This window comes from Eschrichtius robustus, chromosome 2, assembly GCF_028021215.1.
Source record: "Eschrichtius robustus isolate mEscRob2 chromosome 2, mEscRob2.pri, whole genome shotgun sequence".
Classification (NCBI taxonomy): domain Eukaryota; kingdom Metazoa; phylum Chordata; class Mammalia; order Artiodactyla; family Eschrichtiidae; genus Eschrichtius; species Eschrichtius robustus.
Window position 1 is genome coordinate 94,226,818 of NC_090825.1, and position 144,179 is coordinate 94,370,996.

General features: G+C 37.3%; 2 protein-coding genes across 3 annotated transcripts; both read right to left on the reverse strand.

Annotated features, from left to right (window-relative positions):
* Positions 1-18,524: 18,524 nt before the first annotated feature.
* Positions 18,525-73,552, reverse strand: PGGT1B (protein geranylgeranyltransferase type I subunit beta). 2 transcript variants are annotated; one of them, XM_068535741.1, is made up of 9 exons: positions 73,413-73,552; positions 65,823-65,941; positions 54,383-54,450; positions 50,466-50,617; positions 48,992-49,124; positions 35,953-35,998; positions 28,256-28,440; positions 22,605-22,713; positions 18,525-18,716 (listed from the first exon to the last, which is right to left on the reverse strand). In XM_068535741.1, exons 1-9 carry the CDS (start codon positions 73,550-73,552, stop codon positions 18,535-18,537), a joined length of 1,134 nt encoding a protein of 377 aa, XP_068391842.1. In that variant the 3' UTR covers positions 18,525-18,534. The 2 variants fall into 2 exon arrangements, with proteins under 2 accessions (XP_068391842.1, XP_068391843.1); XM_068535742.1 differs by lacking the exon at positions 73,413-73,552 and adding an exon at positions 73,223-73,402.
* A 3,230-nt stretch (positions 73,553-76,782) lies between these two features.
* Positions 76,783-107,865, reverse strand: CCDC112 (coiled-coil domain containing 112). The gene is made up of 10 exons (XM_068534148.1): positions 107,598-107,865; positions 94,878-94,999; positions 91,144-91,265; positions 87,887-87,976; positions 84,087-84,162; positions 83,299-83,689; positions 79,753-80,166; positions 78,212-78,307; positions 77,376-77,494; positions 76,783-77,162 (listed from the first exon to the last, which is right to left on the reverse strand). The coding sequence occupies exons 1-10, from the start codon at positions 107,712-107,714 to the stop codon at positions 77,132-77,134; spliced, it is 1,578 nt and encodes a 525-aa protein (XP_068390249.1). The 5' UTR covers positions 107,715-107,865; the 3' UTR covers positions 76,783-77,131.
* Positions 107,866-144,179: the final 36,314 nt, after the last annotated feature.

A 144,179-nucleotide genomic window follows, 5' to 3' on the forward strand; every position in this document is an offset into this window, starting at 1 on the left:
TGTAAAGATTCACAATACGCGTTTTACTATGTGTAATGGTACCTAGCTGAAATTTTTCTATCTCATGATTCCAAAAGGAGTTTTAAGTTTCTTTTTTCAATATTCCAAATTTGGTTTACCTGTATGAAAAGAAGTACTTTCTATTTAACTGCAAAAGTACTCACTGAGTAACAAACTCTAAATAATTTGTTACATGTTACCCCATTATTTTGTTAACAATGAGACAAAAATGACTATCATATATAAAGTATCCCACACCTACTAAGCCCACAAATATATATTCAATGAATGAATGAACATATCTACCTTACAAATGGAGAAACTGAGGTCAAAAGAAAGGTTTTAGCCATAATCATGTATAACTCAAGAAATCCCCTGAAAATCTGATTCAAATATTCTTTTCCTTTCTTTCCTTAAAAGACAAGTGACAGTTCTAATAATGGACATTTACTCTTTGAAAGGGAAATCTGAGAGTAATGTTTTGTAGATAAAAAACCTTCAGATTAAAATTTCAGAATAAAAATAAGGAAGCAAATTATTTCATCTAAACACCACTTTTGTCTTTCTTTTACTCTTAATTGTAAAATTCTGAACAAAACCATCTAAATACTATGAAGTTACAGAGTCTCATCAATTATAACTCGAAATTGTGGATAAGAAAAAGCTGGAAATCTTAGTAAAGTTCTAACTTTTTAAAAATTGCATATTCCACCTTGTATTTTCTAAATGACTACTGCAAGTGGGAAATAAAACCAGAAATACAGCCTTGTCTTCACCTGCTACCAGCACCACAGTTCTAGTCTGAAAAACTATTTTATGGCACTTCAGCCCAAAATTTATTTTCTCCCCCTTCTTTGTTACAAAACCTTGATAAATGTGCCCAACTTAACAAACAAATGAACAAACAGAAAACAAGCAAAAACCCAGCCTTCTTTGCAGCTAGGGGTAGCCAATGAGATGTCACTGGAAGTTGTTAGGTGGGGCTTCTGGGAAAGCCCTCTGCCCCCTCCTTCCTTCTCTTCTAACTGAAACACAGTTCTGAGGCCTGGCATTCCAATCCCCATCTTGGACTCCTGAGGAGAACCTGAGGATAGAAGTCACGCACTAGGACGACTAGAGAAGAGAAAGAGATGAGCCCAAGTCTCTAGGAATCGTGGGGCTTCCATTCTAGCCTTGGACTACCTACCGCCCACCTTCTTTCACTCAAGAGAAAATAAAACTCTAACTTGTTTAAACCATGTTATTTGAGTTTTCTGTTACATGCAACCAAATCTAGTCCCAACTGATAAAGCCACATTATAGCTATTTGACCTTTAGCTATTCATTTAACTTCTCTGTATCTCAGTTTATTCATCTATAGAAATGGGCACAATAATAGTCCTGGCTCAGAGAGTTGTTATAAGGATTAAATGAATTAATACATGCAAAGTGATTAGAATTGTAACCAGAGCAGACTGACCGCTCAATGAATCCCATCTGTTACTATTATTCACTTGCACCATCTATAATAGCATACCTGGAGTTTAAATGTGAAGGGAGAGGGTGTGTGAAGAAACGAAATCACTGCATTTGTTTCTTGTCCCGTTCTTCAGGGACGGAGACCTGGGCAAAGAGCATAACAGAACCCTGATAATACGATAATGCACGCTTCTCAATTAAAATCACTTTACAGATTACCAAGCACCTTCAGATAACTGAGTTCCTCTAAGCCTTACCAGAGCTCTGAGATGAGGGTGAACGTTGAAGCTTGTTTGTGTTGGCAGGTCATTAGCTGACTGGCTCAGTGGCCAGAGTCCAAGTTCACCGTTCCAGTCAGGGCCAGTTGGCTGGATTCCATTTCATAGCCCTAGATTGTGCAGCATACTTAGCCGTGGTTAATTGCTCTCTGATCATGAGTCCAAGTTTAAATCGTGTGGGAGAAGACATGAGGAAGTATAACTCAGCCATGCTGGAGAAACTAAGTGTCTGCCTTCTCCACCTGCCAGCAGGTACATGTGGGTTGTAAGTGAGGCTTTTTTTTAAAAGAGAGATTTCCTGAATCTTTTTAAATCTGACTTTTTTTCAGCTAGTTTATTTAGAAAGCTTCTGAGCCTTAGGGTTTTGGGTTTTTTTAAAGAATTTATTTATTTATTTATTATTTATTTTTGGCTGTGTTGGGTCTTCGTTGCTACGTGCGGGCTTTCTCTAGTGGCGGCGAGCGGGGGCTACTCTTCATTGCAGTGCGTGGGCTTCTCATCGTGGTGGATTCTCTTGTTGCGGAGCACGGGCTCTAGGCACACGGGCTTCAGTAGTTGTGGCATGCGGGCTCAGTAGTTGTGGCTCGTGGGCTCTAGAGCACTGGCTCAGTAGTTGTGGCGCACAGGCTTAGTTGCTCTGTGGCATGTGGGATCTTCCCAGACCAGGGCTCGAACCCGTGTCCCCTGCATTGGCAGGCGGATTCTTAACCACTGCGCCACCAGGGAAGCCCGAGCCTTAGGGTTTTAACTTGAGAATGCCTCTCAGATTAGCTCCACTCTAATCTTAATATAATAATGATAACAGCTGATATGTACTAAGGCACTCACTCTGAGTCAGCACTATTGTAAGCGCTTACTCCTACCATCCCATTTGATTCTCATGAAACTCTACAAGGTAGGTACTGTTATATCCGCCCTTCAGAGAAGGTCATCCTAAGCCACAAACAGGGGAGTGACTTGCCCAGCATCACCGGGAGAGGCAGTGGCAGAGCCAGGAGAGAGCCCATGCTCTTAGCCAGCACCTTGTATCTGTCTTAGAGTCATAAACTCTCCACTTTCTGCCTTTACTCTCCAAGCTTCAGCCCCTGTGGAGGGAGGGCAGAGGTGTGATTCTTTGACCAAGTGCCTTTGATTGTGGCCATATTTTTATCACTTGTTATTCCGTATTCCACTCTCTCTTTACTCACAAAGGATGGTAAAATCTCTCAGGCAGTGCTTCTACCAGATCAAATTCCAGGATTGTACTGTTTTCTGTGCTGGGGGGGGCTTACTGCCTTTGGTTGATCCTTCATCTGAGCTCACTATCAAAAGCCCATGAGAACCTCTGGTCTGTGGCTCCAAGTCAGCTTCTCCAGGGAGATTTTTTTCTGAAGAGTCCATTCCTGCTAGTGATACCCAACTGGGGAGAAAGATTTCCTGTAACACATGCAAGAACAGAGCCTATTTCCTTGACCCTAAATGGCACTATCAATGTAATAACAACGTTTTGGCAGTCAGGGGGCGATAGGGAGGAAGTGACACAGAATTTTTAAAAATCATAAAAGTATAAAAATGTACTTTACTTCTGTGATCTTCCTCCCAAAACCCATAAACCCAGTCTAATAATGAGAAAAACATCAAACAAATCCCAATGGAAGAACATTCTACAAAATACCTGACCAGTACTCCTCAAAACTGTCAACGTTATGAAGAAAAGTCTGAAAAACTGTCACAGCCAAGAGGAGACATGATAACTAAATGTAATGTGGTATCTTGGATGGGATCCTGGAACAGAAAAAGGACACCAGGCAAAACCTAAGGAAATCTGAATAGAGTTAATAATGATAAGAATGCATTAATATTGGTTAAGTAATTGTAGCAAATATACCCTGCTAATGTAAGATGTTAATAATATGGGAAACTGGGTGCAGAGTGTTTGGGAACTCTCTGTATTTATCTTTGCAATTTTTCTGTAAATCTAAAACTTCTAAAATAAAGTTTATTAAAAAAACAGCAGGGGCTTCCCTGGTGGCGCAGTGGTTGAGAATCTGCCTGCCAATGCAGGGGACACGGGTTCGAGCCCTGGTCTGGGAAGATCCCACATACCACGGAGCAACTAGGCCCGTGAGCCACAACTACTGAGCCTGCGCATCTGGAGCCTGTGCTCCGCAATAAGAGAGGCCACGACAGTAAGGCCTGCGCACCGCGATGAAGAGTGGCCCCCACTTGCCACAACTAGAGAAAGCCCTCCCACAGAAATGAAGACCCAACACAGCCATAAATAAATAAAAAAATTTTAAAAAAAAAAGAAAAAAAAAAAAAAACAGCAAACATGGGCAGTGCTGTCAAGTCCTATCGTATATGTAAAATTCTACTGGGCTGGCTGACATACTGTCCTCACATTTATAGAAACCCTGAACCCAACACCCCTCCTCTCCTCTGAAGAGCTTTATAGAGGGCACTTTATAGAGAGAGACACCTCAGTTTTTGTTATTTGTACCAATCTACATGGCACATTTTATGATCCCCGTGTTATAGTGTAATGAGATCTGGCACATGCAATGGCTTGCTCAAGGTTACCAGGATGGGGGCAGAGCTGGGCGTGGAGCCCTGTTTACCTTTCCTGGTACCACTGCAGGCTGGGCAGGGAACCCAGCTTAGATGAATTCAATTCCATTCAATTCAACCAACGTTAGCTAACACGTACTAGTATTGTGAGCACTGGGAATCTTAAACTGAATGAAATTCAGCTCCCTGCTCAAGGGCCATGTTGTGGTGCAGTGGGGAGAGACAAATACATCAAGAGTTATTTTCAATACAAGAAGCTAAGTGCCAAGGCAGACACGTGGAGAGTGTTGAGGGAGCTGGGAGGAAAGGCTCCCCCAGACAGGAGGTGGCTATTTAGCCCTAGGAAAAAATCTCAGCCTGAAGTGCAGGTGAGTCCTGATTAGGGAAAATGTGTTTCTTGGTTCCTTAGGGGCCCTGTTGCATCTGATTTCTTACAGTCCCAAAGGCTCTTCTGAAAGTTCACTTGGTGGCAGGAGTGGGACTGCAGCACTGAAGCCCATTTTCTGGCAGGGCATAAATCTTACATTCAGTGGCCCAGATCTTGTGAGAACATGAAAGGGCTTTGGTATACACGAATAGCAAAATAGCAAAAAAAAAGAAAAAAGGCAAAAAAAGTTACAGTCCAATTTACTCGGCTTCCTCCTGTGTCTGTGAGGAATAAATGAAGGGAGATCCGTGCAGGATTTCCTCGACTGTGAGGTATGTTGGCGTTCCTAAGAGAGTGTGACAGCCTGAATTTTCTGTTTGTGCTTTTAGTGACTGATCAGCTAGTCGGGACAACGTAAATTAATGCTATTTTCTTATATCCTTTGATAGTGGGGCATAGGCATTTCTTCTGTAGGTTGTGAACCACTCCCTGGGCCCATTTCCTCCCTGTGGGAGATTTGAGGAGCCATGGTAACTCGTCAGTCCCCTAGGCCATGATCTGAGGCACTGTACAAAGCCCATTTTGCAAATGCAAGAGATTTTTTTCTTTCTTTTTAATAGTGAGTGTCTGAATTAAAGAAGCAATTTCCTAAACTGGGGGTTCCAAATCAGTTGTTTCTGCTAGTTTTATTCTGTATATTTTTGAAATTATTTGCTCCCTCTCCATGTTTTCTGAAGATGGCAAGCAGCCAGCTGTTGGGTCCTCTTCTGTCTCTGCTTGGAGTCTTCTCTGTCACCACCAGGTCCTCTCTGGTGTCCTAGAAGTTCCTGCTCTCAAAGACGATGCCCATGTCATATCCTGAGAGAGTTAACATCCTTCCCTTCACACTCATTTTCCTAAACTCAGAAGAGAAAAGAAACTCTATATGCTTGGCTTTATTCAGCGGCTGGTGTGGTCTCACAGGCTGCAATTCCTTGGTAAATTACCCCAATGATTGTTCAGCCATCAGGGGGAAATTCGTCTTTTATAACATCTTCCTTTAATGAGTCTTCCTAACACCATGAAATGACCTTAACACCCAGAAGAGGATTTTAAAAATGGTGTGTAGAAAAAGCTGGCTGAGGATGTGTGTGGAGGTAAGTTCACAATACTTGGGGAAGAAAAAGGATACAATACAAGAATGTGATTTTTAAAGTGGATGCAGACCAGCTAGGAGTCAGGATTTTTTTTTAGTACTTTTAAGGAAAAAGTGATCAGTCTTTAGTGTTACATTTTTGGAAAATAAGCAATGAACGGTGATTTAGTAGACAGTAGTCATATCAGAAGATGTTTTTCATGTATAACTTATTTGATATGATTTAATTTCTCTTTTCAATAACTGTTACATTTAAAGTATATTAAATCGTGCAAATATAGAACATAATTTTACATCTGGCCTGAGGGATAAGAAATGGGTTTACATGCTATCCTGCATTTCATGAAACTGGCCACAAATCAGAGGAATAAAAACAGAAATATTTTGAAATGATTTATAAATATTATATACACTACTGTTTTAGGAAAATTACTTTCCAGTAAAAATGGCCAAGATTCACTGATTGATTTTTCCAATAAGCATGACTTTCACACCTACCATGTACTGTGTCACAACTTAGAAATTCAAAAAAGAAAAAGAGATGAATAAACCAAAGCTGCTGACAGCAAGCGCTCACGGTCTGCCTGAGACAATGGACAGTAAACAGGTAATTACTGCCCAGCGTGGGAAGTTCTTTAGCAGAAGCACATAAGCAGAACCAGGAAGCAACAGGGTAGGAGAAAGACCATAAGGGGCCAGTGTCTTTCTCTGTCTAATTCAGCTGGGCAGGTGAAACTGGACTTTTAAGTTGACAGTTGAGGGATAAGTAAGAGTTCAGAAGAGCAGGTAGAGGACGTTCTAGGCTGAGAGGCGGTCTGTGCAAAGTCAAGAACAGAGAGAGCAGAGTGCCTTCAGGTATCATGGGTTGGACAGAGGGGAATGACCAAAGGTGAGGTTGGAAAGGGAGGCAGGGCTTAGGTCTCCAGGGCCTGACACAGCATTATGCTAAGGAGATACATGTTACCCCGCGGACAGCACTTCTCAAACTTTAACGTTCACAAGACTCACTGGGGAGCTCATTAAAATAGATGCTGATTCTATGGGTCCGAGCGTTACCTTTTCTAACAAGTGCCAGGTGATGCTGATTCTGCAATGAAGTGGTTTTCAGGCCTCACTGAGGTAGCAGATATTCACCAATTCCAATAGCTGGAATGGATCACCTGTGTGCTAAGATATGCCACCTTTAATCCTTTGAGAGGAAGGGTTTGGGGTGGGACCTCTGCCAACAGAGCCTCTAGGATTGTGCCCATAAGCTGCCTCCTGGGCTTACTGTGGGTGCCCTAGCATCTTTCCTATGTGTTCTATGATGTGAGGAGGGTGGAGAAGCCAAGCCAGTCCAAACAAGCAGCTCTGCACTCTAAGAACCACAATCTGGTTTTCTACGGAGAAAACACAGTGCTGCAACAAATAGCCCGTTACCCAAAGCAGCTGATATTGCTTGTTGGCGTGGCCCAGAGCCTTCCCTCCTCAAGCATTAAGCGTTAGGAGATTGAAATCTTAGTTCTAGTTCACCTCTGCAGGGGACTCAGTTCATCCAGGCTGTGGTGGTGTCTGCGGCAGCCCAGCTCTACCAAGCTCAAAGTTTCCACTACGCAGGGGCAACAAAGGAGTGGTGGAAATGAGAAATGAAAATCTTGTTCTATGACTTTCCAGATATAATTGTTTAATTATTTTTTATAAGTTATTTTAAGTCATTCCTTAGTCCTTTCTCAAATTATAACAGAGATGATTAAATTGGCCATTTTTCCTAATAACCGGTAATAGAAATCTGGAAAAGGAAAATGCCAGGCTGCATAAAATAAATGAAAACTTGAATTTCTGCTGAGTTGATTGGTCTTGAGGTCACCATCATATGTAAGCGCGTGAGTATAAACACATTCACACATATGTGGTTGCATGTTCAGGTCCTTTTATAGAAGCTGGTCACACATGTTGCCTCTGCAGAGGGCTGCAGAATGGGGGTTGGTGTGGGAGGAGAGTTCTTCATCAACAGTACCCTTTTTGTCCTGTTTAAAGTTTTTCTGATATAATTGCTTACCTTTAAAAAAAAAAGAGAAGACAGATGTCTCAGTGGTTGAAAAGCATGATGACACTTGCAGCACCCTTTAGTCTGCTGGTTTGGGCAGTAACACTTTCCTCCTGGGTCACCTCGTCTTGAAGCTCTTCTTGTTCTGTGTGTTTAAGGGGAAAAGATGATAGTCATCAGGTCTCCCGAAGCTAAATTACCCAGAGCCTGAGTAATTTATTAAGGAACTAAACCTTTGAAATAAATTCCTTGTAAGTCAGAATTTTTTTCAATTGTGTCCTCAGTTGACAGTTTCTGTCCTCTCTTCAGAAAACAGTGAAACATAATCGAAATGAGATGTAAGATTACAAAATAAAAATGAACTGGAAGGAAAGAATATCTTTTTAACACAGGCAAACATCTTCATTGATGCCCTTCCTACCACCTTCTCTTCCCCAAACACACTATGACAGATCTCTGGGGAAAAGCATATTCCAGGTAGATGCCATACTGACTATTAACATTTAATGGATAACTTTCATTATGGTATTATATATTTATAAGCAGAGAAGAAGCATCGTGTCTTCCATAAACACTGAGTATTAAACACACAAGTTATAACCCAGTTTGCAACCTGCTCTGACTTAAATAAAATCTCATTTTAGTGAATTGGAGTAAGCTCTCTGAAGTCATTTAGACACTAAAGTAATATTGGTACACGCCTGTTGTAGAAATGAAAGCTGAAATAATTTGGTTTGGAGCTCTATGTTCTGTAATCTGTATTTCCTCTCCTCAGAGGAGGTAGTACAATGTTTGAAAAAAACTCAGAAGTAGTGCTTCCAGAAACTCATTTGTCTACTTACATATTAATAGGCCTTCCACCTAGAAATTCTTCCTGCATTTTTAGGTTTCATCTAGGAGGGATTTAGAGATAAAATCTAAATATTTCAATATAGTAATTAACATCGAGCCAGTCCCCACTTCCTCAATGTTTTCAATAAAAACATCTTCCTTCTCCAGTGTTGGACATAACCTCATCTAGCTAGGTCTGCCAGAGAAAATCCAAGAGCTGCTGGGATCCTTACCTCTTTTGTTCTCTTCCAAATCTTCAGGCTTCTTAGTACTGATGGACTTCTGGGGTTGGGCGGGGCTGGGCGGGGCCGCGCGGGGCCGCGGGGGGAGGGGCAGGGGGAGGTACATATATATACTTAGCCTCCTAAAGACCCTGCTCCCAACTACCATTTAAGAGACATACATTTGTCAGCCTGAAGTCACCTTAAGCTCATCTACTCTCCATGTTAAAATGGACCTTTTGAGTTATTTAATACAGTGATTCTTAAACCTGGCTTCTCATCAGAATTACCTGTGGAACTTAAAAAGATTCCTGTCTCTACCATAACCTTCTGAATGAAAAGCTTTGGAGGTGAGTCTCACCTTTTTAAAGTGCAGCTCTGAATTTGTCAATCCAAATTCTGAATGTATCTCTATAATATGAGAAAAAAATTTTGTATAACACAAACCATTATCACAACTAACAAAATTTAAAATAATTATTTAATATCACTAAATATCTAGTTCATATCAAATTTCCCTAGTCCTCTCAAAAATGTCTTTTGAAAGTTAGTTTGCTTAAATTAGGACCCAAGCCCAAGTCAGGTCCATATGTTCCTGTGTCTCTTACATTTCTTTTAATCTAGAACAGTCTACCTTATCCCTCTCCTTCCACTTCCTTATGCCATTGGCTTGTTGAAGAAACCAGATTTATCTTTAGGATGTGCTACCTCTGACACAGCTGGATGCCTCCTCGTGGTGCCATTTTACTTTTCCCATTTCACTGGTGAGATCTAGACATTAGCTCTACAGATTGATTAGCTTCAGTCTCTGCTGTTTTTGGCAAGGATACTTTGTAGCTAGTACGGTGTACCTCACTGAGGCATTAATCAGGAGGCTCTTACTGTCTGATTGTTCTCCTTTTAGAGACTGCAGGGTTGATTAGTGGATTCAGGTGCTGTCAGCATGAGCCTTCCATTTTAACATTCTCCATCACCTTTTCTCCCAATGGTTTCAGTATCCACTGATGGTTTTAGCCTAGAATCTATGAGCATTTGCAAAATAGTTCTTTTCTGCCCCCATCATTCCTTTTACTTTAAACTGAGAATTTTTCTGAAACTGGAACTTTCCCTCATCAACTAGGATGATTTGTTTACTCTGAAAATGCAGGTTGTTCAAGAACAGGCAACAGGAATGCTGACTTTTAGAGAAATGGGGTAATGCTCTAAAATAATGGTGTCTGTTTTCCTGTTTGACACTTCCTTGTCCAAACTGACTGTCATCTGAAAGTGAGTCTAGCTATGCACTGCCAGCCTGCAGTCCTCTGCTTCCTCCCTGTCTTCCAGCTGAGCTTACCTTCTCCAGGGCAGGGAGCTTACTGGTTCCATTCCAGCTTCACACAGCTCTGACGTTGCAGTCCTTTATCTTTCTCACATACTGATTCATTTATCAACTCCACTATTCGAAAAATATTATTTGTTGTGCATGTTTAAAGTTTTGAGCAGTCCAGTTACTGGTGGAGCCAGAATGTGACTAAGGAGGGGTATACATTAAGATTAACCCCTAATCCTCACAAGCTCTAAAGCCAGCTCAAATGATCACACAATAAACAGAGTCGGTGATATGCAAATCAACTTCAAGGCAAGTCCCCTAGGCCTTCCCTTCTTACGATGGCCACCCCCTAAGCCCCCACTAAACAGAAATTCTAGAGTTGGCACTGAATCTAAACCTTATTCCACAGAACGGCTCTTCAGCTATTTGAATATGATAAATATGGCCCATTTCTCCTTGCCCCCCTAGAAAGCCTGATCTTCCCACTTCTGACCTTTTTAATATGTGGTACCTTGAAACCAACAGTACACAGTGGTGTCATCACCTCTTTCATTTTAGCTGCCCTACTTCTATTAAAATGATACTTTAATAGGCAGGGATAGTAACTTTGAAAAACTGTGATTTTTTTTGCCTTTGCATTTCCTGTTCCACCAGAGGCACTCATTCACCTTGAGAGGTTTAGCATATTACAGCAATGAGGAAGGGAGGGAATAAGCAGCTTTAGCGTTTGCAGTAAAATAAGAATCATAAAGCCAGCCTTTGTCACTTGAGAAAGGATTTTATAAATTAAACTCCAGTTAAGGACTTCCCTGGCGGCGCAGTGGTTAAGAATCTGCCTGCCAATGCAGGGGACACAGGTTCCAGCCCTGGTCCCGGAAGATCCCACATGCCGCTGAGCAACTAAGCCCGTGCGCCACAACTACTAAGCCTGCACTCTAGAGGCTGCACGTCACAACTACTGAAGCCTATGCGCCTAGAGCCCGTGCTCCGCAACACGAGAAGCCACCGCAATGAGAAGCCCGCTCACCGCAACTAGAGAAAGCCCACGCACAGCAACAAAGACCCAATGCAGCCAAAAATAAATAAATTAAAAACAAAAACAAAAAAACCCCTCCAGTTAACAAGTCAAGGCAATGGTAGAGAGAACTCAGAAAATGAAGAAAGTCCCCGCCACAAACAAAGGGGAGAAATCTTATTTACTCCCAGCCCTGGGAAAGTGTGGAAAGGATGAAAGAGATGGGCAGAGGAGAGGAGGTGCGTGGAATGCCTAGTAGCAAGGTCTAGACAGGTGTGAAGGAAACTAAGGACATAGCGGCTGGTAGTCTGTCAGTACTGCCCTTAGATCCGGGCAAGAGGGCCCCATTCCAATGCTCCCCATACAACTGGTGGGCCCCCTTTCTAGAGCATGCCCGCAGCTACCAGAGATCGTGGAATTCCCACGTGAGCCCACTTCCAGGGCCTGCATGGGGTTCTCTCCTGGGTCCTTTTTGGACTGTTCTGCCAGGGTGTGTGTACACACTTGGGTCCAAGGTGTGATGATGGAGCAGCTGCCTGGGGGAGTTGGAGATGATATAGAGCTTGTCATAAGCATAAGGGAGCCCCTCAAGGTGTGGGAGGGGGCCTAGGGTGGGGAAAGAGGGCTGGCCGTGGGTTGGGAACCCTGAGGAGGCCAAGATTTCTAGATGTGAGCCTCAGTTTCCTTTGAGATGCTCAATAGGGTGATGTTGGTAGGGTAGGAGGCTGGACACGTATGTGGGCGAAGATCACCTGACTCAGACTGTGTGGAGTAAAGAGAACCTGTGCTCAGATGCAGGAGGTGCAGGGGGTGGAGAGAGATCAAGTGGGTGTCAAAGAGCCACCCCCTACACTCCCTCCAAGAAGAAGAAGTGGATGTGTAATCTGTGGATCTCTCTAATGACTGCAGGGAGCCAGGGCGGGCAAGCCAGCAAATCAGGGAGAAATCTTTCCCCTTTGCCTGCTCTGCTCCAGCCCAGCAGCACCGACTGCCAAATCACGGCCTGGGGTGGAAAGTGAAGTTAATTGTGCATTTATGCTATTCACAATTATTCGGTATGACTTGCTTTTTTTCCCCCCAAATCTGTTATTATGATATATTTGTCAGAGGATAGAACATAATTTTCTGGTATGATTTGTAACTCTTAAATATTTAGACATGTGGTATGTGAGGTGGCCTTCTGACCTGCTTCTCCAGGCTTCCAGTCCTAGGAGAAATAGTTTTAGCTTACCTCTACATCCAGGGTGGCTCAGTACCATTGAAGTGGGAGGGGAGGTTACTAGATATACAGATATACGAAATGAAGACAGTGTTTCAGGAATAAAGACCTAGGAGCTTCTGCATAGGCCCAAGAGATGGGTGTGTGTTTGTGTGTGTGTGTGTGTGTGTGTGTGTGTGTGTGTGTGTGTGTGAAAAGTCAGGGAAATTGGCGGTGGCCTGGGATTAGAGCAAAAAGGCCACAGTGCTGGGACTGTGCAATTAGCAGCAAATGGCAGCAACCCACCTGCAAAGGCCACACTAGACTGGCAGCAGACACCTTAGTAGACACCAGATCAGAGAGCAGCAACCTGCAACAGAGGCCCCCACGAACTGCCAGGAGGCACATATACTCAGCCAACAAGGAGCAAGAGAGAAAAAAAAAACACTGATATCAGAAGAGACTGAGATTGTTTGTTAGCTGACAAATATAAATGGCCCCGCTCCTTAGCCTCCGCTACCTCCTGACAGATGAAGATACGGGCAAATGAAGATTGGGTCCATTTGAGAAAATAAATGTCATATTTTCTTTGCATAGCTGAGCATTCATTACATTTCAACCCTATTACCACAGACTAAGATCACATTAGCTTTTTTGGGGTGGGAGCAAAGATCACATTGTTGAATCGCACTCAGCTGTTAACTAAAACTTCTTTTTAAAATTTACATTTGCAAATAATTATGGGGTTCTTACTTGCTTCTCCTACCCAAGCTGCTTTTTCTAAATCAGTGATTGGTTCTCAAATTTCAGTGTGCACCAGAGCCATGTGCGGGCTTTCAAGAGTTTTAAGATTTTCTCATACAGGTTTTGGACCTCAAGTTTACATATACGTTTGTTTTTGTTTCTTTTTTTGTAATCATAAAAGGGATCTTCTCTTCAAGAACCTCTTCTAACTAGTTTAGGTTTATATACATAGTCTTTTATTCTTTTTAGTAAACATTTTTATTGAACTGTAATTACACATACAGAAAAGTGCACAAATCATAAGTGTACAGCTTGATAAATATTCATAAAGTGAATGCACCTATGTAACCAGCACCTAAGTTATGAAACAGAACATCGCCAGCACCACAGACTCTGCCTTGTACTCTTCCAGTCCCTGTGGAGCAAAAGAAACCAGCTGAAAACTAATGTTTCCATTATGATTCCACTTACAGAAAGTTCAAAGCCAGACATAACTGATGGTGATTTAAGTCATGATAGTGCTTACCTTTGAGGAGGGAGGTAGTGATTGAATGGGGGCACTGATTTCTGACACCACAGACAATTTTGCCCATTTTGAACTTCATCTAAATGGAATCAGAGTATGCACTCTCTTGTGTCTGGTGAAGGCTACTGATAGCTTATGTTACTTGTATGCAATTGCTACTTTACTAAGTTCTCTTACAGCTTTTCAACAAATTCCTTTGTGTTTTCCGGATATAAAATCATATTCAAAAATAGTTTTCCTCTTCCTTTTCAATTCATGTCTTTGTTTTCTTTTGTCTAATCTCATTGACTAAATCCCCCAACACAAAGTTAAATAGTAGAGGAGATAGTGGGCCTTGTTCCTGACTTCAGTATCGACATTAAGATGCTGGCTTTTGGGCAGAGGTACAATGTCAATGAATTACTCATCAATTTCTACTTATTGAGTATATTTAACATAAATGAGTGCTCAATTTTGTCAAGTGTCTTTTCTGCAAAGATGGAGATAATCATGATTTTTCTCCTTAACTCTTTTAATATGATGAATATTAATGGATTGTCTAATAATAGTCTTGCAGATTCCTATAATAAATCCAACTTACTCATGACTTAATATTTTTTGACAGTGTTGTTGAATTGTTTGCTAATGTACTGTTAACATTTATGTACTGATATATTCATAAGTGAGAACGGTCTATAATTTTCTCTTTGGTACAAACTTTGTCAGGTTTTAGAAACAATGCTTATCATGTTCACTTTACAAAATGAATTTAGAAGCCTTTTTTGTGTTTTTTGCCCTTTGAGGTTCAAGAGTCTCTTTATAGCCCCTGGAATTGTTTAAACAACATTAGGATTATTTAATCATGACAGTTTGGTAGAAATACCCTTGAAACAATCTGGGCCTGATTTTTTTTTTTGTAAAGAGTCCATTTGTTTTGAATTTCTGTATCTACTTTGGTAATCTTGGCAATTGGCATTTTTCTAAGAAAGGTTATTATTTTCTAATTTATTATATAAAATTACTCAAAGTAGTGTTATAATTTTGAAAATTTTCCTGTTTTATGGTTATTTCTCTCTTGTCATTTAAACTTTTGTGTTTTTGCTTCCTCCCTTTTTTTCTTGAAAAGATTGTCTGGTGGTTTGTCTATCTTGTCTTCCCTCCTTCCCCCTTTTTATTAATCCCTTCCTTCTACTTCCTTTTGGTTTGCTTTTTCCTCCAGTTTTTAAGACTCGATTGTGTAATTCTTAGCTTTTCTCATTTTTATTGATATTGTTCTAAAACTATAAATTTCCTGTCATAATGGCTTTTTTAAAATCAATAAATACTAGGTTTTCATCAGTCTTGTGGTCATGTCCTTCTGGTGTGCTTCCAATGTCTGTGGGGATATTGGGCTGCTTATTCTTTTATTCCTTAAAACAACTTTGAATGGGCTTTGACTGTAATCCTTCTCAGGTTTTGATTTTGTTTTTGGGTGAAATGAGTCTTCCTGTACTTTTAGGAGGAAGGGGTGCCCTAGGACGACTTTTCTTTGCTCTATGGCCCTGAAGTTCCTGTTTCATTTTCACAAAGTGATTTAAAAAATTATCTATGTCCACATATAATGTCTAGGTATACTGACTTTCCTTCCCAACATTTATCTGGACTCTCTCTTCTCTTTGTCCTATTGTACCTATCCTGCCCAATTTGGATTCTATTTCTAGCTAGGCTTTATCTCATTGGTTTTAAGATGTATACAGGACAGGGCCCAGACTGCTCTAGCACAATCATCAGACCGTATCATATTGCTCTAACACTTACCTGCAAATGGGGACCTGTAGAACCCCTCCCAGTTTCAGCTTTTGTTCTCAGACTGGCCCACTGTTACTTTCTAGTGAGAAACTGGGGGCAATGTTATAGTTCTATTCTCAAGGCTGTCAGAAACCAGCTGCCTGCCTTTCACTTCCTCCCACACAGATGCTGAAACCATGTTGGTCAGTGGTTTGTCCTTATAAAACTGTATTCTGAAGTTCATGGGGACACCCTGTCATCTAGTTTTGTAGAATAGCTATCCTAGTTACTCTGGATTCGAATGGGGAGATTGAGAAACTACAATGCTGCCATCATCTTCCTCGAGTTTAAACTCTGTGGGATCTCTATTACAGAAAAGAGAGGTTTTAAAAACAATTTTATGATGGTTATGACAGAAATTATAATTAGGAATTTACTTTATTTCAGGAATTTACTTTATTTACTTAGTACTATGCTAAGTACTTTATATGTATTACCTCATTTGATCTTCAAACAATCTTGTGAGTTAGATTTTTCCCCCCTCATTTTATCAAAGGGGAAGTTAGGGTCCAAGATTACACTGGTGAACTGGCAGATCTAGGATTTAAACCCAAGTCATCTGACTCCAGAGCACCTCCTTACTATACTAACTCTCAAAGATTATCAGGCCCGACAGTTTCAGACTATGTACCACTGTCGGCAAAACTTCTATTTGAATTTGAATATTTATAAATAATTATTTAAAGATCTAATTAAAATGTACACATATTATAGGTCAAATCTAAAAGCACTGTAGATGATAAATAGGTTGATATTCTGTTATATGACCTGATGAACCTTGTTTTCATGCATATGCTCAAAACAAGGCCTCTCCTACCATAGTCTAAAAAATACCATACTGGAGTTGGCCGTAGAGCATAGAGAACAGAGTTACTGAGACTTCATATTCCCCTTCTTATTCTATCACCACTGCTAAAGAACCAAGTACATATATGAAATAGTGCTTATAATTTATTTTATTAATACTTTTCTTGTAGGTAACTATTTAGAAAAAGTTGGTAATAGTTTCTCCACAATTCACAATGGGCTGGTATTTTTTTGGTCAATATGCTGCTTGGAATGTGAACATTCACTGGTCCATAAAGTTTCACAAGGAGGTCTCTCACGAGTATATCAATTAGAATCATATTGTAATACATAATCTTATGCTATTAAATTACACAAGGAGTTAGAAAATATTTAGTAGTTTTTTGAAATACTTTGACCTTGGAATTCTCCTTCATATGAATACGGCTACTATTACTAACTTTTTAAGCTTCCAACCATGAACGGCAATTCAGGAAAAAAAAAACTGGGGCTTTTTAAATAGTTCTAAAGCCGTTACATATATGCCATTTTAACTCCTGATGTCTACAAAATGAGTTAGTTTGAGATGTAGATGTCAATTTGTCAGAATTTAAACTGGTACAAACTGGAATAACTCATGGAAGGATGACATCTGTTGTTAGGCTTATTTTATCCCCACCATCTGAAAACTGATTTTATTTCTAATTAAAAAAAAATTTTTTTTTGACTTTGGCAAATTGGGATTTAAAACTAAGCATGCCAATAATAGATGAATCATTTCTCCAAGTATATACTAGGTTTCCTTTGGGAAGGACCATTATTTAAGGGTATTTTTTCTCCACTCTAGGAAAGAAATTAAAATAAAAATTTAAATATTACAATACCTAAACAGTGATACTAGTAACTTAGTTTTTACACTGATACTTGTAAAACTAATAATCCAACATTTATTATCACCAAGACTTTAAATGAAACCCAGTCCCTCTGGTGAAGAGATTTCCTTCTCCATTTCAGCACTACTCTCATAACTTTGAACGTCATAGAGCAACAGTGACAGATGTAATTTACTGATAAATTGATTACTAATAAAGATGAGTTTTTATACTAACTCCTTTACAATTAGCTAGGTCACAGAATGAAGAAAACAAAACAAAGAAAAGCAAAACCCCAGTCCTTAACCCTAAATGGTACATTTCCTTCCCACTTACCTGAAAATACAAAAATATGAATGACCGTGTACGGAGCTACACCATTAACTTTACTTGAGTGGTGCTATTTTTTTTACTTAAATGTTTACTTATTTCATTTGAAAAAATTAGAAAATCATCAGTTTGAAATTAGAGCAGCTAACACACTGGGGCAACAAACTAAAAATAAGAATCCAAATGGCTAAAAATAACTCAGTTATAAAAGTACAAGTATAATTTACAGTATCACATATCTCAGAAAAAGAAACAAAACCATTAAATGGCTTTCCTTCTAGATAAGACTTTTTTATCTGCAGAAAGGAAAAAAAAGCAACTAATGATTTGAGAGTAAAATCAAACATAACTGTTATTTACCCCAGCAACATCTAAAATAAATGACCCACACAGCACAAAACTTCCCCATTCACAATCACATACAGTTATATTACTTGTCCCTCAGTTACATAACAGTCTTCTTAAAACAATCTCCCTTTAGAAAATTATTGTATTAGTTAAGCCTATTCATTCTTGCTATGAAGTTAATTTCATTTGTATAGGCCACAAAAGTTTAACTGGCACATTTTACTTAAGTCAAAATAAGTCTTCTTTTTAAAAATTATGGGATCATCTGTTTTCAAAGAATAATCCCAGATGCTTGATTCATTAAAGCAATGTTCTACCATCAGCAGTCAAGCTTTTTAAATGATCACTAAGTGTTCACCTGAAGATTATCAATGCTATGTGAACTGTAAACTCCTTTTGAAGATTTGTATTTATGATACAATTTTGTACTGAAGAGCTTTTTAAAAAGATAACCTTCATACATACAGTTAGTTTGCCTCAAAGAACTTAGAAATACAGTATATAAACATTTAAGAACCACAACAGAGTCCACTGTGGTTCAAACTTCAACAAAGATTTCCTTGAAACCTAGTACGAAGGTTACTGGCTCAAGACCATATACCAAAGTGACATCAGCACAAGATTCAATTGTAAGACTCTACCTCTTAAAAAAAAGAGCACACTTGGTTATACATGGCTTTTAACCTTGAGCTACAGTTAGGCTACAAATCCCCCCCACCCTCCCAATCTAAAGTTAGTCATGTGGAGATGTGTACATTCTCTGAGCACTGTTTAGAGTCCTTGGTTTTCCAGCTCTGATGGAGATCTCGAAGGCGCTCAGAAGTCCGTGTGCTTACGTTCAGGGCAGGATGAACTTTACAAATGCCACTTTCCTCCATTAGTGACAGGCCACAAATTCCAAAGTATGCATGCAAAGCATCTGAAAATAAGGCAGTTTTATCACAACAGGCATTCTTATTTGTACAAAATATTTTAGCTACTTATCAGCCCATCACTACATTAAAAATAAATTTAGAAAAATACTAAATACAGTTTTTGAAATATTTGCTTTCTCAAAGTCTCAAACCCCAAATTTTTAAAAACCAGGTGATCAAAATCAGATGATACATTATCAAGAAAACATCACTAACAAAGGAGAACAGTTCCTAGCTGAAGAAGTGACATTACCAACATCCTCTGTGATTAAAGAACAAAAAGGAAAAGTACCAGTGATATAAAAGACTTCTCACTCTAATGGGTTTTCCCTTTTGCTTACTATAGAATATGGAAACAAGGAGCTTTATATCATAAACAGAAATTTTTTTCTTAAAAGTGAAAATAAACCTCAGAATCTAAGTAGCATTAGCCCTCCCCCTTAAGTTTTACCTCTGACAGTTCCTAAACCATATACGATGACAATACTATGTTAAGTGAAAGAAGCTTAGGCAAAATAATCCATTCTGGAATGCTGTACCATATTTAATTTCCCTATTTCAGGTAATGTCAGTCATTCTAAAAATATCTGACCTGACAATAAAAACAAACTCACACATTCTATTTGGTCATAATAATGTGAGTGTTCATACCATAACAATTCTTCTACAGTGGCCTCACTACCGTTTCCCATCTTTCAGGGGGCAGCAACTTTCTTCCATTAAATGGCCACTGAACTCACATGGCTGTTGCTTGCCTGAGACTGAAAGAGCTCAGAGAACTGCAGTTATGGGAACACTACAAAAAGCAGATTTTGTAGCAGTCAAAATTTTTTTCTGTTTTTGAGTTTGTCATCATTTATGGTCTCATGAGCTTATTAAAGTTCAAAACATCTTTTGTGTCAAAAGAATTAAAGAGAAAGTTTTACTTACAAAAGTATCATTTACTTTTCAAAAAAGGAATGACAGATAGTTGTGCTTACTCAATGTTATTTGTGAAAAAGTTATTTCACCAATGAAGGTCCATGTTAATCCCCTTTTATGTCTTTTTCAGAGAATACTTAGGTTTCTTCTAGCTCATTTTCCTCTAATTTTCAGACCACAAAAAATAAACTTGATTTTTCCTATACTATTACAGTTTTCTTGCAGTTTTTCTAAAATTAAAAAGCAACATTAAATTTTATTGTGTAGAAATAAGGAAACATTTCTAGGAAAAGAATGCAACAGAAGGGCTTCCCCCGTGGCGCAGTGGTTGAGGGTCTGCCTGCCGATGCAGGGGACACGGGTTCGAGCCCTGGTCTGGGAGGATCCCACATGCCGCGGAGCAACTGGGCCCGTGAGCCACAGCTACTGAGCCTGCGCGTCTGGAGCCTGTGCTCCGCAACAAGAGAGGCCGCGATAGTGAGAGGCCCGCGCACCGCAATGAAGAGTGGCCCCCGCTTGCCGCAACTAGAGAAGGCCCTCGCACAGAAACGAAGACCCAACACAGCCAAAAATAAATAAATAATAATAATAAAAAAGAATGCAACAGAAAATACACTTAGAATAAATAAAATAGGATCTTACACTTTCCAGTAATGTAAGAATAATTTTTTTTCTCAAAAGGATTTTTTGTAAAAGCTAATGAAATAGAAGTTAAACGTTTCAATCCTCAAAAACAAATTTAAAAAAACTCTTTGTAGGTAGTGACGTATTCAAGCACTTTAGATGCTGAAATATATATTTTCCTCATAATAAAACTTCATTCTTTTCATAAGTTTTTCCTATAAATGTATATAAAATCTCTGTCAAATCTGCTACTAGATTGATTTATTAGAACCAAGAATAAGCTAATTTTAAAAACTCTTACTAAAATGATTTTTATAACAGCTCTGGGAACAGATCTTTTCCACATAAATTCAATTTATCATACAAAGACTTCCTATGCTCTGTAATGTACAGGATCTGAAGACATTGTAACATATCTATAAAAAATATTACATCCAAGTATTTACTCAAATGTTAAACTTAACAACTGATCTCTCTAGGAAAAAGCTCCAAGAATTTTCTTTTAAAAAAGCTACTGTAAAAAATCAAAATGTATCTCAATACGTTTATATAACAAATGCTTTTCAAGAGACTGTCATTTCCCTATTCCCATTATTTGTTAAAACAGTACATTATTTTTTAAAATAGTACCATGTACTGATTGAAAACAATGGAATCAATACCAAAAGAATTGTTTTCTTGAGGCACTTTTCAAACATATTTATAGCTATGTGTTATAGATACCAAATTTAAAAATATTATTTTGCTTTAGAAATTAAAAGCATTGTACATTTTTTAAAAAAGAAGCATATTTTGCATGAAAATACACATTAATATGGATGTCAGGAAATATTCCTGCTCACTTCAGGTAAAAAAACATGATTCCATGCGCCCCTTATCTGTATCTCGATTCAGGTACATATTCTGACTGTAACCGTTCCATGACAAGAGAGGAGGTGAAGAGGTTCTAGACTCATAATGAAAACCATGACACTACTGCAATGCTGCAAAAACAATCCTTCCTTCAATCCACTGTCATATATTTATAGCTAATACTTAGTCAATTTGCTTATCAAAAGTGTCAGTGTTCTGACTTATTGTTAACAAAGTCTTGAATTGAGTTTTTTGGAAGTTATAAATAGATTCATTTTGCTGGCGGTGAACCCTAAGGGGGAAGGGCAAGTAGCTTGGAGAATGATGCTAGAGGTGGGAGAGGAGCCAAATCTTGGGAGGGCCTTGTGTGCCATGCCACCTGACTCTGAGTGCTAAGAAAGTTTTTGAACAATTTTAAGAGACTTAATAGAAGAGTTTAGATTAGAGGTTCTCTTCTGCATCAGAGATCCCTTTGGGAGTCTGAAAAGAGCTTTGGCCCCTTTCCTCTCATTTAAGCAAATGTACATACACACACACAAAAGTGTCACTAGGAGGGGCACTGGACTAGAGGAAGACTGGTAAGACATCTGCAGAATCCTAGGCCTGAACTTGGGCCTAGTGCCACCAAAGGTTTGGGGCAGGACATGGAGATGATGAGCTGTGCTGGCAGGCTAGGCCTGAGGGGTCTGTAGATGGCATCCACGTAGTTACTGACTTTATTATATTAGAGCATGCGGCTTAGACTATGGCCTGTCTAGGTTTGGAAAATAGCAGAATTATCCACATATTTTGAAGAAACGTCATTATTTCTGAAGAACTCTTTTAAAAGTACTTATGAAATACAAGAATCCTCTGTTCTTCACATCCATGCCTTTCCTGAGCTGGGAAAGCATGGAATATTGTATTGTCTGAATCTATTTGGTTCCTGAGTTTTAGAGAGTGAATGGTTTGAGAGTTCATATAGCAAAAGTATTCATCTAAAAAAAATAACCTGAATCTGCCAAAATTCAGAGAATAAGAGTATGGACAGTGAGGGACACCTGTATTCAGGATTTGAGATTTCTGATTTAATGACTTATGAAAAGGGTAAGAACTAGCTCCCTTTTGGATTTAAGAGTAATTTATTCTGCAGAGCTCAAGTGATAGCCAGTAATCCTAAAGATCTTGGATGAACCAATTCTATTTTGGACAGGGACCATTCAGACCATCTGCCTTACTGCCCGCAACAAAATGAAACACTGCTAAGTGAAATATATGGAAAAAAGGGCAAACTATACCAATGCATCTTGATAATCAAATCCTTCCTTTACACCCCAAAGACCCTAAATCTACTGTAAACTTAAACAATTTACCTTTTTAAAAACATTATTTAAAGTAAGTTTACAACTGTGCCTATATTTTCTATCATATGCCCTTTCTGACAAAAATGCTTGAAGATCTACTCAAAAAATAAACAAAACAAAAGTTGCTCTGGATTTATACAAAAAATAAATTACCTGGATGACTATCTGGCCACTTGGCAAATCCCCCTACGAGGCGATCTTGAGTTGATAAGATATAATTTCTATTTTTCTCGAAGTTAGTATACTGGAAAATTTTCAGAAGCTGAAATGACATGACAAATATAAATTTATTGACATAAAACTTTCATATTGACCTTTGGCTCAATTTTCAGATATATGTAATTTAAATATGCTTTTCTCTAATTAAGTAATAAGGCTCTCAGAGCAAGCCTAGGGGGCTTAAGCATTTAAAATTCTCAAGCACATTAACTTTCTTTTATCATCTTATCAAATATACTCTCCTTTTCTTGACCCACTCACTATTTCCTTCTTTTGAACCATACCCAACTGACTTCTCTGCATCACTTTTAGCTACATTCAAAACACAACTTCCCAGTATGTTCAACTTCATCAGTTATTTTTAAAAGGGCAATTTTATTAACCTATATTCTAACTCTTATAACAGGCTTTTGAACTATTAGTTACAAATTGCTGGTAATGAAAACTAAAAATATTTCAAAAAAGAGCAACAAAAATTATTAACCACGTGCTAGAGACAGTTTTGTTTGAGAATAGTAAAAAATTAAAGCTCTTTAATTAGGAAAGATACAAGGTGAGACAAATACAATTTTAGCATAAAAAATTATGCAGCTTAAAGATTTAGGACATGTATTTGTCCTTTCTCTGAAGATACCATTCAATAGAAAAAAATAAAGGATTGTCAAACTGTGAAGAGAACAGGGTCGGGGGGTGCTGAGCAGTAGATAAGAAAGTTCAAGAAGTGTCACAAAGCAGCTGAAAGTGTGTCAATAAATCAGAGAGCCACGAAAGGTATTAATGATTAATAAAGAAGCATTATTTCTCAAAAAGAGAAACAAAACCAATAATAAGGTTATGGTACAAATAAGAAACCAACTTATTCATTCATTTGGTTTAATTAATAGAATATAAGCAGAGACTCTTTAGACTGCTGATGCTAGAAACATTTTTCATTAAGTGGCAAATAGGTCATTACATAGAAAGAAGGAACAATAATCTTAACACTGTACTTGGTTTAGCAATAAAAAACATTTATAAGCCCTAATATGTGATTACTGGTTTTCAAATTTTAAAATCAACCTACAGGCAAAGCATAAAATATTTGATCACTGTTACTGAACAAAATATGAATGTTACCTAAGTTGACGCTGTAAAAGTAAAGGTAAACTGAAAGGTTTAGAAGGGAGAGGAAGAGAAATGGTTCAGAACTAAAAAAAATATATACCAGTAACAATTTGCTGGAAAAAGGGGAGGCCAAATCTTCATTTTTCATAGTTGGGAATATGTTTTCATAGCTGGGATAATGTCTAAAGGTGTTAAGTCAAGAAATCAGCATATTTAAAGTTATTATTTAAAGTTATCCATAAGAATTAAAATTTTTAAAAAGGTTTAAAAGTAGTTGCCTTTAGAAAGTTGTCAAAGACCACCAAGGTCATATCAAAAAGACTCAAGAAACAACTTGAAGGGGCTCCTACTGGCTAAAGATGGGACAATTTGAGCATTAAAAAGAACAATGTAATGGACTAAAATGGATAAAATATATTAAAATCTATGAGTTCACAGTGATACTCAAAGGGTAAAAAAGAAAAAACCCTAAAACCCAATTATTTTATTGGAAAACTTTAGAGGATGCTAGGGAACCAACTCACTGACTGAATGAACATTATTAAAATTAAGAGAAGAATCATCTGCCTTTCTCTGTACAACCATACCTTAAAGTGAAATTCTTCTTTATAAAAGAATCCTAGTTAATAAATTTAGAGGGAATGATAGAATATCACCATTTAGCAACCCCCAATGACATAATGGACCTAAGTAATGATCCTCAACGGCTGCTAAAACCATTCCATATGAAGATGATGAAGCTTTTATACATCAGCAACAAACAATCCAAAAGGAAACTAAGAAAGCAATTCCACTCATAATAGCTTCCAAAAGAATTTAAATACTTAGGAATAAACCTATCTAAGCAGGTGAAAGATCTGTATACAAAAAACTATAAAACACTGGTGAAAGATTAAAGATCTAAATAAATGGATAAACATTCCATCATCATGGATAGGAAGACCTGACATTGTTAAGATGTCAACACTACTCAAAGCAATCTACAGATTCAATGTAAACTCTATCAAACTTTCAACAGCCTTTTTCCTAAGAAATGGGAAAGCCAATCCTTAAATTCACATGAAACTGAAAGGGGCCCTGAAGAGCCAAAACAATCTTTAAAAAGAAAAATGTCGAGGACTCATACTTCCTGACGTTGAAACTTACTACAAAGCTACAGTAATTAAAACAGTAAGGACCAATGTAATAGAATGGAGAGCCCAGAAATAAACAGGCAATTTTTGACAAAGGTGCCAAGAACATTTAATGGGTAAAGAACTGTCTTTACAACAAATGGTATTGGGAAAGCTGGATGTCCACATGTAAAAGGATGAAGCTGAAGCTCTTGCTTTATACCATATACAAAAATCAACTCAAAGTGGATCAAAGACCTACGCTCAAGAACTAAAACTATAAAACTGTTGGAATAAAACATTGGGGAAAATCTTCGTAACACTGGATTTGGCAATGATTTCATGGAATAACAACCAAAAGCACAGGCAACAAAAGAAAAAATAGATAAATTGGACATTTCTCCGAAGAAGATACACAGGATGGCCAATAAGCACATCAAAAGATGCTCAATATCACTAATCATTAGGGAAATGCAAATCAAAACCACAATGAGATGTCACCGCATAGCCATTAGGATGGTATTATGAAAAGAAAAAACAAGTATTGGTGAGAATGTAGAGAAACTGGAACCCTTATACATTGCTAGTGGGAATGTAAAATGGTGCAGCCACTGTGGAAAATAGTTTGGTGGTTTCTCAAAAAATTGAACACATAATTACCATGTAATCCACAGATTCCACTCCTAGGTAATTATCCAGAAACAGATATTTATTTTACACCAGTGCTCATTGCCACCGTATTTACAATAGCCAAAAGGTGAAAACAATCCAAGTGTCCATCAACAGATGAACAGAAAAACAAAATGTGGTATATACATGCAACAGGTATATTTACTCAACCATAAGAAGGAACGAAATTTTGATATTTGTGACAATATGGATGGAGCTTGAGAAATATAAGCCAGACACAGGACACAGTAGATTATATGATTCTACTTATATGATGTACCTAGAATAAGTAAATTCACAGAGACAAAAAGTAGAATAGAGGTTAGCAGGGCTGGAGGGATGGGAGAATGGGGAGTTACTGTTTAATAAGCACATTTTATGTTTAGGATGATGACAATGTTTGGGGTATAGACAGTGGTAATGGTTACACAACACTGTGATTTGTACACTTATAAATAGTTAAACTTTATTACATTACATATATTTTAACACCATAAAAAAAGTGAACAAAGAAGGCTGATGGGGAACTTTATAATGGATTAATCAGTTTTGACAACTCTGGAGGCCTTTGATCAAAAGGAGAGACAGCCAGAGATTATATTATATGCCTCTTGATGTGATGCAATAGGAAATATATATCATCCTGACTTGATATTTAACGATAAGGAATTATGGCTGATTTCTTAGAAGTGACATTACGGTTCCATTTTTTAAAAAGCTATTTATGTTTAGCGATTATACTGAAAAATTTCCAGATAATATAGAAAATGGTATCTGGGATTTGCTTTAAAATATTAGTCAGTGAGGGTGGGGGAAGTGGGTAGGTATATGGATGAACGAAGGCTGGCTTTGTTTGGGATGAAAACTGTTGAGATTGGTTGATGAACATATTAAGGGTTCATTATACACTATTTTCTCTTCTTTTGAGTATGTTTGAAATTTTTCATAATTAAAAAAATTAAAATGGTGCACCTGAGGAATGGCACTAGAAGTGAGAAGAGAGACAGAGGCTACTGCCTTCACTTTAAATTGTTCTATTTTCCCAATTCATTTCAACCACATGTATGAATTCTGTTTAAGAGAAAAAATTAGGATATTATAGTAAGTCCCCACAAACGAACCTTCAAGTTGTGAACATTCAAAGATGCGAACGTGCATTCACACGTCCAATCCCGTAAGTCAGTTCACATGTCTGGCGTACATTGTCACATGCGTGCATCCTCTACAAGTGGTTGTGCTTTTTGTGTACTCTACTGTACAGTACTGTATAGAGTACAGTAGTACAGTATCTTTATTTCAAGCTAGATCTGCAAGAGGACGACTTCATTGAATTCCTTGCTGTGCAACATGAGAAGTTTACTAATGAAGACCTGATGGAACTGGAGGCCCAGAGAAAGGATAAAGAGAGACAAGAGGAAGAAGTAGTAACTGAAGAACCGAAGAGATTCATGATGCAGGAAATGGCAAGGGGATTTTCTTTCTTTGAGGAGGCACTGTTAGTTTTTGAGGCACAGGACCCGAATGTAGAACGGTACACGAAGGTTGCAGCAGCCGTTCAGAATGCAATCCAGTGCTAGCGTGTCATCTGTGATGAGAAAAAAAGAGCTACTACCCAGACATCACTGGATCGTTTTTTCAAGAGGGTAGATAGAATTGAATCCAGCAAGGAACCAGAACCTGTGCCATCCACATCAGGCATGAGTGAAACTGCAGCTTGCCCTCCGTCTCCTATTGCTGACGATCCTTCAGCTCAGCCATCTCCCACCTCCTCTCCCTCCTCCAGTCAGTAACTCTTCTTGCCTGTTCACTCGATGCCAGCCCATGTGCCAGCTGTTGTACTGTACTATTGTACTTTTCAAAGTACTATACTGTAGGATTAAAAATGTTCTACTTTTTCTGTTTGTTTTTTACATATTATTTGTGTGAAAAGTATTATAAACCTATTACAGTACAGTACTATAGAGCTGATTGTGTTAGTTGGGTACCTAGGCTAACTCTGTTAGACTTAACGAACAAACTGGACTTACGAACGCACTCTCGGAATGCAACTTGTTCATATGCAGGGGACTTACTGTGTATAGATGATGAACATAGACTTTGGTTAGATTCCTGAATATCAGGCCTAGGTGATATGTTTTTAAAGGCAAAAAAGGCAATTTTAAGGTATTGAAAACTTGTGGGTACCCAATGGCTAATAAGCTTATGTATTTAGGTACATCAAAAGGTAGCAGAGATGGGGAAAATGTATGAACATATTCATCAATAATTTCAGAAGGCTTACACAAATAAATTAATACAAAATAGAAAACCTTAGATGGTTTTTAAAGGAATGACCCACGGTTTATCTTTTAAGATTAAATTTTCCCACAAATCCTTTACTGGTATGTTCAGACAGATCTCCCCACTAGATAGACCACTGATCAGTCCCAGGTACAAGTTTTTTATGATATTACACCTACTTTCTTACATAGGTTCTGGGACACTAGAGCTTTATAAGAATAGAAATTTTTAAGTAGCACAACAGATAACTGAATTCTGTGGAAAAACCATACAGAGACTAGCTTTGCCAGAGCAAAAGGAAAAACCTTTTGCCCTAAAGCTAACAATATTTAATGAACATTACAAAGACCAAACCCTTTAAGCACAGTTTTTTTTTATTAACAAAGAGTAAAGGTTTCTCATTTTTATTATTTCTCTTACCTTTAGAGTTGCTCCCACCCAAAAAGAATAACAGGTGTCGACAGGCTTATTAGGTCTTCCATGATAACCGTTTTGTTGTCTCATTATACACCACCTCTTTATCCTGTTCAATTCTTTTTCTGAAAAAACTTCTTCTAGTTTACCCATCAGGCACAGTGATGCAATGCCACAAAAAGTTGATCCTCCTGTTAATTAAAACCACACAATACTTTACACTTACTAGATGTCTAGGAAAATAATATGAAATGATTGAAGAAAAAAAGGGTTAAATAACTCCAGAAAATAGTGAAATAAAAGTAAAATTAAAAGACAATTAATTTTACTTTTATTTCACTATTTTATTTACCTTAATTTCACTATTTAAAATAACCACTAAGCACTGGAGTCTTCAATATGAACTTGATGAAATAGAAAAAAATTTTAAAATAACTTAAAGCTGTAAGAACAATTTTTTAAATGAAGAGATTTAGAAAGTAGTTCAAAATTATATGGTTAATGGGAGAGTTGAAACTAAAATCTAGAACTCCTACTCCCTACTACTCTATCACCTGAGTCTGATTTTAATTCCCTTAAAGACAGTATATTGCTTATGAATTGAGGTTCCATCTGCCTAAAGCTGCAGACTGATTTTCACATATAACATAAACTAGAAGCTTATATGTCAGCTTAAGAAATTTAAGGAAGAAAAGTTTCAGCAAAAGGAAAGAGTGTGTGTGTGTGTGTGTGTGTGTGTGTGTGTTGGGGATGGGGGTAGTGTGGAGAAGAAAACTGTATCTGGAAGTAGATGCACAATACATGTCCATGCTCACTATGGTAGACTGACTAATGCCCCCCAGTGATATCCAGGTCCTAATCCCTGAACATGGGCATGCTACCTTATATGGCAAAAAGGACTCTGCAAATGTGATGGAAGTTAAGGATCTTCAGACAGGGAGATCATCCTGGATGGGGTGTACCCTAAGTGTAACCACAAGTGTCCCTATAAAAGGGGGGCAGAGGGAGATTAAACTACAGTCAAAGAGGAGGCATTGTGACTATGGAAGCAGAGACTAAAGTGATGAGACAAGAAGTCAAAGAATGTCAGCAGCCACCAGAAGCTGAAAGAGACAAAGGAACAGATTATCTCCTGGAGCCTCCAGAAAAAACCTGCCCTGCTGACACCTTGATTTGAAGCCCTGTAAGATGCAGTTCAGACTTCTGGCCTCTGGAACTGTAAGAGAATAAATTTGTGTTGTTTTATACCCCTAAGTTTATTAAAATGTTATAGCATCAATAGAACCAGTATAGTCACAAAGGTAATTACTTTCCTCGGGAAATGAAAAGTCAGTATTTTTCCATAAAGGAAAAAAACAACAACAAAAAAACCCCCACCACTTTCCATTGGCGTTATCTGCTGTCAACTCCAAACAATTTGAAAATACTTATATTTCCAATTTATTACAACTTGACCTAGTGATTTTTATTAATTCCATCTCTTTAAATAGATTGTTCCTAATATGCCTCATCCTGTAACTTTCCTTTTGGTGTTACAAATCTTGGTTGCATCTCTGGCAAAGGAAAAGTGAGCATGCTCTCTAGAAAATGCAAGGCAGCTATCACATTAAAAGGGTCACTGTCAAAAAAATAAAAATAAATAAATAAAAGGGTCACACTGTAAGAACTATTTGGTCTTCAGAATTTTTCCCAATGGAAAAAAAAATGAGAGATCTATGTTAGTCATGAGTGAATTAAAACAAAAAACAAATTTATCATAACCTTTTAGAATAATTTCTATTCAGCAACTATCAATCTTATTTCCCCTTCAATGACCTACTAGTTTCAATTTCTCTTTCATGACAAGCTGGCCATGACTTCAGGTATTATTACATCATTAAATATAAAGCCTCTAAGAGAAAGTACATAATCTTTAAAACTATCTACCAAGAAATAAAGACACATTTAATTGTTACTCTCCAAAATAATTGTTCGGATTTTTTAAAGCAAACTGGCACAATTCAAAATAAAAATACTCTTTCCTTTGCCCAAATGACCAGATTTTGAAAATGACAATTTCTGAAGTAAGCTTGGTCTCTGAGTAGCCAAACACAGTCATTACAAAGTCTATTCTTTAAGCTAAAATTCACTTATCAACATTTACCCCCGAGAGGTTCCTGTCTAAACAATTTTTAAAAACCAGTACTAAAAACCTGGATTAAAAGTAGGATGTTAGAAGAGCGTTAGAGGCAGACATAAAAACAGCAAGAAAAGACAGGTAACATTCTGACAATAAGTACAGTAAGAAAAAGCACGCATAAGAACTCAACTAGAATATCCTTTTGGGGCTAAATAGGATTAGGTCAATGATTCCTACAAACTTCAAAAAACTTCGAGAATGTTACGTCACTATATAAAGTACAATTTAAGAATTCCTTCTCATAATAATGATCTGAATTCATCAAGAAAAGATTAAATTCTGTTCATCATGCCCTGGTTGAAGGTTATGAAAATAACCTTCTTTATCGAAGGCATGTAAGAGTACGAGAATATTAAGGCACATTCAAATAAGGGAAAGATTTCCACCTGAAATTGCTGAAAGTTTGCCACCTAAAGTGAAATGCTTCAGTTATGTGGATAATTAATGTACACAGAATACCACAGTCATAAAAAAATCACAGCTGGGAGGGACTGGTTCTCTCTTTACAACCTACCCCAGTTCTTCCAGTCGCAGGGTAAAGGAGGTGTTCCTGACTCTGGTTCTGTTTGCTATGCTTTACTTATGCTTTAACTTATTGTTCCCATAAGGTTTTAAAGCTTGTTTTTAAGCATTCTCTTAGTATCTATTTGTATATACCAAATAATTTGAAAGAATCTATGTGCTCTGAAATGTGTAATTTAAGATGGTCAACAAACATACAGCTAAAGTAGAAAGCTAAGTAAACAGGTACACAAATAAGTACACCATTTTACTCTTAAACACCACATGAAAAAGGTAAAGTGAGGTAGATTCAAGGGAGTCGAATGCTTAGACGAAATCAGGCCAAGTAAAGTTTAATACTTCTCTTCTGGATTGAGGAGTAGAGATATTCTAAAAGAATCACGGAATCAAATTAATATATCTGAACTTTTACATTATGAATCTCAAGAGGAAAAGTAGTTTCAATCCTAGCAAAGTAGGAAAATCTAATTCTTCCAAAACACATGAACATTTTCCCCTAGAACTGTAATATCGTAAAAGAATCACTAGGATAAACAGAATCATAACATTTGATAATCATGGCCTAGAAGGGTACAATGTGCCTATTTAGTTTTCGTGACAAATGGACTCCAGGCTAAGCAGGTGTTGGAGAACAGCAGTTGAGTTAAAAAGAAAAAGAAAACAGTATATTAAGTAGCATTTAGACCGCAGAATTAGGACAAAAAGCACATGAAGAAACTTGATTAACATCAAAGTGTAGCAGAAGTACACATTCTAAATTCAGCCTTCCCAGCTTTGGGATGCAGAGTGGAATACAGCATAACTAACTCATCGAACATGTACTGAACAACTACAATATTCAAGGGCATATGGAGTATGACATAAATAAGACACGATCAGCTTACAACCTAGCAGAGAAGGTAAACAGAAGTAAATGGTACGAACCAAGTATTACGGGAATATAGAAAAGGGAGAAATTGCTTAGGGCTAGGGGGGACAAGAAACAATGAAAGATTTTACAAAGAATGTGACAGTGAAACTAGGCATAGAAAGATGGGTAAAATTTGAAGTTTAAGAAAAGGTAAATGAAGAGAAGCGAGTAAAGGGGAAGCATTTCAAGTATAGGAAAAAGAACATTAGCAAAGTCCAGGGGTGAGAAGGCATGTAAGAACATTCGGAGAATACATTTTCTCTGCAACCTAGAGCGCATGGAAGGGATCTCTCACATGTGTATCTACAAAGCTAGGCTGGCACTGGACCACGGAGAACTAAACTAAGGGATTTAAATATGGGCAGAATGGTACTGCTGAACAAGCATAGGGTTTCAAGACACTTACCTGATATGTGAGCCTAGGAGTTAAGTTACTTACCTTCTCTGAGTAAAACGACAATAATCACTGTGGTGGTTTTATGCTGTGTTAACTTGGCTAAGCGAGAACTGTTTCCCAGAATCCCCTTCTTTATGTGGTCTGAAGCTAGAGAAATCTGTGTGAGATCTCTAAGGTGGAAGTGAAGCAGTAGCCATTACCCTGGTTGTGGGCACAGGAGGTGAGAGACAAGGGTAGAGGTGCTGTGAGAGTCTAGCTTGCCCTTATTCTCCCATATACTTGGAATCCAAGTTCTTTTTACTTCTTGCTCTAGTGAAACCAGGCCCACAAATGGATGTACGAACAAGAGCCTTCCAGTTACATTCTGGCAGCTGGATGCGCCTGGCTCTCCAGATTCCCCTGCAAGGTCTCACTTGTCCACCTGTGCCAGTGCCTCAGGAGAGCTTGTCAGTGACTCTTCCCTGATCCACCTACTACCCCTTTCAGGGCCTTCTCCATCTTCTTCCACAACCATGTAAAATCTTACTCCTATAATAAATTCCTAGTCTTTAATATTCATAGTGATTTTGCTTCTGATTGAATCTAACTAATACAAAGATGTCCACTCTCGGAGGGCTAGTGTGAGGATTAAGTGAGAATAACTGTTAGCTGGCACAGAGCAGCTGCTTAATAAATAAATTCTTTTCCTTTTAAGTCTGTAAAAGGTTATAAACTGGTGACTAATGGAGGACTGGTGTGACTGGCAAGTTAAGAACAACAACAAAAAAAAACAGAACAGGAGATTAAACACCCCAAATTCTGGATTTCTGGCTCTGAAAAATCAGTAGGTCAGAATAGTTCCACATTCCTGAATAGCAAAAACAGACTTGGAAGGAAGGAAAGAGGAGAATGATGGTTTTTAAAAATGTGCAGCTTGAGAGATACAAAGGTAGCTAGCTATGCCTGGCAGGCACACAGAAAGGCGGTATGCAGCTCAGAAGCAACAGTATAGATTTGGAAACAAAGTGTGGGTGCCATCACACCAGGGATGATTGATAGAGAACCATCTGTTAGTTCATTTAACTATGTGCCATATGTTACAAGTGTGGGAGATACAACAGTGAATAAAACAGGCCAAAACCTCTGATCTCGTGAGGCATATATTATGTGGAGACAGACAATAAACAAATAAATAAAATAAAAGTGATATGGAGAAAAATAAAGCCAGAAAGGGGGACAGAGAATGGGGTATGTATCTGTGGTTGGTCTGCAATTCTAAACAGGAGGTATGTTTGTGGGTGGTTTGCAATTTTAAAAAGGGGGCTTATCCAAAAATATCATTTGAGCCAATACCTGAAGGATGTGAAATGAAGCCAGGTGTTTGCTAGGGACGGGAGTGGAGGATTCTATATAGAAGGAATAGCAAGTATAAGAGTCCTGATATTTAGAAAGATGAATGATCCAAAGAAAAGAAGAAAGTTGGACTAAGATAAAGAGGTGAGAGGAAGAAACAAAAATGGTGAAGGAGCCAGAAACAACGTGTCAGGAAGAAGGACAAGAGCAATGTGATACTTCAAGAAAGAAGGGGAAGAGGCTAACAGCTTCATTTGCTTCAATAAATAGAAGATGAGGAATAAGAAAAAGACACTGGATTTGAAATGTAGATCATTCATGACTTTAAAAGAAATATTTCATTTAAGTTGCTGAATCTTACACAGAAAAATTAAAGAACAGCCATTTGTGTAGAAGGGCAAATAGTGTACCTGGACCACTATTCTAAAAAGATTAATAAGAGAAGAAAAAGGGAGAACACCATGACTTCAGAGTGCCCAATCTGCAGGACTACTTTTTAGAAAGAGGTTTCTCTTGCCAGTGTAGACAGTGATAAGATAGGGAAGGGAGGCTATACCAAAGCCTTCTAGAGTAGTACTTCTCGGCCTATCTAACCTCACAGCACACAAGAACATTAAAACGTCTGACATTTGTAGGACACACAGCGGTGACCTGAGGAGCGAGCTCCTGGCACCTAAACGGGAGCTCTAGACACCCAGGTCTTGGCTGCTCCAAAGGCTGAGGCAGCAATAGCTTGACATGCCTATAGCCCATTTGCAGCACACCCGGTACTGTGGCACCCTGAGTAGGAAGCCCTCCTCTCGGGCTTTAGACCTTAAACCTACCAAGACAAAAAGAGTGTAAAAGGAAGATGTAAGCTTTTTGGCATGAACCACAGCCCATCAATGATGATCTTGCTGGGTGTGATCCTACTCGAGTCATACTGACTCCAAATCACTGTTTGTGTGACTCAGCAAGACTTTTTTTCCATCAGAGAGTATCATGTTTGAGTGGCCCTCTCTGTTTCATATCCCAGAGAACATAATCCCATATTCTGGGGAACAAGAGTGTCTGTTCCACAGGTCTCCTGCACTGCGAAGTATCTCCTCAGCTTGCCCATTAACATCCTTTATGATAGTGAGCCCAGACCTCGTCTTCTCAGAAATTCTTATAGACGCCAGATTTCCTCTTTGTGCAACTACAAGTATATCCCTCCTTACCAAGTGGTGATGACCAGTGACATAATTGCTACTGCCACCCCCAATCTCATATAGACATACACAAGAATTATGATGTCCTAATTGTAGTACGGCTTCAGAGGAAAATCCAAGACAGTTTTCTATACGCCCCTTAGTGACACATATACTCTACAAATACCACCGAAGGAGGGAGTGAAAATGTCAGAGAGGGAGGAGACACCTGATAGGACAGTTCCTAGGGAAAGCACAAGGAATGTGTTTTAAAAAAATGTTTATACACGGTTTACAGTTTACAAACCAGTTTCCCTCATATCTCTAACAATAATTTTAAAGAAAGATATAATTATTTCTATTCTGTTGATGAGGAAATCCTCAGAGAGATTAAGTAAGGGGCCTAAGCCACATAGCTAGTGTTAGGGCTGAGACCTGAATGCTCATGTGTTCTTTCTACTCTATCGTGCAAGCAGAGGGATGGACACACAGGTGAGCGCAAAAACACTGCTGTGATGAAGAGGAAACAAGGATTTCACTCAGAGAGCCTCCCTGATCTGGGCTCTTTTTTTTTTTTTTTTTTTAAAAAAAAAGGAGCATGGAAGTACATTTACTTCTACATGATATATTCCACTTCAAAGAGTTCAGGCTATTGATGTTCTGACAAACTGAGTGACTATCGCTCACTCTGGTTCTGCCAAAATTGAGGAAAAGTGTGAAAGGAGAGACTGTATTAATGTACGTAGTGAACATATGCTATGTGGCAAAATGTTTTATCACTATGACTTAGGACAATTATATTAAGGAAGGTAAAAAAATTTTTTTCTTCACAAATTCATTGATTCATGTTTAATACTCTGTATCTAGCTTTTTAGTATTATACCAAAGAAGAAAACGTGCTGTTTTCTAACAATATTTTAAATCATCCCAAGATGTTTTCATGCAACTAACAGCTGAAATGATCACCAGAAAGTACTGTATGAACATTCTGGTCTGAATAATCTCTGAATGGTTACTGACCTAGGAGAGGCTCGAGTTGGCACAGCAGTGTCAACAGAGAGAAGTAGGAAAGAAGACAGTCAGGGTGCACCAAGAGTTGAGACAGACTTCTGAGGTCCTACATGTTGAAGATACCATGATGTTATTTGAAGGAACAAAAGAAACTACATGTCCATTTATTTTAAGATGCCTTACCATGAGATTCAAGTCCAGCTCCCTGTGCCAACCCATTGTCATAGGACTGAAAAAGAAAAATATGTTCAGTTTAATAGGGAAATAATAATAAATAAATAAGTTGTCATTATGCTAATTTTTTGTCTCCTGATCTAATTTTAGTTCTCCTTTATATTTTTCAAAATATGCACTCTTTCCCACAATGAAATAGATCTAGGCATTTTCAAGTACCTGCTCTTGTCTTATTCACCAAGCCAAATCAGTAAATGTATGCACTAGGCATATTCCGAGAACAGACTGTTCAAAGATGGCACCTACATATTTAATTTCTACCCAATAAGAAGCCCCAACCTTTATTCCTCTCCCACTTGCAAGAATATATGAATTTAAGGAAAGTGTAAGGATTTTATACTCCTATAACATTATAAACACAAAACAAATCTATTTTGAGGCTCTTGGGTAGCCGATGATAATGGTGCCTGCCTAAATTTGAATCTCCCCACATATCCCACAAAATCAAAACAGGATAAGAACAATACAACTACATAAAACAGAAACCTTGTCAAAGCTAGAAGACATGCTCAAGCTTCAAATTTCCTGTCTATAGAAAAAGAAGCATCAAATCCCACACTCCTGACATACTTTTGCAGAGAGCAAGGGCAATCTATGAAAACTTGTGAGGAAGAGAGAGGAGGGGGGCTAATGGCAGGTCTGAGATTACCTAAAATCACTAGCTTAAATCACTAGGAAAAGCCTGAGTGTGAAATACAGGCAATCCTTGCTTTGCACAGTTCCAATATACACAAATTCCAGGTACCCTGGCTTAGTTAAGTAACATAGTATGGTTCAAATTTCAGTAATAACAATATATTAACTGTGAGCAACTGCATAAAGTACAAACTTGCTGCTAGCTCCTCAGTCCACAAACCATTACATACCTAATAGATGTGTATCACAATCAGTGACCAATCACGTCACCTTTTTCAAAGTCTGTGAGTAACTGGTCATTGCATATGTTATTCAGTTCACACACAGACAGCAATGTATGTGGCTGTGCTGTCTCTTTGTCTTTTAGTAATAAACCCACATGATGTTTCAAAAATATAATCAAAAAAGGAGACTGGCTACCAAAGATGAAAATGCAGTAAAGAAATGAAAAGCAGTAACACTGAAAGTGAAATTGAGATCAAACAGAGTAATAAAAGAAACAGCTATCATGACAGTGCTGGCTGATTGAGACTAGATATGCAGTCAGAAAAATCAAGTGAAGGCAAAATATCTACATAAATGAGGAAAGTGGCTCTGATGAAAAAGATGGAGATGTTCTAGAGAAGAGATGCTGGCAAAAACTTCACATAAAAGGAACTCTCAGATATTTCACAACAATGAAAATGCAAAGGACAGAATGTTGGAAGCTGATACAAATTTAGAAAGGAGTATGATCATTTACCAAGACAGAAAAGTGCCTGCTCGATATTATAAATTATATAATGAGAAGAAGACAAACAGTGCTGTTCAAACTACTATTGATGAATTTTTTTACACAGAAAACACTTTAATTTTCAACATTGCTAATGTTTTAAATTACGATGTACAATAAATAAACATTGGTTTTACCATTAAAACATTCTGTGTCCATTTATAACAGTAATAGTTTTTAATGTTTTGGCAAAAAATTATAAAGGTCACAGAACAAGTGTCATTTTTCCCACTGATGATTAAAATCACTTCGCATCATTTCAGCCTGCAAGAGCATCATTACAGTCTGGCACTACCAGGCGAAGCGAGGATGCCTGTACTGTAGGAGCTCCGGTAACACTGAACAGTGACTACAGAGAAGAGACCGAGGAGAGTGTGCAAGTCAAGGTGGCAGCATTCAATGGGCATAAGTCTGGTGAAGACAGTTAAAAAAGGAAGGGAGAAGGGCCCACTGAAGACCAAATAAATGAAAACTCCAAAGAGCAAAATGCAAAAACCCGGGAAACAAAAGAGAACCTTTCTCCTACCAGAAAATCACAGAACTCACAAACCTTCCCCAATCACTAAACAAACAAACAAAAAGACACTCTAAATTAAAGAAATCATACTTTGTTTCTCTGCCTTGAAAAGAGGGCACTCTTAAACTAGGAATTCTTGTAACAAAAAAAAAAATCCACTAATGACTAAACAGAAAAAGGCAAATCTACACAAAGTAACTCTGAGATGAAAACACAACCATCAAAATGAAAACATCCCAGCATAGGAAAATCTGCCTTCACCTCCAATAAATGGTGATAAAGCAAAGGAAAACTGTAATACAGCACCCCAAACTCAATTGCATATCCTCAAATAAGCATTTGGGAATATGAAAAGAGATTTAATGTTAAAAAATGAAAAGGATAAACAGTAGGAAGAAATAAAAATTAAATGATTTCAGGAAAACACAGTAAGGGACATTTAAGAAAGGCTGAAAAGAGCAAAGAGAATAAAAATGAGATAAAGAAGTAAAAAGGGTCAGAGAGAAAGTGGTTGAAATGAAAGCTAAGCAAAGAAAGAAAACACACAAACTTGGAATACCTAAAGAAAAAGGAAAAGTAATGGACTACAAGTAGGGGTCAGCAAACTGGGGACTACAGGTTAAATCTGGCCTGTGGCCTGGTTTTGTACAGTCTAAAGTTAAGAAAATGGTCAAACTCATTCCTAATAAAATAAATGCAAATTAAAAACACTGAGATACCATTTTTCACCCATCACATTGGTAAAAATAAAAACTGTGTGACAACACATTCTACTGGTGAGACTGTGTGGACACAGGCACTCTCATACACTGGTGGGAATATAAATTGGTTCACACCTTTTGTAGAGAAAATGGGCAATATCTGATAAACTTTATGTATGCATTTGTTTTTTTATACAGCAGGTTCTTATTAGTTATCTATTTTATACATATCGGTGTATATATGTCATTCCCAATCTCTCAATTCACCATACCCCCCACGCTTTCCCCCCTTGGTGTCCATACTTTTGTTCTCTACATCTGTGTCCCTATTTCTGCCTTGCAAACTGGTTCATCTGTACCATTTTTCTAGATTCCACATATACGCGTTAATATACGATATTTGTTTTTCTCTTTCTGACTTCACTCTGCATGACAGTCTCTAGGTCCATCCATGTCTCTGCAAATGACCCAATTTCGTTCCTTTTTTATGGCTGAGTAATATTCCATTGTATGCATGTACCACATCTTCTTTATCCATTTGTCTGTCGATGGGCATTTAGGCTGCTTCCATAACCAGGCTATTGTAAACAGTGCTGCAATGAACACTGGGATGCACGTGTCTTTTTGAATTATAGCTATCTCTGGGTATATGCCCAGCAGTGGGATTGCTGGGTCATATGGTAATTCTTTTTTTTTTCCCTTTATGTTTGTTTTATTTTTTCATTTTGAAAAAAGCATAACATATGCTTTTAAAAAATTATTTAAAAAAAACCCTAAAAAAGCATATTTTAAAAAATTTATTTTATCAAAGGTATACACATCCACCATTTAGAAAGTTAAATGGTACTGAAAAATTTACAACAAAAATTTATAACAAAACAGTGATTCCCTGCATCATTCCTCACACTCCTCCAGTACCCCTTTCCAGAGGCAACCACTTTTCAGTATTTGGCCATTTCTTCTGGAGTATACATCTTGGTGCTTCCAAATAATATGCCTAGATCATATTGTTTTAAATTGTGACTTTCAGACATATTCTATCATTTATTATGGTAGATAAGCATCCAACTCTCTTACACCCCATTCCCCTCTGTTCCTGTGCCCCATGCTCCAAGGATACTACACTTTGCTTAAATCAATTTCTGTGATTATGTAACTTGTCTACGAAAATACAATTCACAGTTGAGCATCGTGGACTATGGTTGTTTCTTTTCTTCTTATTTTTCCTGAAATTAACTGTTACCTTTTCCCCCATCTGTGTGTTTTACTTTGTATTGACCGTCTAATAGACACACCTTCTGATAGACACAGTCAACCGCCATTAGACACCTACCAGTGTCTGTCTTTCTCTTGAATAGAGCCCCCCACTCCTCCACCCTTGTCCTATCTGGGTTGAGTGCTCTCCATACTGTTGCACAGCTGTCATCTGGGGACTTCCCTTCACTATCAACCTTGGAACTTCCTATGTTTTTCACCTGAGTTGGATTTCTTATCTCTTCCTCTTTCTTGGTTTACTCTTTTGTTTTGGTGGAGAACATCCTCTAGGAGTCAAGGCAAAGAAGGATCTTCCCTTTGTCCCAGTGTTGTGAAATTTTACAATAATGTTCCTGGGTTTGAGCCTATTTTCATCCATTATAATGGGCCCTCAGTGGTCCTTTCAGGATATCTGGAAACTCAGATCTTTCCCTTCTGAGAAATCTTCTTGAACTTTTTTTTAACATCTTTATTGGAGTATAATTGCTTTACAATGTTGTGTTAGTTTCTGCTGTATAACAAAGTGAATCAGGTATATGTATACATATATCCCCATATCCCCTCCCTCTAGAGCCTCCCTCCCACCCTCCCTATCCCACCCCTCTAGGTGGTCACAAAGCACTGAGCTGCTCTCGCTGTGCTATGCAGCTGCTTCCCACTAGCTATTTTGCATTTGGTAGCGTATATATGTCAATGCTACTCTCTCACTTTGCCCCAGCTTACCCTGCCCCCTCCCCGTGTCCTCAACTCCATTCTCTATATCTGCATCTTTATTCCTGTCCTGCCCCTAGGTTCATAAGAAACATTTTTTTTTTTAGATTCCATATATACGTGTTAGCATACGGTATTTGTTTTTCTCTTTCTGACTTACTTCACTCTGGATGACAGACTCTAGGCCCATCCACCTCACTACAAATGACTCAATTTCGTTTCTTTTTATGGCTGAGTAATATTCCATTGTATATATGTGCCACATCTTCTTCATCCATTCATCTGCCGATGGACATTTAGGTTGCTTCCATGTCCTGGCTATTGCAAATAGTGCTGCAATGAACATTGGGGTACATGTCTCTTTTTGAATTATGGTTTTCTCAGGGTATATGCCCAGTAGTGGGATTGCTGGATCATATGGTAGTTCTATTTTTAGTTTTCTAAGGAACCTCCATACTGTTCTCCATAGTGGCTGTATCAATTTACATTCCCACCAACAGTGCAAGAGGGTTCCCTTTTCTCCACACCCTCTCCAGCATTTCTTGTTTGTAGACTTTTTGATGATGGCCATTCTGACCGGTGTGAGGTGATACCTCATTGTAGTTTTGATTTGCATTTCTCTAACGATTAGTGATGTTGAGCAACTTTTCATGTGCCTCTTGGCCATCTGTATGTCTTCTATGGAGAAATGTCTATTTAGGTCTTATGCCCATTTTTTGATTGGGGTGTTTGTTTTTTTTAATATTGAGCTGCATGAGCTGTTTATATATTTTGCAGATTAATCGTTTGTCCATTGCTTCGTTTGCAAATATTTTCTCCCATTCTGAGGGTTGTCTTTTCGTCTTGTTTATGGTTTCCTTTGCTGTGCAAAAGCTTTTAAGTTTCATTAGGTCCCATTTGCTTGTTTTTGTTTTTATTTCCATTACTCTAGGAGGTGGATCAAAAAAGATCTTGCTGTGATTTACATCAAAGAGTGTTCTTCCTATGTTTTCCTCTAAGAGTTTTATAGTGTCTGGTCTTACATTTAGGTCTTTAATCCATTTTGAGTTTATTTTTGTGTGTGGTGTTAGGGAGTGTTCTAATTTCATTCTTTTACATGTAGCTGTCCAGTTTCCCCAGCACCACTTACTGAAGAAATTGTCTTTTCTCCATTGTATATCCTTGCCTCCTTTGTCATAGATTAGTTGACCATAGGTGCGTGGGTTAATCTCTGGGCTTTCTATCTTGTTCCATTGATCTATGTTTCTGTTTTTGTGCCAGTACCATACTGTCTTGATTACTGTACCTTTGTGGTATAGTCTGAAGTCAGGGAGTCTGATTCCTCCAGCATCATTTATTTTCCTCGAGATTGCTTTGGCTGTTCGGGGTCTTTTGTGTCTCCATACACATTTTAAGATTTTTTGTTCTAGTTCTGCAAAAAATGCCATTGGTAGTTTGATAGGGATTGCATTGAATCTGTAGATTGCTTTGGGTAGTATGGTCATTTTCACAATATTGATTCTTCCAATCCAAGAACATGGTATATCTCTCCATCTGTCTGTGTCATCTTTGATTTCTTTCATCACTGTCTTATAGTTTTCTGAGTACAGGTCTTTTACCTCTTTAGGTAGGTTTATTCCTAGGTATTTAATTCTTTTTGTTGCAATGGTGAATGGGATCACTTCCTTAATTTCTCTTTCTGATCTTTCGTTTTAGTGTCTAGGAATGCAAGAGATTTCTGTGCATTAATTTTGTATCCTGCAACTCCACCAAATTCATTGATTGGCTCTAGTAGTTTTCTGCTGGCATCTTTAGGATTTTCTATGTATAGTATCATGTCATCTGCAAACAGTGACAGTTTTACCTCTTCTTTTCCAATTTGTATTCCTTTTATTTCTTTTTCTTCTCTGATTGCCATGGCTAGGACTTCCAAAATTATGTTGAATAAGAGTGGTGAGAGTGGACATCCTTGTCTTGTTCCTGATCTTAGAGGAAATGCTTTCAGTTTTTCACCATTGAGAATAATGTTTGCTGTGGGTTTGTCGTATATGGCTTTTATTATGTTGAGGTACTTTCCCTCTATGCCCACTTTCTGAAGAGTTTTTATCCTAAATGGTGTTGAATTTTGTCAAAAACTTTTTCTGTATCTATTGAGATGATCATATGGTTTTTATTCTTCAATTTGTTAATATGGTGTATCACTTTGATTGATTTGCATATGCTGAAGAATCCTTGCATGCCTGGGATAAATCCCACTGGATCATGGTGTATGATCCTTGTAATGCGTTGTTGGATTCTGTTTGCTAGTATTTTGTTGAGGAGTTTTGCATCTATATTCCTCAGTGATATTGGTCTGTAATTTTCTTTTTTTATAGATCTCTGTCTGGTTTTGGTATCAGAGTGATGGTGGCCTAGTAGAATGAGTTTGGGAGTGCTCCTTCCTCTGCAATTTTTTGGAAGACTTTGAGAAGGATGGGTGTTAGCTCTTCTCTAAATGTTTGATAGAATTCACCTGTGAAGCCATCTGGTCCTGGACTTTTGTTTGTTGGAAGATTTTTGTTGTTGTTGTTGTTGGAAGATTTTTAATCACAGTTTCAATTTCATTACTTGCGATTGGTCTGTTCATATTTTCTATTTCTTCCTGGTTCAGTCTTGGAAGGTTATATCTTTCTAAGAATTTGTCCATTTCTTCCAGGTTGTCCATTTTATCAGCACAGACTTGGTTGTAGCAGTCTTTTATGATGCTTTGTATTTCTGCAGTATCTGTTGTAACTTCTTTTTCATTTCTAATTTTATTGATTTGCATCCTCTCCCTCTGTTTCTTGATGAGTCTGGCTAAAGTTTTATCAATTTTGTTTACCTTCTCAAAGAACCAACTTTTAGTTTTATTGATCTTTGCTATTGTTTTGTTTCTATTTCATTTATTTCTGCTCTGATCTTTATGATTTCTTTCCTTCTACTAACTTCGGGTTTTGTTTGTTCTTCTTTCTCTAGTTCCTTTAGGGGTAAGGTTAGATTGTTTATAGGTTTTGGATCATCGTGTTTTTGTTGTCATTTGTGTCTAAGTATTTTCTGATTTCCTCTTTGATTTCTTCAGTGATCGCTTGGTTATTTAGTAACATATTGTTTAGCCTCCATGTGTTTGTGTTTTTTACGTTTTTTTTCACTGTAATTTATTTCTAATCTCATAGCATTGTGGTTGGAAAAGATGCTTGATATGATTTCAATTTTCTTAAATTTACCAAGGCTTGATTTGTGACGCAAGATGTGATCTATCCTTGAGAATGTTCCATGTGCACTTGAGAAGAAAGTGTAACCTGCTGTTTTCAGACGGAATGTCCTATAGATATCAATTAAATCTATCTGGTCTATTGTGTCATTTAAAGCTTGCATTTCCCTCTTAATTTTCTGTCTGGATGATCTGTCCATTGGTGTAAGTGAGGTGTTAAAGTCCCCCACTATTATTGTGTTACTGTCGATTTCCTCTTTTATAGCTTTTAGCATCTGCCTTATGTATTGAGGTGCTCCTATGTTGGGTGCATATATATTTATAATTGTTATTATCTTCTTCTTAGATTTTGGTCCCTTGATCATTAGGTAGTGTCCTTTCTTGTCTCTTGTAACATTCATTAAAGTCTATTTTATCTGATATGAGTATCGCCACTCCAGCTTTCTATTGATTTCCACGGCACGCAATATCTTTTTCCATCCTCTCACTTTCAGTCTGAATGTGTCCCTAGGTCTGAAGTGGGTCTTTTGTAGACAGCATATATATGGATCTTGTTTTTCTATCCATTCAATGAGCCTGTGTCTTTTGGTTGGAGCATTTAATCCATTCACATTTAAGGTAATTATCAACATGTATATTCCTATTTTCTTAATTGTTTTGGGTTTGTTTTTGTATGTCCTTTTTTTCTCTTGTGTTTCCCACTTAGAGAAGTTCCTTTAGCATTTATTGTAGAGCTGGTTTGGTGGTGCTGAATTCTCTTAGCTTTTGCTTGTCTGTAAAGCTTTTGATTTCTCTGTCGAATCTGAATGAGATCCCTGCCACGTAGAGTAATCTTGATTGTTGGTTTTTCCATTTCATCACTTTAAAATATCATGCCACTCCCTTCTGGCTTGTAGAGTTTCTGCTGAGAAATAAGCTGTTAACCTTATGGAAGTTCCCTTGTATGTTATTTGTCGTTTCTCCCTTGCTGCTTTTAATAGTTTTTGTTTGTCTTTAATTTTTGCCAATTTGATTACTATTTGTCTCGGCATGTTTCTCCTTGGGTTTATCCTGCCTGGGACTCTCTGCGCTTCCTGGACTTGGGCGGCTATTTCCTTTCCCATGTTAGGGAAGTTTTATACTATAATCTCTCCAAATATTTTCTCGGGTCCTTTCTCTCTCTTCTCCTTCTGGGACCCCTATAATGTAAATGTTGGTGCATTTAATGTTGTCCCAGAGGTCTCTTAGGCTGTCTTCATTTATTTTCAATCCTTTTTCTTTATTCTGTTCCGTGGCAATGAATTCCACCGTTCTATCTTCCGGGTCACTTATCCATTCTTCTGCCTCAGTTATTCTGCTATTGATTCCTTCTAGTGTAGTTTTCATTTCAGTTATTGTATTGCTCATCTCAGTTTGTTTGTTCTTTAATTCTTCTAGGTTGTTGTTAAACATTTCTTGCATCTTCTCGATCTTTGCCGCCATTCTTTTTCCGAGGTCCTGGATCATCTTCACTCTCATTATTCTGAATTCTTTTTCTGGAAGGTTGCCTATCTCCACTTCATTTAATTGTTTTTCTGGGGTTTTATCTTGTTCCTTCATCTGGTACACAGTCCTCTGCCTTTTCATTTTGTCTATCTTTCTGGGTATGTGGTTTTCGTTCCACAGGCTGCAGGACTGTAGTTCTTGCTTCTGCTGTCTGCCGTGTGGTGGATGAGGCTATCTAAGAGACTTGTGCAGGCTCCCTGATGGGAGGGACTGGTGGTGGGTAGAGCTGGGTTTTGCTCTGATGCGCAGAGCTCAGTAAAACTTCAATCCACTTGTTTGCTGATCGGTGGGGCTGAGTTCCCTCCCTGTTGGTTGTTTGGCCTGAGGCGACCCAGCACTGGAGCCTACAGGCTCTTTGGTGAGGCTAATGGTGGACTCCTGGAGGGCTCATGCCAAGGAGTACTTCCCAGAACTTCTGCTGCCAGTGTCCTTGTCCCCGCGGTGAGCCACAGCCTCCCCCCACCTCTGCAGGAGACCCTCCAACACTAGCAGGTAGGTCTGGTTCAGTTCTCTTATGGGTCACTGCCCCTTCTCCCTGGGTCCTGATGTGCACACTACTTTGTGTGTGCCCTCCAAGAGTGGAGTCTCTGTTACCCCCAGTCCTGTCAAAGTCCTGGAATCAAATCCCGCTAGCCTTTAAAGTCTGATTCTCTGGGAATTCCTCCTCCCATTGCTGGACCCCTAGGTTGGGAAGTCTGACGTGGGGCTCAGAACCTTCACCCCAGTGGGTGGACTTCTGTGGTGTAATTGTTTTCCAGTTTGTGAGTCACCCACCCAGCAGCTATGGGATTTGATTTTACTGTGATTGCGCCCCTCCTACCGACCGTCTCACTGCAGTTTCTCCTTTGTCTTTGGATGTGGGGTATCTTTTTTGGTGAGTTCCAGTGTCTTGCTGTCGATGACTGTTCAGCAGTTAGTTGTGATTCTGGTGCTCTCGCAAGAGGGAGTGAGTGCATGTCCTTCTACTCTGCCACCTTGAACCAATCCCCCCGTATGCATTTACTTTTTGATCAAGCAATTCCACTGCTAGGAATTTATTCTGAAGTTATATCCCCAACAATACATAAGCACAGATGCAGAAGGTATGAATTTTAACATTGTTCACATTTGGAAAATACGTAGCCTATATATAAAGGAGTTGGAAAAAGCTATGACATGTGCACGTGATGGAGTACTACAAAACTGTTTAAAAAAAAATGTGGAAAATTTCTATGACCTGATATAGAGTGGTTTTCAAGCTATATTGTTAAATGAAAAAAGCAAACTGCAAAAAAGTACTCTTTTGAGTAAGAAAGCAGAAATACAAATGTACATATCTGTTCATCAAAAAGAAGTACAGGGAGGCCTAACCAAAAACTAATGGGAACGTCTACCTACAGAGTGAATGGGAACAAGGTGGTAAACATGGGAGTTAGGAAGGGGGTGGAGATAGAAGGAACAGGAAGCCCTGTGAGTTACACATCTCTGAATGTAACTTTTTGTATAGTTATGACTTTCAGAACCGAGTTAATATTTCACATATTAAGGAAATAAAATCAACAAAGTTGGGGGGGAATCCTAAAATAGAATCCAAACAGAAACAAATAAACAACTTTATTTCAAATAAATTAACATAAACAAACTAAAGGTTGGGGGTGGAGGGAATAAAAGAAGTAACTCAAGTGTTTCTTAAATATAACATTTTGACTACATACCTTCAGGCTCTAAACAAAAAGAACCAATGCATTCTGGATAATAGGAGCCAGGTTTGTCACTGTCTGAGAAGGGAGTTACAAATGAAAAGACGAAGGTTAAAATGAACCTAGTGGTACTGGATTAAAATTTGAGGTATTAGTGTGAACTCATGGTTTTTGATTGATTGACAGATAGATAGAGAAAAAGATATAGATGTGTGTAAGGGGGATGTCTGTGTATACATATATACATTTCCTACCTCTGAGAGAGGGGCCAGAAGCAGTGATATCCCAGTACCAATAAGCACATTTTGTGCCCAAATCGTGGTTTCTAAACACCACCCTCCAATAAGAACTAGAACTCCTTGAAGAAATGACCAATTTCAGAACTGAGGCTGGGAAATTAAACTATGAACCTGGAATATCTTGCGCCAGAAGACAAGGAGGTGCTCAAAGAATGAAGGGGACATATCAAAAGGGCACAAGGGGCTTTTGCTGGCTGAAGGGGTGAAGGGGTGAAGGGGTTTTTGCTGGCTGAATCTGGGACAGCATCAAAATAAATAATGATAGTTACAGATAATAATCGATTGAGTAAAACAAGAATCTAGAGTGCCTGTTTAAATTAAATAAATAAATAAGTAGATAAAGGTGAAGGGAAAGCTTTTCGTAACTGTAGAATTTTAACTAATAATTACAGAATGAATGATAGAGCTGGAAAATCATCAATGCATACTAATACTAGTGGATAAAAGTTTGATGAGGGACAGGATATTTATAGTCTCCAAGTATCTCACCATGAGATACTACATAATTACAAAGGGAAAAATGCTAACTTTACAGAGGAAAATCTGGCATACACCACCTTAACCAAGTGAGTAAAGTTAACATCACCAATAATAGAGCAAATCAACATGTTGTACCTCCAAATACAATGCACTGAGAAGAACATGGTGTTATTTCTGCAATATTCATGCCAAAATGCATATCTCCCACCTCTGTCTGTAACATAAATCTCCTTTCCTCTTAAAACTCCTTCTATAAAGCAGAAACTAACACACCATTGTAAAGCAATTATACTCCAATAAAGATGTTAAAACTCTTTTAAAAGTTTCCTCTTTCTGCCTCCACAGGCTTTTAAAAACCTGTGCTATTATAGATTCTATAAAATCTGATTCACATTCACACATTCAATTAAAAATAACTCCATTCCTCTAAGAACTTACATTTTTGTTCTGAAATATGGACTAGTGAAAGTTGAATTAACAGCCTAAAATATTCTAATCTATAAAAATTTCATATTTAGGAAGTAAAATAGACCTGGGAAGCAGCACTTCTATTTCTCTGGTTGTATATGAGAGACTAAAAAAGTAAAGCAAAGGATAGTTCTGGCTGAGACTAAACTAAGTTTTCCTTACTATTGCTGATAAAAAGACTAAATTGTATTGCGTGAAAGAATAAAATTTCTACTTGATATTCTCCTTAAAATAAACCTTAGATTAAAAAAAAAACCCACATAAAAGTATTAAGAAACCAAAAGTGATCCAAAAATCTATTGTCAGCCCAGTCAATCGTGCTAGTCAAAATGGCTTAAGGAACTCACACCTCACACCCAATATAGGAATAATCTCACCAAGGGCACTGTAATTCTCCTTTATGCTTGGCTGCGACTTCCCAACGATCCTTACTAAGGTAGGTTATCAACATTTACCTTTGAGATTTTACTATTTTTTGCTTCTAAGGCTGACCAACCTCTTTCTCCTAAAGACAGTTTCTTTGGACACAATCAGATTACATTTAAAATTTAATGGCTAAAGAGTCAAACTTTCCTTGAATATTATTCTTAAATGGCTATTCTGATATATGATGTACCCAGAAAGCAATCTTATTATCCTTATTTCCAAATTATTGCTAGAAGAGATGAGGCATGCCCCAGCCCCCATATATCAGCAGTAATAACTTAAAACAAAGAGTCAATTTATCAACATAACTCACCATACTTCTTCTAATATAGTTGATGGCTTTTTTCATATCCATGCCAGACCAGTTGTTCAGCATATAGCAAATACAGGAAGCACAGTATACAAATCGCATGTCATTTTCACTGCCTTCAGGTACTGCACAAAAACTGAAAATAATAACCATATGATTCACTGTACTATAATTTATTTTTTGGTAGGGGGGTTAGAAACACCTACTTCATGTCTTCACTCACAGAAAAAGCTATCACTAAATACAGATTTAAAAACCATATACTACTTGTATTATTCAATAAAGGACTATTAATCTGAATAATATAAAACTATCTCTAAATCAACACTGTACTCCCAAGTTCAATTTCTGGGTAGCTTAACACACTACCACAGTTACTCTTTCCCAGATGCCACCACTCAGAGTAAGTTTCTTTTCTCTCAGCCATGGAAAGCTATGGCACAGTGGCTTCAGAATTAATAGCAGAAAAAGTAGCAGGGACCTACTGGGTAGTAAGAAATTCTCAAGCCCAAGTTCTGCTTATGTGAAATTTCTTCTCAATGTATATATAGATAACCATTAATTAACTGATCATATTGTTTTAATTTTCACATATTTAATTAGTTTTAGAGAAGTACATAATAGTTTGTATTTTATATCTATTCTTTTATTTATAAATAAGGATAAGATAACAGTGACCAAAGACTATAATGAAATATTGAGAAATTAGTCACATGTACTTGCTGAGGTAAATATTTAGTTTTACAGTATTTCCAATTAATGTCAATTTACCTTATATGTTTCCACTAATTTTCCCCTCATCAACAGCAGTGTTTTTAATACTGACAGGAAAATAGAGACAGCAGTAGATGGAGTACAGATATAACAACGTGGCAGGATTTGTTTGCAAAGTCTTTTCTTTAGACAGCATCACTACTGCTTTATCACTTCCCAGACTTAAAAAAAAGTTTCACCTTAAAACTCTTTTGTTAGACACACCACTCAAACCATCAAATATTAATGAACTCACTACTTTTTCTATCCTTTAATAATATCACAGAAACTACCTACACTAGAATATAATAATATTCAATGTTCATCCCTTTTTCCCCCATCACTACGTCTTAAGGCATAAAAGTTTAGACTAAATGTACGTCTGCTTCAAAATGTCCATTGTTTTTACCCAGAAGGTAAATTAAAGTAGATCCTTATCCGGAAACTATTAAACCATTTATTTATGGATCTATTATCGCCTTTTAAAAAAAGAAAAATGAACTAAGAAAGAATGGAATTGTTATTGTGATTACTTTTATTTTCATTCACATAAGAAATATTTCACTGATTAGGCACTTAAACCGTATGTATACAGTGAACTTTAGGTGGTTCTAATAAGAGTTTATGATAAACTCTACAATTCTAGTATAGTATTATATCTATTTTTAATTCCAAATGATTTTTCTTAAAAAAAATAAGACAAGTAACAAAAAATGACCCATACCTTCCATCTTCTAGCTGAAGGGCTCTCAAGCCTGCTAAGCAAGCTTCTTTATTTACTCGGCTTAGGTCATCTCCAAGAATAACTAAGCATGAAAGGCCAGTGTAGGTCATTGCTATGTGGCCACTATCATAAGGATGAGCTGTTCCAGGATTCTAGATTCAAAATTAATATAATATTAATTAGAAAACTGAAATGAGATCTTATTTCATTATGCAATTTGACAAGAGGTTTCAGTAAACAGTAAAATTAAATGTTGTTTATACTGATTTGCATAGACATCTGATAGAGACAAACAAAACTCAATTTCGTGTATGTCTCAACATAAGTATTATTGCATACTTTCCAGGCTACATAATTTTCAATTTTATCCTCAAGTTTATGGAAGTAGATCTGATATTCAAATAAACCAAATTATTTCAACTTCCTATTTGACCAACCATATCACTTATAATTTAAGTCTTATAAAGTTAGAAAAGCATGTAGAAGTAATTACTTTTTATGCTGTACAAATTCAAATTAAATATCACAGTAGTGATCACCATTTAAAAATCCTACAAAACAATACAGTTGAAAAACATTATTCTATTCTCATATGGTTTAATTATTTGAGTCTCTAATAATATTAACACTTAGAATAACAAATGACAAAAAAAAGCAAAGAGCTCAAGATACTAACATTGAAAAATTCTCTAGAAATAAAACAATCTAACTTTTAAAGTTTAAATTACCAAATGAGTATTGATTGCAAAAAGTCTTTTGTGAAGACTGTTAGACTAGTAATTGCCCAGGCAGAGCTGGGGAGTCAAACTAGGAAACTCATATAACCAGAATATTTATTGGATTAGTTTCACTGATTTGACTGTTTCAACAAAACTATCAACAGTTATCAAAGATCTCTTAAGGTTTATAAAATATGTGACTCCTTGTAGGAAATCCTGTAGACTCTAGTTGGCACTGGCAAAGGTAAAATTAATTTACAGACTTATTAAAGTAAAAGTAAAAATGTAAAACCAAGTAACTTTACATTCTGCAATACACAAAGCATTTAAAGTTTTATAATTATTTTCAAATAGTCAGCCAATCCTGTTCGGTTATTTTAAAAAGATGATTTCACTTAAAAAATGTAAAATTTCACATTGTACTATTTCTCAGTTTAAGAAAGTTTTAATTTTGATAGAATAAGAGTGCATTTTAAATTCATCTTTCTCACAGGATTTCCTTCTGTTTTAGTTTGGGCTCATCAATAACTGCTTCAAATACTAGAATAACTGCCTATAAACTAGAAAGTTAAAATGAAGCTTGTACCAAGATTTTGGTTAAAATAGACTCCTCTGCTTTCTACAATAAATGTTAACTTCTACACCACTGTGAGGCATCAAATCCTGGCTCCATTACTCACTGCTGCATTTTCTCATTCTGGAAAATGGAGATATTAGTACCTATTTCACAGGGTTACTGTGAGGATTAAATAAAATTACTGTCTATACAGATGCTAGTTATCTTACTGATGATGATGCAAGTGCAAGGCAAATATCAAAAGGGCCACTACTTCTTTGGAGTCACGACTCAAGGGTCTTGAAACCACTAGTGACTTAATCAGAATACTTTGCTGCTCACTGACCTTCTGTAGTTCTTCACAGAATAAGTTTGCAAAGGTGTTCAATATCCTCTATAATCTGAACTGACCCCACCTATCCAGCCTTACATATACAATTCCTTATATGGTCTCACAAATATGACAAGCAAATTTTCACTGTGGTATTTCTTTCATTCTGAGCTCCTCCTTAGAACTCAAGCTTTAATACTCCTGGATATCCTATTCCACATTTATAATCACCTTCTTAGAAATCCTGTGACATTTCATTTTTGGTACTCAAACTAAGTATCTGCTATGTTAAAAGCACTGTGGGGAATCTGAACAGAAATCAAATGTGGACCTTAACCTTGAAGGGAGAAGAGGGCTACTTGAATTAAGTACAGTACAAAGTAGAATGCTGTATGTGTCATGATGGAGATACAATAATACATGGATAAAGGATTTTTTTCTGCAGCAGAAGAGGAGCTTGGTTAGGTACAGATGAAGAGGAGGCTTTACAGGTAGAAGAAAAAGTAAAAGGAAAGCAGAGAAGGAAGATTCCAGGCTATGTAGTATGTGTTAAGGACAGTACATAATTTAATAGAGAATATGGGATTTGTTGAAGGAAAACAGTGAGAAAAGGGGGTTGAGAAGATCCATTAGTGTTTCTCAAAAAGTGTTCTATGGCCACTAAAGATCCTGGACATTTTTCAGGTAAGTGAATGGCCCATAGGTGGTTTCAGAAGAAAAAGCAATGATACTATTTATATACTGTATTGGAAAATCGTATGTGCCTCCTCAGATTCTCTTGGCTTCATCTGTCTCCTGGATTCTCAGCCACCACCCTAAGTGACAACTCCTTGTGGCCCTATATGATTCCACCTAGAGTCTCTAGCTCCCTCTACCACTCAAGATTCAGATTAATGCAACACAGAATGGAGTGGGACCTAGCTTCCCCAGAAAATGCCAGGGTCTCGATGAATTAAGGGCCCAAAATGGGTTTCAGGAGACACTGTGAATCAAAGGCAAAAAACGGTTTCTTCTTACATTTTATCCTTGTTGTTTCGAAAATGCCTTGGGAGGGGGTAAGGGGAGTAAGGGGGCTGTCTCTTAGAAGTAATGTTATCAAAGAACTGTTTTACCCCAGCAAGTGTAAGTATACATCTGTATAGGGTATGGTGCTGTATAATGGTCATTATTATCAGTGTCATGACTTTTAGATATCCTGTCCATTATGATTAAATGGAGAGCTACCTCTATTCAGGACTGGCTTAAGTTGGAAAGTATTATATGTATGGGGAAAAAGGACAATTTTTATGGATCCTTAGTTTCTAGATTCTCTGTTAAAAACAATTGGCATACATGATTGGAGACACCTTAGCAAAGTCATATGACTTTGACACAGGCATTCTGGTCTACAGCTTAAGGCAGAGGAAGATAGTTGAAGTAGTGCCTCTATCAAATCATGTCACCTTTCCAAAATCACTGCTATTTATTCCAAAATTTTGAAGCAGAGTGTGGAAAAATTGGCAACGTGTCATTTACCTTCAGCTTGGAAAGGGATATAAATCTTGATGTACTCAGTGTAGCCAGATATTGGCTTGTAACCGTTATATAAGCAGACTGACCCCCATCAAGGAAAAAGTTTCTATTTTGTGAGGTCTCTTTCCACAAAATGATGAAGTTCTTCTCTGCCTTCTATTGCAGAAAAATATTTTATACACAGATGAAACACCTACAAAAGTTTGTTTGGGGTCTGCTTCTTTGAAGAAGAAAAAAAGCTCCTCATATGTTAGGATTCACTGCTTTCTATACCTGCATGTGCTGGTACCAAAGCCTCTTCCTATAACCCTGAAGACAGTCTGCCTAGCATCAGGAAGGTCATCATAATTCATCACTACTTGGGTCTCCAATCACCGCTTAGCAAGAGCTTTCTCTTTCATTCCTAAGAAATGTGAACCAAATATAAAGTCCTTCTATAACACATGGTTCATTGGTTTCTTAGAGAACAAGTATCATGTTCTTGAGTGCTTTATTTACATTTTCTCCAATAAATCACCAATAATTTTTACACACACACACACACAACGATAGTAAGAAAGACATAATTTTTTAACAACAGGAATTTCTGTTCATTTATATACTGTGCATTCTTCCAGGAAGTAAGGTGGCTATAGCTTTCCCTTAAAAAGTTCCAGTTCATAACACACAGTTTATTAGACAGTATTTAGCTACACTGAAACTTGGAGGCCTGGTTCTTTCTGTTACTTTCTTAGTTTTCTTTCTTACTAAAATCTCTCCACTCCCTTTCCTCCTTCCTCCTAATGCAAAGAGAACTAACCTTTGATGGATTGAATGGAAGACCCAGGTATGAAGAGCCTCGGAAACCACAGCGATTTAGATTTGATCCTGGAAAATAAAAATATGTACTTATTTAAAGTGTACCTTATTTTTGTACAGATTCTAAAGCAGTTCAGTTACACAGTCTCTCCGAAACAGAGTATTTTAGTACCAAAGTTTTGTCACTGTCTCCATTTTCATGCTAGCCAACACTGAATGTCTGCTCTAGGAGCTTTATGGGAATTTCTTCATTTAATTTCCAAACCAGTCCAAACCAAAACAATGACCTCCTACCAGGTACCTTTAATTTAAGCCTAACTCACTGAGTACAAAATGCTTTCATACTTTTCCTAAATGACCATTTTCATGTGATCAACATATTCAATCCCTCATGCTACAGAACAGAAAGCAGAAATCCAGATGTTAAGTGACATGTTCAAGGTAATAGCTGGTTAGCAACATAAAAGGATCTAGAAACCTAATGTCCCATCCAGTGCCTTTTTACTTATCTCACGGCTTCTTTATAGGGGAGCAAGGTAAAGGTATAAACTGCTCTACAGTCACAGAAAATATATGTACTTTGTATTTTAGTATTAGACAGACCTTCATTCTAAGTCCAATACTTTGCTTTGACGTACAAAAGAACACTGTAAGTTAGCACTTAGTCTCTAGTTATTCAAAGTATGTTTACTCACACTGATATTTTTCCTACCTAAAATTTTTCATTTTTCAAGATGTCAATGGAATATAACTGGGAACTTAACAAAGAAAATATCTACATCCATGAAAAGGGAACTCTTGTGACTACTGCTGGGAATGTAAATCGTTGCAGCCACTATGGAAAACAGTATGGAGGTTCCTCAAAATATTAAAAATAGAACCACCATGATCCAGCAATTTCACTTCTGGGTATATATATCCCCCCCAAAATGACATCATTATCTCAAAGAGATATCTGTACTCCCACGTTCATTGCAGCATGATTCACAACAGCCAAGACATGGAAACAACCTAAGTGTCCAACGATGGATGAACGGGTAGAGAAAATGTGAGCTATATACAGATAAGATGTCATATATGTTACACATACACAGACACAGACACACACACACGGGAATATTATTCAGCCATCCAAAAGACGGAAATCCTGCCTTTTACAACAACATGGATGAGCCTTGAGGGCATTATGCTAAGTGAAATAAACCAGACAGAGAAAGACATATAGTGTATGTTCTTACTTATATGTGTAATCTAAAAAAGCTGAACTCATAGAAATAGAGAGTAGAATAGTAGTTGTCAGGGCTAGCAGTGGAGATGTTGGCCAAAGGGTACAAACTTTTAACTATAAGATGAATAAGTTCTGGGGATTTAATGTTATGTACAGCATGGTGGTTATAGTTAACAATACAGTATTGTATACTTGGAAGTTAAGACCTTAAATAGTAGACCTTAAATTTTATCACCACACACACAAAAAGGCAATTATGTGAAGGGAATGGAGGTGTTAACTAACCTTATTGTGGTAATCATTTCACAGTATATACGTGTATCAAATAATCATGCTGTACACCTTAAATTTATATGTATGTCAATAATATCTCCAGAAAGCTGGAAAAAACAGAAATTAAAAAATATAAATGAAAAAAATGGTCATACCCACAATAAGAAAATAATTATGGTTTTGAGAACTATTATAAAATCAGCATGATAAAAACAGAAGGTAGGAATGTAGTACCAACAGACTGTACATGCATTGCTAATAAAAAAATCAAGTTGACTTAAAAACAGGTTCCAAGGTGAGGAATTAGCTTCATATCTCTGATGACTGGTACATGACTAATCATAATAACTTTTTCAGGTACTATATTCAGTTTTCAGGTACTATAAACTATTCAGCTTTATACCCCCTGAAATACTTAGAATAGTAGCTTATACATTAATTCTTTGAGTAATTTAGGAAACTATCCCTAAATTTAAAACTCTCCACCAAGCATCTTCCCCCATTAACGAAAAAAATTATTTAAAAAAGAATGCTATCTAATGGTGGTAACGATTTTGATGAACATGGTTCTCTTATCTTTGCTTAAGAATTTTAAATTAGTAAGCCATTTAAGACTTGCCAATATATAATGAGTTATAAAAAGGCTCATACCTTCTGACTGGTAATGATGCACCTGAAAATCCACTCCAGTAACTTCAAATATGAGATGGTCATATGCACAGAAACACTCACTATAGTATTATGATGGTAAAAATTTTGAAGTGACACAAAAATCCAACAGGTTAAATATAACATACTATACTCAAAGGAACATAGTACTGCTATTAAAAGTAATGATTAGGGAAAACTACATAGTAACATGGAGAAATATATATGCTCAAGTTAAGAGAAAAAGCAGGGGGGCTTCCCTGGTGGCGCAGTGGTTGAGAATCCGCCTGCTAATGCAGGGGACACGGGTTCGAGCCCTGGTCTGGGAGGATCCCACATGCCGCGGAGCAACTGGGCCCGTGAGCCACAACTGCTGAGCCTGCGTGTCTGGAGCCTGTGCTCCACAACAAGAGAGGCTGCGACAGTGAGAGGCCCGCGCACCACGATGAAGAGTGGCCCCCGCTCGCTGCAACTGGAGAAAGCCCTCGCACAGAAACGAAGACCCAACACAGCCAAAAATGAATTAATTAATTAATTTTTTTTTAAAAAAGAGAAAAAGCAGGATACAAAAATATATGTGTATTATGTTTATAATTAGGCGAAGTGGGCTTATCATCAAAGCCTGGAAGAGAATAAATAAAATAATACTGTGTGGGAGGATATGAATAAAGGTGAATTTTGTTCTCTTTATTAGTCATTGTTGTCATCACAAATTACCACAAACTTAGCGACTTAAAACAACACCCATTTATCATCTCACAGTTCTATAAGGTCAGAAGTCCAAGGCAGGTCTCGCCAGGCTAAAAATCAAAGTGTTGGTAGGGCTACATTCCTTATTAGAGACCCTGGGGAACAATCTGCCTCCAAGTTCATTCAAGTTATTTGGCAGAATCAAGTTCCTTACGGTTTTAAGACTAAGGTCTCCATTCCTTTGCTAGCTGTCAGCTGGGGAACCCCCTTAGCTCCTAAAGGGCACTCTTGCCATTTCTTGCATCTGGGCCCCTGTATCTCAGAATCAGCAATGGTGCTCAAATCCGTCTCATGCTTAGACTCCCTCTGGCGTCCCCTTCTGCAGCATCTCTCTTTTGCCCTCTTTCATCTGCATTTCTCTGACTGACTCTTCTGCCTTCTTCTCTACTAAGGGCTTATGTGATTATACTGTGCCTGTATGTATAACACTCATTGACAATCTCCACACTTTAAGGTCAGCTAATTAGTAACCTTAACTTCACCTGCAAAATCTGTAGAACTCAGTGTTTGATTAAATAACCAGGGAACAGGAATTTTGGTGGGAGAGGGGGCAACATCTTTAGAATTCTGCCTAATACTCCCTCCATACTCCAAATTGGATGTAACACTGTACTTTTAAAATCTAAAATTAAATTATCCCTTCCTTACCAAGCCATGGGTGCCTTTATCCTTTTAGCGTCACTTGTTTTAATCCACCTTTAACTGGGTGAGGGGTAGTGTCAAAAGGTATATTAAGGTATATTTTCCTAGGTCCTATATTTGATCTGATGCCTAAAATGTTTTCCTATTATGACTTAAATGTTTGCAATCAGTTTTATTTCCTTCAGACTGCCTTTTTAAAAATTATCCTTTCAAGCTACTGATTTGCTGATAGTTTTCTATGAAAATAAAATCCTATTTCTACTTTTGATAGAAGAAAGCTCTGATTCCATGTTTCAGGTCTGAGTTTATACTTCCCTTAGGAAGCCTTTCTGGAGCCCCCACTAAGTTAGTTAGGCTAACTAAGTAACTTAGTTAGCCTCTGTCAGCCTTACAGAGGCTGACATATAGTAGGGGCTTAATAAATATCTGTTTCTCAATGAAATTATTTCCTTAGAAATAAATGAATGGCATTTCTATTTGCTCATTTCTATGTTTTTATGTTACTGAAATTATTAACTTTTCTGAAAAGTAGCAGAAATATTGATGCTCAAAAATACCACATAAGGTTAGGAGCTGTGGCATGGACACTTGGAATCAAACTCAATATCCTATTCTTGCTGGCACTGTGTTCTATAGGCAAGTAACAACCTCTCTGAGCTGGTTCCCTCCATTTTTGAACTAGGAACAGTAATACACTACAATCAATATTTAGCAGGGTTCTTCTAAAGGTTCAAGGGCATGTTTAGATGGTGTTCAGCACAGTGACTAAGGCTCAATAAATAGTAACCATTTAACATCAGCTAATTAGATGTTATCAAAAGTGAAATAGGAGGAAATTAACAGCTTCTGTTACAATTTATCAAGGAAAGTTTCTTTAAAATAAAAATACCTTTTCTTCCATTTTCAAAATGGAGTACATATCATCATCTTAAAAACTTCATTAGGCCATTCTTTCTGGTTCCTGTCAAGATTTGTCTGCTATTGTGCGTTCTTTTATAATTCTAGTAAGCTTACCTGTTCATGATAACTATTAAAGTATAAACATGCAATTTATTCCAAATTTACAACTGCATGCATATTCAGGATACAGTTTAAACCTCTTTGGAGGTTTTTAGATAGCACCATCTAGTGTTCCTATTCAGTAGTAACGAAGCGAACAAAGTGTGATCTGGCTGACCAACAGAATCAAGTACAGTTTGAAAAAAATATAGATGCTCTTGGGTCCTAACCTCGGCCCACATCAAAACTCTCACAGTAGGGCCTGAACAATCATATATAAGAAAGAAAAATAATCCCTGTCTGATACACAGTCAGAATTGAGAACCACTGATTTGGTGAATGCATCCATAAAGTCAAACTAGTCTCCTTGTTTTATGGAAGCAGTCTAGATAGCTATGTGTCAAAAAAACCCAGATTACTTTAAAAAATGAAACTGGGTCGATGGAAGGAAAAGGAAAATAGCAAAAATGGGCATATGCAGATGGATATAATACATATATGTGCATTTATGTGTGAGCACATAGAGGGATGTGTTATTAGAGAATATAACATGTTTAGCTATCAACCATAAGGAAAACAATCCCTTTATCTGCATGCTTGCACATGAAAGACAATTATTAAGCTACAAGGCTGACTCCTGCTTGATGACTGGGTCATATCTCATTTACAACCTAGGATTTTACTACTAAGCTCATATAAACACCAATTATATGTCAAGCATCACAAAGACAATGCATTTAGATATTCTCTAAAAAGCAAAGAAAATGATTATAAACCCATAGAATGTAAAACTTCAATGAGTTTAAAAAGATTTATTTTAATCAGCAGAGTTATTTTGCTTTTCATAAGAAAATGTGTTTCCCCTCTTTTAGGAGAAAATTTTATTGTGAATGATAAAATAAAAATACATTAAAAAATTATATTTAGGTGTTTCTAATAAAGGACAACTCTTGGGCTAAAATATATTACTAATGGTGGTCATGCTGCTTAAATATAGTTCAAAACTTGTTTTGGTCATGTTCTTAACTTTCTAATTCTCATTTTGAATGTTAGGTTTTTGCACTAAGCAAAGAGAATTCAAGTGAGGAATGTGGTGATTTTTTAATGTTAAAAATGGACATTTATATTTTATGGCTATAGAAGTAATTCCTCACAGGTCTCAAGAAACACAAGGTTTCCTAGTAAAAGGACACACCTTACACAACTGTTTCAGGATGTCAAGAGAGACCCAGACAAGGTACATAAAATATTATATAATTTAAAAAGTGTTTTTTTTTAATCTATTTTCTAAATTTCACAGATTAGTTTTAGAACAGGGCAATTAAACAGAAGGCAGGTGGGAGATTTTCTCTCATAGAGATTAGAAATTTAATAGTGTTTCATCCAACCAAATGGTAAGCTGATTATTTGGAATTGCAGGTGGACTGTGAAAAGACCTGTAGTATAGCCTACCAGACATGTGACTAGGGGCAACTGGGGACATCAACCAACCAACCACTGTGAGACTATCTTTGCAAAAAGTTCTTGATCTACAATGCTTCCCAAACAGGTGCTCTATGATTTCTAAAATCTGCAACATGCTCAATTTAGCCACATGAAACTATACTTACATTTTCAGCATGTTGTTAAAAAAAAAAAGGCACAAGCTGACTGAAAAGTCTACTAAAAAACTAAAATCATTAAACAGTTTACCTTTTAATATTAAACCACCTTATCTACAATTCCAAACACTTAATTCTAATGTTTTATGAGCTCTGTTACGGAAGAGATACCAGATTTATTTTCCTTTATCACCATAAGACAGCCTCAGAGTTCTCATGAAAAAAATCCATATCTTACAGAAAAACATACATGATAAACAGAGCACCTGTTCATGGGACTAGTATTAGAAAAACTGAAAATTAGAAACGGAAAACTGTATTCTAATTTTGCCCCTAGCATTAACTAGCTATATGATAATATCCTCATTTGTAAAATGATGGACTATAATATTCCTTGTTTGGTTCTAGTTCCAAAATTCTCTGGTTGTGTCCCTGATCAGAGAGGGTAACACAAAATTCCCAGCCTGATCCCTTGTGTTTCCTAAATACTTCCCGATATTGATGAGAAGGGCCCCAACTCTCCAATGGTCTGACCACACACTTATTACTAGGATACCACAGGGTCTTTACAACCCTGGAATTAAGTGGAAGGCCAGGGTTAATTGTGATTAAATATTCACAATGTACTTAAGTTCCATTCATGATAGTCTCCACTAGGGACCTATATACTTCACCAGTAAAGCAGCACTGGGACCTGGAGTCAGAAGCCAGGGATTTCAGTCTGACTCTATTACTTTCCATCTGTGTGTGGCCTCAGACAGGTCTCTTAATCACTCTGCCTCTCATTTTTTTCTCCACTTCTGGGGAAGGCAGATTAGGGGAAGAACAAATTTGATGATGTCTTTGAAAATTACAAAATATTAAATAATGTACAGCATTGCTTCTGCCATTAGCAAAATATGGATATTTGTGTATAATCATATAAATGGGTTTAGTTTTTGTTTATTTTTGTTGTGTTTTGAAGAGCGGTTAAGCTAAAGTTTATGTTGAATTTTAATACAGAAACATATTTATTGTAAGCATTCAAACAATGCAGATATATAGAATAAAACTAAAGTACCTTATCTTGCCATCCCGTACCTCTGTTTTCATCTACTTCCCCCTCCACAAAACTGTCTATGCACGCTTTCAGAGTTTTTCCTATACACTGATGTTAATAGATCAGTAAAACAAAACACCCCTGTACACGTTGGCATTTATCATTTAACTATATTTGATGAACAGTTTCATGTCGGTACATATATAGATCTACCTGAGTCACTTTACTACTGGGCTGTACTCTTTACTGGACCATAGTTTATTTAACTGTTTCACTTTTGGTGGATATTTATTTTGTTTCTAATTTGTTACTGTAACAAACAATGCCAAAACATTCTTCTATACAGATTTTTGTGCACATGTATTAGTTTCCTGAGGTTAGTAACAACTTACCATAAATCTGGTGGCTTTAAACAACAGAAATTTATTCTCTCATAGTTCTGGAGCCCAGAAGTCCAAAATCAAGTTGTTAGCAGGGTTGGTTCCTTCTGGAGGCTCTAAGGGAAAATCCATTTTATGCCCCCTCTTAGTTTCTGGTGGCTGTGGGGAGTCCTGATGTTCCTTACCATGTGGACCCATCGCTCTAATCTCTGCATCTGTCTTCATATGGCCTTCCCCTCTGTGTCTCAAATCTCCCTCTCCTTTCTCTTGGAAGGACACTGATCTTGAGATCCTTACCTTAATTATACCTGCAAAGACCGTTATTCCAAATATGGTCATATTCTGAGGTTCTGGATGGGCATATATTTTGGGGGCCATTATTTAACTAACTACAACACACACGAGAATATGTGAGGATAAAAAGTTACACTGCTAAAATGCTCTTCCAAAGGCTGCAATAATTTTTACTTCCACCAAAAGAACTGATTCACTTTGTTATAAAGCAGAAACTAACACACCATTGTAAAGCAATTATACTCCAATAAAGATGTTAAAAAACAAACAAACAAAAAAGAATATTAAAGTGCTCTTTTCCCCACATTCTTACCAACTTTTAAAAACTTTTTGCTAAATTGATTTGTTACATAAAAAATAATGTTAACATCCTTGTTTCTATTGCATCTCCCTAATTTCTAGTATCAATTAATCCTCTTTTCATGTATTTAATGACTATCTGTACTTCTTTTGCGAACTACCTATTCATAAATTCTGTCATTTTCTAAACGGCAATGTGTCATTTTTTTTTATCTTTAACAATTCCTTATAGTTTGGATATTAATATTTTGTCTGGTATATATATTGGCACAATTTCCTCCAAGTCCGTCAGTTATACAACTTTATCTTTCCCTACATAACATTTAAAAATATTTATTTAGTCAAATCTACCAAATTTTTCCTTTATGGTCTCTGGGTTTTGTTTAACACTTTTAAGATTTTTAAATTCCCTAAGATTTTATGTGATATCACAAAGTAGGACAAATACAGAGCTAAGAGTTACAGAAAGCATGTTCTATTCAGTCTGCAAATGCCTTATGAATGAGAAAATATTTGAGGAGCCAGAGGACGCTCTAGGCTAAACGTGAAAATACAGAAAAGAAGAAAAGTAGGAAAAGGTGTAGGTAATTTAGCAGTCCAACAACTGTCGATAACACAACAATGCTCTAGGCACCAAAAGGGAAAAGAAATATAAGACTGACGCATTCACTGCCCTCCAGAAGTTTACAATTCAGATGTAAGCAAAAATATTTTAAGCAACAGTTAAGCAACAATGACTAAAAAAATTAAAAAATTAGCAATGGGCTTCAATCCAATGAAGTCCATGTAGTTGAAAGTACAATGGGAAAGAGAATTCTGATGGATCTTAAGAGATGGTGAGTACACCCTAATTCAAAGAAATTTTTAACTTTCATCAAAGTATAATAAACAGCTTAATGAACTTCTGCAAAGTAAACTCACCTGTATAACTAGCACTCAGCTCAAGAAAAAGCACATGACCAGCAGCCTAGAAGCCCCATCCTACTTCCTTCTTGTCACTCCCCAAAAGCTCAGATTCGTTTTACCTACATTTTCACTTTGTATTAATAGAATAATACACTATATATTTCTTTATCTCAAAACATGTTTGTGACATTCATCCAAATTTCTGCATGTAGGTCTAAATTGTTCTTTCCCATTACTGTATACTATTCCATTGTGTGAATTATAATATATCATTTATCTATTATACCAATGATGGGTAGTTTGTATATTCCTACTCTGGAGTCCTGTGAAAAACACTGCTATCAACATTCTAGTACATATCTTTTGGTGAATACATTTTTTCATTTCTGTTGGATACCTACTAGGGAGTAGAACTGCTGGTTCATGGACTGTACATATGTTCAGTTGTAGTAAATATTGCTAAATAGCAGTTGTAAAATAGTAGTTACAGTTGTGCAACATTCTCATCAACATTTGTTGTTTTCCATTTTGGCCGTTCTAGTGAGTATGTAGCAAACACAATTATTAGGGATAATATGAAAGTCCAGATAACAGCAAAGCTCTCACAACAAAAGATCAAATAATGAGAAAAGTAAGAAGGCTTCAAAAAGAATATGGATATTAATTAGCTGGAGCCGGCAAACAGTCCTTAAAGGTAGATAAAAATATAAGAAAAAACAAAGTAGGAAGCGTAGTGAATAAGTGACTAGTGTTCTGGTAATTGTAACCTATAGCATGAGTCTCTCACTAAAATGATATGGTCCTTACATTTCTAGAGAGACAATAGCTATTTTATTCCAAGGAAATGAATATCATAAATAATTTTTTTAAATAATATATATTTTAACAAAAACTTATACAATAGCTTTCCTATGTACCACAGTGTATAATTTCTTATCTGTATCAGTGAAATATGTTTAAGAAAATACAATGTATAATTTGATTAGGACATGTATTTTTAGTAAACAAACAAAAATTATACATAATCTATAACAAAACTACCTTATATCTGTCTAAAATCTAACTTTTTAAAAAATTCCAGACTTTCACTTAAACTAGTGAAAAAAAAATCCTGATTAAAAAAGGAAAACACAAATTATTCCCATTTTGTAGGTCACTAGAACTGTGACCTCACCTCAGCCACAAGCTCCCAGGGAATGAGAACCATATCTTATAATTTATCACAGCCCTTCTCCACAGGTTTAGCAGAGTACTCTTAGCAAAACATTCAATAAATCCTACTCACCAACATGTTAGAATCTATAACTACTCTCCAATATATCATATATGCTGCTTCATGTAGTTGGTGAAAAGTGATTAGATATTTATGTAATAAAATTCTGATAGATCTAAAAATGCTTAATCATTTTTTAACAAGGATTCATCAACAGGCACAGATTTTTTAAATTATGTATTAAAAAATACTACAAACTTCAAGAACACTAAAGTAGAAAGCCACAAACCATGTCCAACAGCATCTGTTAATAGATCAAAGCACTTTATTTCTAAATAAAGCTTTAGCTTATTATTTCCCCAAAGTTCACCTGGGTGAGATTTATACATGATTACTCCAACCAATGAACCACACAGTTAATTTATAAATGCTGACTCTTAAAAGAAAGGTAAGTAGTGGCCACAGACAAAAATTGCATGATTTTCTGTGAGTTTATCTGCTTGCTCTAATTCAATTCAATGTTAGAATTTTCAACATTTGTAAGTTAAATAGATATTAGGTATTTTACACTTAATGGAGTGAACAACAGAGTTTATAAAACTTGTGTGTATTTAGTTGATCAATAATTTATGAATTTTGAGAATTTATTTAATTGATCAAAATGTATAAAGTTTTAAGAAGCATACAAATGACTGAAGTATAAATAAGAGCTCTAAGAAACCATTAAAGAAATACTAATGGAACATTAGAAGGAAAATGGCCAAGAGACTGGAATGAAACTTTTTGACAGCAAAGAGTTTTTCACTGAAGAGACAAAAAGAACGGTTGGGAATGAAAAATAGAGTGAATGCTACAAAACTAATCAAACATAAATATGGAATACAAGTAGTCAACAAGCAGTCATGAGCATGGAAATACACAACACAGCATGGTGTACAACTGTGAATCTCCATCCAACCTTAGACATCGCTAAATTGTTCTCTCTAGAGATTAATGACTAGACTTGGTCAGCACTGTGTTTGAACAGAAAGGGAGTGTTACAAGGAAAACACAGATGAATAAAATATGTTAATAGTTTAGGAACAAATACTAAGATTTCCGAGTGCAACACATGTTATGCCAGGTACAACTAGTCACGCTAAAAACAAAATGCTAAAAACTCACTCACTGTCTTCTGTGGGAAGGACCTGCAGGGAGTAAATCCACTCGATTATATCATCCTTGTTCACCACATCTAAGGAGTCCAACATATCCAGCCCGGAGAGTGCAAAAAATGCAATAGTCAACCTAAATGAAAAAAATATAAAATTCCATCTTAACTATCAAACCAATGAAGTCTTTCTGGTTCAGAAAAATAATAAACTCATTCCAACTTTACGATAATTTAAACAAGATTCCCAACTTGCAAAAGCCGAAAAAACCAATTCATTCTTATAATTTAATAGTATCAATCAAACATTTATTTTAATTTTTAATAAAGGGACATTTAAGGGTTAAGAAATCAACCCTACTCATCTGAAGTATACATGAATTCACTGAAGCCAGTTTATGAGCAACCTGAAGGCTAAAAGTAGATTTGAAAAAGAGAATTCCCTGCACCTAATCAGTATATATAAGGCCAAAAAGGTGGAAAATATATAAAAATCTCGATTTTCACTGATTTGCCAAGAGCAATTATGCTTGCAGCTGGTGCTTAATTCTTAAGGATGTTAGAATAAATCTATCATTATTCAAATTTGTTTATGAATAATGTGACCCCTTGGAAAAAACTTATAATGAATTTTGGGGAATAAGGAACACTTTAAAAAATGCAAATGCATTTCAATTTCCATTTTTCTAGAGAGGAATATTTTTGATGAAATGGAACACTATAAAGCAATATCCTTCCCCTCCAAGATTGTGCACTAAATCAGAAATCTAAGCCTTGTGCTTTCGTATAAAAACTAGTCCCCTTAGTGGTTGCTTTTTACTTAAAGAGTTTGTTTCATATAATTCCTTTCCTGTTGAGATGCATTCTACAATGTTGTTTGACTGAGCATGGTTATCTCGTTTCCATATTCTAATAATTCCTATAACTAATACTGATAAACTAATACTTCAAATTATCTGGTCTAAAATCTTCTAGCAGAGCCACTTGATGCATTCTATAACCTAAACAGAGATTCCAAGAGAAAATTAAGCCTTAATGCCCTAAGGCAACCATTGTATATAATTAACTTCTCTCCTCTGCATCTAGAATTGTATCACCAACTTTAGGAGAAATGAGAAAATAGTCACTCATTTTTTTAAAGGGTATATATCTCTCTCTGATCCCTGGTTGAAAAGGCTGACATCCATTAGATAACAGGAGGAGAAATCAGAGAGCAATTTAATTCCAACCAAAGCTTAAAGGCAAAAACTAAAACTAATGAGATACTGGTACACTCAAGAACAATACATTGTAGGAAACTCACATTATCGAGAGATTATTACTATGTATTAGGCACTGGGCTAGGAAATTTCTCATATATTATCTCAATTTAATTCTAACAACTCACTGAAATCCACTTGAATTAGGGAGGTGATTTATCTGGATAAGATCAGGAATAAATTAAGGGCAGTGGAACACCTTTATGTGGGAAGCAGTAGTTCAGAGCCCAAATCTGCAATAAAATGAGCTAGCCTCAAATCCTAGGTTGGTCAATTTCTAGCCATATGTAATCTGGTTAGGCTACCTAACCTTTTCTAAGTCTTTTCTAAGTCAGCTTCTTTATCTGTAAATCATTAAACTTCACACAGTTATTGTGCTTACCTGCTCAAAAGCAAGCACTAAATAAGTGGAAGCTATTATTATTGGTATTTCCCTGATTTGAAGGGACAGGACTAACTTACACTATATAGGCCTTTTCATTAGTTGGCAACTTCCACCACCCCCCCAACTGCTCTTCTCCAAAACAAAATATTTTAGACATGGGGAATATTTCTACCTAACAGTACCCACATGTGAAAATCACTGCTCTTGGTGCTAATTATGTTTCATGAGGTAAGGTCTGCCTGGTGCATGATATGCACTCAAATAATTTATTGAATTACCTAACAAATAAAAGACCTGCAATACTACATCTAGCCCTCCTGGAGAGCTATCATAGGGTTCAGTTTGGCTGTAATCTATAAAGTGAATGATGACAGTCTGGTAAAATTAAGCATCTAATACTTTAGTTTATTAAATCATTATTACAGAGAAAAGCAAAAGGAAGAGAGATAAAAGTGAGGAACAACATGAGGTGTTGATAAAACAATCATCTTCCTGTTACTAAAAAATATTGTAAGAAAACATATCCAAAGGGCTATAAAAATAAGTAGGTATTATTTCCTAAGTTAAAAGCAGAAATTATCTAGTCCATCTCTTTAATTTTCTAGTTCAAGATAATGAAGTCCAAAGAATTCAAGTAACTTGAGATTTCAATGCTAGATAACCAAAGAAAACTACTCAAGGAATTCTGAGTCAAAGGGGTGTTTCTCAAATGTGGTGCAATTAGAATCAGCTTAAAAACAAACAACTTAATACACCACCAACAAAACCAGGAGAGGCCTAGGCCTTACTCCACGACAAAGGTATCATAAATTCTAGATGGAAGGTAGGGTCTGGGACCTGGTGTTTGGGTAAGTGGGGACGGGGTGGAGGATGGGGAGCTTCCCCGATGATTCTAAAGGGCAGCCAGGCTTTAGAAGCACAGCGATTCTCCACTAGGGCAATACTGTTCCCCAGCGGACATTCTGAAGACAATTTTGGTTTTCACCACTAGGGAAGGGTGCTATTTGGCATCTAGTTGGTAAAAGCCAGGGATGCTGCTAAATGTACTATGATGCACAGGACAGCCCCAGTCAACAAAGAAGTGTCTGGTCCAAAATGTCAACAGCACTGATGTCTAGAAACTCTCCTCTAAAGTCATACTGTTATCTGTATATAAGAGATACCTGAATAATCTGTTTTTTTGTTTTACTTGCTCCACGGTATGGATGCAAACACCAGAAATCAGTCATTTTAAAGTCCTGCATACTTAACTATTAAAAGCTTCTCAAAGTCCAGCATTTTCAACTCACAGCAGTTTAGACTAAGGTTTATAGGATTAACAACGTTATAGTGAAAAGCCTGTTTATCAAGTTAAGCACCCAGCAGTGGCTGGCAGACAGAACCAAGTCAGTTTGGAGCAAACATCCAGACTTCCTCTAAGGATAATAAAGTATTCCTTTTCCGACCACACTAGAGTTCTCAAGTAGTCCTAAAACACTGAGAGGGAGAGAATTAAATAAGTCACAAGGAATAAAAAGGAACTCTGGGCTGTGGGCCTCTGGGAGAAATAATGTAGGGTTTTATGGTGCCCAGTTGACTGCTGCTTGGGGTAGAGACTGCTAGGCAACCTGCCTTGGTTCAGGCATCTAGAGGGGTAATCTTGCCAATGCATGCACCTAAAATCAGGCCAGCGAAGTGATTTTTACTTTATTACTTCTTTGGAGAGCATCTGTTTTCTTCCTTTCTTCTTTTCCCTAGAATTGAACTCTGAAAAACTGAACTAAGCCATGTCTTCCTGCCCCTTCTCCTCCTCTGAACAGTACATATAAAAAGTTTATCTTACTTGGATGAACAAGTAACATCCCGCCACCGCCCTGCCCACCCCCCCCATCGCCCCCAACCCCCCTGCCACAATCAAGTTGCTTCATCAGTAGATCAGTTTGCAGGTAAACTAAATGATGTTTCTAAGCGCTACTACAGATAACATCCTCTTCCTTTCTAAATCTGCTCCTTTGGCCTCTTGTTCTCTAGACCAGTTGCTAGTTCCAACCCTAGAATTCTGGGACTCCTCCTTCTTTCTTCATCCCCTCCTTTCTATCCCTAATTTTGCTGTTCCAGCACTTGACTCCTGGACTATTGCAACAGCTTCCTAATTGGTGTCCCTGGTTCTGGTTTTGCCCCACTTGGTACAATAACCAATCTCAAATCCAATGATCACTCTAAAATGCATATCTAACCAGGAAGATCCACTGCTTGGCAACTGCCCGTCACTTAAATGATATCAAATTCCCAGGTTCTTGACATGGCAAACAAAGCCTATGTCTAACTCTCCATACTAAATTCCTACCACACCTGCCTTACATTTTGAACCACTATCAGAGAACTGAGTGGTGTTTCCCTGCTCAACACTCACTTATCTATCTTTATTGTCTTTATTTATTGTCCTTTTGCCTATAATCCACCCACCCACACAAAAACTCAACACATTCTTTAATATTTAGCTCCAGGGTTACTTCTTCCAGGAAGCCTCAGACTCTTCCGCGAGTGTCTCTTCAGGTGGATTACGTAGGTGCTTCCGGAACGCCCTGTGAATATCACAATCACGGTGCAAACAAAATCAAAGTGGGCCCGGGGATCAGCAGCATCAGCCTCACCTGGGAGCCTGTCACAGCTGCAGCATCTCAGACCCCACCCAGACCTACACAACGAGAACCTGCACTTTAACAAGATCCCCAGGTGATTCATATGCACATTAGAGCTGGGAAGCACTGTTGTATTAAAATAATCTGTTTGTACTTTTGTTTCTCCTATTAGGCAAACCTTCTCAAACTTTAGTGTGCATCAGAACTACCTGGGATGCTTATTATGAAGCTAGACTCCCAGGCCCATACAGAAAGTCCAATGCAGTAGATCTGGGGAGGGGCTCAGGTATGCGTATTTTTATAAGTACTCTGTTATCACTGATTAAAAGCCTCCCTCACCAACACACTTTGAGAGACACACTGCCAGACTGTGATATACTTCAGATAAGGGAGGGAACAAAAGGACAGAGAAGTTGCTGGCTGGTAGGCAGCTAAGTGGTTACGACACAGGATACAGAGGGGATATGGAGGAAACCAGAATAGAAAGATTGTGAATGTCTTGGCGGGGGGGGGGGGAAATCATCGAAACCCTTCCTCTAGAAGAGTTGGGTCTGTAAAAATAACATAAAAGAAAATGGTCAATATTTTGCTCCTCAATTTAAAAAGGCCTACTCTAATGCCCACTGCCCAAACACAAATGACAACAATATCACATAACCAAAAAGCTCTCTAAACCACTCATGAAAAGAAACCTGTTAATTGACAAAGCTCACAATCCAAGGTCTATATTCACTTGAGTTAACTAGTAACCATCACTTTTCGTAAGTTAAGAGAAAAACCTCGAGTGAATCAACAAACAGTATACCTTTTAATTTTCATAAAGCCACTGCTATTAGGAAAATTAAAATTATTCTATTGATCTGGCTAAAAGAAACAGGGAAATAGAATAATTTTTTCAAAATGGTGGGTCAGAAAATAAGGGTCTAAATGTCTAGTTCAATATTAGCCTTCCTAGGAGTCAGCTGTTTCACATCTATCAGTAAAAAGAAATGAACACGGGAAAACCTGAATCATTGTTTTATACCTATCCCCATACCCAGATACATGTTAGTCCCTCAATAAATGCTTGTCGAATTGAACTATAATACTAGCTAAGAATTATGACTTAGTTAATACATTGTTTTATCTTAAAACTCTATTAGTAAAAATTTCGTGACCAGTCACCTTTGCTTAAAAAGTTGGAGCTTCTTCACAAGCATCTTAAAGTCAATTATGAATCACATACACCACAAAAGGACTTAATGCTGAACTAAGAAAAGTAAAGAATGTGAATCAGGAAAGAGAAAAATTGAAAAACTTTTAAAAAAATCACCACAAAAACCAGTATGTGCATATTATCTTAAATGTGGTTATGAATTGAGCCATTAAAAAAAAACAAAATGATAAAACATACTTAAGTGACAAACATGAGGCATAAAAAGGATATAATTAATATCTCTTAACTAGTGCACTGTGATATTACATATCTATTACCTAATATACAATGCCTGGTGTAAATCCTAAGATCATACTAAGTTATTGAATCTATTAAGTTAGTTGTTTAATCAGACAATTTTTGCTGTTTTACTTATGCTGTGAGCAGGATTACAGTTTACTGCCAACATGTGTTAGTCTGTATGATTTTGTCCTTGCTGAATTTTATATAGACCAAACACACTAGCATTTTGAAAATGCAACCACAGACCTGTGACAGCTACAAGCAAAGTTCAACTGTTTAACAGTCAAAATAGGATGGATTTTTTTTTATTCAAATGCTTTAAATTCACATAAAATTAATCCTCATAAAATATAAATGTGATTTATCAATATATTTCTAAACATCCCACATCATTACAATCAATGACTGAGTCTTGGAAATGTTAATTTAGATCGAGGTATGGGCTCTGCTAGTCAATCAATATACATGGATGGAGAACGGAATATAAATGATGCTTCACTCTTTCTTTAGCAAAAATCTGTTCATCTTTCAGGGCTCAGCTCGGAATAGTTATTCAACAAATATGTACTTATTGCTTTCTCTTATGCCAGATATCAGTCAAGGTTCTAGTGCAGTGCCGTCCAGTAGGACTTTCTGAGATGACGTAAATGTTGAGATAGAAACAAAAGCCACAGGCCGATGTGGTGACCGAGCACTTGAAAAGTGGTATCTACTGAAAACAGAGGAAGTGAATTTTTAATCTGATTTAATTTTAATTAATTCAAATTTAAATATCCAAATGTGGCTACCAAATTGGACAGGGTAGCCCTGGTATTACAGACGTAAACAAGAAAGACAAAAATCCTGCCTTCATGAAGTCTACAATCCTGTGTGAAACAAGAGTATCATCAATATATAATTTCAGGTGGTGACTGGAAGTAGTCTCCTTTGGAAAGGGTGATTAAGGAAGGTCTCTCTAAGGAAATCTGGGTTAGGAACCTGCCCTACTGAAACTGCCTGTACGTCTTGTTTAGCTGTCCTCCAGCACCTACCATAATAAATATTTCCTGACCATGTATGCAAAAGTAATCTATAAAACTTCCAAAACTGAAGTGTTCAAAATACACCACAGACTCAGTTACGAAAATACGGAAAACATCAGAGCAAAACCAATTGGCTCTCTCTTCCAAGCCAGTCCCGTGAAGCTCTGGAGTCTCACTTCTAAACACAGCAGTGCAAAGCAAAGACCGCCGCCTCCTTTCGTTATTCTCATCCCCAGACGTTTACTCTGAATGACTAATTCACAATTTCTTAGCCTCTGCCAGACCACAGTCCTCAGACCACCCCAACTCACAATGCTATTGCAAATAAACTTTAACAGGCTGCTTCCAGCAACACTGCACCTCTTCCGCCAATCCTATCATTAGATTTACGATTCCTGGAAAGTTCTTATCTACGCAAACCGGAGAGGCTCCCTACCGCTCCTATACGTTGAACACCGTACAGGCATTCAATTAAGAATTAATGACTTTATGGACGAAAGGGAAGCACTGGAGAGGCTATTTAGGTAAAATACGATGACAAACCCTTTGTCTTTTTCTATTTATACTCGGAAGCGAGGCCAAGGGACTCACAGGTTCGGAGCAGGGGTAAAAAGGAAGCTCAGAGTTGAGACGAAAAAATGGTTGAGAAGTGAAAAGGGCGGAACCTGTAGATTCCAAAAGCCCTCGACTTACAGCTCGCCCCAGCCCTCTCGCCGTAGCTCGCGGGAGCGAGGGTGACTGCAGCCCGGCCCGGGAGGGGAAGCAGTGCCGGGTGGGCGGTGGCGCAGCCCTCAGCGGGCGCCCACTTAGCCATCAGGTTCCGCAGCGCCTTTCCGGGGGGCCGGGCCCTGTGTCGGCCTCGCTGACTGTGGCCACCAGTTACCTGCTGGTCTCGAGCGAAGAGTAGCGCTCCGGCAAGACCTGGAGGCAACGCTGGAAGAACCGCACGTGCCGGTCCCGTAGGAAATCCAGCCGCTCTCCCTCTCCACTCCCCGCCGGCCGCTCATCCTCCGTGGCCGCCATGCTGCTACGGAAACGACGTCCGCCGCGACCCGGAAGCAGTTGGCTAGCGGCGCGAAGAAAACCCAAGGGGCGACACCTGGGGGTCGGGTGGGGAGGGGGCGTGCGCTCTCCGCTTCCCACTTCGGTGATTGAAGCTACACGCTGTCAACGGAAGGCCTTACGCGGCGCTTTCTCCCTCCTATTTCTCCGTAGGTAGCGCACGACCCCGCCTTTTCTACTCTAAGCTCCAAAGGTTTGGAAACACCTCGCAGGCCTTGTAAAAATCAGCCCACAAATCCACAAATCCTTCCAGAACTTTTATCTTCGATATTTGGGAGGAAGTGCAAGGTCAGTAGCTTCAAGTTCGCTTTGAGAAAAGTAATGCCCTAAAGAACATGAAGATGGTACATATGAAAACAGAGATGGGCCAGTATAAATTTGCCAACAGACTCATTTTTGGAAGGCCACAGTTTTAAGCTGAATGGATGGAGAAACTCAATCTACAAATCAAATTATTTGGTTATGGGGGTAACCAAATGCTTATTAAATAATTATCGATGTTACAAAAGTTCAGAGACGTTCCTAGTCCTATAGAATACCAGGAATTGCGCGCGCGTGCGCGCACACACACACACACACACACACACACACCCTGTTCACTCGCATGCGAGGGTTTGTATCATTTGCTTTCACGGGACAAAGATTTTACTCCTTGAGTCAATGTGTCATCCAGCATCAATGTTGGATCAATTTGCAACGGAAAATAAGCGCAACGTGTTCTCTACGCATATGCTAAAAAATGAAATAACATAGGCTTCTAGCTTTTTTTTTCTTCTTCAAAAAGAGGTATTTAAGTTGCTTCAACCATATATTCTTCCCTTTAAAAGTTTACGATTCAGTCTTGGGGGAAAAAATTCCACGCAAGGATCAGGCCTGAACTTGGTTCTTACAATCAACTAATAGAAGTTTGGGCATAATTTCAATTGTTAGCTTTCTTAGAAAATGTATTTCTTAAAAAACATACCATGTGGGCTGGAGTTATCCTAATTCACCAATCCAAAGCACCTTGCATAATGTTAGGTACTAGTAACTAATTATTCACAGGTACTTCTGCATGTCTTTAACAAATATTGCATTAACAACTGCCAGGTAGGGGCAGAGGGCTGTCCTTGGTGCTTCCCTACAAACACAGAGGCCAACAGTCCTTGCCCTTTAGGTATGCCCAGTTCAGAGGAGTTTTCACTCCATTATTACAATGAAGATCTTTCTCTCTCACTTACACATATACACCACAAAATGTCTGAAGATGTTCAAAGTGAAATTACATCACACACATATAACTTAACTAGAATCAATTATGCACATTCTATATAAGCTCAGAAAGACAATCCTATTCAACCTGGCCCTTAAAGGGAAGCCAATATTTCATCTGCTTCTCAGCCCAAGAACCACTAATCTGATCCAAATCTGGAGGAAATACTTCTATGGTGGACTCATTGAGAGATAATATACCTCCTAGGTAAGTAATCACCCACCTTTTCATGGGTGATTCTGACCATACAAGATTTCTGACATACATGTGACAGAATCTAACCCCCTACATAAAATGTCACTCTACATTATTAGTTAAGAAGTGTAAATAGCACAAGTCTTCAAAGTATTGGAATGATAGAGTATCTATAAAATTGAATACTATTTATCCATTAAATGATAACGTTTGAACTATACAGAAACATAGAAAAATATGTGATGTAATGTTAAGCGATTACAGTGTAATATGTAAAATGTATTCTGAGACTACCTATTTAAAATATGTAGGTGTATTTTTGGAAGAAATTACCTTAGGGTAGTGGAATTATGGGTGCTTTATAACATTTTTCCTTTAGTGTTTTTTTCTAAATTTCTTATTAATATATTTTTTAATCTGGTATAAGAAATGTTTATTTGACATATCTTCTATGAGCCTGTAACTGAAGACATTATTATGTTTATTCTACGTCCTTTATACAAAGGATCCATATGATAAATTCCTCATTTATCAACAGATTCAGTTAGAAGGACTAGTTTCTTCAAAATCCTTCCACACTTACTTTTATTTAAAAAAAAAAAACAAAAAATAAAACAAAAAGCTATAAGAACCATATCACCCAGTAAGCTTACCTTAGATGCAAGAAACTAAAAGCTGTATTTGTGTACAACAAAAAGGAACACGTTAGAAAGTAATGTATAAGAAACCTTTACTTTTCTGTATCTTGTCGCTGTTCAATTCTGTTTTTAAATTCCCTTGTCCTGTTCTTTTATTTCTAAACTGCCTCAAATCATTTTAAAAAGTTAAGGAGAACAAGTACAATAAATAAAATGGGCATTCCTGATTAAGGATGTTTTATATTAATTCTCTCACTTTGCACCAATAATTGTATAATCAGAATTCAGTTTCCAAAATTTGGAGGCCATCTACTTTGAATATTAACTTTGAAATAAGAAAAGGTTTTGACTACTACTCATAGTAAATTTCTGAGTCATTTGACCTAAATGTATCAAATTACAATTAAAGATACTCTAATATAAAAGTTATAAGAAATGAGTTTCTATATTTATTATGTATATGATGCCTTTCCTATAAGATGGGAACTAATTAAAGTTAGGAACTAAGATTTTTTTAATATGAAAAGTTGAGTCAAATTAAGTTAAATTGTGTTTTCATTTACAAAAGTTTGGAAATTTTAAAATTAACTCTTTTGACCAAATATATTAGTCTAGCAATTTTAAAACATTTTAAATACCACTAAGAGAAATCATAGTATTCTAAAGCCAGCTTATTTCAGATGATGTTTCAAAACAGAAGATTTTCATATTTTGAGGCAAACAAAGCAGAAAAGAAAACTGCATCAGCCAAGAAGATGTGAAAGACACAAGATTTTATAAATGTGTGGAGTCCAGAAAGGCTGAAAGGAGATTTGGAATAGCTAAAGGAAACCAAAAAGATTAAATATCAATAATACAAATAATAGGGTATATATGAGATGAGAGACATATTTTTAAAATAAATATTCTCTATATAAAACAAAGCATGCTTCAAACAAATACAAAATATTTGGTACACAAAAATGTAGTAACTGACAAATTACCAATTTGTTAAACTTAGAAAAAGTACCAACTTATTTCATAACTCAAAAAAAAAAAAAAACTTTACATTTTTGTTACTCAAGCTAATTTAGCTCCAAGTTATAAATCTTACAATTTTGGTTTAAAAATGTTACTCTATGATTGCCTCTATTTTGCTATGCCATGACAAAAACAAAGTATCTTTCAAATGTTCTAAGTATTTAAATGAAATACTGTTTCTAACATAGACTTATTCAAGGAACTTTTACATCAATAATAGGCCAACTTACACATTAATTACCCTCTTAGTATAAACAGGAAATACTAATGACAATGCCTCATGGAACTTACTACCTGCCAATTCACATGCAACACAATAATCAATCTGACTAGGCTAGTAATATTTCAAGAACACAGTTAGTCACTCTCTCCTGTAACGGAATATGCTAACGTTCTCATCAACTGAATGCCAATTTCATAATCCCATATTCTTCTCTAAACTCCTTGTCTCCAGGTTGGAATAGCCCTAAGGAGAAGAAGAAAAGAGCAATTACAAATATATAGGATATTTTTTTAAAGTCCTGATTAAATGTTAACTTTAAAAAAGTATATAGATTTGTTTTATCAACTTTTTATTATAAAATACAATATACATACATAAACTGCATAAAATATATACAATTTATATGCAGTTTATTAAATTATTATAGAGTGAACACCCATTCTAACTCCTTTTTACCTATGTGGGATATGTAGAAGTGGCCCAGAGCCTGTTGGTCCTATCTTTTTGGTCCGTTCTTCCCAACCTTTGGTAGGTTTGTAGAGTCTAGAGGGATCTCTACTAATGTTGTTTTCAACCTGTAATCAGAAGTAAAATGAGTGCCAGTTAATTTATATGAACTATTAAGTTTGTACTTGTAAGATACTTAGTTTTAAGGAAAGAAAGCAGCTTTAAGGAAAATACTTGATATTCACTAGACAGAAATAAAACCGTTTCAGTAAACTTATAATTGTGCTCATATAGCTAAAATAAAATTTGGATTATATCAATCTATTAATAAAGTGTTAATTTAGGTTTTTTTTCTAGTTCAATTATTTTATTCTACTTCCACTGTTGTTGTATTTTTTTCTATTTCTATCATGAGGGAAATGTAATGCAGCAAAGTATGATAGTGATATAGCCAGACAATAAATTTAAGATAAATAAACACCAGTAAGTCCTTTGTTTTATCCATGAGAGTCACCAGTATCTTTATCACCAATGAAATTAAACAATGCTCATAGCTGCTATAGGTCTAAAATATAGGCTCACATAGGAAGAATGAAGAAAAGAATGAAGAGTAGGAAGAGAGAAGGAATTTAGGGTAAAAGAAAATGAGGTGCTTATAATGTGAAATGGTAGAATTCAAACAACACCTGCTTAAGTTGTACCAAGTTATTTTTTGTAATATGTAAATAAATAAGTATGAAATAAAGGAGATGGATAAAAAGAAAATGGATTTTATGTTTGTATCCTTACAAATCAATGAATTAGGATAATAACAATGAAAATAAATTAACCTCAGTACTGAGTACCTTTTCTTTTAATTTTGCCAGTTTTCTTTGTTTTTCTGCCTTTTCATCTTCCTTTGATTGTCTATCTAGAATTTTCAATTCAAGTTTATGTAAATCCTAAAAGACATATACCAACAAAAAAGATAACATTAAGAAATTAAAATTAGTTAGAATTTGTTTCAAAGTTTATTAAAGTAAACTTTAATAAAGTTTAAAGTAAAATTAAATTACCTTAAATAGCAATACTCCTTTAATATCAACTTTATCCAAAAAAAGCTAAGAGCTTTATTTTCTGAATATAAATATAATACATCACATCCTTTCTGAATCACCTTCTTTTAGGTGTTTCTTGTTTTATTTTATGGCTCAGTCTAAAACTTCCTTTCTTTTAATGGGTGAGTTAGCCTATTTTCACTTATCAATACAGATATGTCTGGTTTTAGACCTCTCATATATTTTCTGTATAACAGGTTTTCTTTTTTTTCTAAGCCTTTAATTATGTGACCTGCTTGCCTTTCTGGGGAGTGGATCTTTTGTTATTTAGGGAGATTTTTATATATGAACCAAAAGAAATCCCACTAGTAATGTGTTTTTTTCTATTATTTTTCTTTGTATTTCCCTTATTTTTTGCTTTGTGAGGGTTGTTCCTATGTATTCTGATGCATATAACAATTCATAACACTTACCTCTCATTTGTACTCTTTTTCATTTTAAAGTACCCTTCCTTGTCTTTTTTAATACATTTGGACTGAATTCCACCCTGTCTGATTATAAGATTGCAACTTCTTTCTTTGATTAGGATTTTTCTTATATACATTTGTTTAAAATCACCTATAATCCTCCCTCTCAGTCATAACCTTGATTCCTTTAAGTATATGTTGAGTATCTATAATGTGCTAGACCCTAGGGTAAAGGATGAACAAAAAGGGCAAAACCTCTGCCTTCAAGGAGCTTACATTATGGTAGGGAGATGGACAGTGAACTAGTAAGCAAATCACCTATGGGGAAAAGCCAGCCAGTTTGGCAGAGAAAACAAGACATTCATGGCCTGGCCTGTCGCTACCTTTCCAGACTTGTCTCCTGCTGGTTCCCATCTCCCAGATGATGCCCTAAAAATACTGAAGTGTTTACAGTTTCCCCCACAAACTACTCTGTTACACTCCTCCAAGCTGCCCATTCATGTTCACTCTACTAAGAAAGATCTCCCCTTTCCTTCCTCTTTCTTCTCTTCCAAGACTCAACTCAAGTATCACCTTCTGTCTCACACTCACAGTTATGGTAAGCTTTCCTCCTTGCACATCCACCTCCGAAAGTTCTCTGTCCACACCTCAGTCACCACACTGTTTACCATATACTGAAGTCCTCTATTTGCACACCAGTCTTTCCCAGTAGACTATAATGTACTAGAAAGCAGGGAGCGTGGCCCACTCATTTTGGTGTACTAATGCTAGGTCCAGGCCAGATATATAAGAAGGACTCAATTAATTTTTGCTGAACTGAACCTGGAAGTAATACCTCCATGTGTATCACTGAAAAATTATTTAGGAAATGTATTTACTCACTCTTTCTTGAAACCTGGAAATTTCATCAGCAGCGGTTTTTCTTTTTTCTACCTTTTCTGTCTTTTCCCTAATCTCCTTTTCAAGTCTCAAAAATTCTTCCTGTTCTTTCTTCTGCTGGGTATAAGTTTCTAGCAGCAATTTTAGTTTACATTGGCGTTGACGTTCTTTCTGCTGCTTTTTCTCCTTCTCTTCCTCTTCTTTTAACTGGGAAGCATATTTCATTGACATTTCTACACTTTTCTGTTTTTTCCAAGCTTCAACTGCCAATTTCTGCTTCTTTCTTTGTTCTTCTTTTTGCTTTTGATTATCTTCCTGTTTATTATGAAAAAGCATTGGTATGTTCTCTGCTTTTTCCTTTAACTTGAAAATTTCCTCCTTTTTTTGCTGCTTTTTGGTTTTCCAATTCTGAATAGACTAAATGGTTAAAACATAGTAAGAAAAAATATTTTTAATAGCCAAAAGCATTTTATTTTTTATTTTATTTTTTTATTTGGCCACACTGCGCAGCATACGGTATCTTAGTTCCCCAACCAGTGATCGAACCTGGGCCCCGGCAGTGAAAGAGCTGAGTCCTAACCACTGGACTGCCAGAAAATTCCCGCCAAAAACATTTTAAAATACAACCTCAAATCCATCTTTCTTTCTACAATAGTGATGCAGGATGCTAGTTGCTTAGGTTTTAAAAGTGTTTTTTTAAACCAACGCAGGTTTTTTCTACTTCTGTTTGTAAAAAATTTAATGTTATCTTTTAAAACACTGAATAATGGCTATTCCATCAGCCTTTCTCTTCCTCTTTTAATCCCCAGGTGCACAAGGACAACACCTCATGAAGTATCCTCCTCCCCTTTACCTCCTTCATTTGTGTTCAGGGGAAACATCCCTTTCCTCTGATCATTTCACTTCTGCTTCCAAATCCTCTTTCTAGGATTAGAATCCTTTCTGAGTGACCTATCTCTGGTCAAATATCAGAAGAGGAATTAAAAGTGGGGTAGTTGAGAGTTATGTGCTCTGAAGCCAGGTATCTGGGACCAAATCCTGGTTTTGCCATTTACTAGGTGTAACCTTGGACGAGTCACTAAATGTCTCTGTCCTCATTTTGTTCATCTGTAAGTGGTAGGCAGCACTTCTCAAATAGGGTTGTTGTGAAGTTTAAATGAGTAAATGCCTGGCACATAGTGCTTCATAAGTGTAAAAAAAAAAAAAAAGTAAAAGGTAAAATAGCTTCAGATCTTTATATATGGTATGTAAAGATTATTTAAAATTCTAGCAGCCTTCTCTATGCCATAAAGGAAACATCCACTGAATTACTTTCCCCTCAAGTTGGGAAATCATTTCCTCATCTTTCCTTATGGTATATCATTCATTTTCATTAAATAAATCCTTATGCTATGTGTACTATATGCAAGACAATGTGACGGGAACCATAGATGATTAAAACAATACCAAATGCCATCTAGTATAGTGCTACTCAAAGTACTGGTCCACAACAATATCAGGAATTCATGCCAGAATGTAAATCAGTGTACTGCTTCCTCAATGAGAAAGTTTTCTATGAAAAAGCAGTCACCTGAACTAAATAGTGTGCTTACTGGGTAGCTGATTCTCATGCAATCATGATAACTCATTGAAGACCAGAATAGTTTGCAAACTAACATCCAGTCCATGCACCACGTTTGAGCAGCATTGCTCGAGGTGAGATACGTACATAAATACTAGAATACAGAATGTGCCATCGCACATCACACAAGACGTATAAACAAGTACTAGTGAAATTCTGAGCGGACTATTTATGTTTGAGTGGGCAGAAAGGAAGCAGCATCTGATCTGGGCAGATTTGGGTAGGTTGATAGTGGAAGGGGGAAGAAAGAAGGAGGTTCCAAAAAGTGAGAACAAGATAAGCAAGGGTAGTTGGGCCAGAAAGTTCATGGAATGTCTGAAAATAAGTGTGTTCATTTAGGCAAAACACAGGATATATTAAAGGAAGTGGGAGATAAAAATGGTAAATTTCCTACTCAACATTTTAAACTCAACAGATTTGAAACTGCATTCCTGATGCTGTACCCCCAAACTTCCCTCTTCTCTTCCACCATGTCCTACTTCAGTAAATGACACCTCCACCTTCACACCCCCTCTTACCTCACCCCTACATCCAATCAATCATCAGATATCAGGAAACAGAGTGGCTGGGAATAAGAAGAGAAAGCTGGAATCCAGGTGGTTTACCTTCATTACAAGAAGCAGTGTGTCTGTTCCTTTTCCCTAGAGAGGTGGTTCTCAAACTTTAGCTTGTTAACAGAATAACCTAGAGTACTTGTTTAAACACAGATTTTGGGGCCCCGCCCCCAGAGCTGAGATTAGGTCTGGGGTTGGGGCCTGCTAAATTCTAACAAGTTCCCAGGTGATGCTGACTTCGCTGGTCCACAGACCACTCTGCTGGCCTGTGGACCTCAAGTTTTCAGTATCCTGGAGAAAAAAAATCCCAAATAATTCTTAATTGCTTGTTATTTTGAGTTTTTAAAAATGACTTATGTTTCAAAGTTTTTCTTAAAGTTTCAAGTCTCAACCTTACGAACATTCAACTTATTTTGGACAGAAACAACTGCAACAACAAATGCCAGCTATTTCTTCTAAAACTTTAGACTACACGTGGAATCAAATATTTCTTTAACGCTCCTTAGGTATGTTGTTTGTTGAATTGTCATACCTTTCTTGTTAAACCAATCGAGTTAAAGTTTATCTAGCTGAGGTCTACAAAAAAGTGACTCAGACTTAGACTATCTAAACCCATGGTTCTTGACCAGGGGCAATTTTTACCCTCCAGGGGACATCTGGTAATGTCTGGAAATATTTTTGATAATCACAATTCAGGGGGTGCTACCAGCATCTAATGGGTGGAGGTCAAGGATGCTGCTAGCCATCCTACAATGCACAGGACAGCCCCCAGAGCAAAGAATTATCCAGCCCAAATGGTCAACAATGCCAATGTTGAGAAATCCTGATCCAAACCAGAGCCAGAATAATATTTTTGTGAAAATGGAACTTTTTAGGTATTTGCTGCAATTAAGAGTTACCCCTTTACTCTGGAGTTGCCAAAATTTTGAGTCTTTTAAAATAAACAATGAGGCTGAAGTGCCAAAACTAAAAGAAACTTTTGAGTCAAAGAGTTTTCTTTCTACTGCCTCTTTATTTTCTGTTGAAAATAATGTGGCCTTTGCTGGTAAGATGACTTTTATCAAAAGCCCGGGTAAATCTGCATTTCCCACACTTCTAGTGGACACAGAGGGTGTTGCCCACTGTCAGACGTTTTCTGACCCACTGTATTATTTACTGGAGTAGATATGCTGGATGTTGAGGATGTCCAACTATAGTTCCACTAAAATGACTTCACTTCTCAATGCCTCAGTTTCACCCTCTATAAGATGGCGGGAAAAACTGTAACATACCTCATGGGGTTGTTGTAAAGTTAATAATACATGTTAAAGAGTTTAGCACAGTCCTAGAACACAAAAATATACAACAAATAATAGCTATTATAATTGTTATTACCTCTTTTTTCCTTTCTTCTAGGGCCAGAAATTTTTGATACCATTTCTCATGCTGTCGAACTTCATCCTGTGTTCTTCCAGGAAGGTGTTCAAGAACTTCTCCCATAAATGCTGGCTTCCCTTTATGCTTGTTTCTCACCTTTACAAAGTTCTGGTGATCATAATCATCCCAGCCCCCTTGTCGCCCTCCTGCTTGCTGAAGGAATTTTTCAAACTCTACCACTTCTTCTGGAAGAGTACTTGGTGTTACTTTGTCCACAGGAACTTTGCTCGACATTGCTCTGAAAGTTTTCTCTGTTTCTGAATTATCCAAAGCCCATGTGTCAATTTTTCTTGATATGGCACACAACTCATTATTAGTTGTTTTCTCTTCTTTAATAAGCTCTTCATAGCTAAAATTTTAAAAATAAAGTTTGAAAAATAAGATACAAACCAATCCATATTAACCCTTCATTTTTCTTCAAATTTTATTATTCCCAACTCTTTTGATGTCATCTTCTCCACCTTACATTATTAACGTTTATAAATCTAAGCCTTAAAAGAGTTTCCTCAGAGAAAAAACAATCTTTCAAATTCTTATTTGAGATTTTATAGTGTCCAAATATAAATGAAAATTCACTTCAAACATGAAAAGCAGTCTAAAACCTAAAGCAAAAGAAGTTTTATATTGCCTTTGTGTAAGACTAGTATTAAATACATAACAATAAAATAGTTTACATACAACAACCTAGTAAAGGGTTATTGAAAAAAAGGTAAATAATTGTATATTAAAATGTATTTAAAACATACATCAACCTCCGCTCTTCCTTAAAAGTGTTAATTGCATTTTCAATTTCTTCCATCATTTCTCTGAGCTTTTCAACAACTGTAAAAAAAAAAAGGAAAAATTATGTTATGTCATATTTTATTATGACTAAGAACTAAAAATTAGTTAGAAAATTAGAATGTTCCCTTAATTTAAAAACATTTCTTAGCCTAAAGGATAAGAAAAAAATGTGCTTTTAATGTGTACAGTAATCAAGGCAATATGGTACTGGCACAAAAACAGAAACATAGATCAATGGAACAAGATAGAAAGCCCAGAGATAAACCCACATACCTATGGTCAACTAATCTATGACAAAGGAGGCAAAGATATACAATGGAGAAAAGACAGTCTCTTCAATAAGTGGTGCTGGGAAAACTGGACAGCTACATGTAAAAGAATGAAATTAGAATATTCCCTAACACCATACACAAAAATAAACTCAAAATGGATTCGAGACCTAAATGTAAGACCGGACACTATAAAACTCTTAGAGGAAAGCATAGGAAGAACACTCTTTGACATCAATCACAGCAAGATCTTTTTTGATCCACCTCCTAGAGTAATGGAAATAAAAACAAAAATAAACAAATGGGACCTAATGAAACTTCAAAGCTTTTGCACAGCAAAGGAAACCATAAACAAGAAGAAAAGACAACCCTCAGAATGGGAGAGAATATTTGCAAACGAATCAACGGACAAAGGATTAATCTCCAAAATATATAAACAGCTCATGCAGCTCAATATTAAAGAAACAAACAACCCAATCCAAAAATGGGCAGAAGACCTAAATAGACATTTCTCCAAAGAAAACATACAGATGGCCAAGAAGCACATGAAAAGATGCTCAACATCACTAATTATTAGAGAAATGCAAATCAAAACTACAATGAGGTATCACCTCACACCAGTTAGAATGGGCATCATCAGAAAATCTACAAACAACAAATGCTGGAGAGGGTGTGGAGAAAAGGGAACCCTCTTGCACTGTTGGTGGGAATGTAAATTGATACAACCACTATGGAGAACAATATGGAGGTTCCTTAAAAAACTAAAAATAGAATTACCATATGATCCAGCAATCCCACTACTCGGCACATACCCAGAGAAAACCGTAATTCAAAACGACACATGCACCCCAATGTTCATTGCAGCACTATTTACAATAGCCATGTCATGGAAGCAACCTAAATGCCCATCGACAGACGAATGGATAAAGAAGATGTGGTACATATATACAATGGAATATTACTCAGCCATAAAAAGGAACGAAATTGGGTCATTTGTTGAGACATGGATGGATCTAGAGACTGTCATACAGAGTGAGGTAAGTCAGAAAGAGAAAAACAAATATCGTATATTAATGCATGTATGTGGAACCTAGAAAAATGGTACAGATGAACCGGTTTGCAGGGCAGAAGTTGAGACACAGATGTAGAGAACAAACGTATGGACACCAAGGGGGGAAAACCGCGGTGGGGTGGGGATGGTGGTGTGCTGAATTGGGAGATTGGGATTGACATGTATACAATGATGTGTATAAAATTGATGACTGATTAAAAAAAAAATTTTTTTTTAAATTTAAAAGAAAGAATTTTTATGATTGCAGTTTTTTGATTACAGATTTTTTCCTATGCACATATCTTAAATATTATGTTTTCCAAAAAAATGTTTTATACCACATATATTTTTTTGTGACATGCACTTTTTCTTTAACAAAATGTTGTAGTTAATTTTCCATATCAATATACATATGGCTACTTCATTCTTTTTATGGCTACATGGTATTTCATTGTCTAATGCTACCCTAATTCATTTAATTAATTCTCCAACTGATGAACCTTTAAATAGATGCAATGCTGTAGTAACTATCTTTGCATACATATTTTTGCATGCTCAAATAAATATTTTTATTTTATTTTTAATTTTTATTTTATATCAGAGTATAGTTGATTAACAATGTTGTGCTAGTTTCAGGTATACAGCAAGGTGATTCAGTTATACATATACATGTATCTATTCTTTCTCAAATTCTTTTCCCATTTAGGTTATTATAGAATATCGAGCAGAGTTCCCTGTGCTATACAGTAGGTCCTTGTTGGCTATCTATTTTAAACATAGCAGTGTGTACATGTCAATCCCAAACTCTCAGTCTATCCCTGCCCCCTCAAATAAATACTTTTAGGGGATAATTGATAACCTTAAATGCTAAATCAAAAAGGTATGCCCACTTTACAGTATGCTAAATACTGTCACATTGTCCTTCAAAGAGGCTCTATCTCTTTACAGTTCTTGGGAGTGCTCCTTCCCACGTAATTCTAGCCAGTTCAAAAATAAACAAAAATTTATTGTCATTGATTTAATTGATATTTTTATAATAATTAATAAGCCTGAGCACTTTTTCACATGTGTTTTATGTTTCTTTTGCTATAATATGCAACTTACAATCTTTGCCCATTTTTCTGTTGCTCTAATTTGTAGGCACTCTTTACACATTACGGATATTAGCTTTTTAAGTTACATATATACTGCTAATATTTTCCTAATTTGTATTTCAACTTTGCTTATGGGTTTGAGGTATTTTTTAATTTATTTATTTACTTTATTTTTGGCTGTGTTGGGTCTTCGTTTCTGTGCGAGGGCTTTCTCTAGTTGTGGCAAGCGGGGGCCACTCTTCATCGCGGTGCATGGGCCTCTCACTATTGCGGCCTCTCTTGTTGCGGAGCACAGGCTCCACTCGTGCAGGCTCAGTAGTTGTGGCTCACGGGCCCAGCTGCTCCGCGGCATGTGGAATCCTCCCAGATCAGGGCTCGAACCCGTGTCCCCTGCATTGGCAGGCAGATTCTCAACCACTGCGCCACCACGGAAGCCCCCAAGGTATTTTTTAATAGTCAATTATGTCCACTTTTTTCTTTATGGTTTCTGATCTTTGTCATTCTTATAAATTATAATATAATTACAAAAATATTAACCCATGTTCCTTTCTAATATTTTAATGGTTTCATGTATTAATTTAATAAATAATAATTATATTTACTATTTTTTATTGCTTACTATGTTATAAGCAGTGCATAAATGCTTTATGTGCATTGTCTCACTTCATTCCTGCAACAACTCTATGAGTTAGGTTGTATGATTATCTCCATTTTAGAGCTAAGTAAATGAAAGCTCAAAGAGATCAGGTAACTTGCCTAAAATCACTTAACTGATAGTTCAAGGATTTGACCCAACACGTGTCTGATTCTTAAGTCCATACAACTTGAGCACTTTACTGTATTGCTTTGATCTCTCAGGACTGAATGTTGGCTTAAGCAAGGAGATAAGGATACAATTTTGTTTTTCACAAATGACTAGAATTTGCCCCAATACTACTTAGCCATTCCCTTAGGTATTTGAAATGCCTCTGCAAGGCAATAATTTCAAAAAGCAAATGATGGGAAAACACTAGGCTAAGAATCAAGAAATCAGTCTTTTTTTCCTCTTCATCAGCTGACTCTGAATCTTTGCATACCACAGATTCTTCATCCTGTATGTGACACTATTATCTGTTCTGTTTACTTCATAATTTGTAAGGGTTTGATAGCATCTTAAAGATAAAAAAAATACATAAACACCAGATATTACAGTTTTCTGATGTATCCTTATTAATCCCTAACCAAAAAGTAGGGCTTAGCTCCTCCATTAATGCCAAATAGAAAAACTCGTACTAGAAAAGTATAAACTTTTCTAATGAACAAAAGAAAAAACTAATACAAGAAAAAATATAAAATCTAAATTTACTTACAGTCAGGTGTAGGCTTCACATCTTTTAACTGATGCTGAAGTTTCTTTACATTGTTGTGAATTTTGGCCAATTGTTGCTGGATTTTTACTCCTGTAAGGGGAAGTATGTACTTTAAAATAACTCTATGACAAATGTGGTTCAGGATTCTTCACACAAGACTGATCACCACCATTTAGTAAATGATAGTGAAGAACAATTAAATAATGAACAAAAGATGGTTATTTATAAGTGTCAATACAGCCTGAACAAACTCTTGCTCTAACTAAAGCATCTCTCAATTTCCTCTAATGTTTTAAAGCACAATAGGCTAAATCTTACTATAACCTGTGCCAAGGAAATGTCCTTGGAAATATTTTTTTAAACTCTAGAGACTGAGTTATTGGACACTCAAATACATGGATCAGTAGCATAGGTTTAGTCATGTTTTGTTCTTTAACAGTTTTTCTCTTTCTCTTTTAATTTGTTATAATTTATGGACATAGATTTTGACCTCAACTATTGTTGGAATATTAAAACTGTCTAACCAATATTAATTCTATGAATACTGACAAACTTCCTAGTGAGAATTAACTTCATCTAACCACATCCTCTAAGATGGGGCTGGTGATACCCACTGGTGTCACAGTCATGGCCTTGAGGAGATGTCTCAGGTGCCATTTACTGGTATGTATGCTACATGTTGCCAAGCTCAGCCAAAGGACCAGTCTGAAGTAAAGTGTTAGGCCCACAATAAGAGCCTGAAGAACAGAAGAGGGTCTCAAAGCCATTTTCAGATGTTCCGTATCAGCAGCAGGAAGACTGGATTCTTCTTTCGTATTTTCGTTCTGAAGTTGTAATCTTACTTTAATATTTACTTAAATTATTAAGCTAAAGTCAAATATTCACATTCATATACATATTCATATAATAATAATATTTTATCATCTTTGGGTATTTTACTTATGCACCCCCCTTATTTTTTTGCAACTTTTCCACAAATGAACATGAAGCACCAAAAGGCTCTGTTCAAAAGTCCTTAAAAGCAATTATTTTTTAAAAAGTTTACCTTTAGGCCTGAAGCCAGTGCTAATATTCAAAACAAACCTCAAATATGTGTATGTGACTTTGGCTTGTTCTATTTTTTATTAAAATTCAAGCGTTCCATAAAAGTAGAAACTTTATCCAATGTATTTTATAGAGTCTTACTGTTGAAACTTTAGGTCAAGAAACTTCCCTAGTAAAGTAATCAGGAAAGTGTTTTTTGTTGTTTTATTTTTGCCATAGTTTGATCAGCTACAGTGATACCGCTATAGGGCAAATGATCTTTTTATTTTTTTAATTTATCAATTTATTTATTTATTTTTTTGGCCGCGTTGGGTCTTCTTTGCTGTGCGCGGGCTTCGGTAGTTGTGGCTTGCGGTCTCTAGAGCACAGGCTCAGTAGTTGCGGCGCATGGGCTCAGTTGCTCTGCGGCATGCGGGATCTTCCCGGACCAGGGCTCAAACCCGTGTGTGTCCCCTGCATTGGCAGGCGGATTCTTTTTTTTTTTTTTTAATTTTTATTTTATTTATTTATTTATTTATTTATTTTTATGGCTGTGTTGGGTCTTCGTTTCTGTGCAAGGGCTTTCTCTAGTTGTGGCAAGCGGGGGCCACTCTTCATCGCGGTGCGCGGGCCTCTCACTATCGCGGCCTCTCTTGTTGCAGAGCACAGGCTCCAGACGCGCAGGCTCAGTAATTGTGGCTCACGGGCCCAGCTGCTCCGCGGCATGTGGGATCTTCCCAGACCAGGGCTCGAACCCGTGTCCCCTGCATTGGCAGGCAGATTCTCAACCACTGCGCCACCAGGGAAGCCCAGCAGGTGGATTCTTAACCACCACGCCACCAGGGAAGTCCGGGCAAATAATCTTTTATTAATTCATTTGGAACTGACATTCTGCACTGTAGGCAAACCATTCAAGTACAATATTACACAAATTCAGGCTAAAATTGTGGCATGATATGTGATGTAAGGAATATGTATTTAGTACTCCTGAGCTGTAATATGTGAAGGGGAAATTTCTACATCCTTATACTAACACAGTGCATTCATTTTTCTCCTAGATAAGATAAACACAAAGTGTGAATAAAGAAGAGGCAAAATTGTAGAAGGGAATAAAATGATAAAAATAAAGTTGCCTTAAAAGGGGGAAAATCAAATAACTTAAAATGCACAGAATGGAGACACTCTACTTAATGGCATGACTGAGAGACAGAAAGATCAGCCTTGCTGTTGTCTGTAAAAGAACTGAGGGACATTAAGAAATATTAAACAAGGGATGTTTAGATTCCTTTATGAATCAAAGAGGAGAAATGGAAATTTGGCATCTATGTTAGGTCTTATCATTCCAACACAAGAGGGAGAATGATTCTTGCCACTATCTCACAAAAGATGACTTTTTAAAATAGCGCAATCTTACATTCTGAAAGGAAAAACTTATTAAAATATTCTTTTAATTGACTATAAGGGAGTCCCATGAGCAGTATAATCTCTATATAATAAGTCTTAATATTTTATAAAGCTTAGTGGGTTGATAACCATTATTTTTCCTTTAATCAAAGCTAAGATGTTTTTATTATAACATAAGGACTTTGCAGCATATAAAATCTACTCTACAAGGAAACAAAGTATTCTTGTAGAATTCTTTTTTAGGCCAACATTTAGTACACTGTTAACAATGATTAATATTCACAACAAACGACAGAACATATTCACTGTACAACCTCTAAGGCACTTTCTTATATATTATTTCATCAGATGCACAGACAGCTCTACTATGGTAGAAATGGTAGGTTTTATATCACAGACACGTAAACTCCAGTTTAAGCAATTATGTGACTTGACCACTTCATACCACTAAGTACAGGTTCTGAATCTGTTGATGCTTACTTAGTCCGGGGCTCAGTCAGTAAGATCGTGGTGATGAGCTAAGATCAAACAGCCCAGGAATCAATTTCCTTTTACTTTAAAAAAATTTAATAGCATTAATTGATTTGACAACCAGAAAACAAAACCCTCTTTTTCCTATTAAAATTAAAGAAATATACACAGAAAACAATCCAGTCAGAATAACTAAATAGTGACCCGAAAAAATAAATACATATCCCTAAAAGATAAACTCATTACCAGCTAGAAAGTATCTTGAAAGAGAAAATAACACAGTCAATGAACAAAGACAAAGCACAGGGCAAAACTATAACTTTATATCTCAGGTTTTGTTCATCAAGAACTCAACTTACTGTCTGTTTTCCGGCTGTTAATCAATTTATTTTCCAATTCTTCCAGCATACTATGTTCAATTCTGAAGTCACTTTTTTGGTTGTAGAAATGATTGTGTTTATCTTTTTCTATGTTAATAACTCTTTAGGGAAAGAAACAAATAGTGTAAATATGATTTAAGTATATTTTTAATTGTTTAAAATATGAAGATACTTACAATCTGTACTTTATATTTGGATTAACTCATCTAAGGATTCAAAATATAATTACTTGGATCAATAAGGCTAAGGAGTCAAAATAGTAGTTAGAAACCTGTTAAGTTCAACTAAAATCAAGAGTAACTTGAATTGTTACTTAAGTTACAAAATGTTAATTTAAGAAAATTTAATCCTAGACTTGCTTTGAAAATACATAAACTTTTGGCTATTGATTCCAACTCAGTCTCACCATGGGCTGAAAACTGTCACCACTGCGGATGGCTGCTTTCAATAGGAGATACTGTTAACTTTGCAGCCAAGACATCTAACCTCTCCAGGCATGAACATCCTCACCACTAAAAAGTGAGTAAGAACAACTCACGACTAGCCAACAGGGCTGTGATTAATACTGTATGAGATGACATATGTGAGGGATCCTTATATAGTAAAATGCACTATGGAAATGCAAGTCATTAATATTAGTAAAACTAAAACTTCAAAAGGCAAACAATCTGGGAATTTTCATATATTTAAGGGATACTGTCTACATTTACTTCAAAGCTTCCTTCGTCTCATCCTTGCTCCTTGGCTTTAGTCCATCCACCTATTGGTAGGTGGGACTTTTAATGTGAGCTTGAACCCTGGGGTAAAACAAAACAATTACCATCAAGAAACTTTTTTTAGTTGGACAAAGAAATTTACTTCCTCAACACCTGTTTTCTTTCTCCCACAAGGTGGAAATTAATATGACTACTTCTCCACTAATCCTGAATTTAATGAGTGGTGGAGTATCTCTGGCCACTGACTTAATTTCATATAACCCGAGGGGCAACTATCTAAGGTAGAGTTTCCCAATCTTTTTCACTTGCCACACATAGAGAAAAATTTAATATTCATAAGGCATACTGGGGTAAACAGATGAGAATGTCACAGGCCCTACCTGGCTGCCCCAAAGGCTGAGGAGGTCATAACTTGCACGTATGTTGGGGAAGGAAGGAAGGGGTAGAACAGAGACGTCAAATAGATGTCAGTCTGCAGGTCAACTCTAACAGATTGAGGGTGGCTACTGGAGTCCTGCGCTGAGGACTCCAGCCCATCTAGTCTCTGGTTGGGGTGGGGGAAGTTACTGTGATCAAATAGAAATGTCTGTCATGGACACAGGATATGCGACGACAGTAAGTAAGTTATGTTTTGATATTCCTGGATTAGAAATATTAACCTATAAAGACATTCAAAACGTAATAATGGAGACAACTTGCCAAACATATGAAAAGGTGTTCAACCTCACTCATAGCATGAGAAATGAATATTAAAACTATACCATGGTAACACTGTATACCTATCAGACTAGAGAAAAAAATCACAACTTTAAATAATATATTCTGATCATAAAACTGTGATGAAATGGGTCCTCTCATATATTGTTGGTGAAATCATAAATTGCCTATGGAAGACAATTTAGCAATATTCATCACATTTGCAAATTCATATACCTTTGACCCAGCATTTCTACTTCTAGGAATTGTTCCTAAAGATACACTCACACATGTGCAAAATAATGTGAACCTTTGAAACTACAATTAATTCAGCATTATTTGTTATCACATAAGATTTGCTATAACCTAAATGTCTATCACTAAGGGGCAGGTTAAATAAATGATGGTACACTCTTACAGTGGAATACAATGCAGTAGTACCGTGTTCTATGTACTGATAAGGAAAGAACTCCAAAATACACTCTTTTTTAACAAAGGTTTTATATGAAAATGTTAGATATACCCAAAAGTAGAGAATGGTAAACTGACTCCCCTCAGATAGCTTCATATGATATATACCTCATATCACTCTGATTCACTCAACAATTTTACCTTTTTCCTCTCTTGGTTCAGCTACCTTTTCTTATCTTTTCTCTTCCTTTTTTGCTTAAGTATTCCAAAGTAAATCTACTACATTATGTAGTTTCACCCCAACATACTTCAGTGTGCATTTCTAGAGATTATGGATACTTGACGTCTATAATTATAATGCCATTATCATGCCTGACAAAATCAATAATTCCTTGGTATCTAGGATATATTCTTAAGTTAAAAAAACAAAACAAAACAAGATGCAGAACAGTGTATACAGTATGCTACCATTTATATAAAAAAGGAACCATCTGAATATGTCTTTTTATTTCCTTATAAGTACATAAAATATCTGTGGAAGGATACACAAGAAACTAAAAATACTGGCTATCTGAGGGGAAGGGAAGTGTTTGAAACAAAGACCTTCCACTGTGGACTCTTTGATATGAACTGATTTTTGAATTATGTGAATGTATAACCTATTCTGAAAATAAAACAATTATATTACAAATGGTGTTCTTTCCTTTGTATCCAATGAGAATTGTTGGATTCAATTTCAATGGATTTTTCTAATACTCTTTCAATGAGTTTTTCTAAAACCTTACAACAGATGAAGGAAGGTTAATCAGTTACAAAACCTACACATACCGATAGACAAGGTATCTATCTATACTGGCGTAATCTACTGGTTTGCTATATATATGGACATTAACCGCCTGGTGGATTACCCTATCTAGAGAGAAACATGACCAGAATTCTTAACCAATTCTATCTAAGGTAATGCATTTTGGAAATTTAAAAAAATTTGTATTTTATCAAATTCTGAGTATTAAAAATACAAGAATTATACAAATACAGTGAGAATTCAATCTCACAAGACTACAGTATGGTATAACTTTTCAAAATTCAAACAGTACACTTTTTATTGGTAGAATTTCTAAACAGACCCAACTGCCACTAATTCTGGTCCAGAGACTCTTTCTTACAAATGACTCCTTTTCTCTTGGTTCCTTAGCAAACTGATTTTGTATAAATTCAAAGCAGTGTTTTTACAAAGCCTCCAACTATAGGATAGGGTTGGGTGTTCTGAATACTAATTCTTTTATCTTTACTCATGATATTCATCATATCATATGGTGCTACTGATAATGTTAAACATTCAGTAACTATCACTGGTTATTTTAAAAATACATATACGCTAAAACTTAAAATAAATGCCAACTTCTCAATTATTCTAGTCATAATGTGCAGGATGGATCTGAAAGAGCAGAGACCAAGGAAGGGAAACCAATGAAAAGGCCAATAAAAAAAACTCAAGGGTACAGCACAGACTTTTCATTAAAATTATTCACTCACTCAGAAAGATTTACTAAGTGCTCACCTTGGTTAGTAAAAATGTATTTAATCTGTTACTTGATATATGTGATCTAAAGAAATAACTTTTGTTTTTGTTGATATACACTGTCTCAAAATGGTAAAAATAAATAAATAAAATTTAAATAACTCTACTTAAAATTAACTTTATACTAAATAGTTTATTATCATTTGTCTATTTCACACTTCTCACCTTTCTCTTGTTTTACATCTGAAAGACTAGTGACTAGAATTTCGTAACTTAGTGTGGGATTGAATAGGGTGGAGTAGAATTTTTATACTGTTCACCATAAAATAGCTAGTAATGTTATTTGAAGATAATGTTTTTATACTTACTGATTTTTAAATTTTTCTGCTGTACGTATGAATTCTGCTTTCTTAGTCCGACTAACTTTCTGCTTCCAGTTTTGAAGCTGAAAAGGACGAATTCCACCTGAAGTACCAAAACAGCCATCATTCTGAATAGAAAACAAAAATAAATTTATCCTCAATAATAGAAGTGGTAGGAGATGAAGGTGGAATTTTTTTCAGAGAAAAACCATCAATGATGGAGTTTCTCAGGGGATAATTTGGGGGCCAATCTTATTTAATTTTTAAAAATGCATTTTGTGGAAGAAGGAATATCTATCTTAAAATGCTAAATTAGTAAGTAAGATATGTAAAGTCTTCAGGGATTTTCAGAAAAAGATCTAATTCTTTCATTCAATCAGTCATTTACCAATATGTATTGAACACTTATGATGTGACAGGTGCTGCACTAGACACTAGGGAAACAATGATAGCCCATGATAATATGGCCCTTGACTTAAAGTCTAGTGAGGGGAACAGACTTAAAAAGAAAAGAGTAAATAAGCAATAAATTTAAAAAAAAAACAAACAACATGGTAAGTGCTATTAAGGAAATAAACAATGTTGAGATGAAGATAATGGGGCAAAGCGTCTTTTTTTTTTCAGTTAGAATGGCCACATAAGGTCTATTTGAGGGGATGATGTTTAAGGAAGAATGGAGCCAGCCATGCCAAAAACTATAGGGAAAGGTGTGCCAGGCAGAGGGACTAGCATGTGCAAAAGCCCTAGAGCAGGAAAAACCTTGGCTAGTTCAAGCAGAGAAAAGGCAACTGTGACACGAGATTAGTAAAGTGCAGAGTAAAGTAGGAGATGAGGATACAGAGGTAGGCAAGTGGCACATCACACCAGCATTTTAAGTCACTAGGGGAGTCTGGATTTTACTGAAGGGTTTAGAGTAGGAGAATGCCACAATACACTTAATTTTTAAAGGAAATCCTTCTGGCTATTTTTTTGAAGAATAAATTGATGGAAGGTGGAGGAGGAGGTGAGGCAAGACTGGAAGCAGGAGAATCAATGAGGCAGGTGACGCAGCGACACAGACAAGGAAGAATGGTGTTCAGGGCTACCAGGGTGATGGTGAAGATTAAAAGTAAGAAGACTAAATATATCTGGGAGGTATAACCAAGAGGAATTGCTGACAGCCTGGATGTGGGAGATAAAGAAAAAAGGAAACAAGCCTTTAAATTTCGAGAAGCAAGCAAGAATAAAGTAATGAATTTAGGGAATACTTCTAAAATTGAGATATAATCCACATACCATAAAATGTATACATAAAGTTTGCAATTCAGTGGTTTTTAGTATATTCACAAAGTCGTGCAACTATCAACACTATCTAGTACCAGAATATTTCCATCATACCAAAAAGAAACCCCATACTCATTAAGCAGTCACTCCCCATACCCCTAGGCAGCCATTAATCTATTTTCCAACTCTATGGATTTGCCTATTCTGGACAATTAATATAAACAGGATCATACAATATGCAATCTTTCTGTCTGGTTTCTTTCACTCAGTATAATTTTTTTTTAATTTATTTAATGTATTTATTTATTTTTGGCTGCGTTGGATTGTTGTTGTTGCGCGGGCTTTCTCTAGTTGCGGGGAGCGGGGGCTACTCTTTGTTGTGGTGCACGGGCTTCTCATTGCGGTGGCTTCTCTTGTTGCGGAGCACGGGCTCTAGGCGCGTGGGCTTCAGTAGTTGTGGCTCGCGGGGTCTACAGTGCAGGCTCAGTAGTTGCAGCGCACGGGCTTAGCTGCTCCGTGGCATGTGGGATCTTCCTGGACCAGGGATTGAACCCGTGTCCCCTGCATTGGCAGGCGGACTCTCAACCACTGAGCCACCAGGGAAGTCCCTAGTATAATGTTTTTTAAGATTCATCCACGTTGTACCATGAATCTGTACTTCATTCCTTTTTATGGCTAAGTCATATTCCATACGGATCTAGCATATTTTGTTTATCTACTCATCAGTTAATGGACAACGGGGTTACTTTCACTATTTGGTCAATACGAATAATGCTACTAAGAACATTTGTGTACAAGTTTAAGTATGAATATATGTTTTCAATTTTCTTGGGTATATACCTAGCAGTGGAATTTCTGGATCATAGGTAACTCTTTTTTACTTTCCCATTTAAAATTTTCGTGTTTTTTTTTTTTTTTAAGCTCTAAGCATTCTTATAAGTCCCTTATCAGATAAATGATCTGCAAATATTTTCACCAATTCTGAGTTGCCTTTTCACTTCCCTGATAATGTCTTTTGAAGCACAAAAGTTTTGAAAAAGTGCCAAACTGTTTTCCACACTGGCTGCACCATTTTACATTCCCACCAGCACTATATGGGGGTTCCAGTTTCTTCACATCCTCACCGACACTTGTTATTGTCTATCTTTTTTATTACAGTCATCCTAATAGATGTGAAATGGTATCTCACAGTGGTTTTTCATTAGTCCATAATGACTAATGATACTGAGCATCTTTCCATGTACTTATTGGCTATTTCTTTGGAGGAATATCTACTTATATCCTTCCCTATTTTTAAAATTGGGTTGTGTTTTTATTTTTGTGTTGTAAGAGTTATTTACATATTTTAGATATGTCCTTATCAAAATATGATTTGTAAATATTTTCTCCCATTCTCTGAGCTGTCTTTTCACCTTCTTGATAATGTCCTTTGAAGCACAGAGTTTTAAATTTTGATGAAGTCCAATTTATTTTATCTTCAGTTGCTTGTGCATTAGATGTCATATAGAAGACACCATTACCTAATTAAAGGTCATGAGGACTAACATCTAAGTTTTCTTCTAAGAGTTTTACAGTTTTCTCTCTCACATTTAGGTTTCTAATCCATTTTGAGTTAATTTTTATATGTGGTGTGTGGGAGAAGTCCAACTTCACTCTTTTGTATGTGAATACACCATCTGTTGAAAAGACCATTCTTTCCTTATTGAATTAGATTAGCACCCTTGTTGAAAATCAATTGCCCACAAATGTAAGGGTTTACTCTTAACTCTCACTGGTATGTCTATCCTTGTGCCAGTACCATACTGTTTGATTACTGTCGCTTCATAGTCAATTCTGAAATTAAGAAGTGGGAGTTCTCCAACTTTGTTCTTTTTCAAGATTGTTTTGACTATTTTGGGTCCCTTGAATTTCCCATATGAATTTTAGGATCAGATTGATAGTTTCTGCAAAAAAAAACAAAAAAAAGGCAGCTGAGATTCTGATAGGGATTGCATTGAATCTGTAAATCAATTTGGGGAGTACTACCATCTCACGAATATTAAGTCTTCATATTCATGAACACAAAACGTTTGTTTAGGTAGGTTTTCTTTAATTTCTCTCAATGATGTTTCTGAGTTTTCGAAACATATGTTTCAAAAACTTAAACGTGTTGCACTTCTTTTGCTAAATTCATTCCTATGTATTTTATTCTTCGTTATACTATGGAATATTAAATTTTTTTAATTGAAGTATAGTTGATTTACAGTATTGTGTTAGTTTAGATGTACAGCAAAATGATTCTTACATTTTTTTCACATTCTTTTCAATTATAGGTTATTACAAGATATTGAATATAATTCCCTGTGCTATACAGTAAATCTCTGTTGTTTATCCATTTTATATATAGTGGTACGTATCTATTAATTCCATACTCCTAATTTATCCCTGCTCCCCCTCTTTCCCCTTTGGTAACCATACTTTTTTTGTTGTTTTTGTTTTTTCTGTGAGTCTGTTTCTGTCTTGTAAAAATTCATCTGTATTATTTTTTAGATTCTGCATATAAGCGATATCATATACTATTTGTCTTTCTCTGTCTTACTTCACTCAGTATGATAATCTCTAGGTCCATCTGTGCTGCTGCAAATGGCAATATTTCATTCTTTTTTATTGCTGAGTAATACTCCAAAATGGCATTATTTTCTTAATTTCATTTTTGAATGGTCCATTACTACTGTATAGAAGTACAACTGATTTTTGTACATTGCTCTTGTTTCCTGCAAGTTCCTGCAAACAGCTGAACTTGTTTATTAGCTCTAATAGTTTTTTTGGAGGATTAGTTAGGATTTTTTATATACAAGATCATGTCATCTGCAAATAAGGATAGTTTTATTTCTTCTTTTCCAATCTGAATGCTTTTTGTTTTTCTTGCCTAGTTGCCTGGCTAGAATCTCCAGTGAATAAAGTGGTGAGAGTGGATATTCTTGTCTTATTCCTGATCTTATGGGGAAGTCTTCAATCTTTCGTCATTAAGTATTACGTTACAGGTTGGTGTTTCATAGATGCCTTTATCAGGCAGAGGAGTTTCCTTCTATCGCTAACTTGTCGAATATTTTTATCATGAAAGAGTGCTGGATTTTTTCAGTTGCTGTTTCTGCATCTATTGAGATGATCATATGGTTTTTGTCCTTTATTCTATTAATAAGTTCTATTATGTTGATTGATTTTCATATGCCTGGAATAAATCCCAACTAATCATGGTGTAAAATCCTCCCCTATGTTGTTAGGTTTGGCTTGATAGTGTTTTGTTGAGAATCTTTGCATTTGTATGCATAAGAGATACTGATCTGTTATTTTCTTTCTTGTGATGTCTAATTTTGGTATCAAGGTAACAGTGGCCTTATAGAATGAGTTGAGAAGTGTTCCCTTCTCTATTTTATGAAAGAAATTTGTTATGAACAAAAAAACCCTGACATTTATATTTACCTCTACATTTGTCTTTACTATTATATATTATAAATATATGTTTATATATACCTTTATTATAATATTACCTTATATTATCATACATTACCTTTATTATTATATACCTTTACATTATACTGACTTTTATATTTACCTCTATATTTACCTTTACCAGTACTCTTTATTGATATTATTCTTCATTTGGATTTGAATTATTACCTAGTATCTTTTTACTTTTGCTCGAAGGACTTCCTTTAGTATTCCTTGTAGGGCAGATATGCTGGCAATGAATCCTCTCAGTTTTTTAAAATCTGGGATTGTCTAAATTTCTCCATTTTTTTCACTAAAGATTTTTACATTTTACTTGAGAAATGTGTGTAGAGAATACAATTTTTAAAAATTTGTTCATTAGTTTATAAGTATAATATAATCTTGATCATATGGGGAAATTATGTTTAGCTGAGGAAAATATGCTCCAATTCTGAGAAATACTATACAGCTGACCCTTGAACAATACAGATTTGAAGCAGGTGCACTTATACACAGATTTTTTCCAATAAATATACTGGAAAAAATTTTGGAGATTTGTGACAATTTGAAAAAACAGACGAATCACACAGCCTAGAAATACCAAAAAAATTAAGAAAAAGTTAGGTATGTCATCAATGCATGAAATATATGTAGATACTAGTCTATCCTTACATAGGCATAAGGTGAGTGATAGTCATATAAAATTAATAACGTGTTAGTTTTCTTACTGTTTTATAACTTTGCTTTCAAAGAATTACATTACCGTACAGTATGCTTTTCTCTCTCTTAATTGGAGAAAGTGCCTAGCAGCCTATCATCACAGGTAAGTGGTTTTTGAAAAAAATGGAACAATGTTCCCAGTGTTACATTATGAATATGATGATAATATTGTATGCCATAAAAATTTTATAATGATTCATTCGTGTACAGGCTAGGCTATTGTGAAGCAAACATATCGACTATATTAGGCTACCATAAAGCAATCATATTGCTGCTTCTTCATTATCAGTGCATGGACCATTATATTTGTAAATAAATATGAATTTCTTCTTCACATTATGTTTTCATTTTTGATGTCTAGTGTTAGTAATATGTACAACATCTATAGTGTTTTGTATATGACAATACTGATGTAGATACTGACTGGCAATTCATCTTATAAACAAATCATGTAAACTTACAGTATCGATAAGTACAGTACAGTACTGTTAATGTATTTTTGCCTCCTTATGATTTTCTTAGTAACATTTTACTTTCTCTAGCCTAGTTAATTGTAACAATACAGTATAATGACTTACAAAATATGTGTTAATTGACCAAAAGATCAGCAGTAGGCTATTAGTAGTTAGGTTTTTGAGGAGTCAAAAGCTATATATAGATTTCTGACTATGCAGGGGTTGGTGCCTCTAACCCTCGTGTTGTTTAAGGGTCAAGTGCACTTACTTGTTCTAGTTATGTTAATTCCAGGGATGTGGACTTCTAGGAGAATTTACATGGGAGCCAATAGAGGACCTGTGCATATGTATTCAATTTTCCATAGTCTACCATTATCCATTATATTTTACTGCCATTATATTTTGGGGACAATAGAGTGAAGATGTCCTTATAATTAGTGGCAGCAAATTTTGTAACCTAGGTTTCCATTTTATATGTTTTTTATGAAAAGTAACTTGGCAAACAATAAAGTCTTTGGGTTTTACTATGCTGTAAGAGATAATACTATCTATATTTTTAACAAATCAACTCACTTAGAGCTTGAGTTAGCATGTTGCATTGGCAGAAACACTATGCTGGAAACAGAGCATCTATTGAGATGTATATCTGATAACAGAAATCAAGGCAAATTATTTAATATCTTTAAGTCTCAACTTTATTTTTAAAGTTATTTTTATGAAAATATTTTATTAGATAAACTCTAAGCTCCCTTTGAATTCCAATCTCCTTTGATATTTAAATTGAGATATAAGTGACATATAACATTATATTAGTTTCAGATGTACAATATGATTCAATATTTGTATATATTGCAAAATGCTCACCACAAGTCTAGTTAGCATCCATTACCAGAGTTACAAAATGTTTTTCTTGTGATGAGAACTTTTTAGATCTACTCTCTTAGCAAGTACTGTTAACTAGTCACCATGCTGTACATTACATCCCCAGGACTTATTTATTTTATAACTAAGTTTGTACCTTTTGACTACCTTTATCCATTTTGCCCAGCCCCTATCCCCTGCCTCTGACAACCACCAACCTGTTCTTTGTACCTATGAGTTTAATTTTTTTTTTTTAGATTCCACATTTAAGTGAGATCATATGGTATTTGTCTTTCTCTGTCTGACTTATTTCACTTGACATAATGTCCTCAAGGTCCATCCACATTTTTGTAAATGGCAAGATTTCCTTCTTTTTATGGCCGAATAGTATTCCAGTGGTGTGTGTGTGTATCATATTTTCTTTATCCATTCATCATTAGTGGTCATAGGTTGCTTCCATTTCTTGGCTATTGTATATAATGCTACAGTGAACACTGGGGTGCATGTATCTTTTCAAGTTAGTGTTTTCATTTCCTTCAGATAAATACCCAGAATCGGAATTGCTGGATCATATCGTAGCTCTATTTTTAATTTTTTGAGGAACCCCCATACTGTTTTCCAGAGAGTCTAAATCAATTTATATCCCTACCAACAGTGCACAAGGGTTCACTTTTCTCCACATCCTCACCAACACTTGTTATTTCTCGTCCCTTTGATAACAGCTATTCTAAAAAGTGCAGTTTTGATTTGCATTTCCCTGATGATTAATGATGCTGAGCATCTTTTCAAGTACCTGTTGGTCATCTGTATGTCTTCTTGAGGAAAATGTCTATTCAGTTCCTTTGCCCATTTTCCAATCTGATTTTTTTTCTGCTATTGAGTTGTACGAGTATATACTTTGGATATTAACTCCTTATATGATTTGCAAATGTTTTCTCTCATTCAGTAGGTTGTCTTTTCATTTTGTTGATGTTCCCTTTGCTGTGCAGAATCTTTTTAGTTTGATGTAGTCTCCTTCATTTTTAGACAATTATTTTTCTGGACACAGAATTCTTGGTTGAGAGTCCTTTTCTTTCAGCATTTTGACTATGTCTATCATTCCATGCCTTTGGAGTCCAAGGTGTCTGTTGAGAAACCAGTATTTACTGAGGATCCCTTGTATATATTGAGTTGCTTCTCTGTTGGTGCTTTCAAGATTTTCTTTTTGTCTTTGTCTTTTCTACAGTTTGATTATGACATGTCTAGGTATGGATCTCTTTGAGTTTATTCTACTTGGAGTTCACTGAGTTCCAACGATGTGTAGATTCATATTTCACCCATCATTTCTTCAAATATTCTTTTCCCCCCTTTTCTCTTTCCTCTCCTTCTGGGACTCTCATTAGCTGTGACACTTGATGGTATCTCACAGATCTCTAAGGCTCTGTTCATTTTTCTTCATTCTTTTTTTCTTTCTGTTCCTCAGTCTGGATAATCTGAATTGACCTATCTTCTGGCAGCTCAAATCTAGTGTTGAGTCCCTCTAGTGAATTGAGTTCTTGTATTTTTTAACTCCAAAATTTCTATTTGATTCTTTTATTATAATTTTTCTCTTTATAGATATTTTCTATTTGGTGAGACACCATTCTCATAGTTTGTTTTATTTCTTTAGAAATGGTTTCCTTTAGATTTTTGAACATATTGAAAGTAGATGATTTTAAGTCTTTGTCTATTATGTCCAACATTTGGTCATCTTAAGGGACAATTTCTTTTTACTGTTCTTTTTTCCCATACTTTCTTGTTTCTTTGCATATCTCATAATTTGTCTGTCAAATACTCAACACTTTAAATAATATAATGTGGCAACTCTGAAAATGAGATTCTTTCCCCTCTCCAAGGTTTGTTGTTGTCACTGTTTGTTTAGTCATTTTTCTGAACCAATTCCGTAAAGTCTGTATTCTTTGTTTGTGTGGCACTGAAATCCCTGTTTCGTTAGCTTAGTTGTCAGTGAACAACTGGTTGGTCAAAGATTTTCTTAGATGTCTTGAACCAATTAAGTCCCCAGTCTTTGCTGAGGTGGTCTGAGTACATGCTGGAGCGTGCCATCAGTACTTGGGCAAGCAGTTTAAAACTCTACTTTAGCCTTCACTACCTGTTGCACAGAGTTTCAAGACCAGCCAAAGGTGAGAGCTCAGGCCTTCTCTGGTTGCATTCATTTCCTATCACTACTATAACAAACTTACCAAAAATTAGTTTACCACAAACTTAGAGGCTTAAACAACACAAATTTATTCTCTTACAATTCTGGAGGTCAAGTCTAAAATTAAGGTGTTGGTAGGATTGTGTTCTTTCTGGAGATTCAGAGGAGAATTTATTACTTCCTTACCTTTTTTTCAGCTTTTAGAGGCCACCTTCATTCCTTGGCTCATGGCCCCTTCCTCACATAACTTCACCCTCTTGCTTCCACTGTTACCTCTCCTACTGGTTCTGATCCTCCTGCTTCCCTCTTACAAGGACCTTTGTGAATATATCGGCCCACCCAGATAAACTCCCCATCTCAAGATCCTCAACTTAATCATATCTGCAAAGTTCCTTCAATCATGTAAGGTCACATAGTCACAGGTGCTGGGGATTAGGATGTGACTATCCTTGAGGGGGGAGGGGGATTCTGCACTCTACCACATACACACAGCCCTATTCATGTGTGTGATCTTCTAGAGGAAATCCATTTTGAGTAATCATTTAAAGTCAGAAAAGTAATGTGCTTATTACTGAAGGACCACTCCAGGCAGCCAAATGCCATAAAATACAAGTCATCACAGGAAGGGCACTAGAAACAAAACAAACAGAAGACACAGCTCTATCTTGGTACAACCAGAACATACACTAGTGTGATACTGCTAGAGATACTTCAAAAAAGTTATAATTCAGCTGCTGAAAAGATAAAAAGGGAAAAGGCATCTGAGAGGACAATCAAGAGATTCATAGTCTTCGGCCTTGAAAGGCAGTGGCTGAGGAGAATTATGAACAAATAATATACAAGTATTAAAATGCATAGATAGGGTACATTATTTCTTTTCAAAATGAATGAGAAATTTATGGGATTCCACACTCTATGGAGGTTGTAAAATAAAACACAATATAAAATAGTTCTAAAACTTCAAAGATAATTATTCCAAAATAATTTAAGGGAACAGTTATGGACTGAATTATCACCCCCCAAATTCACAGGTTGAGGCCCTAGATTTGGAGGAAGTAATTAAGGTTAAATGGGATCATAAGGATAGAGTCCTAATCCATTAGGACTGGTGTCCTTATAAAAAGAGAAAGAGACACCAGAAAACTCTCTCTCTCTGCGTGTGCACATGTGAGGACACAGCAAGAAGGTGACTGTCTACAAGCCAGAAACCAACCCTGACAGCACCTTGATCTTGGACTTCCCAGCCTGCAAAATGGTAAAAAAGTAAATTTCTGTCATTTAAGCCATTCAGTCTGTGGTATTTTGTTATGGAAGCCCTAGCAGGCTAATATAGGAACTTCAGATATTTTGGAGGACATCTCTAATATCATGAGGAAAATTATCTCTTCTCAGGAAAACATTAGTTGGTTTCACTGTTAGAATCAATAGGAATACTCATTCATGAAATCCTATGACAAATATCCAAGTTCAGTGCAAGGCTGTAGAATTTGAGTGTACAGTGCGTATGTGTGTGTGTCTGTGTGTATGTGTATGTGGTACGTTGGGGGGAATACACAGAGGGATAACATATAGTTAAACTCCTCAAAAAGCAGTATGGTACAGTAGAGATTCTAATTGTTTTCTTTTTTTTTTAAACCCAAACACCCTTGAGAAATTCTACCTCGCTACTGCTGTGACTGTCAACCATGAGGCTCTGCCCTCCCTAAACTAGTGAGAGGGTATAAAGTGGGGTGTCTCAACCTCAGCACTATGGATATTTTTGACGAGGTAATTTTTTTGGGGGGGGAGCTGTCCTTTGGCCTGTACCCACTAGATGCTAGGAGCACACACAAACACCCCACAGTCCACCTGCAGCTGTGACAACCAAAACTGTCTCCAGACATTGCTGAATGCGAGAAACCGATGTCACAGTTGAAATAGCTCCACAGGTGATTCTGATCCAACACCAAGGAAGGCAAACCTCTGAGAATCACTGTAGTAGGCAAGAGTGTGCATCAATAACAGTATTAGGCAACTTGTGAGAAATGCAAACCAGGAGGTAAAACATGGTTATAAGAATTTAGAGAACAAATCATTTTCAACTAAAGTAAGCCAGAAAGGTTTCATGGAGAGAGCCACCAAGAGGGCTAAAACACTAGGGCCATACATTTAAAAAAATATTTTTAAAGTATTTAAAATATATCTGAAAAAAATATATATCTATTATGTATTTTTCTGTATTTTATATTTTTTTCCTGAGACATTTGGGCCAGAGTTAGAATAATAAAAAGAAATACAGAGGATGTGTGAGAAAATTTGTCTGAGGTGGAATTTCCTGAATTTCTTGAAACAGGTAAAGACACTGTATTTCCTTAGAGAAAGAAAATGATAGAAGCTGTCCTCAGCTCCTAACAGCCTTCTTTCAGGTTTGGACTAAGCCACAAATATTTAATGAGCATCTACTATGTTCCTGGACTAAAGAGGCACAGCTTTTGGTGCTGGGAATACAAGAGTGAATAAACTTCCAAAAGTTTCTTCCCTCATAGAGGGCAGGGTTTACGTTCCCAGGCAGGGTGGAGAAAAATTAAAAAGTAAGCATAAAATATGTAATATATTATATGGTAATAAGTGCTATGCAGAAAAACAAAACCAGAAAAGACAACAGGGTGTGCTGGGTAGGGGGATTCAGTAAGGGGAGGTCAAGGAAAGAATCACTGAGCTGATGGCATTTGAACAAAGATATCTGAAGGTGGTGATGGTGCTGGCCATGAGACCATGAGGAAAGAGATTCCAAGCAGAGGGAACAGCAACTGCAAAAATCCTGAGGGAGAAGTGTGCTCCACCTGTCTGAAAAGGACCACCAGGAAGCCAGTATGGCTGCAGCAGACTCAGGGCAGGGGACTGGGGATGAGGTGACAGGGAGGTGGTAGGGGCAGCTCAGAGGCCCTGTGGACCACGGTAAAAACGTTTGCTTTTACTCTGAGGGATCTGAGCAGACAAGTGTCATTATTGGACTCAATCACCTGACTGTTGAGAATATTTCAGGAAGGCAAGAGTGGAAGAAGAGAAACCAACTAGGAAAGTATTTCTGCTGGGGGAGAAATGATGGTGTGGACCACCATGTGAGGTGGTGAGAAGAGTGGGATTCTGGACTTATTCCGAAGGTAGAGCAGACAGGAACTGCCCATGCTCTGGGGTGTGGGCTGTGAGAGAAGGAGAGGAGTCAAGATCTTTGACCTGAGCAGCTGGATCCAACAATTCTCCTTGGGGGATCCTCTGGTCCTCACTGCAGAGAAACGGGTCCTGAGAAGATCTCTGGCAGCCTCAGACCATCCCATGTTTGACTCCTCCTTGTATTCTCAGCGCTGATACAATAATACAGCAGCCACCAGTCACTGGGCACCGAATCTCTCTCCAACCAAGCATTGTACCAGGGGCTTCCCAGACAATGTGCACGGCTCGGGAAGGTGCATATTATCAGTTCCAACGTTTCGAGAAGAAACTGAGTCACCGAGAGGTTAAATATGTTCCTATCACACGCTAGGAAGAGGCAGAGTCAGCGTTTCCACCCAGATCTTCCTCCACTCCAAAACCACAAGAGAGGCGGCTCCGTAAAAGCAGTTAAACGCACAAGCGAACAAAGCGAAACGCTGGCGTGTGCCAGGCCCCGAGCAAAGGGAGGCTAACACCGCGCCTCCCGCCTCCCGGGGCCGCGCTACGGAGCACACCTGTTCAGCCTGGGGCCCCGTCCAGCCTCCGGCGCCTGCAGTCCCCCGGCCCACGTCTGCCTCCTCCATTTACCTGTTGCGGCACAGGCGTTGCTCCCACGCGGGTCCCGGTGGCCGCGCCCGCCCCCGCCACAGCCCCCGCTACAGCTGTGGCCGCCGCCGCCACCACGACCGTCGTCAGGGCGGCCATCTTTCCACGCCGAGCCGCTCGGTGCGCTGCGGCCCCCAAGGCCTGGGGTGGAGGGGTTCGGGAGTGGGGAGATCCTGGCTCCGCCGGGGCGGCAGGGCTCCCCCGGGCGGGAGAGCGCTGCCGAGATGTGGGACGGGGCCGGAGCGCAGGGCGGGGCGGGAGTGCAGGGCGGAGGTGGGCCGCGGTGCAAGGCGGGGCGGGGTCGGGATCAGGGCGGGGCCCGAGCGCGGGCGGGAGCGCAGGCCGGTGGCGGGCTCGGCTTCGCTGTGCTCTGCGGCGCGGTTGTACTACAGTGCACGTTATCTACTCTTTTATTTGGCAAAAAATCTTTCTCCCCGGCCCATGTCCCTTAACCGCCGGGAAAATTCATTGTTTTTCACTGTCCTACTTAAATTTATTCGTGTTATATATAGATATATGATATACATAGATATCTATATATCCATAGATATACTTTACATAATAGAACTTCTTTCTAGGTTTCTAAGTTCTGGTGAAACTGAGTCTAAATGAAAAAACATTATTGATGAGCCTGAACGACAGACTATATTTCACATTTTCAAACAAAACAGAGCATGCCCTACACCATCAGGTATCAGACGCAGGGATGTCACACTCCTAGGACTTGGCCATTGAGAAGAGAGACTCCAAAGATACAGTGTTGGGAAGGTGGAAAAGAGCCAGAGATGACTCCTGCAGTCAAAGCATTGGCAACCAGTGGCAATTCAGCTGATTTGTGGATGCATTGCGTTTTCCTCCTTTAAAGGAATGTATTCATCCATTCATCGATTCATTAATTCAATCAATATCCAGCTGCTACTATATGCCAGACCTTGAGAATTAACTGTTGAATTAGACACACACACACGAAGTTCCTTCTCTCCAAACTTCTACCAGGGAATTCAAACAAGTAAACAGGGTATTTATCGAGCACTTACTTTGTGCCAGCACTGTTCTAAACAATCTAGTAAAGTAGGTACTATTATCATTTTCATTTCATGGATAATGTTAAGTAACACAAGACTATATACAAGTAGGAACTGGGATACAAGCCTAGCTGGCCTAACTCCAGAGACCATCCTGGTAGAGATGTTAAACAGGCAGATGGAGCCCAGGAAAGAGACTAGAGCTAAATAATGAATTTGGTCTTCATCTCCATGTAGAAAACATCTTAAAAGACTGAATGAGATCACTCAGGGAGAGTATAAATTGAAGTCTGGGAACTGAGGCCTAGAGCCCTCCAACACAGATGACACAGACAGGAGGAGTTGATAGGAGAGGTCTGTGAGAAGGGAGGAAAGCCGGAATCCTATGGAAGAAAGTGTTTCAAGAATGATCAACTGTGTGGTCTGCTGCCCAGAGGTTGAGTGACATGAAAACAGACAGCTGATGGTTGGATTTGACAATGAGGAGGCCACTGGCCACCCTGACAAGAGCACTGTCAGTGGGGTGGTGAGGGCCAAAGCCTGGCTGAGACAGTTGAGGAGATGATGAAGGTGAGGAGTAGAAATGATGTCTTTAGACAACTATTTTGATGATTCTGTGATGCAGGTGGCCAGTGAAATGAGGTGGTAGCTTGAAGATGTGTGATCAAAGAAGATACGTGTGTGTGTGTGTGTGTGTGTGTGTGTGTGTGTGTGTGTGTGTGTTTCAAGCTGGGGACTAGTGGAGGGCATCTGTACCTTGGAGTCTAGGTCACAAATGGAAAGTTTGGTCTCTGAGAGGGGCACCTGCTCTTCCTTACTGGAGGGTTGCAGCACAAGGTGGTTGGTAGATTTGGAGACAAAAGATGGGCTGCTCTCCTTTCCCCATGCACTAGAAGGAAGAGGGAAGCTTCAGGGTATTGAGAAGGTAGGACCTCTTTAATTTATGTACTTACCTTTCACCCAAAATGAGGTCTGTTGTCACAGCACTGAGTTCCTGTAACTGTTAGTCTAGAATAATCTGGTAGCCTCAAGGGAAAACAGTCAACCAATTACTTGAATTGAGTGGTCTCTGCCGGGGACAACACTGGACTGGATACTATAAGGGAATATATTAATAGTAACAACACGCAAGATGGCTGCTTTAAGATTTTTACTGTTTTATTAGGATGAAAAATTCCAAAAAACGATTAAGAATCTCGTAAACAGAAAACCAGAGCAGGCCTTTGCAACATGAAGATTAGGCAGCTGCTTGGGCCCTCACTTTGGGGCCCTTTCAGTGGCCAGAGCTACAGAATATATTTTCATTGTATAGTTTCATTTCTTACATTTTGTACTAATTCTAATGTTACATCAGAAGTTTGTCATTCCTTAATTTCTTTTATATTTGTATTTCTTTTCTCTTAAACACTAAAAATCTTAGAATTTCCTTAGAATATCAACATATTTACTTATTTGCTTTTTCTTGCAACAATTATGTAGTTTCAAATTACAATTCTGATATTACCACTAACAGTAAACCTACTGAATGAAGTTTAAGATCATTTTGTAGTTCTTTTTGCCCTTAGAATATGTCCTGCACAGGATATTCATTCAGAGTGTTGTGTTCAAGAGTTTTCTGAAATTTCTCTTTTCTGGGTGATAAAAGAATCAATTTTTATGAGTCAGATTCTTTTGATTGTATTTGTCTTCACTTTTAGTGTTTCCTCTATTTTTTTCTTTTTGGTATCCTTTTTAAAAAATATGTAAAACATATGTAATATATGTAAAGTCAAAATGATATGACATATTTAAGGAAGTCTTGCCCCCAAACACATCCTCTCCATGGCCTTTTCAACTGATCCTCTATATGTGACCATTTTTTTTATTAATTTCTGGCTTGCTCTTTTACATTTTTTTTGCAAAAATGAGTATATATATGTGTTCTTATTTTTCCTTTTCTCTTACAAAAACATGTAGCATATTGTATTATTTTCCTAGTTCTGCCATAACAAAGTATCACAAACTGGGTGGTTTAAAACAACAGAAATGTATTATTCTCTCACAGTTCAGGAGGCCAGAAGTCCAAAATCAAGGTGGCGGCAGAGTTGGTTCCTAAGGAGTTGGTTCCTGAGTTCCTTCCTCGCAGAGTGAGTTATCTGTTCCATGCCTCTCTCCCAGCATCTGTGGTCACTAGCACCCTGTAGTATTCCTTGGCTTGTGGAAGCATTACTCTAGTCATTGCCTGTATGGTTGGATGGCCTTCTCTCCTATGTGTCTGTGTCTCTGTGTCGAAATTTCCCTCTTCTTATAAGGACACCTGTCATTGGATTAGGGTTCTCCCTAATCCCGTACGACCTTATCTTTACTCTTATATCTGTAAAGACCCTGTTTCCACATAAGGTCACATTCACAGGTACTGGGCATTAGGACTTCAGCATTATCTCTTTAGAGGACACAATTCAACTCATAACACATATATAATACTCTACACCTTACATTTTTCACTTAACAATATATCTTACAACTCGCTTGATGTAAGTTCACAGAAATCTTCCTCATTTTTTTAATGGATGCATAATACTCTATTTTACTCAACCAGGCATCTATTGACAGATGTTTGGGTTATTTCCAATCTTTTGCTGTTACAAGTATTGGGGAAAAAAAATTTTCCTCTACCTTTCTAGGTTCTTCTGAGAGTCTAATAATTAAATTGACATGACACAGATTAACAGGAGACAAATTTTAATTTCATACATATGGGAGTTCACAGAAACAGGAGACTCAAAGAAATGACCAAAGCAGGCAGCTTTTATACTTTTTAGACAAAGAAACAATTAATTTGTGAAGAACTGACAAAGACACTTAGGCTTGGGTATTAATTAGTGAAGAAACTAAGCAGAATTAGTTTACATAGCCTTTTCCACCCTGAATTTTCTATCCGTGGAGATAAAAATGTCTACACGTCTTGGTGCTCAGAGGTTGCCTTTCAGATGGGAGATTTATTTCCTGCTTTCAGGCGGAAAGAGGGCAGGGTCAGGGTGTCCATCTTGCACTGGCTGTTTCTCAAGTAACTTGAATTCAAAGCAATCAATATGCCAAAGTAGCATATTTTGGGGTGGCCTGCCCTGAACCCCATCACAAGTAATGATAAGTATTTCATATCTGGAGAAGTGTATCTTCAGTGGAATTGCTAAGTCAAGTGATAAATGCAAAGGCAATGTACTTAGATATTGTTAAATTCCTTTCCATAGATGTTGTACCATTTTGTACTCCAACTAGCAATGCCTGAGGGTGCCCGTTTCCTTATTATTTGCCATCACAGTATTTCTTCAAGTTTTTGTATTTTGGGCAATCTGAATAGGTGAAAAATGGTATCTCTCAGTAATTTTAATATACCTTTCTCTTGTTATGAATGAAGCCTTTTTTCGTAAGTTGAAGAACGTCAGCTTTTTCTTTAACCTCTGTTCACTTCTTTCCCCAATGGTATTTAGTCTTCCTCTTCCCAGTTTCTTTCTTTTTTTTAATAGATCTTTATTGGAGTATAATTGCTTCACAATACTGTGTTAGTTTCTGTTGCACAACAAAGTGAATCAGCCATATGCATACACATGTCCCCATATCCCCTCCTTCTTGAGCCTCCCTCCCATCCTCCCTATCCCACCCCTCTAGGTCATCACAAAGCACCAAGCAGATCTCCCTGTGCTATGCTGCTGCTTCGCAACAGCCAACTATTTTACATTCGGTAGTGTATATATGTCGATGCTACTCTCACTTCGCCCTCCCACCCCATGTCCTCAAGTCCATTTTCTATGTCTACCTCTTTATTCCTGCCCTGCAACTAGGTTCATCAGTACCATATTTTTTTTTTTAGATTCCATATATATGCATTAGCATATGGTATTTGCTTTTCTCTTTCTGACTTACTTCACTCTGTATGACAGACTCTAGGTCCATCCACCTCACTACAAATAATTCAATTTCGTTTCTGTTTATAGCTAATATTCCACTGTATATATATGCCACATCTTCTTTATCCATTCATCTGTCGATGGACATTTAGGTTGATTCGTCCTGGTTATTGTAAATAGTGCTGCAATGAACATTGGGGTACATGTCTCTTTTTGCATTATGGTTTTCTCAGGGTATATGCCCAGTAGTGGGATTTCTGGGTCATATGGTAGTTCTATTTTTAGTTTTTTTAAGGAACCTCCATACTTTTTCCATAGTGGTTGTATCAATTTACATTCCCACCAACAGTGCAGGAGGGTTCCCTTTTCACCACACCCTTTCCAGCACTTATTGTTTCTAGATTTCTTTGATAATGGCCATTCTGACCGGTGTGAAGTGATACATCATTGTAGTTTTGATTTGCATTTCTCTAATAATTAGTGATGTCGAGCATCTTTTCATGCGTCTCTTGGCCATCTGTATGTCTTCCTTGGTGAAATGTCTATTTAGGTCTTCTGCCCATTTTTTAACCGGATTGTTTGTTTTTCTGATATTGAGCTCCATGAGCTGTTTGTATATTTTGGAGATTAATCCTTTGTCTGTTGTTTCATTTGCAAATATTTTCTCCCATTCTGAGGGTTGTCTTTTTGTCTTGTTTTTGGTTTCCTTTGCTGTGCAAAAGCTTTTAAGTTTAATTAAGTCCCATTTGTTTATTTTTATTTCCATTACTCTAGGAGGTGGGTCAAAAAAGATCTTGCTGTAGTTTATGTCAAAAAGTGTTTTTCCTATGTTTTCCTCTAAGAGTTTTATAGTGTCTGGTCTTACATTTAAGTCTTTAAGCCATTTGGAGTTTATTTTTGTGTATGGTCTTCCCAGTTTTTAAGAGCTCTTTATCAATTAGGTGATTGTGATATAATTTTGTCATATAAATTGCAAATATTTTCTTCTAGGTTTTTAATTTGTTTAGTGACTTTTGCTTTTTTTTTTTTTTTGCTTTGAAAAAGTTCTTTCTACTTTTATGTAGTCGAGTTTGTCAACGGTTTAGTATTTTCTTTGATGCTTCTGGATTTGTAATCATAGTTGGAAAGGCTTTTCTCACTCCCAGTTTATAAAGAAATGAATCCTTGTGTTCTTGCGCAGTTTTACTTTTTACATTTAGATATCTGGAGAATTTGGATTTCATTCTGATATCCAGGATGAGATATGGATTGAATTTTACTTTTTCCCAAAAGGCTATCTAGTTATGCCAAAAATATTTATTTAAAACAGTATATTTCCCCAGTGATTTGAAGTGTCACTTAATTTTTCACATATAATTGTTCTATTTTGAATTTTTTGTCTATTCTATCATTCTGTACATCTAGTTATGTATCAGTGAACATGCTTTTTTTATTTATAGGGAAATTATACAGTGTTTTAATATCTTACAGGGCTAGTTCCTCTCATTGTTCTTGTTTTTGGGTTTCCCTTCCTTTTCCTGCTTACTCATTTCCCAAAAGAACTTTAGAATCAATAGTCTACTTTAAGAGAAAAATCTCAATATTTTTAATGGAATCACATTAAATTTCTTTATTAACTTGGGAAGAATTAACATAAGTATGATGTAGAGTTGCCCTACCCATAAACAAAGGATGCCTTTACATTTGTTCAAGTCTACTTTTGCATCTTTGAAGAGTAAACATTTTAAGCTTATTCCTAAGTTTAAAAAAAATATTCTCTTGCAACTACAAGTGTGATTTCCCCTCCCATGATATCATCTAGCTAGTTATTCTTTGGATATATGAAACTATTGATTTTTCTTTATTAGTTTTTTATACTGCTACTTTAATCAGTTCTCTTAATTTTGGTTTTATTTTTAGAATGATTATCTTAGGGTTTCCTTTTATTCTATTACATTATCTGCAAACAGAGATCATGTTATCACTTTCTTTCCAATTCTCACACTTCTTCCAGACAGGAAGATGGAAGAAGGCTGTCAAACCTAAATGTCCATCAACGGAGGAATGGATAAAGAAGATGTGGTACACATATACAATGGAATATTACTCAGCCATAAAAAGGATTGAAATTGGGTCATTTGTAGAGATGTGGATGGACCTAGAGACTGTCATACAGAGTGAAGTAAGTCAGAAAGAGAAAAACAAATATCATATATTAATGCATATCTGTGGAATCTAGAAAAATGGTATAGATGATCTTATTTGCAAGGCAGAAATAGAGACACAGACGTAGAGAACAAATGTATTCATACCAAGGGGGAAGGGGGGGTGGTAGGAATTGGAAGATTGGCGATTGATATATATACACTATTGATACTATGTATAAAATAGATAACTAATAAGAACCTACTGTATAGCACAGGGAACTCTACTCAATGCTCTGTGGTGACCTAAATGGGAAGGAAATCCAAAAAAGAGGGGATATATGTATATGTATAGCTGATTCACTTTGCTGTACAGTAGAAACTAACACAACATTGTAAAGCAACTATGCTCCAATAAAAATTAACTTAAAAAGAAAGGCTGTCAATTTGGGTTTCCTTGAAGTCAGATCATGAAACTAGGACTTAGAAGAGGCAAATGTTTTGTTTTAATAATTATGTAGAGATCACTATTGCAAACTGAACAATGGTGAAGCAGTTATGATCCATCCCAAAGCTACAGAATAATACGCTGAAAATGTGTGGAATTGCTCCAGACAGTTAGGCACAATCAAATATACTCTTATGCCTGGGCACCAGATTTATTCTTTTTTTTTTTTTTTTCAGATTTATTCTTTTATATAGGCTTAATTATTAACAAAATATTTGTATTACTGTCTTAAATACACTAACAAATGGATAATTTTATGGTGAGCTATAGAATTCACCAGTATAAACTGACAGGGCTGGAATAAGGTTGCTTCATATTGACTTCTGAAATCAGAATAAAAGCTAATCAATATGGGAACCCTCTTGCACTGTTGGTGGGAATGTAAATTGATACAGCCACTATGGAGAACAGTATGGAGCTTCCTTAAAAAACTAAAAATAGAATTACCATACGACCCAGCAATCCCACTACTGGGCATATACCCTGAGAAAACCACAATTCAAAAAGAGTCATGTACCACAATGTTCATTGCAGCTCTATTTACAATAGCCAGGACATGGAAGCAACCTAAGTGTCCATCAACAGATGAATGGATAAAGAAGATGTGGCACATATATACAATGGAATATTACTCAGCCATAAAACGAAACGAAATTGAGTTATTTGTAGTGAGGTAGATGGAGCTAGAGTCTATCATACAGAGTGAAGTAAGTCAGAAAGAGAAAAACAAATACCGTATGCTAACACATATATATGGAATCTAAAAAAAAAAAATGGTTATGAAGAACCTAGGGGCAGGATGGGAATAAAGATGCAGACCTACTAGAGAATGGACTTGAGGACATGGGGAGAGGGAAGGGTAAGCTGGGACAAAGTGAGAGAGTGGCATGGACATATATACACTACCAAGTGTAAAATCAGTAGCTAGTGGGAAGCAGCCACATAGCACAGGGAGATCAGCTCGGTGCTTTGTGACCACCTAGAGGGGTGGGATAGGGAGGGTGGGAGGGAGGGAGACGCAAGAGGGAAGAGATATGGGGATGTATGTATATGTATAGCTGACTCACTTTGTTATAAAGCAGAAACTAACACACCATTGTAAAGCAATTATACTCCAATAAAGATGTTAAAAAAAAAAAAGGATACCTCTTGATACCCCTAACGGAAAAAAAAAAAAAAGCTAATCAATATTACTTATGTAAGGGGTGATAACTTCCTCCACAATTTTTATTCTCAAATAAAAACAGTTGAACTCCTTCCACTGACCTTTAAATGACTATCCCCATACAAAATGATCAATTGTTTAAACTGAACTATATTTCTAGAAACAGAAAAGAGAAAGTGGTGTAAAGACTTCCCAGTATTTCAGCTCTTTTTTTATAGTTCCTCAGTAATATCAAGAGTTCCCTAACCAGATACTCTCCAACAGATTGTCAGTTCCCTGATGGGGCAAAAATATTTATTGTTGAACAATAACAACAACAACAGCCAAAGCAACAACAGTGAATCTTTACACCAAACGTAGCTGTTAAAACAATTTAAAGGTAGGTCTAGATAAAAGGAAAAAATGTGAATATTTACTTTAAAAATAATAATCCTTACTTTTGATGGCCTATCGTGTGCCAAACACTCTTAACAACACACATAGCTACTCTTTGCTGTAAATAAATAAAGTTTGAGAATCTTAGTCAACAAACTTTCTAAGATAATACAGCTAGAATATGGCAGAGCCAAGCATCAAGCCTGGATCTGACTTAATAGTTAAAACTTATTTTCCTAAAGCAAAAACACCTCCAAGTCTATTTTTCTTCTTTTGAAAAATAATTTTTTCCTGGATGCCAGTAGAAAATAAAGAAGATAATCACTTGTGTTTGAATGGATGTTGATTATTCTTTTGCAGGTAGTCCCAGGTTTACATCCTTCAGATCAGACTCAGGGAAATGAAAAATCTTCAGTATGGTTGATAGTTTTATGACTACACCACTTAGTCCCAATAGAGCACTTTTCCCTGAAAATTCAAACCCATTTGATGAACATGAACCTATCGTTAAAAAGTTAATTTCAGAAGTTATCACAGGGTCATTCTTCTACAATTAGATAGAAAATTAAACTCGTATATCATCTATATATTCCCTTGGATTTATGGGAAAATTTTCAGGAACTCCTAGCTCACAGGAACAAAATAACTTTTCAATTAAGTATTTATACTCTTGCTTGAGAATTTTAAATCAGAAACAGATCTCTGTATATAAATGTGGAAGTTAAGGAACTGTACATCATGAAAATGATAAAGAAAATATTACTGAATGGTTGGGACTTCTGTAATGTTTGAGATTTTTTTACAATTATCATGTATTAATTTGAGCAGCTGTACTGGCTGCCTCCGGGCTTCCTTTTATGTAAGAAAAAGAACTATTTTTAAAACCAGTGCTTTTTGAATTTTTGTTACACATAGACTGAGATAAACTTAACACTTTAACACTAGCCGGTGCTTGTAACACCAGTAAATGTCTAGTGATGGGCATAATCTGGAGCACAGAGACACTGCATTGCTTGCTCACGTTGGAAGGAAAATCAACAAGCGTTGGGCCATTATCAAGGAAAGACTGTAGACACCAAACCAGGTTTCCAAGGACAGGGAAATACAAGGAAGTGCCATCCTGACTTGGGCATGGAAGTAGGCAGCACTGAAAGACTGCTCAGAGGGTGTTACACATCTGTCTGCAGGAAGTACTTGGTGGAAACCTCAGTGGAATCAAAAGAGAAAGAAAGAAAGAAAAAAGGAAAGGTTTTGGTTTTGTACAAATATGTAAAGCCAAGTGTGTGCCTGACTTGGCTATTGGTCAGTGTAAATGAATAAGACATAATGACTAGTTCTTGCAGATTTCTTTCCCCTGCCTATCAATATTTCTGCAAGGACTAGTTCTTAGCTGGGGAGGCAGGGATGTTCACTTTCTTGGCAGAGCTTGGGACTGTAGCTGTCAGACACCTATATCAGAATTGCTCTCCTTCTTTAAGGCTGCCAAGCCACGGGGAGACTACCTGAAGAAGGTCACAGACAAGGGGCTTTCAATAAAGAGTAGACTAGGTGATAGATTTATAAGGTAATTCTACTTGACATATCCTGAACTCTATTCACTGAAAACAGAGACTATACTTTCTTTTTTAACACTCATGAACTATTCACAAAGATGACCATATATTTAGGCCACAAAAACCTCAATAAATGTCAAAAAGCAGAAATAATGCAGATATAATTCTCTGGTCACGAAAGAAATCAACTGAGAAGACAGAAAGACCCTATTACATAAAATTTTTAAAATCCTGAGTCAAAGAGGATATCAAAACTAAAACTGCAATTTAATTAGAAAACATTGGTGATATTACAAACCAATATCCATGTAATACAGCTAAAGCCATCCTCAGCAGAAAATTAGCAGTTTCAGTAGTTACCTTAATAAATAAGAAAGAATAAAAATAAATGAACTAATCACCTAGCTCAAGAAGATAGGGGAAAAAATAATCAATAATCAAAAATGGAAAAAAGGAGAAATGAATTAAGAAATGTGAAAGAAAAAAATAATAAAATAAAAAACAGAGAAATGATAATCCTAATGAATAAATTTAACCAGTTAAGACAGATTAACCACTAGCTAACCTGATCAAGAATTAAAATTAAGAAAGCACAAATATACATAATAAAAATACAAAAAAAAGAATCACAGGAGACTATTTTTTTCGATTATCTGCAAATAAATTTGAAGATCCAGATGAAATGAATCATTTTTCTAAGAAAACACAGTTTACTAAAGTTGGCAAATTAAAATTCTAAACATTAAATATTAAAAACCTAAGAAAAAGGAAGAAATTGTTAAAATGGTAGGCTCCCAAAGAGCACCAGGCCCTGAGGGCTTCATAGGCTGATTTTAGGAAATCTTACAGAATAAACAGACTCTAATGCTTTTTAAACTGTTCCAGAGCAGAGACAAAAAGAGGAAGACTTCCAAATTCTAATAACAGTAGCATATGTTTGTTACCAAAAACTGACAGCAATAACACGAAAAAGCAAGCTACTGACAAAAATCAGTTATGAATATCGATGCAGAAAATGTTTACCAAGTTTTAGCAAACTGAATCCAGCAGCGTATTAGAAGAATTAAAAGAAAACTAGTTCCCCCCACTCCCAGTATCATAAGAATGATTCAGTTTCATTTCCTATGTTAGGAAGTGGTTGGGTACAGTTGGTTGGCTCACTCAGCATCTATTTCAGCCTCTTTTTAGTGTGCCATGTATACTGCAGAGGCTGGAAAGCTCAGAACCCTCATTTCCCAGGCTCCCTTGCAGCTAGGGTCCTCAATGTAAATTATGTTTTGCCAATCAGATACACTTGTGTGAAATTCGATTTCAGAACTCATTTAAATAGGGGAAGACATAGTAGCAAGGCACACATTTCACTGGGATGCATTATAGCAGACATAGTGAAACTCTGGAGCTGACAGTTCTAGCATTAGTTTTCTGATTCAGAGGTGACAAATAAGAAGGTGTGTTCCGGCAGCTAAGAATTCTGGTGGCAACTTCTTATTCCCAGATCACATTAAGATGGTGTGTTCCTGGAGCTAACGGTGGGAGCATGACTTTCTACTGTGGCAGAGGGAGCAGGTCTCTTGGTGGGCCAGTTCTATAGTGTGGATTTGGGAGTTATTTCTAGAGAGCTTGAACCTCTAGCTCTCCACTGATTTATAAGCAGTTCATTCCCTGTATTAAATCCCTTTCTGTTTTCTGCCAAGTGAACTCTGATTGATAAAACAGATTAAAAGAAAGAAAAAATGTACAATTTTCTTCAAATATGTGGGAAAGGCATTTGATAAATTTCAGTATCCATAATTAATTTTTAAAAATCTTCATAAAATAGGAAAGATCTTAAAAGCCAGCATTATGTTTAATGAGGAAACACTAGAAGTATTCCCATTAAAATCAACAGCAATACAATTATGTCTACAGTCACCACTATTATTTAGCATAACTCTAGAGGTTTAACCAATGCAATAAGACAAGAGAAAGATATGAGGTATAAACATTGGAAGAGAGGTACATTTTTTACTATTTATAGATAACTGTATACCTGGAAAACCCAATAAACTCAATTAAAAATCTGTTGCAAACAGTATGAGGACTTATGAGATGGATGGGTATCAAATTAGTGTGCAAAAATCAGTTGCTTTCATCTATACAAACAACCAGTAGAAAACATCATGGATATGTCAATTACATCTCAAAGTAAAAAAAGAAAACATAATGGAAATAAAGACCAAAATTGCAATAGCAAAAAAGAAAATATCTAAAAATAAACTGAAACATAGTGCTTAACAAAGACAACATTTTAAATTAGTAACTCTTTCAGAGAGGACTTACGCAAAAGGATAACTTTCATACCCACGCATGTCTGAAAATGCTTTTATTTTGCTCATACCTGAAGGAGAACCTGATTCAGTAGTGAACTCTAGATAGAAAGAAATTTTCCCTCAGAACGTTGAAGATATTGTTCTCTTGTCTCTTTTATCCAGTATTGCCACTGAGAAGTCCAATAGCAATCTGATTCTTGTCCCTCTGTAGCTAATCTCTTGCTTTAATTTGGAAGCTCTTTAAAAAAGCAAAAACAAAAGCAAATCACTTTGCTATTTACTGTCAGAGGTTTGAGCAAAACTCAAAGCCTGCCAAATCCAGCAGAGCACTGGAGTGTTCTCTCCATTACATCTGATACCATAATGCCGAAAATATTATGCCAAAAGTGTAAGCAAAATTAATCTTCAACCAAGTCAGCTCATATTCTTTAATGATTTCCTCCCAAAGACATTTGGGAACCTCACCTTTCCGAAACTACAGAGAACTGCATTTCAGTTTTTATCCACCAGATGTCACCTGAGAAACAATAAACAACAGTGGGGAGTCTATATTTGATTCTTTGCAAAAGAATAATATTTTCATCTTTCATGCATAAAAATTAGAATGTTCTTGTTAGGATATATCAGCAGTAGGGATATGAAGGCACATACCAGTTAAAACCCAGACAGAAAAGTAAAAACATTTACTCTCATATTCAGATTCTCAAATATAGTCAACTGACATTCAAGTCTTTTAAACAGATTGAGTTTCCCAAATTTTATACTAAATTTAAGAGTTCTTTTTAGTGAAAATTGTTAGAACAGCTTTTAATACTAATTTCTACATGATGCAAACAGTTAAAAAGCTCAACTACTCATACTAGAATGTAAGCCAAAAGAATAGAGACTAGTGACTCTGAAGTTCACAAACTCCTTTTTACCAACAATCTCATTCAGTCTTCGATAATCTATTATCCCCTGGTGTGTGTGACGAGACTCCTTAAATGATCTACAAACCCTGTGTGATCTGGCCCTGACCACCATTCTTGTTTCCCACTCTTTCTCTCCTGGTTCTCCAGCTACCCTGGGCCTCATTCAGATCCCCAAATGTGCCAAGTATCCCTTTGCCTATGTTAGCAGTGCAATGTAGAGTGAACCTCTAACCCTCCCTTTATCTTATTAGTCATGATCCTTCTGCACACGGTTTGAATGTCAGTTCCCAAGGAAGCCTTCTTTGGCCACCTCCACCCCTACCGAAATTTGGATCCCTTCTCATCTGTTTTTCCTTCATTAACAGTTGTCAGCATTTGATTTGATCTAGAGAGTAGCCTCCACGGGGCACCCTTATATCTTTACCATCTAGTCATCAGTAGTGCTTAATAAATATAAATAAATTTATATTTACTTATTTATTTTTATTTATTTATAAATAAATAATGTTTAAAAATTATTTATTTAAAGAAAGAATTATTGAATATGGATTACAATGTTTGTACACCTCCCCTATTAGAATGCAAGTTCCATGAGAAATGAGCTTTGTTCTGCTCACTGTTGCATCCTTAGCCCAACACAAGCCCATTGCAGGCATCAATAAATATTTGTTAAATGGATCCATGAATAAATGAATGAGTAGATATCTTCTACACAAAAAATTAGAACACATTTGGACACATATATGAAATGAGGATTAACTTTAGACAGGGCTGCCAAACATGGGAACAATTAAATGTCTTTTTTTAACACCTATTTTTGTCCACTGACCAAGTGGTATGTGGATGACAAAAACACTGGTCACCTATGAGGCAAGTTCTAGGTGAAATTACACTTTACTTATTTTTTTTAGTAGAAATTTTGTTTCTTATTACCCTCACTCACTCACTTAGGAGCCAAGAAAAAATACGACACTAAACCCTTTCATAGGGTTTTCCTCTTTCCTGGGGAAATTACTGGGATTTGTCAAGTAGAACAGTGCAGTGCAATTATTGACTATCTCTTAGGTGGGTGCAAGAGTGGAACAACTCTTCCACCCAGCCAAGGGCTTAGATGGGGGATTTTTCCAGGCACTGCCACAACATGGCACAGGGATCCTGAATGGAATTATTCAACCAGTTATTCCACATATATTAATCACATATTCAACAGCTTTTTTAAAATTGAGTAATCATTATGTGCCAGTTATACTGATTTAAGCCAGGGCTACAAAGCCAAATGAGACGTGGTCCTTGTCCCCAAGAAACTTACCATCTTTTAGGGAAGACAGGCTTTTAGGGAAGACCAATAGCTGAAGTCCAGCATGGCCCACATAAATACGATGTACAGGGTACCACAGGAATACACAGCTCAATGTAAATTAGATTTGGGTCGGGGGTCAAGACAGTTTCCTTAAAGAGGAGACACCCAAGATTAGTCTTCAAGGACAAGAAATATTTAACTGTAAAAATAAAGAAAGGGCAAACAGTTTTTTTTTTAAAATAAATTTATTTATTTAATTTATTTATTTTTGGCTGCGTTGGGTCTTCGTTGCTGCGCGCGGGCTTTCTCTAGCTGTGGTGAGCGGGGATTACTCTTCATTGCGGAGCACGGGCTCTAGGCACACGGGCTCAGTAGTTGTGGCACGTGGGCTCTAGAGCGCAGGCTCAGTAGTTGTGGGGCACGGGCTTAGTTGCTCCGCGGCAGGTGGGATCTTCCCAGCCCAGGGCTCGAATCCATGTCCCCTGCACTGGCAGGCGGATTCTTAACCACTGCGCCACCAGGAAGCCCCAAATAGCTTTTTAGAAGAGAAAATAATCTGAGGGAGGGCGCAGAGAAATGAGACACAATGGCTTATTTAGGGAATTAGAAGAGCGTCAACTGGAAGCTAGGAGACTCTCAATGACAAGTTAATTCCTCCACCCCCACTCTCACAACCCAACCTCCCAGTGAATTTTTCTTCCTTCCTTTCTTTCTTTTTTGTTTGTGCATAAGGAAAAAATAGAGACAGTAGAAAAGTTTTCCACATGAGTGACAGTTATGGCAAACGCAGGTTTTCAAATCAGCACGAGCTACTATTACTAGCTTTCTAGAGAAAATAATTGAAGCTGGTCTTAGAGACCAGGCAAAGACTCTAGTGAGAATACACTGCAACTGCAAGAGATGCTCTTGTAGCCTGGGTTGCAAGAATCCAGAGCCTAAGGGAAAAGCTGATGAGCTGCCACTTTCTAGGGAGGTATAATCTCAGGGAAACAAGAGTGAGGGGAAAAGGAGTGAGGCAGAGGCAACGTGAGGGAGGCTTCAGTCAGCCTGTGGTTGGTAACGAGTATAGTTAACGCTCCATCTCATGCGATGTGTTCAGTAAGACCAGATAAGCTACTGCGTCTCAAGGCAGCCCATCAGGAGAAGGGAAGGGAAAGGAATTTATCTGTCAGCTCTTTCCCACTCCTCACTTCCCATTGGTCATAAGTCTGCCCTGTGGGGCATTAACTACCCTGGAAAGCCATGACTCAGTGTCTCCAGGCACCGAGGAGAAGCTGAGGTTATACTGCTTTACTGAAGTGGGCATTTGTCATGTTTTTTGGCTACTCATTATCTTTGGGCTTATTTTATATTTGGAGAATGTCCAACTATAGGGTCCAGGTTCTGTCAATCAGACCCACTTGACTGAGAACTCCATGGGGAAGTGAGCAAGGTTCCTCACGGAATCCATCATGGCAGGTGGAGGGAGAAGCAGCACCTTCGAGAGACCATGACCAGAGGTCCTAGCAGTAGCCTCTAGGGTCCACCACCGGGGGCGAGAGATGAGCTGTCTAGGCCTAGGGACAGTGAGGTGTCCCCTAGGGCCATCCCCCTATGTAAACTGCATGTAGCTCCTGGTCTCAGAGCATCCATAGTTGATTCTCTGGCCCTCACCAGGATTCTGAGAACTACTTAAAACCTTTAATAAAAAAAATTATTTTTTCCTTAAACCAGCTAGAATGTGTTTTGTTTTTTGTTTTTGTTTTTTAAATCAAGGACCCTGAAGGATTCATGCAGCCTAAAAATAAATTTGGGGTTGTCTTTAAATTATGACATACTTCTAATCTTAGATTTGCTCATTTATGTGAAACATGACTCATTAATTTCTATTTCATATCCTATAATCAAAGAATTCTAGAATCATAGAAGGATCCTTTTAGAGACTATTATGTTTTATCACTCACCTTTGGCTTTAAGCAAATCTTCCTATCACTCCCACGTCCATCTGAGGGAACCGAGTTTCTCCTGAAATAAACAAACAAACAAAAGGTAGTTTATACTAGCTGAAATGTCTTTGTGTCAGCCATGCAGTGAGTAGGGCTGAGAGGGCACTCTTGGGAAATTTTATTTATGTGAGAGACAGGTGAAGGGCCTGCAGGCTGTAACCTAATTTAGTCAAACACTTCTGGTAGAAAAAAACCAGTGACCTATAAATCAGTAATTTTCCTGTAATATCCAGTGAAATCAGGTCACTATTTCCAGGGCTAAGTTTGTCCCCTGGTCTCTTAGCATTTAACTATGTCACGAATTTCCTTTTGATAGGGTTTATTAATAAATTTGTAGGAAAAACAAAAATTTAAGGCAAAACCCACAGTGAAGATCCACAGTGAAAACTATGTACTGGGACCAAATATCTTTGTCAGGCATCGTCAAAATGAGCCTGTCAAATGCCTGGAGTTTGTCCAGGGGATCTGAGCAGTTCACTTTAGGGAAACAGTCAAACAGCCCATAACGCTTTCTCGATTCAAATTCAAGTTCACCACACATTTCTCAACTGAGAGAGGTCCCAGTGAAGTGGTTGAGGGCTTATGGACTCTTGAGTCCGACCTAAGTTTGAATCTAGATCCTCCCACTAACCTACTAGCTGTGCAAACCTTGGGCAAATTACTTCTCTGTTTCCGTCCATTTCCTTTACCTGCCTTGGTGGGCTGTGTGTGAGGTTTAAATGAGGTGATGGCTATAAAGCCCTCTGCACATGGCAGAGCCCCAGCAGTCAGCAAGTAAGGCCCTGAGTTTTCCTACACACGTGTGCTCCCCTTCAGAGACCCATCTCAGAGGAGCGCTCTGTGGAGAACAGCAAAACGTATCGCTCCATGAAAGACTGGTCTTTCTAATCCACCAAATAGATGAAAAGCTTTTTTTTATTTTATAAACTCCATTTACAAAATGCATTTAGTTACATAATTAGAGCAAATGTCCAATATTTAATTTGTTTCAGTAAAATCTGGGCCCAATCCTCTTTCAATTCAATAAAAATAAAATCCTACTGGAAGACACATTTCTCATCTGTCCCACTTTGCAATTCTCACTCAAATCTGTGTCTATGTGAAATTCTGAATTCTTGCTAGAATTAATGTTCCCTAAGCCTGCCCAGATCGATGTCCAATAATTTACATGAAGAATATTAAAGCTTGGTCAAGACTATAACTCCTTCAGACAGTTTGCTTGACATTTAAAACTTCCAGTGTTAAATCTGAAATTAAATTTCTTTCTTGATAATTGTCTCCCTTTGCTAGTATATAAGTCCTGTGAGAATCTAGAATTTCACCTGGTACATAATAGAAACTTAATAGGTAACTGTTGAATGAATGAATGAATGCATGAACGGTGAATGAACCAGCAAGCTTTTTACCACACAACTAAAAAAATAATATCTGGGCTAGAAAATAAGATCTGTACTAGGCTAAGCTTTTTTCATCTAAATGCACTGAGTTTTACCAGTAGTTTTAATTATTTTTAACTCTCCTCTCTTTTTCATTTCTAAAGTTAATCTAGAACCTTTCACATGTATGAACTGTGTACATTTTACCTTGTATGAAAATTTAAATACATTTTCAATGATAATACCCATGTGCTATTGACAAACGAACTAGACATGTTTGGTCCTAAGAGAGATTCCTGAAGAACGGATGCCTGCTTTCACAGCAGCCTTATTTTGCCAGTATAGATAATTTAAGGGGCTGTTTAGATCTCTCATTCTGGGTGGAATGTTTGTCTAATTTTGGTAGTAGTACAAAAGAACTTCTGTTAGAGGTCTTTCCAAGGGTTAATGACATCATTTCTTCCATATGACAACCCAGTTTTACTTTTTGTGAAAATATTAGAGAACTACTCTCAGATACAAAATTGTTTTCCTTAATGGGCTTTTATGTGTTAATAACTTTTCACATTTTTTTAAAAACTGGAAATGGAACGATTAACAAAAAGTTCAAAAAGTGTTTATAAGTGATTTTTGTTCTGTACTGAAAGAGGGACATGACCTTTTGACCACGATGCCAGAGGAAAAATTACCTGAAAGGAAAAATTACCTGCAGGCATTTAGGTGAACTCAACACTCAGGGACATTCCATTCGTCTGCTGGCTTTAAAGGCAGCTTGATGAAGATTAACAAGGAGGAATGGAATTGCTAGGTAAAGCACACTTCCACAGACTTTGTAAGCAGGAAAGTCCTGCCTAAATGGGAGGAGACAGGATGCATGCATCAGTAGATCACGTTTCGAAAGCACATCCCAAAGAGCTCTGCTTGACACAGTCTCTGCTACCTTACTGCACTCCAACTACACCCTACTCTTTGACCTAAATTAATTTTCCCTAGAGAGTTATTTTTTTTTACCTCAGAGTTTTTTGGTAAGTTGTGAGGTAAAAACCTTGCTGGAGCATTCATTCTTCATTGAACAACTATTCATTAAGCACCGGTTATGTACAAGGGAAATTCCAGGCTATCACAGAGCCTGTATACTAATGGTGGAGGACAGTTATCAAGTAAGCAAATACATAAGATCATTTCAGTTAGTGAGGAGGGCTACAAACAGAATGGAACAGGAAGATGTAATGGAGAATGTGAGCGGGTGATCTTGAGAGAAAATTGGTTGGGGAAGTGCCATTTGAGCTGAGACCCAAAACATGAGCAGGAACCAGCCCTGTGGAGATGTGGGACACAGGGTTCCAGGCAGAGAGAAGAGAGAGGAAAACAAGTGCAAACAGCTCAGGCAGGAGCCTCTGGACGTGCTGGGAAGGAAAGAAGGCTTATGTGATGCGTCCAAGTGAGCAAGGGGGAGACTGGTGGCAGACTGAGGTCAGAGAAGTAGCAGTGTAAGATCACAGAATTCTGACTTTATGCTAAAAGGAGAAGTTGGTGGAAGATTTTAGTCAAGGAAGGGATGTAATCTGCTCTGTGTTGTCAAAGATGGAGCTGAATGCTATGTGACAAGTGGATCTATTTTAGCTTTATAATTTGGGCTGATCCCAATTCATCCAGGAGTTCTACTGGGGTCAGTGTTACTTTTATTTCCTATTTTTTGCAAATCCAGATTAGCTTCTGATGTTTCTCCTTATTATCTTTAGACTTGACCTCCAGAAACAGCAGGGCCTTCTAGGTGATGACCTTTCCTAGCACCAGAGAACATGACCATCATGACCTAGTATAGGAGAAAATCAGTCCATTGCCTCATGCTTTCCTAGCAAACACATTTGTTTGTCTGACCTGGAAAAGCTATGCTGCAACTCTGCCAAAAACCAAGAATTTTTGACAGGTCAGCTGTACTTGATTAATTAGAGTGACTGTAGTTTTCTCTGAAAGTATAAACCAGTTCTACCAGGTTACTGCCCTCAGGACACAGGCCTAAAACATGGCTAGCTGTATACGTTTTCTAAGTGAGAGACTTCAGAATTATGACTGAAGGATAAACTACTTGAAGTATGAACTGTGCCAGCCCTCAGTGGATGGTGCAAGCCTGTTCTCCAAGACTTCAGGGTCAACTTTAACAACAACAGTGACAACAATGGCCACCACTTCCTGAGCACTTAGTTTTCGCCAAGCATTCATCCAACTCAGGTGTTTGCAAACTTTTGTAAAGGAACAGACAGGAAGTGTTTTCAGTCTGTGGGCCATCTGGTCTTGTTGCTAGCAGAGCTCAACTTTGCTGCTGTAGTAAGTCGGCAGCCACAGGTAATACGGAAGGAACGAGTCTGGCTGTGTTCCAGCGAAACTTAATTTTCCTGAACAGGGGTGGGGCCAGATGTGGCCCACAGGACACAGCTTGACGGCTCCTGATCTAAATGACTTACTGATGACCCGTGGTCTAAGTGACTTACATGTACTAACTTATTTGATCTTCAAAACACTCTATAGCCTTTAATTTACAAATGAACCGTGGCACAGAGGGGCCATGTAACTGGCTTGGATGGCACAGCTCATACCTTGCAGAGCTGAAGTTCTTACCCACACAGAGTGACTCCAGGCACTGAGCACAGAGGCACCTCAAGTGTGCCATGGCCAGGACTAGCCCTGCACTCAGTCGCCTACAGACTTCATCGAAGTTTACGAGTTACCTGGATTCTTTATAAGATGCCTACCTCATAGGACTGTGAAAGAACAAACTGCTGGGGAACGGAATGAACCAAACAGTACAATGTTTGCATCAGCACAGTGCTTCGGAGGAGTGGTCAAGTCACTCCACATTTTTGTGTCCTTGCCCTTCTGATGTAATATTTGAGGGATACCAGGGGTCTCTGGGTTACTGAGGACACCTGTGCCTGGGTATGTGTGATCATCTTGGCAGTTCACAGAAGAACAGTAATATTAGCAGCCTAAGATGTTTCTACTTCTGTTTTTTCCCCTACATATTTCATGTGATTATTGTGAAGATCAAATAAAAGGGAAAGAAATATAGAGAACTGTGGAGAATAAAGAATTTCTGGCATAACAGAAATTCGGTAGCATAAACTATACATCCAGTGAGACATTTTATGCTTCATTTTATTTCTCTAAAAATATGGATAAGTATGTGTGCTCTTTAATAGCCATGCTGGGGAACGCTCCTGGATTTTTAAGAGATTAATAGACATATCTGGAGTTAGATACACGGGGAGGTCTTAAATACCCTTTACCCAGTTTACTCCAACTGTATCATCTGCACAGCTATAGTTCAATACCAAAGCCAGGAGACTGACATTGGTAGAATACACAGAGCTTATTCAGTTTCACCAGCTTCACATGCCCTTATGTGTGTGCCTGTATGTGTGTGTGCACAGCTCTATGCAATTTTATCATACGTGTAGATGAATGTAACCACCACCACAATCAAGACACAGAACTGTTTCATCAACACAAGGCTGCCTCATGCTACTCTTTTATAGCTATGCCCTCCCTCCTTAACCCCTGGCAACCACTAATCTGTTCTCCATCATTCTAATTTTGTTATTTCAAGAACGTTACACAAATGGAGTCATATAGTATGTAATATCATATTTTTGAGATTGGCTTTTTTACTCAGCATAATTCCTGTTGTGTATAAGAATAGTTGGGTTTTTTTTGCTGAGTATGGATGGACGACAGTTTGTTTAACCATTTAGCCACTGAAGGACACTTGAGTTGTTACCAGTTTGGGGTTATTATGGATAAAGCTGCAGTGAATATTCGTGTACAAATTTTTGTGTAAACATAAGTTTTCATTTCTCTGGGATAAATTCCCCAAAGTACAATTGCTGGGTCATGTGATAAGTGCATGTTTAGTATTAAAGAAACTACCCAACTGTATTCTGGAGTAACTATACCATTTTGTTCCTATTTGTTTTTAAAGCGTACATTAAAGAAGAAAACTCCTTTGTTATTCAATATTAGCTACAATATTTATTATTCGTATTTTAAAAACGTAAATCATTTACTTTGCCACCTCATAAATTACAAAGTTAACCTTATATCAGATCTGTTTTTAACTTAAAATCCACCCAATGATGGAAGAGAATGTAATCCTCTTCATGTCCCTACTACTGAATACACTTTATGCAGTTGATCTTTATTGATGTTTACCTCTCTAATCTTATAAAAACAAGACAGTCTCCGCAGCACTCAAGAACATGTTTTTCTCCTCTTTTTACAAGAGGAGAGTATAAAGCAAAGTGAAACCAAAAGATTCTTCCAATATCCTGCAGTTTAAGAGCAGAAAATATAAGCTCTTATTGAGTTGACTTAAAAGTACATTTAAAAAAACACAGAAGTTGATTTTTATCCCTTTTTTTCCTTTACATTTTCATGTAGGTAGACCAAAAGATCAAACTGGAGAAACTTCTTTTTCTAAAAAAACATCAAAAGTAAAGGTAGAAGTAAAGGTAGCATTCTATATATAAAGAACAAACAGAAATGAGGGCAGCCGAGGTGACACAATTTCATGGACTGCAGAAGAAAAAAGAGTCGATTATCTCAGCTGCAATATTAATGACTCAACTGACAGGTTTTTGTTGAGACTCCATGATATGCCAGACACTGCGCTAGGTGTTGTAGGGAAATGGAAGTTTAAAAATATAGGATAAGAAGTATAATGCCATCCAAACACTTCCTGTCCAGCTGGGAGACACATGGTCCCACATGAAGAGACTGGAGAGTGAAATAGAACAGCATATACTTAATGGTAATAGCTGGCACTTACACTGATTGTGGGCCAAACACTGGGCAGAGAGCTTTGCATGTTACTCGTTACTCAATCCTCACAACAACCCTATGAGGTTGCTGCCATCACTCCCATCTTACAGATGAGGAAACTGAGGCTTGGAGAGTTAGTGAAAATACCACATGTCATTTACCACAGTCTGGTTTTCCATGTTTACTGAAAATGTCCCTCTCATGTATATTATCTTTCCTGCCCCAAGGATGGAGTGAAGAGATCCCCTCTCTACAAATGTGCGTCCTGAGCTGGGATGTGGCTGTAGGGCACAATCTCCTTTGGCCAGACGTGGCACTGAGACTCATTCATATCAGCCACTGCATATTGAACTCACCTGAGCTTCAGGAAGCAGGAATTAGAGCCCAGATCTTTCCCATTCCAGACAACTTTTTCTCCTTCACTGTTGTTTTCCTTCTTTTGGCCACAGAACCCCATTTTCAAACATTTTACACTGAAGAAAAGGAAAAAATAATTGCTTTGCTTGAAGAACAGGGCTGGGGAGGGGCCAGAGCCCCACCTGCTCTCACCAATTCCCTCCCCTGGAGGCCTCCGAGGGGTTCATACTGAAGCAGTTACTATATGAAGCCCTGCTGACTTTTGACTCTCCTTTGAACAGAAGAGGCATAAAAGTATTACCCTGTTGGCCACAATGGGGTGAGAGTCCTGGTGAGAAGAGAAATGGCACCCAGGCAGCAGATGAAAGAGCCTCCCCCTCACCTATGTGGGATTTGGAAGGCCCTGGTGCCCACAGAGTCCTGCTTCACCTGCCCCTCACCTGCTTGCTGACACCAGGATGCCACAGTTACAGCACCAATGATCAAATGCAGGTACTTTTAAAGGGGTAAAAGTTTAAGCTATTGTCAGTTATTTGCACCTAAATCTAACAAAGAACCAAAGTTTTTTAACAGGTAGGAGACAGAAGAAAATGCAGAGAAAGAAGAAAAAGATTGTTCAAACTGGGAAGCCGGGGGCTAAAAAAAAAAATCTCTTCACTTCACAACATTACTGAGATCCAGCCCTGAGTGTGGAGTTTATGGCCAGAAACCTTCCTGCCAACTGAAGCAGGTGAAATCCTGTCACAGCAGATGCAGCTCAGGGAACAAAGCAGCTGAACAAAGCATTTGCTTGGACTCCTGTACAGGACTTTTAAGCAGACAGAATACAAACGTTCAGATTTGAGAATCTGATATGAAACATGAGGTCATTTAGCTGCTCTTCAAAAGAAGCAAATCTTTTAAAGTAGATTTTATTGCTTCCAAAATTATTGTGTTCTTTGCAGGCTTTCTTTCCTACTTTGGCACCATGTGGTTTTCTTTTGATTTCTTAGATTAAAAGAAAATGATAAATATATTCAACGTTTAAAACACAAGTCCCAAATTATACATTTTCAAGAGAGGGAACTTTCACCCTTGCATTTCTGATGTGAGTCTTTGATACTCTGCCAGGATTTGACTTCGAGCCATTAATCCATTAGGATGATATAAAAATCTATGTCCTCTGCCCCCATGACCCACAGCTAGAGGCATTCAACCAAAAAAAAACTAGCATGACAGATGATGTTTCACAGAGCCCACTGGCAGATTTCAGAGTCAGAGATTTCCAAAAGAGGAAAATTTCCTAGAGAGTTTCTATGTAAAGATTCTTAGCAAGTCTTTCTCTTGTGACAATTCTGAACCACTCATCTTCCTTTATGCAGAGCTGAAAGATCAGAACAAGATGTCAGACTGAGCACACACACCTACCTCTCTAAATCTTTTCAATTAACAGGATACATATTTTAAAAATAAATAATAAAGTCATGCTAAAAAACAAGGACTGCCACTAATGGACTAGACATTTTGAAAATTCCCTGAAAGACAGCGAGAAGACAGGGCTGGCTGATAGAGGACGCTGCTGGAGAGGGCAAGTGCTCCCGGATCACAGACGCTGGGTCCCAGATACGGGGACACGAGGGTCCCACAACGCTGGGAGTACATAGTGGTACAGGCGTTACTGATGGCAACGTGGCGGCATGGGTCAAACATTTTAAATGTGCGTGATTTTCAAACCAGAAATTGAACTTCTAGCTAGTTTCCTTAGAAAAATACATATATATATGTGCCCAACGAATACAAAGATATTCATTATGGTAATGATGGAGTTATGATATACACATGTGATATATTCACAACAGTGGAGAAAAAAACTGTACTGACATGTAACTATCATGTACTAGTATGTAAAGGTCTCCATGATATTGTGCTAAGTTTTTAAAAAGTAGTAAAACAACCCATAAAACCTAATTCCACTTACATTAAAATTTCCAATGGACATTTTTCTATCCGTAGATCTATAAATATATATATGTGTATTTATATAAATGGATATAAAATCATCTGGAAGGATATATATCAAACTGCTAGCCATGATTGTCTTCTTCTTCTATATACCTCTATATACTTTGAACTTTTAAAACAAATTAGAATATATTCTTGTTTTATGTAAATTTTTTAAATATTCAAGTTTTGAGAACAAAGAGGAAACCAGATATTTCAAACATCCAAGGCACCAGATTTAATGAAGTGCTGATTAGTAGTTCATTAGTCAAGTAAACATACAACTTCTCACTGTGCTTATTCTGAGTCTCACAGCTTTTAAAAATTGGTGTGATAGAAGCTACAGCTAGGCAGGGATGGAGTTCTGGCTCTCACTAGGCCTCCGTGGGTACCTCCCTGGCTGGGAGGGGTGGGAAGTCCCTTGCTCCACTGGCACTGACTGGGGAGGGAGGGAGTCTCAGTGCCACTGGGTGGCGGTGACTGACTCCCTGACGCCACCCCGGTGGGAAGCAGGAGGAGTGCCTCGTTACTGACCCTGCCAGGCCCCCCCACGCTCTCACCTGACACCGCCAAGGGAAGGGCCTGTTACTGTCTGACAGGGATGGCTTCCGACCTGGCCTGTTCTGACACCATCTCCTTCCAGCCTGCTGAGGGTGGAAGTCTAGGCCCCCCACTTAACTTTCGCTGGGTGTCTGGCTGGAGGAGGGTGGTATTTATCTAAAGGCTTTCTGTCTTACTAGGCTGCCCTTTTCCGGGTCCTTTGGTTAGAGAGTGCTGGCTTTTGTTGGGCTTTTTTTGTGTCTGCAACCACTGGCTTTTCTGGGTGGCTGGCTTCTTTAGCTCCAGGTCAGGGATAAAGGAGGCGGAAGGAGAACCCAGAGAATTAAACACCAAGTTGTTCTGTGGGTTCCTCTGTCCGTGGACGGTCTGCCTTCTCTCTCCACCTTTCAGAGTATTTTAATTTTTGTTTTATATATAATGTCTAGGGTTCTTAGTTGCACTTAGCGGGAGGAATAGAGAAAAGTATGTCTATTCCATCCTTCTAGAAGTGGAAGTCCACTTTTTCCTCTTAAAATGTTCTCTATTTTAATTTACAAAAAAAAACATGTTTACTCTGACAAGTGAAACAATAAAAATATGTATAAGGAAAACAGTAATATAAACTCTGCCTCCATTACCTCCCTATTACTACCCCCTTTCCAAGATAACCAATGCTCATGACCTGGGGTGTATTCTTTTCACATATTTTTTCCATGTTATTGCAAACATATGTCAACATAAGTATGCACTTTTGTTTCTCTAAAAGTGGTTTTCTACTTGTCAAAGATAAGCAAGCTTCGCATTATGTTGAAGTTTAGAAATTACTGGAAGCACTATTATGAAAACACAGTGGAGGGGATATAAGCCAAGTGAACTGCTGTCGAAAATCGCAGAAGATACTCTGTGCTTTCATCGTGTGGGAGAAAAACAGAGGAGAAGAGAAAGGAAAAAGAGAAAGGAAGACAATATCTAGCGATTTTTCTGAGAGTTTATATATATATCTGAAGTGGTTAAAACAGGTATAATTTACATCCTCTTCTGCACCTGGAATCTGATCCTGGGATACACTAAAGAAGGGGCTGCCCAGTGAGTGGACTACAGGAAAGATGCCCGTGAGTGTCGCTCGCTGTGTGAGTGCCCAGGGGCCACGCTGGACCAGGCCCTAACAGAAGCGTGTCTTCCTTCTCTCAGGTGAGCACCTCCCACTGCCACCCCCGGGGCCTTGAGGGTCCTGTTTGCTCACGGGAGGAAACCCCTCCATGTGCACCAAATCCTCACAGTGCAGGACCTCTGTCCAACCAGAGGAGCGGTGGAGGGGAGCTCTGGCACCTCTGCTTTAGGGAATGAAGCTGAGCAGGCTCAAGACCACAGAGCCAGGGCAGAAGACAGTGGCCTCCCTCCCCACCGACACGTGTGATGGGGGTCTTGACACCTAAAGGGGAAATGAAACTTTTCCCTTCTCTCAGAGACAGTCTGCTCGGCACAATGTCAACTGATCTTTAAAGTCCTGTGGCTTCAGGAAAGAGGGAGGCCTATTTTCCAGAGCCCACGTCTGAGGGGGCTCACGTAACATTACTGTCAGCTCCCTCTGAGGGTTCTCCAGCTGGGGGTGAGGCTGGTCCTCCTGACTCTGAGGGACAGCAGCAGTGCCTCCTCTTCCCCACTTTTATTCAAGTCACATGGTCCACTGAAGGTCTGGCCAGGAGAATGGGGGTTGCCGGCACACTGTTGGTTAATCTTCTTGTTTAGACAGTGGCTAGTGGCAGAGATTCTACAGCCATACTGCCTGCATTCCAATCCTGGCTCCAAGCCTTGTGAACTGTGACCTTGGGCCAAGTCATTTATCCTTCCTCCTCCTTGATTTACTTCTTCGTAAAATGGATATAATAAACATAGGCCTGACATGAGGATGAAGTATTTAAATTAGAACAAGACCAGGCACATGATAAGCGCTCCTGAAGTATCAGCTGGTTATTGTTATCTGGCTTTCTCAAACCCAGTGCTTTTCACAAACGCACAGAGAAATTGTGATGCATCTTAAAGATGCAGTTACTGCTTTCTGTGTTTCATCAATCTCCTTTGATAATTTCTGTACAGGGGGAATAAGAAGTGAGACAAGTCAGTGACCACGGTGGAAAGGGTTGGGGAAGTGATCTCTGAACAGTGAGTCTGAGATTGGGAGGGAAGAGATGGACGTATAGCTGGACAGTTATATCTAAGTAAGGGCAAGGGAAAAGAGGTATGTACAGTAAGTCACAGTTGTCTTATAGATTGAAAATAATTGGTAAACGGTGTTCTGTTTCATTTAAAAATACTGTAGGAAAGCTTTTGGATCAGCATCTCTCATAGCATCTATCACGTCCTTTGTGATAAAATTTGGGAAGGTGGTGGAGGAAGGCTTTTCTTTCCTAGGAAGGTGTTGGGGTGTGATGTTGCCTATGTCAGAGACAGAGAAGAAAGGTTCTTCTCCCTTCTCTGGGCTGTAGATCAGCTTCCTCCTCCTGGTGAAGAAAGTCAACCATTCCATTTCACTGTGTCCATGTTCACCTCCAAATTTAGGGTGGCCTGGAGATTTCAGGCCTCCAGGTCACACAACTCCTCTCAAAAAATGACTCGATAAAGAGTAACACTGTCTTCAGTTTTGTATCTCTGAGTGTTGCCTTTTTATTTGATTTGATGATTTTTCCTCCTCCTTTAAACACAGCCAGGTTAACTGGGTGTACTGTTTGAAGCCAGGCTCAAAATAGGAGCAATTAAATTCATTAGACCTTTGAGAGATAAATTAAAATATACTTTTTTTTTCAAGAAATGGTACAACAGCTTGAAACCTGATTCACAGTTACCTTCCAATGTTCTCAATATTATGAGATGACCTAGGCATTCAATCTTACAAAACTATTTATACCTCACCGTCCTGAAGCAAAGGAACTTCTGCTGCTGAACCTGTTCCAGGGATTTGTATGGATTTGAATAATGAATAGGGAAGTTCCTGCAGGAACACAGAGTCTCTGTCACAGAAATCCTTCATTTCTTAGAAATAGCCAGCTGGGAACAGGCCACAATACCCCACTTGTCCCCAGGCCTGCGTTATAGGGAAAAACTGACAGCCACCCCCCATCAGGTATTTCCATGTGCAACACGATACCATGGAAGAGTGCAGAGTATTTATTATCAATTTTATCCTATGATTTTTCTCAAGTTCAGCAGATATTAATTAACATAATTAGAACGTGAGGGTCTGTTTTCGTTACTGAAAACATATAAACCACTTCTGTATTTAGCTGTATAATAACCTGAATCCTCACTGACCAACCACATTAATGGATGGTGTTCTTTTTACTTAATAAAAACCCTTTTCATTATTCTTTGATAACCTTTTTCTTTCATGTGTTTCTGTACCCTTAAAGTTAGAAAATTTCTCCATTTCTCTTCTCTCAAACCAAGACAGAGTCTCCTAATCAGTGGAAAATTCACTTTTTATTTGTAGTGTCAACTCTAGGTTTGACAAATAAGTGCTCTGGGGTGGAAATAGAAGAGTTGCCCTCCCTCACCCTACTTGATCTTCTCTACCACTGTTCTATATACCTCATTCCAAAAAGCAAATTTTTATGGTGTAATATGGTAAGAGAGAAATAGAAATACATAATATTACATAGATAATTGAGCCCAAAACAGTTTGGTACATTTGAGGAAATATTTCTCAAAGTGTGGTCCACGCATCCCTGACACCAGAAGAATCCCCTGGAGAGTTTGTTAAAAATGCAGATTACTGGGCACCACCTCAGATTTATTCATTCAAAAATTTTGTGGATGGGGCCTGGGAATTCTGCATTTTTGACAATCTCCCTGAGTGATTCTGATGCTCACTAAAATTTAAGGACTTTAAGATTTGCTAACGAGTTGCTCCTTCTAGACCCCAAAAGTGTCAGTTGACAACCACTTGGAGAAAATACTTGGTCCACCTTAATACAACAGAGAGAAAAAGAAAGAATAAATAATTATTGAATGTGTAAAATGTGCCAGAAACGGTGCTAGTTAGAAATTTATAAACATAATTTATTTAAATATTACAACTTTTTGTTGAGGTGTTTATCAGTTTACAGTCAAAAAGTGGAACCATTCCACTCCTGGGTACATATCCCCCCAAAAACCCCAAGACACTAATTCAAGATACATGCACCCCCATGTTCACAGCAGCAATATTTACAATTGCCAAGATATGGAAGCAACCTAAGTGTCCATCAACAGATGAATGGATGAAGAAAATGTGGTGTGTATATGTATGTATAAAAAAGAATAAAAATTTGCACCAACATGGGTGGACTTGGAGGGTATTATGCTTAGTGAAATAGGTCAGACAAAGACAATAAGGTGTGATATCACTTACATGTGGAATCTAAAAAATAAAACAAACTAGTGAATATAAGAAAAAAAAGAGAGACAGATATAGAGAGGGAAGGGAGGAGGGGAAAGACAGGGGTAGGGGATTAAGAGGTACAAACTACTATGCATAAAATACATGAGCTACAAGGATATATTGTGCAGCATAGGGAATACAGCCAATATTTTATAACAACTATAAATGGAATATAACCTTGAAAACTGTGAGTCACTATGTTGTACACCTGAAACTTATACAACATGGTATATCAACTATAATTCAATAAAAAAAGAAGTGGAACCAGAATGCATAAAGAACATTCTAAAATTTAACTACTGCATCTTACACCCATCTTCTGGAGCTGGGAACAGGCTCTATGACTGCACAGAGTACAGGAAATGGACAGATGAACATTACCCAGAGACACCTCATGGTGGCCTGGAGGTGGCACTGAGTCTCTGGGACGCCTCATCATTTAGATGACCAGTCTACACTCGTCATGTGTAGTTGGTTTATAAAATGGCTTTTGTCCCACATGTATGAGGGATATGGATGGAGGACAGGACATATTTTTTTTTCATATATCATTAAGACTATCATCACTAAAATTTTTTCAACATGTATATCAGCTACCATTTACTGACAATGTATACTGGACTCTATGCTAAAGAGTAAATTTTCAGAATTTACTCTTCATAATGGCCTTATGAGGTAGGTGCTATTATTATATCTACTTTCCAGTTAAGAAGCAAAAATGTGAAACTTGTGGACACTCACAAAGTTAGTCAGCAGCAGAGGCTGGAACATCTTGTTTGATTCCAAAGTCCACTAGAGTCCTACACACTGGAATTGATGAAGCAAAGGTCAGCTTATGTCGTCATACTTGAGGGGAGAGCTAGTGCTGTTATACATTTAGAGAAAATTTTATATCTCTTTGTGTATGGTTAAATAATACAATTGAGTAGCTATGGATCTCTTCCTGTTGTACATTCTTAGCCCTTCTCTCTTTTCCCAGACAACCCCAATCCCCCTTTCTCCATATTCTTCCAAGACCTTAAATGTCCACTTAATATATTAATTTATTTATTTTTCCTTCTTTTTTTCTTTTGAATTTTATTTTATTTACTTTTTTATACAGCAGGTTCTTATTAGTTATCCATTTTATACATATTGGTATATATATATGTCAATCCCAATCTCCCAATTCATCACACCACCACCACCGACCCCTGCCACTTTCCAGCCTTGGTGTCCATACGTTTGTTCTCTACATCTCTGTCTCTATTTCTGCCCTGCAAACCGGTTCATCTGTACCATTTTTCTAGGTTCCACATATATGCATTAATATACGATATTTGTTTTTCTCTTTCTGACTTACTTCATTCTGTATAACAGTCTCTAGATCCATCCACGTCTCTACAAATGCCTCAATTTCGTTCCTTTTTATGGCTGAGTATATTCCACTGTATATATGTACCACATCTTCTTTATCCATTCATCTGTCGATGGGCATTTAGGTTGCTTCCATGACCTGGCTATTGTAAATAGTGCTGCAATGAACACTGGGGTGCATGTGTCTTTTTGAATTATGGTTTCCTCTGGGTATATGCCCAGTAGTGGGATTGCTGGGTCACATGGTAATTCAGTTTTTAGTTTCTTAAGGAACCTCCATACTGTCCTCCATAGAGGCTGCATCAATTTACATTCCCACCAACAGTGCAAGAGGGTTCCCTTTTCTCCACACCCTCTCCAGCATTTGTTGTTTGTAGATTTTCTGATGATGCCCATTCTAACTGGTGTGAGGTGACACCTCAATGTAGTTTTGATTTGCATTTCTCTAATAATTAGTGATGTTGAGCAGCTTTTCATATGCTTCTTGGCCATCTGTATGTCTTCTTTGGAGAAATGTCTATTTAGGTCTTCTGCCCATATTTGGATTAGGTTGTTTGTTTTCTTAATATTGAGCTGCATGAGCTGTTTATATATTTTGGAGATTAATCCTTTGTCAGTTGATTCATTTGCAAATATTTTCTCCCATTCTGAGGGTTGTCTTTTCATCCTGCTTATAGTTTCCTTTGTTGTGCAAAAGCTTTTAAGTTTCATTAGGTCCCATTTGTTTATTTTTGTTTTTATTTCCATTACTCTAGGAGGTGGATCAAAAAAGATCTTGCTGTGATTTATGTCAAAGAGTGTTCTTCCTATGTTTTCCTCTAAGAGTTTTATAGTATCCGGTCTTACATTTAGGTCTCTAATCCATTTTGAGTTTATTTTTGTGTGTGGGGTTAGGGAGTGTTCTAATTTCATTCTTTTACATGTAGCTGTCCAGTTTTCCCAGCACCACTTACTGAAGAGACTGTCTTTTCTCCGTTGTATATCCTTGCCTCCTTTGTCATAGGTTAGTTGACCATAGGTGCGTGGGTTTATCTCTGGGCTTTCTATCCTGTTCCATTGATCTATATTTCTGTTTTTGTGCCAGTACCATATTGTCTTGATTACTGTAGCTTTGTAGTATAGTCTGAAGTCAGGGAGTCTGATTCCTCCAGCTCCGTTTTTTTCCCTCAAGACTGCTTTGGTTATTCGGCATCTCTTGTGTCTCCATACAAATTTTAAGATTTTTTGTTTTAGTTCTGTTAAAAATGCCATTGGTAATTTGATAGGGATTGCCTTGAATCTGTAGATTGCTTTGGGTAGTATAGTCATTTTCACAATATTGATTCTTCCAATCCAAGAACACAGTATATCTCTCCATCTGTTTGTATCATCTTTAATTTTTTTCATCAGTGTCTTATAGTTTTCTGCATAGAGGTCTTCTGTCTCCCTAGGTAGGTTTATTCCTAGGAATTTTATTCTTTTTATTACAGTGGTAAATGGGAGTGTTTCCTTAATTTCTCTTTCAGATTTTTCATCATTAGTTATAAGAATGCAAGAGATTTCCGTGCATTAATTTTGTATCCTGCAACTTTATCAAATTCATTGATTGGCTCTAGTAGTTTTCTGGTGGCATCTTTAGGATTCTCTATGTATAGTATCATGTCATCTGCAAACAGTGACAGTTTTACTTCTTCTTTTCCAATTTGTATTCCTTTTCTTTCTTTTTCTTCTCTGATTGCTGTGGTTAGGACTTCCAAAACTATGCTGAATAACAGTGGTGAGAGTGGACATCCTTGTCTTGTTCCTGATCTTAGAGGAAATGCTTTCAGTTTTTCACCATTGAGAATGATGTTTGCTGTGGGTTTGTCATATATGGCCTTTTTATTAAGTTGAGGTAGGTTCCCTCTATGCCCACTTTCTGGAGAGTTTTTATCATAAACGGGTGTTGAATTTTGTCAAAAGCTTTTTCTGCATCTATTGAGATGATCATATGATTTTTCTTCTTCAATTTGTTAATATGGTGTATCACATTGATTGATTTGCATATACTGAAGAATCCTTGCATCCCTGGGATAAATCCCTCTTGATCATGGTGTATGATCCTTTTAATGTGTTGTTGGATTCTGTCTGCTAGTATTTTGTTGAGGATTTTTGCATCTATATACATCAGTGATATTGGTCTGTAATTTTCTTTTTTTGTAGTATCTTTGTCTGGTTTTGGTATCAGGGTGATGGTGGCCTCATAGAATGAGTTTGGGAGTGTTCCTTCCTCTGCAATTTTTTGGAAGAGTTTGAGAAGGATGGGTGTTAGCTCTTCTCTAAATGTTTGATAGAATTCACCTGTGAAGCCATCTGGTCCTGGACTTTTGTTTGCTGGAAGATTTTTAATCACTTTCTCAATTTTAATCACTTTTCGATTTTTCAATTTCATTACTTGTGATTGGTCTGTTTATATTTTCTATTTCTTCCTAGTTCAGTCTTGGAAGGTTATACCTTTCTAAGAATTTGTCCATTTCTTCCAGGTTGTCCATTTTATTGGCATAGAGTTGCTTGTAGTAGTCTCTTAGGATGCTTTGTATTTCTGCGGTGTCTGTTGTAACGTCTCCTTTTTCATTTCTAATTTTATTGATTTGAGTCCTCTCCCTCTTTTTCCTGAAGAGTCTGGCTAATGGTTTATCAATTTTGTTTATCTTCTCAAAGAACCAGCTTTTAGTTTTAATGATCTTTGCTCTATTGTTTTCTTTCTTACTATTTCATTTATTTCTGCTCTGATCTTTATGATTTCTTTCTTTCTACTCATTTTGGGTTCTGTTTGTTCTTCTTTCTCTAGTTCCTTTAGAGAAGGTGTAAGGTTAGATGGTTTATTTGAGATGTTTGTTGTTTCTTGAGGTAGGATTGTATTGCTATAAACTTCCCTCTTAAAACTGCTTTTGCTGCAGCCCACAGGTTTTGGATCGTGTTTTCATTGTCATTTGTCTCTAGGTATTTTTTGATTTCCTCTTTGATTTCTTCAGTGATGTCTTGGTTATTTAGTAACGTATTGTTTAGCCTCCATGTGTTTGTGTTTTTTATGTTTTTTCCCTGTAATTGATTCCTAATTCCATAGCACTGTGGTCAGAAAAGATGCTTGATATGATTTCAATTTTCTTGAATTCACTGAGGCTTGATTTGTGACCCAAGACATGATTATGTCATTTAAAGTCTGTGCTTCCTTATTAATTTTCTGTTTGGATGATCTGTCCATTGGTGTAAGTGAGGTGTTAACGTCCCCCACTATTATTGTATTACTGTAGATTTCCTCTTATATAGCTGTTAGCAGTTGCCTTATGTATTGAGGTGCTCCTATGTTGGGTGCATATATATTTATAATTGTTATATCTTCTTCTTGGATTGATCCCTGGATCATTATGTAGTGTCCTTCCTTGTCTCTTGTAACAATCTTTATTTTAAAGTCTATTTTATCTGATACGAGTATTGCTACTCCAGCTTTCTTTTGATTTCCATTTGCATGGAATATCTTTTTCCATCCCCTCACTTTCAGTCTCTATGTGTCCTTAGGTCTGAAGTGGGTCTCTTGTAGACAGCATATATATGGGTCTTGTTTTTGTATCCACTCAGCGAGCCTGTGTCTTTTGCTTGGAGCATTTAATCCATTCATGTTTAAGGTAATTATCAATATGTATGTTCCTATTACCATTTTCTTAATTGTTATGGGTTTGTTCTTGTAGGTCTTTTTCTTCTCTTGTGTTTCCCACTTAGAAAAGTTCCTTTAGCATTTGTTGTAGAGCTGGTTTGGTGCTGCTGAGTTCTCTTAGCTTTTGCTTGTCTGAAAAGCTTTTGATTTCTCCATCGAATCTGAATGAGATCCTTGCCCGGTAGAGTAATCTTGGTTGTAGGTCTTCCCTTTCATCACTTTAAATATGTCATGCCACTCCCTTCTGGCTTGAAGAGTTTCTGCTCAGAAATCAGCTGTTAACCTTATGGGAGTTCCCTTGTATGTCATTGTTCCCTTGCTGCTTTCAATAATTTTTCTTTGTCTTTAATTTTTGCCAGTTTGGTTACTATGTGTCTCGGCATGTTTCTCCTTGGGTTTATCCTGTGTGGGACTGTCTGCGCTTCCTGGACTTGGGTGGCGCTTTCCTTTCCCATGTCAGGGAAGTTTTTGACTATAATCTCTTCACATATTTTCTCTGGTCCTTTCTCTCTCTCTTCTCCTTCTGGGACCCCTATAATGCAAATGTTGGTGCGTTTAATGTTGTCCCAGAGGTCTCTTAGGCTGTCTTCATTTCTTTTCATCCTTTTTTTTTATTCTGTTCCACAGCAGTAAATTCCACCATTCTGTCTTCCAGGTCACTTATCTGTTCTTCTGCCTCAGTTATTCCGCTATTGATTCCTTCTAGTGTATTCTTCATTTCAGTTACTGTATTGTTCATCTCTGTTTGTTCTTTAATTCTTCTAGGTCTTTGTTTAACATTTCTTGCATCTTCTCGATCTTTGCCTCCATTCTTTTTCTGAGGTCCTGGATCATCTTCCCTATCATTATTCTGAATTCTTTTTCTGGAAGGTTGCCTATCTCCTCTTCATTTAGTAGTTTTTCTGG

Coding starts and splice junctions, on each gene's coding strand:
- PGGT1B (XM_068535741.1), bottom strand. CDS start 73,552: ATGGCGGCCACGGAGGATGAGCGGCCGGCGGGGAGTGGAGAGGGAGAG. Junction 54,451..65,822: donor GGTCCTTCCCACAGAAGACA/GTGAGTGAGTTT, acceptor TTTATTTTCCAG/GATCAAATCTAAATCGCTGT. Junction 22,714..28,255: donor GGGTGGGAGCAACTCTAAAG/GTAAGAGAAATA, acceptor ATGTCATTTCAG/CTTCTGAAAATTTTCCAGTA.
- CCDC112 (XM_068534148.1), bottom strand. CDS start 107,714: ATGGCCGCCCTGACGACGGTCGTGGTGGCGGCGGCGGCCACAGCTGTA. Junction 87,977..91,143: donor TAACAGCCGGAAAACAGACA/GTAAGTTGAGTT, acceptor TTCCCCTTACAG/GAGTAAAAATCCAGCAACAA. Junction 78,308..79,752: donor TTTCCAGGTTTCAAGAAAGA/GTGAGTAAATAC, acceptor TATGTCTTTTAG/GATTTACATAAACTTGAATT.